Source organism: Rhinolophus sinicus, linkage group LG14 (genome assembly GCF_036562045.2).
Source record: "Rhinolophus sinicus isolate RSC01 linkage group LG14, ASM3656204v1, whole genome shotgun sequence".
Lineage (NCBI taxonomy): Eukaryota > Metazoa > Chordata > Mammalia > Chiroptera > Rhinolophidae > Rhinolophus > Rhinolophus sinicus.
In genome coordinates, this window is record NC_133763.1 from 49,856,237 (window position 1) to 49,999,568 (window position 143,332).

General features: G+C 46.3%; 3 protein-coding genes and 2 long non-coding RNA genes across 11 annotated transcripts in view; 2 read left to right on the forward strand and 3 right to left on the reverse strand.

Moving 5' to 3' along the window:
• BCL9 (BCL9 transcription coactivator) overlaps window positions 1-808 on the forward strand; it is a 14,075-nt gene extending 13,267 nt beyond the window's left edge. For all 3 annotated transcript variants that reach the window (XM_019740028.2, XM_019740030.2, XM_019740031.2), the window contains exon 7: window positions 1-808. This exon is cut by the window's left edge. The gene's annotated coding sequence lies outside the window, so the exon portion shown is untranslated.
• Window positions 809-16,112: 15,304 nt separating this feature from the next.
• ACP6 (acid phosphatase 6, lysophosphatidic) lies at window positions 16,113-33,285 on the reverse strand. 2 transcript variants are annotated; one of them, XM_019740053.2, is made up of 10 exons: window positions 32,641-33,285; window positions 25,900-26,031; window positions 25,656-25,786; window positions 25,251-25,330; window positions 22,543-22,630; window positions 21,585-21,717; window positions 20,825-20,922; window positions 18,573-18,668; window positions 16,930-17,095; window positions 16,113-16,308 (listed from the first exon to the last, which is right to left on the reverse strand). In XM_019740053.2, the coding sequence occupies exons 1-10, from the start codon at window positions 32,857-32,859 to the stop codon at window positions 16,165-16,167; spliced, it is 1,287 nt and encodes a 428-aa protein (XP_019595612.1). In that variant the 5' UTR covers window positions 32,860-33,285; the 3' UTR covers window positions 16,113-16,164. The 2 variants fall into 2 exon arrangements, with proteins under 2 accessions (XP_019595612.1, XP_019595614.1); XM_019740055.2 differs by having other exon boundaries at window positions 25,900-26,028; window positions 32,641-33,268.
• Window positions 33,286-33,420: 135 nt separating this feature from the next.
• Window positions 33,421-108,675, forward strand: LOC109451563 (uncharacterized). 2 transcript variants are annotated; one of them, XR_012491611.1, is made up of 4 exons: window positions 33,421-34,013; window positions 45,485-45,553; window positions 46,631-46,729; window positions 107,607-108,675. It is a non-coding gene; the product is annotated as an uncharacterized LOC109451563 (long non-coding RNA). The 2 variants fall into 2 exon arrangements; XR_002137992.2 differs by lacking the exon at window positions 107,607-108,675 and adding an exon at window positions 48,609-48,999.
• On the reverse strand, window positions 40,631-48,324 carry LOC141568472 (uncharacterized). Its single transcript, XR_012491612.1, has 3 exons — window positions 48,121-48,324; window positions 45,197-45,321; window positions 40,631-44,703 (listed from the first exon to the last, which is right to left on the reverse strand). It is a non-coding gene; the product is annotated as an uncharacterized LOC141568472 (long non-coding RNA).
• On the reverse strand, window positions 75,959-92,209 carry GJA5 (gap junction protein alpha 5). 3 transcript variants are annotated; one of them, XM_019740063.2, is made up of 3 exons: window positions 91,606-91,734; window positions 90,987-91,116; window positions 75,959-79,006 (listed from the first exon to the last, which is right to left on the reverse strand). In XM_019740063.2, exon 3 carries the CDS (start codon window positions 78,966-78,968, stop codon window positions 77,892-77,894), a length of 1,077 nt encoding a protein of 358 aa, XP_019595622.1. In that variant the 5' UTR covers window positions 78,969-79,006; window positions 90,987-91,116; window positions 91,606-91,734; the 3' UTR covers window positions 75,959-77,891. The 3 variants fall into 3 exon arrangements, with proteins under 3 accessions (XP_019595622.1, XP_019595621.1, XP_074174783.1); XM_019740062.2 differs by lacking the exon at window positions 90,987-91,116 and having other exon boundaries at window positions 91,606-92,209; XM_074318682.1 differs by lacking the exon at window positions 90,987-91,116 and having other exon boundaries at window positions 76,968-81,994; window positions 91,606-91,711.
• Window positions 108,676-143,332: the final 34,657 nt, after the last annotated feature.

A 143,332-nucleotide genomic window follows, 5' to 3' on the forward strand; every position in this document is an offset into this window, starting at 1 on the left:
GAGGAGAACAGGAATGCTGGGCCGTTTACTTTTAGGTGGAGAATCCATCTTCAGACCTTTGGACTCTTTTCTTTCAACTCCAGTGTATAGAAAAACCAAACTACGACCTCAGAGCAGAGTATTAATGAAAAGCACAAAAAAAAAAAAAGGAACTAAGTTCAGCGAGGGGTGGGGGGAGGGGGGAAATTTTTCTTTTTAAAAATAATGACGTTTAGGACATTTGTTTTTCAGTTCAGGTGCTCTTCAGCACTCTCTCTCCCAGTCTGCAAACCCACCGTCACGTTTTTCTCTTGTTTTCCCTCCCCTCTCCTTCCCCACCTCCTTGGTTCAGTGTGTTTCGTTCCCCTGTGCCCTCCTCCCCCACCACGGGTGACCCCTGCTTCCCTCCTTCTTTTTCCCTTTGGCAGCTGCAATACATGGTGTTCCTTTGGGGAAAATCAATCTAACGATAACGAAGCCTCGCCTTGCGTGCCGGGGGTGGTCCCGGCTGCCGGAGGGAGAGGCCTGTCTTTGGGATGCTCAAGGGTCTTTTCCCTTCGTCTTCTCTTCCCCAACATGCCCTTCCCTGCCCGCCTGGTTTTCGTCCTCCTTTTCTTAGGAATTCCCAAGTGAATTTTATTAATGTGGGAGTGGAACAGATGCTAAAAGCTACCCAGGATTTTGTTTTTTTGTTTTTAATTTTCTGGTTCCTTCCTTTCCCCGCCCTCCCATGCGTAAAACGTTCTGTGTAACCTCCATTAAATTTGGTACAAAACCACTCACCAGAGCTGTGGTGTCAGAAAAATAAAATATATTGTTTCTTACAAAATTGAGCAGCCTTTTTTTGTTCACTTGGATTCCTGTGTGTTTAGTGTTGGGCACATGAGTTGCCACGTGACCCAGGAGCATAATGTCTTTGTATTGGAGGTGATTGGCGGTGCGGGTTGGGGACAGTGTGCCAAGTGCCAGAGGAGGCTTCTCCCTTGCTGTTGAGTGACTTCACACCCCTTTATCCCATCCTGTGCCTGTCTCCGCCGTGACATTTTAGCTATGGGCAGAGGCGCAGCCCTGGCATCCATTGCTGACAGTTACCTCTCGAGGCGATTAATAGTCTTGACTAGGAATTTTTGTGAGCGCCAATTCAATGGTGTGAAGTAATTAGGAAGGCCAAAGATATATTTAGTCACTTGAATAGGCTATGAAACGTCCCTGGATCTTGTTAAGGAACAAGGTTCTTACTATTCTCACCACACATGCAAGCCCTGGGTTTCCACAGCCTGTGAGCTTGGGGTCCGTTCTGCCAGCCGAGTGTGCCCGGTGCCAGCCCTGCTCGGTCTGTATAGCCCACGCCTTCAGCTCGTCAGTGCGTGTCCTGCTCGGGACATGTCCAAGGGACTCGCTGTTTGTCTTTCTGCACGGTTGGGTTTGTTCTGGGTTGTGTATTTGAGTTGTAGGCATTTTTAGTGGAGTGAGTGGGCGTCTGTGCATGTTTGTTCTGAGGTAAGAACCTCGGTGAGGAGGGGCAGGTGCCAAGTGTCTACAGACAAACGGGGACAAATTGGTGTCCCACCACCTGAGAAGTGGTTTTGAGAGCTGTTTTTTCTTCCACCTTCAGCAGCCCTGTCTTCTCAGTTTAAGAATTCTGACACAATCAGATCTATTCAGATGGCCCTGGGTGGTGAAAATTTTATGTTGTGGAGAAATTAGGAGAAGAAAATGAGGACTTTTGTTTCAGGAATTTAGCCAGACTCAGATTCTCTGGCTTTGAAGTATATAGAACAGGGAAATGGCTACGCATGGGCGCGTGAGAGGAGAGCAGGTCGGGCCTGGCATTGGTCCACTGGTCTGGCTTCTTGGGCAGCCCTACTCCTTGCTGCAGGTAAAGGCGCTGTGGTCACTAACGGTGTGTGGTCCCATTGTCACTGTCCCAAGGACAGAGCCCAAGGCTGGCAGCTGGTGGACCCCAGCCGGCATCTGGGGATGTCGCCCCCTGCTGGAGGACCTGCCACAGTGCAAATCAGCTCCCCCATTTCCAAGTACGCAGCTGTTTCAAAAAGACCCTTTCATAAATTTTCATTCATTTACATTATCATCATATACCCACACATTTCATCATGACAATATCTGACAAACTAGGTTCATTTGGGGTTTAAATATAACCATTTCTCATTTACTAAGATTGCTATGAAATAAATTCGTATTCAAGAGATGGATGCTATTGCGTAGAGAACTAAAGGTGCAAGATTTTCCAAAAGCAGTGAAAGGATGATAAAGACATTTCATGCCAGCACGATCCTGTGAAAACCTAGCTTGAATGGAGGAAATGCAATAGTGATGTGTTTCTTCATTGCAGGATAAACAACTGCATTGTTTCTTAGGGACTAACAAGGGGTATGTGGTATTTGCCCTAAAACAATGAAATACAAAATTTCCTTTTCAAAAGACAATCATAAATGAAAGCAAACGAATTTAGGCGTCGCACAAGGGTGGGCATGAGAAAATAACAAATTTTGAAACAACAATTTTACATATTTTAAAACTATTCTCAAAAAAAAAAAAAATCGATCCAAACTTTCTCCCAGCCTCCTTCCTTTCCTGCTGTCCTCAGGGCCACCTTCGTGGGTGTGTGACCTGTGCCACTGCGCAGGGCACTAGCTTGGATTAACGTTCTGCTGTCACTTTCTGAAATTCTGAATAATCTTTGAATCGGGAACCCCACATTTCCGTTTTGCACCAGGCCCCAAAAATTCTGTAGCTGGTTCTGGCTGTTGTGAGTAGGAGAAATCATAGCAGCCCGGGTGGGTGATGCTGGCTGGCACCCTGGTCTCTATCTTGATTCTTACTTTCTCCTTCCCATTGGCCAGGAGTGACCCCGGCAGGATGGTTGCTGTGTTCCATTTAAACTGTCTACACTGTAGTCATTTCCTTTTCCTTTTCTGAGGACTTTCAAAGCGCTGAGAGCAGAGGGAAGCTGTAGGGAACGCAAGGACTCATTTATTCAGCAACCATTTAGAGAGCGCCTCCTGTGTGTCAACTGTGCTAATACTCGGAGGAGGAAATACGTGTGTAAATTGGTCATTACAATACGATCTGATCGTTACGATAGTGAAAGTGTGGAGTGAGTGCAACAGGCCAGAAGGCGCAGTGAAGCCTCAATGGAAAGGTGATATTTTGAGTTTACTGTTGAAGGAGGGAGCGTTTCCTGGGTGGAGGGTAGTGGTAGGCATTTAAGCAGAAAGTGGGAGCAGCAAGGGCCTGCCTGCTGAAGTGATGGGCTTTTTAAGGGAGCTAAGAAATGAGCCTAGAGTGAGAGGGCAGGTCACAGAGAACCCGGTGTGGCCCACCAAGGAGTTGGAACTTCAAAATTTTAAGCAAGGGAATCGGGTGATCAGATTGGCTCTTCAGAAAGCTTATTGCAGTGGCACGTGGATGACAGGACGGGTGGGGGTGGGCTGAGAAAACCATAGGAAGGTCACTTGCAAAAACTTGCTTATTCTACAAAATCCTTAGACTCATCTCTTTGGCTTTCAAAAACATCAAATTATACATATTTCCCATGCTGTTTAGATAACTTGAGCCTCACTGCTGCTTTCTTTTCTCTAACCCAGGCCAGTAATTTTTTTCAAAGTCACAAACCCTTCTATTTAAGAAAAGTCATGGACTCTTCATTTGGTGGTAAAATTTTAATGGCACATTTAAAGCAAACGGTGTATAGAGCACAAAACCCAGTTCGTGGCCAAACATTTTAGATCGGAGGGAGTTCAATAATAAACAAGGTTATAAAGAAGGGACGCGATGAGCGTTACATAAATAAAAATTCTCTCTCTCTCTCTTTAATGTGGGTCCTTACTGGGTTACTGTTTGCTGCCAATAAGTGGCCACACTTCAACTGTCAACTCTCTGGCTCAGGGCTCAGTTGTGCGTGGCAACCAATACGAAGACGGTGAGTGTATGATCATAGGAAAGGGAAGATAAAGAGAAGGCTCAGAAATGATTTTCTCACATACAAGGTTGTGTGTAAGCACGCAGTGGAAAAGTTCGCCAACTTACTTGTCTGACCTCGTATTTCAAGCATGGAAAAATTCAGTTACTTCATTCACCGAACATACAAAAATTCGGTCTTCCCTTGCAAAATGCCCCCTGAGAGCCCGAAGCAATTATGAGGGTTCCAGAGAACAGGTTAAAGAAAACCCTGCCCAGGGAAAGTGCAGGCCGTCACAGTGGTGGGGAGAAGGGGGCCAGGCCTGGATGGCACGGGGCCGCTGCGTGGTTCGTCATGCGCACAGACTACCCACAGCTGTGCTACACAATGTCTTCCATTCTCCCACATCTGCAGCTCAGGTCAAGGGCGGAAAGCACTTCTAGATCTCAATGGTGTTTGGCGTCTAATTAATGCGTGTTGAGGGTAGGTTTAAGTTTTCAAGAATTTTTCTTTTTCTTTTTTTGGGCCACAGTCTAAGTTCTTTGTGCTCGAGTCTCCTGGGAGCCTGTGTTTATTTCTCATCTTTACCAAACTTCCAGGAGCTTTCATTCCCCCCCGCCCCTTACCCACAGCTTCCAACACAGAAACCCCCACAGCTCCTTGGGGAGCTGCTTTCCCTGGAGACTCCTGCCTGTCCCCTGCTTCTGTTGCCTCTAAGCCCACGCTTTCAGCTGTGCCGTAAGAGCTTGGAGTGCTGGCCTCTGGTGGCTCGGTTCTCCGCGGCCAGTGCAGTCGGGCTGTGCCCCGCACTTTGCTACAGACTGACTCATCACGATTGTGTTCCATCAAAACGTATTTGTTTATAGGGGGTCATGGGTTACGGGGGTTTATCTTGTTCTCCAAACGGCAAAAGGTCTCCCAGGCTGTGGTGAAGTTCTCTATTCTATTCTAGCTGTCAGTAGTTCAGCAATGAAAATATTTGTATATATACACACACACAGAGATTTATTTATACAAGTGTATATGTACCTTTAATATACTAAGATAAGTAAATAATTAAATGCCAGTTCTGAAATGTCAACACACTGCTGTGAAGATTAGTTTGTTTTTTCCTTGTCAATGAAGCTAGAGAATCCCTAGAATTCTCTTCATTCCTATTGTACTTGGTGTCTGCCAGGCCTTTAAAGTATAATCATTATTATTTAAAAGTGTGAAAATACCAATAAGGAAAGACAAGCACCAGGTCCATACAAAGTATGAGCTAGGCATTGCTTGGCCCAGGAAAGAAGCTCTGTAGCAACTGTGTACAAGGACCTTTACTAGAAGGCCTTACACCACCATTTAAGCATTCAGCATCTACCTTATATCCTGCACTGAGCTGGCACAATGGATTATAAGGAAAGTTTAATAGCTGCCTGCAAGGAACCTGCATGTAATTGAAGAGACGTACTAGCAATGACTGCAGAATATGAGTACATTCTATTCTCAGCATTACCGTATTCCATATAGAAATAATTACTAAAGTAGCCAATAAAGACAGACTAGGGCCATACAGAATGAAGTTATTGGTCTTGTGAGCAGACCTCTGACCCCCGTCCTGTGTTATTAATCCCTCTCCTTCCTTTAGGTCATCTCCATCAGCTCACAACATGCCCTGGGCCTGGTCCAGGCCTTCTGCTTCCTCTCCTAACCCAGTCACAAATCACTAAATACCACCTGTGTGCTAACTCTACCATTCCCAGGTCCCACTCAGCCTCTTTGTGGGAGTTCTAGACTCACCTGGTCAACTGGCGCCTTAAGACTGCCTTTTGACTGGCTTGCAGGCACCTCAAACATAGCAAATCCTAAACTTCTGAATTTCCCCCAAATCTAATCTCCATCCTCCACCTCCCCATCACAGTAAATGGTATATGTCCACCCACCAATTCTCACCTCAGACACATGGGAGTCTTTCTTCATTCTTGGGTCCTCACATAAAACAATCAGCAGATCCTTGTACGTCTATTTCCAAAATCCGTCTTAAATCCATCGACTTTTCTCCATCACTCCAGTTCAAGCGACCATCTTTCACCTGGTTTCATTTTGTCTCTCTCCTCTATTAAATCCTTTTCCCCAGATACTCAACCTACTTTTTATTTCTTCATTGTATTCTCAGACTATAGCTTAAAAGCCCCTCGCTTCCCCTCCCCACCCTGCCTCACCCAAGCCTCTGGGTGAAAATTAGGGAAGTTGGGGAGCAGTGCTTTTTGGGGCTTGAGGAAGCGCTGAGTGTATAGTGGGGATGTTGCATCCACGTGTGGACAGCTGGACATAAGGGAAGGAGGGAAAGAGGTTTGCACTAGCTATAGACATGTGAATCCCTCCACGTGGACATGGGTATGGATCATCCCTCCACGGATGTGAGAGAAGAGAAAGCCAAGTGCAGGGCCAAGAACTAAGTCATGAAGAACTGACATAGTCAGAAGGGGCGTGGGGTGGGAGAGGAGAAGTACCCGCAAAAGAAACTGAAACTCACAGACTAGGAAGACACTTTAGAAATGATCTAGCCCACCTCTCCCATGTAATTGATGAGGAAATGGTTGTCGAGATAAAAGAAGAGTCAGTCGCCGGGGTAACTACAAAGGTATAGCATTACATAAATCTGGAGTGGGTAGGACAGTGGCTTTCAAGATGCTACTGAGAAATCAAGGACGGCGAGAACACTACGAATGGTTCCTGACATTGACTGACGGATGCTTTGGTCTTCCAGGGTGGACTTTTGGTAAAGTAGGAGACATGGAAGTCAGACGGCGAGGTTAAGTGTCAGGGGAAAGGGTTTGGGTGTGAAAGAGACAAGGAAGCACTGATTAAACACACTCAGTATGTTTGGCAGGACTGGGCAAGAGAAATAGGGTGAAAGCTAGAAGGAGAGCAGACGTAAAGTGTAAGATAATGGAAACATTCCTCTTTTAAGACAGAGAGAAAGGAACCAATTGCGTGAGAGGGAATGAGGATACAAGATAACTCCTGCCATCCTTGGCAGGAAGAACACGAGAAGCAGAAAAGGAACCAGAACACAGGTGGAGGTCAGCTTTGGAGAAAGGAAGATACTGGAATGTGCAAGGACGAAGATACCACATGTGGTGAAGGAGACAAAGCAAAGGGAAAGCCACATCCCAGAGGACAGATGTGGGAATATGGGGAGAAAACCAAGGTGACCCCAAGGTCGAAGGTAGGAGTCCAGAGTCCTGCCTCTGCCTCCCTCCGATCATTGACTGTGATCTCTCTGAGCCAGCCGCTTTACATCTGGGTGTCACAATTTTGTGACTGATATCAGATAACATGCGTATATGCCTAGTACAAGCTCAGTTATCAGAACGTGTTTTTTTTTTGAGATTCATCCCAGGGCTCACAATACAGAGAAAATCTGAAATGGCTGCTCTGGTGAGTAAATGCGAAAGCTGAAAGCTCTGGAGATGTGCTGCCTGGCTAGGAAGGTTCTAGCTAGAACTGGAAACTGTACTTCTGTTTTCAGAAGGGACACCCAGGGAGCCCTCTTGCTGCCCTCCTGGGCACTGAGGTAGCACAGAAAAGCCTTAGAGGAAGATGCATCAGAGTAGAAATTCCAAGGTGCGATGGGGTAGCAGCAACAAGAAGGGGTTTTCAAGAGCTACCCGTCCCTGGAATCTCAGAGCCCAACCAGCCCAAGGTAGCAACCCTTTCCATAGGGTTAACCTGAGGTCACCAGATTCTCAGGCACTTCCCTCTGCCGTCTTTAAAGATCAGAATCATCAAATTAGAGGACCAAACCCTATTCCTGACCACATGAAAAGCAAAACGTGGCCTGCCTCTGACTCAGACTGTTCACAGGGAATGAAGGATGCTGTGGAATTACAGAACCACAGCTTCTCAGGGTGGGGAGAGACTTTAAAAGCCATTTATCCCAACCACCTGGCTGGTGTGGAACCCTTTTATGCCAGCGTGAGTTCAAAATCTTCCAGGGACAGGAACCCCTCCGAGGTAAGCCTGATTCATGCCTGGCCGGCTCTGATTATTTCAGAGATTTTCCTTATATTGATCTGAAGTCCACATGTCCCTGTAGCTTACATACTGGTCTGAGTGTGGTCCTCGGGGCACCCAGGAATAAAATCTGTGACATGTCCTCGGTCCCTTTAGTCCCTCCCCTTTGGCGGTCCTTCCCCAGTGGACGTGCTTCTCTGTCTCTGCTACAAGCCTGGCTCTGGGCACTGAGCACAATTCTCTGGGTGGACTCTGGGCTGTGCAGCTGGAGCATAACCATCATCTTCTTCAGCCCAGGCGCCATTTTGAATGTTAAGGAACACATCATTATTTTATTATTCTCCATCGCCCCCTCTGTCACCAGCAGGAACCTTGTCTGGTTTGTTCACTGCTGTGTGAACAAATCACTCACGATAATCCCAATCCTGTTGTGGGCAGTCAACTTGGAGACCAAGAACTCTATTTGTCCCCAGTAACTTTCAACTCGTAATAGTTGGCCCAAGATCCAGAAAAAGATATCGGCATGGACAGATCTAACACGCCTAGCATTTTTTCACTCACTCACTCACTCTTTCATGCAATAAGCTATTTCTCCCAGTTTTATGTCTCTAGTAAATGTGACCAGCCTGCGCTCTGTTTCTTTAGTTGTATTTTTATGCAAACCATGGAAAAAGAGGTCCAAAAGGGCAGAGGCCTACCTTGCCACATGAAACAACTCCCTGAAGAATGACTGACCACTGAATTAGTTACTTTATTCATTCAGCAAATTGATTCAATAAGTGTGTGTTGAGGCCCTACTATGTGCCTGGTCATAATCTACATGCTGGAGAAACATACAGCAGTGAAGAAACCAGACAAGGTCCCTGCTGATTACAGAGGGGGAGATGGCGGATAATAAAATAATAATAATAACAATGAACATTTATTGAACATTCCCTTTGTGCCACGTATTGTTCTAAATACTTTGTATGTTTATTCTTCACAAAAATCTTATGCGGTAAATACTATCATTGTTCCCATTTTTGAGATTAAGTATATTGAGGCACAGAGGAGTTAAGTCACTTGCTCAAGGTCATACAGAGCCTAAAGGACGCAGCATCAGCCTAGGCAATCTGGCTCCAGAGTCTGTGTGTTTAACCATGGGGCTTCCATCACGCCTCTGTGAAAATCAACAGTAAGTTAAACATACATATAAAGATATCCGGAAATAGTCCCATATGAGGTGGAGTCACATTTAAGCTGAACTCTGAATGACAAGAAGGAGCCAATGTTTCAAGATCTGAAGGAAGGACAAGAAAGAGTATGACCAGGGATGACATTGGAGAGCTTCAGTATCCAGTCTACACGGAGCCATCTTGTGCACAAATATACCACGAATGACTTTCTTTCCTGATCCCAACACGAGATCAAAGGATGCCTGCCCCCTTTACACACTGAGCAGTTCCCTCCCAGTTGTCACCATCGGAGTGGTACAAGCAAGACACCCTCAGGACGCACAACAGGATTCGAATCCACCACGTCACCGTCTTGCTATGTTATCTTGGCCAAGTGACAGCTTCTCTGATCTTCAGTGTCAGGGGATTTCCTCCATTGCTTCCTAACGTTACCTCTCCCCAGAACTGGACCACTCAGAAACTAAGCATCGTGGGACACTTGGATCTAGGGAGTACTCACTCATTCAACCTTCCCCCTCTGGGTCTCTTCCATCCTTCTCTCCACAAGGCCCAGGTAAACTGCATCTGACTTTGGCTTCCAAGACTAGCAGCTCCAGGGAACGCTCTCTCATCTCCCAGAAGCCCTGCTGGTTTGACCCCATCAAGTTTACTTAGCCAAGTGTTATACAACCCTCCCCTTAATTACACACTCAATCAGTTGCTCCCGAGCTCAGCAATTTGTGGTCGCCGGGCATCCCCCAGCTGCTTTTCTGGAGGGAGCTCGCAGCTGGGCCTTGGCAGGCCTCCGAAGCACTGGCTGGGCTGCTGAGGCCACGGTGCCCAAAGCCGGAGTCCTTGCTGCCATTTCACACTCCATTTCCTTCCAAATTAATTCTCTGATGAATACTGTCCTTTGCAGTGATTCAGTGCGGGCCATTGCCTTACAGCCTTCCTTTATGTCTGAGACTTTTAATCTCTCTTGAATCCAGATTTGCCTCTGTGCAAAGCCTGTCTTAGAGAAAAATGCCCTGCTTTCCAACCCATGTTTCCTTTCCTGGTTTACCTCGGCTGTACCTTGGATTATAAAGCACCTACTCGTCTTCTCTAAAAATCTCTGCACCGCGAGGAGCAACCCAAACTTCTAGGCCAAAAGTGAGCCTCTGAATTCTAATTCCTTGAAGCCCTAAGAACATGAAAATGCAGATTCCAAGTTTGTATTTGAGCACCTACCATGCTCCAGACCTTCTCATACAGGGATTTTGCTTTACACTCTCCGCCACTCGCCCCCTCCCACCTTCAGAGAGCGTCATTATCCTCAGTATACAGATCAAGGGACTCTGCAATGTGAAGTGAGTCACCCAAGGTAACAGGGCCCAGGAAAGTGGTGAAGCTGGAATTCAAATCCTGGACTCTTTATTCCAAGGCAGGTGCTTCTTTCACCACCTTACAAGTGGCTTACACACCCCTAAGACAGTCACCAGGATCTGACGGGACTGGGCACCCACGGCCTGAGGGGCACTCAGAAGGAGCCACACGGAGGCTTTTCTGGCTGTAAGATGAGCGATGCCTGGTGTTTGTGTAACACTTTTCATATTATGAGGTACTTTATGTACCTAACCGAGGCAATCCCGGGATAATTTGGGGAGAGGCGTACTACAGTCGAGTCTTGTTTTACACACGAGGACATACAGGAAGTTGCCCAAAGTCACACAGATAGGACCAGCAGAGGGCAAACTTGAACTTGGAGCTCGTGATTCCCAGAGCAGTGCTCTCTCAAGTTCTCAGACATTAGCTGGGATCTTTGCTTCATTAAGGAAGACTGTGCCAAGCCACGCCCACCCCTCACCTTCAGGGGAGCGTACATTTCAAAAGCCAGGTGGAGAGAAAGGAGTCCTGGGAAGATCAGCTTTTTATTGGGGAAAGTGTTTCTCAGCTCTCTCTCTCCACCCACCCTTAGGGACCAGGTTCCTAGAGGCTGGCACGGTGGCCTGGGTGGGTTGGGACTGCATGGCTGGTCCCCTCGGCCACTAGAGGGCAGGGTCTGAACAGAATCCACAGCCCTCTCCCCAGAGAATTCCCCAGCCAGCCAAAGGGACACACACTTCCCTAGTAGCCCCACGATACACCGCAAACTGCAGCTGTAGCCCCCAAGCTGAAGAATGATCCTTCCTTGGCATATAGTAAATAAAGCAGTTGGTCTCAACCCGTCCCGGCCTCCTTTGCAGGTAGAGAGATGGGCAGTGCCCTAGAGGATTCCAGCTGAGGGGAAGGGGTGCCAGGTACCACCTGCAAAGACCTGAGTTTCTTTCAAAAATACAGGTCAGCATGCCAGGTCCCACTGCTCTGAGGACTGGGGTGGGGTGGGATGGGAACTCCCTCCTCCTCCCTCTCTCCTGGTGGGCGCCCTTCTGAGTCTTGATCCCCCCCTCCCCCGGCCTTTCTAACCATCTACAGCAAACTATTAAAGGGGATTCAGCTGTGAGTAGGATAAGCCAGGAGACCCTCAGGAAGGTCTGCCAGGTGAACTCATGATGAAGCCAACCTGCCCCAGCAAGCCCGGCTTCGTCGAGGAAGGGGAGAGACGGCACTGCCTGAGAGACCCCCTCTATTCTGCCAGGGTGAGACCCCCCCTCTAGAAATTACTTTAACCTTAACCACACTCATTTTAAAAGCATTAAGAGATAGGAGTCAAGGCCAGGGCAGGTTAGGCGTTTATGAAGTGCTTTTCACAGCCATCCTCAGGACAAATTTTCAGGTAGGCAAATACTAACGTCCCTGTTTTATAGTTGGGAAAACGTAAGCTCAGAGAAGTTAAGTGACTTGCCACAAGCACATAACTGGTGAGTGGGGGAGCCAGGGTTCCCCTGTACACACAGGCAGGCTCCTCTTAGTAAGGGGAGAGGAGGCGCTGGCTGCAGAGAAGGCAGCTCAGAAGAGCATTCCCAAACCACTTGAGGAAACCTGTCACAGCTAAGAATGCAGTGGGGAGAAACAGTGGGAGGGCATTTGAAAGCCCTTACATTTACTCAATTCTCACAACAACCCTAATTAGTAGGTATAATTATCCCCTTTTTCCATGAGAGGAAAAGCAGGCTCAGAAACACCTGTCCGAAGGTCATAAAGAAAACAAATACTAGCGTCAGAATTTGAACCCAGCCGCAAGCCTGGTGTTTTCCTTTACTCTATGCTACCCCCTGGTGGTGAGTGGGGAAGAGTGCACAGAAGCCGCTCGGCCCCGGGGAGTTCAGAAGCCCCTCAATGAATCAAGCTTTGCTGAATGAGATCCACTTTGTGCCAAGCCTTGTACTTGGCTCTAGGAACACAGTAATATACAAGACAGACAGCCCCCTACTGAGGGACAAGCAGGAACACGGAGGCGTCAGGATGAGCAGGGATAAGACGGGCAAAGAGCATGTGTGTGTGTCGGGTCAGGGGAATGGGACTTCCTTCTCTTAACACAGTTCAGTATGGCCTGAGGGGATGTGTGAGGGGGTGCGAGGGATGAGGCTGGAGAGCTGAGCAGGGGCCAGGTCTCAAAGGGTAAGTGAAGGCAAGAAAGGGTGTGACCCATTAGGAAGCCACTAAATAACCTGGGAGGATGGTTATGGGCCCAGGAGAGGTGGCAGAGGGGGTACGTTCATTCATTCAACAAACGTGTGAGCATTAGCATGAGCTAAGCACGATTCTGGGTGCTGGGGGCAATCTGTGAACAAGGGACGTCTGTCTTCATGGAGCTTACGTTCTAGTGAGGGAGATAAATTCACAGACGTGTAATATCAAGCACTGATCAAAACCGTGGGGTGGGGGTGGGGGGGGGAAGACAGGACAAAGTGTATCGATTTGCTAGGGCTGCCAAAACAAAATACTACAGATCACGTGGCTTCACAATAGAAATGTATTTCCTCACAGCTCTGGAAGCTGGAAGTTCAAGATCATGGTGTCAGCAGGGTTGGTTTCTTCTGAGGCCTCCGTCCTTGACTTACAGATGGCCGTCTTCTCCCTGTGGCTTCGCATGGTCTTTCCCTGGGTCAGTGTCCTAATCTCCTCTCCTAATAAGGATACCGGTAATATCGGACGAGGGCCCATCCATAGCACCTCTTTTTACCTTAATTACCTCTTTAAAGGCCCTATCTCCAAATGTAGTCACAGCTGAGGTACTGAGGGTTAGGACTTCAAAATATGAATAATTCAGCCCCATGAAACAAAGTAATAGAACGTAATGGAGGCTGGAGGAAGAGGGAGGGGAAAGGTCTGGAATATTTTGTGTATAATAACACGGGGGGGCCTGTCTGAGATGACACTGAGTTGAGAGCCGGGTGAAGAGAGGCGCTAACCGTGTAAATGTTTAGGAGCGCATTCCAGGGAGAGGGAACAGCTGTGCAAAGACCCAAGGTGAGGACACGATTCGGGGATACTTGGCATACAAGACAGTAAGAAGGAAGAGGCTAGGGTGGCTGGAGTATAGAGCGAACAGAGAGGCAGGAAAGGATGTTATAGCGCCTTGAGGACCAGTATGATTGGCTCTTTCGTTGATATGGGAAACCAGAGAATTTTAAATAGAAGAGTGACATGATCTAACTTTGTTTTAAAAGCAATGCCTGTGTTGAGAAGAAACTGGAGGGGAGGAGGAGGGCAGAACAGGGAATCTTTGCAATAATCCAGGGGAGAGAGGATGTTGGCGCTAAGATAGTAGCCATGAAAGTCTCGAGAAGTGGTCAATTCTCGACTAGTTTGAAGAGAGATCCAATGGGATTTCCTGATGGATCAGATGTAGGACATGAGAAAAAGACAGGAGTCAAGGGTAATTCTAAAGTTCTTGGCCCAAGCAACTGGATGAATGGTGGTGTCATTTACGTAGCTTAGGAAGCCTGTGAGAGAAGTACACTTAAAGAGGCGTAAGAATTGAGAGCTGATGGTGAATAGTGGGCAGTTTAATACATATTAAGTATCTTAAATACCCGTGTAGAGATGTGGAATAGACAGTTGGGAATGAGAATGCAGGAGAAAGGTCCAGATCGAAGATATACATTTAGGAGACATTGTAGAAATTGTATTTTAAACTATGGAACTGCTTGAGGTCACCTAGGGGGTGGGTGTAGGAGAAAAGGTCCAAGGACTAAGGCCTGGGACACGCCAACACTTTAGAGATTGGAGAAAGGTAGAATCAGCAAAAACTGAGGAGTTGAGAAGCTGGAGGGAAACCAAGGGCATTTGTCATGGAAGCCAAATGGAAAAAAAAAAATTCCAAGACTGCTGATGAGAAGCTGAGTAAGAGGCCTGAAAATTGGCTGTTGGATGGAGCCTTCAGAGGTCATTGATGATTTTGACAAGAGCTGTTTCCAGAGTGCAAGAAGCGAGTACCTAATCACAGCCAATTCAAGAGAGAATGGGAAGGGAAGGATCAGAGATGGCACATATCAACAACTCTTTTAGGAAGCCCTGTTATAAAGGGGAGAAGAAAAATAGCATAGTTGTTCATCAAAGACGTGGGAAAATTTTAAGACAGCATCTGTGCATGCTCACGGGAATAACTGACAGGAAGAGAAAATTAACAGTGCAGGAAAGATAATTGTAGGAGTCAATGCAAAGCTGGAAGGTTGGTGTTGGAGTAGAGATGGTTCGTTGTTAGTAAGAGGAGAAAGGCCTTATGGTCACCAATGCACCTGGGTTAGTAGATTTGCTGGTGGTGCCGGTGGTGGTGGGAGGAGATGGAAGTTTTCTGATTGCTTTTACTATCAGTGAAATTAGAAATATAGTAATCATCTAGGGGTCTAGGGGGAGGGGATACTAGACATCAAGGATGGAGCGATGGGAATAGACTCAAGAAATAAACAGGTGGGATTGATGGAACTTAACTGATTAGATGTAGGGAAACATGAGAGGAAGGAGACAGAATAGGTTTCTGGTTCAGCAGCTGAGTAGATGGTGGAGGTGTCGCTCATGCAGACAGGGAAGCCTGTGGCAGGAGCAGGTCTAGAAGGGAGGGGCGCGATTTTTTTAATGAAAATTTATTGGGGCGACAATGGTTAGTAAAGTTACATAGGTTTCAGGTGTACAATTCTGTAATGTATCATGTTGTGTGTTCACCCAGCGCTGGCTCTCCTTCCATCAGCATGTGTTTGATGAGAGAAGCTTGATTTTGACCTAGAACATTTTGTGTCTGTAGCCCATCCAAGTGGACAGGAGGGTCTGAAGCTCAGATGAGGGACCTGAGCTGGGGAAGTAGATCTGGGAACTGTCCACGTAAAGATGGTAGGAAATGCAGAGGTTTCCGTGATTGCTATCTTCTGAGAGGTAAAGGGATTGATTGTTTGGGATCAGAGAAAGTTTGAAATAGATTCTGGGGGAGAATGAGGAAATTGATGAGGAAATAGGGGGCTCACCAAGTACCCTTGGGGGCCCAGTTAAAGGTGGAGCCCTTACGCTGAGAGCGGCGCTCGCCCCCTCCATTACAGAGCCCTTGTCCTCGCTCCTGGAGTTTCAGCCACCAGACGCCAAGCCCTTCCTGCGTCCTTCCGCTGGGTTTCCTCCACCCAGGAATGTCCCTTGACCTTCAAGCTGACCTTTTGCCTACACACAGCACCCTTTCTTCCTTGCTCACCTGGTTAACGCCTACTCACCTTCGTCTGCCAGCTGGGGTGGCAGACAAAGGGGTCCCTTCTTTGTACCCAAATAGGCCCTGATATACTTTATCTCAGAAGGAAACACACTGCGGTCATCACTGATTTACTTATCGACCTCTCCCACTGGTGTGAAACAACTTGAAGGCAGAAACTTTTCTGTACATGTTTATGAAACGAAAAGACAAAAAAAAAACTGAAGTCCAAAATTAATACAATTCTCCAGGGTCATGATGTCCCCAGTTCGTGTCCCAGGCACATGTTTCTGGACATGGAATTCAAGCCCCAAAATAGGGAATATCCCCTTGGTCTCAACATCACACCCCTTTACTTTCACGAAGAGACCTTCATAAGCCTATGGAGGAAGGAAATACCTTTGCCTTCTGTTAAAGTCCATGAACTCTTGTTCCGGCCTTTCCCAAACAACAGCCAGAGACATCGTAGAAGGCATTTTATTGAAAAGTCAACACATCCTGCTCAGATCCAGCAGTCACTGTGCATTTCTGAGTTCTGTCACCTGCGCTTGAGAGCAGAGTGTGTGGTACTTGTCTGGGTTTAAGGTGTAAACGGACATGGTGTTCAAGAACTTGTCCAGTGGACAGAGCCGGTCAGGGCACCCTCTCGGAACTTGCTCCTGTGGAAGAGACATTACTCAGGGGAGCCCCTGAGGACCCCGTTTTCAGCTGTGCCCAGAGGTCTGCGAGGCTTTGACCTGATGGTGACCGCCAGTAAGGCCCTACAACTCGGTCGGCTTCCAGAATAAGAGTACTACGCCTGCCTGTAAAAGTCACTCAAGAACTGTCTGTTGAACTGACAAGGACGTTATGCCCTTGAGCTGGGAGGGCTGAAAGTCAAATCCTTGGGGACTGCTCTAGCCTCTGGCCTGGACAGTGACCTGCTGAAGCAGCCAAGGTCCCCAGAGTGTGACGGCACACACTGCATCCCAAAGACACCATATTCATTTTAAAAACAGGCCTCCCAGTCAGATTTACATCCTGGCAGACACTCAGGAGAAGAGGACGGTGGTCCCGTTCCTACAAGGAGTCTGGAACAGACTTGGGATAAGGCCCAAGTCCCAGTCTGCCACCATACGCCAAGTTTGGCCTTATGGTGGGGACACAGCCGTGAGTCGCCCTAGAGGACTCAGAGAGCGGACTGTACCAATGGAGGCTCCCCGAGGAGGTGACTCGGTGCCAACAGGAGGTTGGGGTCTGAGGAAGGGTGCCACCACCCCATCCCACCTGAAAGGTCTTACCTCCCCATGGTAATAGAGCTGCACAAACCACTCCTTAGATTCCTGGTGCTGGTAGAGTTCCAAGGTCACGTCAACAGCAAACGGTGGCCATTTGTGGTCAAAAATCCCCAGGGCCATTAAGAGAGGCATGAGGGTCGTATCATGAACCGCATAGAGGTACAGCTTCCTGCAGGGAGCACAGTTCACAAATCTTTACTCAGGACTCTGGAGGCCGGGACACTGCCTGCCTCCTTTCAGATGGAACACTTGCTTCAGAAACCAAGTGACCAGTTGAGCCTGGAATAAAACTCCTTTGAAGTAGATGGTGGGGAGAAGCCTTCTGCCCACTCCCCATGCCTTTGTAAGGCGGGGTCCCCACGGGAGTAGCTCTTCTGGCCGCCTCCTGCCCACCCGCTCGCCCACCCACCCACTCACTCTCCCCTGGTGAGTTTCATGCATGCGTGGGCCCTTCCTCTCTTCTCTCTCGGGGACCTGCCTGCCTACGGCCAGCGTTCTTCCTCCTCTCAGCCTTGTGGTGTGTTTAGTAGAGCTGGCCATCCTCCTTGTCGGAGAAGCTCGCATTTGGGGGAAATGAAGTTCATTTCAAAGGAATATTAATGAGCCTACTGGCCCGCAACACATTCTCCAAATGGCTTTAATTGGTAATAAAGGCACCACTTTAATCTGTAGCTTCCTGACCCCTGTATCTGTCTCTGGAAAAAGATCAAGGATGTTATTTGTTGACCCCCAAACTAGAAGACTAGCTTTGGGTCCCGCAGTACTCTATAGACACAAGGCCAAGAGTGGCAAGGGGACAAAGGCCACTGGGAAATGGACTGTCATTGCGGGGACTGTGAAAGACAGGGAAAGGGCATCCACGTGGTCATCTATTATAAATCTTGGCTCAAAGTTCCTGAATGTTCCTCTTTCAATTCACTGTCCACTACCTTTCCGTCACTCATCGTGAGTTCCTAGCTACGTTCACTCTCTCTCAAGGAGGCTGCCTGCACCAGTGCTTCTCTAATACTAGGGCGCATACAAATCCCCTGGGGATCTTGTTAAAATGCAGGTTCTGCCTCAGTGGGCTGGGCTGGGGCCTGAGAATCTAACAAGCGCCCAGGTGACGGTGAAGCTATTCATCTGCAGACCACACTTTGCGAGGCAAATGCGACGAGACACGACTTTCCAAACCCGTGGGCCCTAACCTGGGCTTCCAGCTCTGTAACAGCGGCCGTGGAGGTTCACGAGCCCCTGCCAACATTGTAAAATGCCTAGGTGACATCATCCTCTTCTATCCACTCAAGGAAGGTGTTCAAACGAGACAATCTATTAAGCAATGATCTCTATCTTGGGCTATTATAATATCGAATCAGTGTGATATCAACTAACCACTCTGTTTGACACATGTTCGATTAGTAAAAAATAGAAAAATTAATTTAGGGTTTTTTTTTTTAGCTAAGATAAACATTTCAAAACATGGTAGGATGAGTGCAGCCAGAAGAAAGGTAAAAATGTTGTGGTCTTTGTGACTCGTGGCCTCTTAAACATCACCTTTCAGTGACAGCCTGGTTCTTGCCCCCCCGCCAAAACCTGGGTTTCCTCCCTGCAGTCGGAGGCCCCCCATTGCCCTCGGCGGCACAGAGCCGGGTTGCTGTGCCAGGTACCTGGTCTTGCCAGCTGGAGTGGCAGGGTCCACAGCTCTCAGCAGGTTGCTCTCCAGGAGGTGGAGGAATGGTCCTACCACCATCTGAAGACTCTCCCTGTGGGAGGAAATAGCCTTTAAGCAGCCAGCAGTTATTGGGCACACAGGGGTGTAGGCTGGCTCTGCCCCCAAGGACCTCACGAGCCCAATCAGAGGGGACAAGAAGACAAGCACAAGGGACAGGAAGGGGAGAAATGGCACCGCCTGGGGTTGGAGGGTTCTGTGTGCAAAGACACAGGATATAGACCTGGTGTGAACACGCTGAGATGGGCGGGGCTGAGGGGGTGGGTAACCAGGAGAAGTCAGGATAAGAGCGAGGCCTTCAGGAAGAAAAGGACAGAGCTGGAAGGACAGGGTGTAATGATGCCCAGGAATTCCAGAACGCCCTTAGAAAAGCGATCTAAAGGAACAGCATCCTAAACTACACCTCCTATATGCCAGCCCCCCTTCTTTGGAGCTTAGACCATAAGGACATTTCCTATGTACAGATTTAACAGTCAGTTCAGCGGAAGTGCTCACAGGGTGGGCGCTGTGGCTTCCCCACTTTCCTTCTCAGGCAGTCACCTCCTGATCACAGGTGGCTACTGCAATTCCAAGCACGTCGTCTCGCAATAGGAAACAAAGCAGGAAGATGGGGGCCAGTGAGCGGCTGAAAGCCTTGGTTTTGGTGCCTCTCACTTTTTATGAAAGAGAAAAACAAAACCTCTCCCAGAATTTCCAGAACCCAATCACTGACAAAAGGGACTGGGGTTGCCATGATTGGTTTAGAACAATCCTCACTCACGGTAACTTGATAAATGGCCACTTTTCTAAATTAAGGAAGGTTGAAACAATGGATGAGGAGTAGGCACCCAATACGGCATGTAACATATACTTTCCAGAAAATGTGCACAGGCCAAGCCCAGTCAGATGGTATTGTGAGTTTGTCACGCTCTGTCCTTGAAGAACCATCAGTTGTATAAAACCAGGATTAATTGGAACAGAGAGGAGAATAGATCAGGTCTTATTTAAAATGCTTTACACCAGGACAAAGCAAACTACAGGTGTTGGCCAAATCCACCCACCTGCCTGTTTGGGTAAATAAAGTGTTACTGGAACACAGCTGTGCTCATTTGTTTGCATATCATCTGTGGCTGCTTTCCTGCTGCATGGGCAGAGGTGAATAGTAGCAACAGATAAAGCATGGGCTGCAAAGCCTAAAATATTTACTAACTATGAGTGTGTGTGTGTGTGTGTGTGTGTGTGTGTGTGTGTGTGTGTGTGTGTGTTAGTGGAGGGGAGGGCAGTCAGTGACAATTTAGGTCTGGTGGGGCCACTTTAGAAACAGATGAGGGAAACCATCAAGTCACAGGTAGTGGCAGCCAGCTGCGTGGCGAGGCTGGAGCCTTCAGGATGCCCTAGGCGAGCGCACAAGTAGACACGCTGACCCTGAGTGGGAGAAAAGCAGTCAGAGGCTCTTACACGACAGACAGCCAATTCTGCAAATGTAGCTGCTTTTTCCTCCCACTCACCGTCCCAAGACTGTTCCTCCATTCCCATCTCCTCCGCTACCCAGTCACCTATTCTGAGTGCAAGCTGAATGTTCTTAACTAATCAGCAAAAGGTGTTTTTTTGCAATTTGGTAAGAGAGAAACTCTCCATTCTGGTAGTCAGGAAAACAGGCCGTCCAAAAACAGAGCCTTCAGTCCCAGTAATATAGAGAAAACAGGACTGATAACCCCCATGGCCCCAGTGGTGGTTCTGCCACTTGCTAGCCCAGCCGAGGCAGGTAGCCCACACCCCTCAGGCCCAGTTTCGTCATCTATAAAGCCAGGACCTCGACCCCACCAGCGGGAACACCACCTACCTCACAGCGAGAACGTGCAAATGATTCCTACATTGTGAAGTGATGAATCAAGAGAGAGCTAATTATTCTTCCCCCTGGTCCCCGCACCCACATCCTTAGAAACTTAGAGCAAAAAGTCAGTGATTGAGAGAAACCCAGTCATGGTGGCTCCTGGTTCTTTATGACAGCGAACAGAAGCACTAGGTCACCACTCCCAGCCCTAGATGTGTAAGGACCGAGGGTCGAGCATTTAGTGAGCCAGCAGAATGGGGTGATTTCCTCCAGTGTGCACAGAGCTGGCAGGTATGCGTGGCCTGATGACCCCCTGCCCGCTCTCTGGGGGCCCTGACCAAGCGTGACTTCAGCCAGCAGCTGAGGAGACCCCTCACCTGTCGTCACTTTGCACGTACAACACCGTGTCCACAGCTCTCCGTTCGATCAGCTGTGTGAATCTCTCCAGCGTGGGGAAGCTCAGGAGGCCATGCGCCTAAAAGGACCACAGGCAGAGTCTGAGAAAGAGCCTGGCAGCACGGAGCCTTCAGGGGCCCGTCTTCTCCGGGGAGGGCCTTCCCAGCTCAGGAAGCTATGTCCCCAAGGCCCCCTGGAAGCTAATCTCAGAGATCCAAAGGCCCAGGACAGACAAATGTTTTCTTCCCTTTCTGATGTCCCTGTCTACTCCAAAATGAAAAACACTTGTATTTTTTTTAAAAACTATTTTTAAAAAAGGTGAATAAAATACAAGGCAAGGAATTCATAAATTCATACTTGGCCTTCATTTTCCCCAGAATGATTTCTAAGAAGGATGGACTGTAAATACTTCATATAAACTCTTGCTTTACACCTTCACCACCCACGAGCACAAGATGCATCTGTCTTCAGGGCACACTGACATCAAAACAAGAGAAGGAAGGAGGACCCAGGCCACACAGCCTCTGGGTGTCCGACTTTTGAATCCAGAGAAGCATTTCCCACCGTGTGGTCTTTGGTATTTATTACACTGTCTGCGATTGTTCCCCACCCCTCACAGCTGCCTCCAAACCAGGAGGCCTCCACCCACTTCTCTCCACCCAGTTCCAACTCAGAAGGCAGCCCATCCAGGTGGCCACGCCAAGCTCCCCTCCCCGGGACCCGAGGGCACAGCTGTCCCACCTGCTCGGCAGCCATATTGTCAAGGAGGACGATGAAGTCCACTTCATCGCTGCTGGCAATGCCCAGCCCCTCTTTCACCTTTTTCAAATCCTCTGAGATTCCTGGCTGCAAAGAGGCGGCCCGCCTCCGGCCTCTGCCAAAAAATAAAAAGTCATCCCATATATCGTATAGTGATTAACAGTTTACAAAGCATTTCTCATTCATCGTTTGGGATCTCATTTAATCCTCAGCAACAACTCATTGGGATTAGCTGGCATGATTCCCATTTTACAGAGGAGCAAACTAAGGCCCCAAGAGGTCAAATGACTTGTAAAATAAGTGAGTGAGTACCAGGGCTAGAATAAAAGGCTTTGGGATTTTATTGGGAATAAAATTTGGATTTTCCAAATCCCAATCTAGCATTTTTTCATTATACCAAAAATGATGCAAGCGTGCCCGATATCTGCTTAAGAGCGTTCTCTTTCTTCTGTGGAACACATGCTATCTCGTCTTAGAACAGCCCAGAAATACGTGAACACTGAAAAGTGCCATCAGCCCAACCACTCTATCCTACAGGGCCACACGTTGGTAAGAGAAGGGAAATCTGTGTTGTCTGCGTTTGCAGTTCAATGACTCGCACCATCGTCTCTTATTCAACCTGTCAGCTTCTTCGTCTGCCCCATCTGAGAACTCGCGACTGTTGAGAGGCTTTGCACAGGGCAAAGCCCCAGTCGTGGCCGTACCACACCATCACCTCTCCAGCCCAGCATGCGGCTTTCCACTGGCTTCCTGTCCCTTCACTGAGTCTGCCACCGCAAGAGCTTTTTCACTGGACAGCGATGTCGGACCTGAGGGTGACTTACGCAGTCCTGTCGGTCCCCTATTCACCAGCCTGGGAAGCCTGGTTCAGGCCGAGTCCTGCCAGCAAAAGGCTAAGCTGTCTGTCCCCTGAGGGTGAGCAAGAACCGGCGGCAGTTACCTGATTCTTTCCCGCAGGCTGCAGCAGTTCTGAAAGTTGGGGTACAAGACTTCAGAGCTTGCTTCATCAGTGTGGATGACGATGGGTCCTGGAAGGAAGGTGGGAAGCAAAGGCAGGAAGGGGTTGCAGCTTGTTCTTCCCAGTATCTCCTCACCTTTTTGCTTGTCTATACGGATAAAATTGCTCCAGGAGGCAGCCCATCCCAAGCTGAGTCCTTAAGGACAGTGAATGCCTTCGACACGCCCTGGCCTTGCCAAAGGAGCGCCCCTGTGATCTGAGCGATGTGGAAAGCAAGCGGCAGCCTTGTTCTGTCTGGCACGACCCTTCCTATTGGGCCACATAGAGACTAAAGCAGGTACAGACCTGGATCAGACTGGCACTTCCCTGACCCATTCCAAAACACCCCGCCTCCAAAGGTACAACCAGCACTTGGGCTTTCTAATAAAGAATGGGCCACCCCTGATTTGATCAGAACTAGGGTTCCCCAAGTCGAATCCTATAGCCCAATATGGTGACTTATCACATGACAGTCTAAGAAAGGTGACCCCAAGGCCACAGACATACACAGACCCCATAGCCTTGCCCCACATGAAAGCCAGGCTTCCAGACGAACTGCCAGGAATGAAACATCAGACTACAAACAATGTTACTTTTGCACCTGGCAGCAGCTCATAGCCGCTCAGAGCTTGCAAGTACCTTTGTCCCCCACCAATGCCCAAAGGTGCTCTAACACCTTCCCATGCTTTATTCTGTGCCAGAGATGGCAAGGCACTGCGGCGAGGGCGAGGGCGAGGACAAGGGCAAGAGTTCCTATCAGCACCTCTTTGGAATTTGCTGAGGTTAATCCGCGGAGCGATTAGGTGACTCTAAGCCCCAAAGAGCTATTACTCCCAAATTATTGATAGTCAAAACCCCAGGACTTTAAATGTAGCCTACAGTAACTTGACAAGAATATCAGAATTCAGACGCACTTCGTTGGTCAAAGGATTACAGGCCCTCTCCTAAGGTACATGTCCTCTGAGAAGCAGCAGAACAGAAGCGTGAGGAGTATGGATTCTGAAACTAGACTACCAGGGTTCGAATCCCAGCTCCACCATTTACCAGCTTTGTGTCCTTGGGAGGGTCACTTAGCCTCTCTGTGCCTTAGTTCTCTTATCTGTAAATTGGTGACAATGTTACCTACCTCACAGGGTTATTATGAGAATTAAACAAGTTAACATACGCAGAGCTCTTAGAATAATGTTTGGTTTAAGTGCTTTAGATGCTAGAATAATAATAACTAGGATTTAACCCTTTAACGTAACATGATTAACTCCTATCTGCTGTCTGGATATTGGACATGCAGTTTCTCATGCATAAGGCACGTCTGAATTGGTGCTCAAATACACATTGAAAAATGACTGCCTACATGGTCCAGCTTCTCCCACAGCCTGATTCTCTGCAGCTTATACATAACCCTCTGGGATTTCTCTAGGAGTTCTCTCCTGAAACAAGATTCCCAAAGTCGCACCACTTCTATTATTGCTAACATCTCGTGGGGTTCTTTGGTCTGTTCAAGCCCCTTGATACTGGGCAAGGTATGGAAGTCGCTGTGACAGAAGTCCAGTTGGAGTCCCAGGAGGTCTGGGTCCCGTGCAGGGAGCTGCTCCCCGGGCAGCCACACCAGAGGCTGGGGATGATACCACTTCCCCCTTTCTGGAAGCCTGCAGCACCATCGGGCTGAGACCTCCCTGCGGATATAAGAAATAGCTTTCGGTGTTTCACTCACACTTTCGGTGTTTCGTGAGAAGAGGACATAGGCCTTTTAGAAGCTGAGTGAGTGAAGAGTTCTCAGAAGGCCAGGCGTTGTGGATTTTCCTAAGCCCGGGGGCTCCAGAAGTAAGGAGCAGCCCCTCCTGCCTGCTGTGTGTCACGCAGACACAGCGGGAGTCAGCAGCCAACTTCAGCCAGAATCAGCAGCGCTACCCAACCCAGCTGGGGACAGGGCCAGCCTCCTCTGACCTGGATGTTTCCATCATTTTACATATATATTTTTAAAAACCGGATGGGAATGTTCTATCTTTTTGAGATACTGCTAAAGAAGCTAAACAAAATAACAAGAACCTTTGCCTTATGGCACCATTTTAGTCTTTTGATATTGACGAGATCATAATGACCGGAAACTCAGACCAGCAATTAAATGTAAATTTGAATCAACTGCATGTGACAGCTTCATTTGCTAGTCAAAGGCCACCAATACATGGGATCCATGAGGGAAAATAATACATGTGGTCCTTGGTGGGGAAAAGGTGGGGAACCACGAGCTGGGACCATTCACTGGCTGTATCTGTCAAAACCCAAGCTCGATAGACTTTCTCAAAAGGCCGAACCAATGGCTGGTGACACCTCTGGGTCATGCTGTGGATTTTCATCAAGACCAGAGCAGGAGCAGAAAGTGTGGGTCCCAGCTAAGTGTCCCTCCTGCCCTTCTTCCTTTACAGCAGTGTCCCCTAAGCAAAGAGCCCCCAGTACTGTTCACAGGACCTGGCTAGGGCTGCTTCATGCAGCTCGTGCAAGAGCCGGAGTCGGGAGGCAGGGGCCCGTCAGAGCAGGCAGAGCACAGAAGCCACACGCGGGAGAGGAGCCAAGGCAACAGAGACGGGGGCTTTGGCACGGAGAAGAGAAAGCTCCTCAGGGACAGGGGCTGACTTTAGACTCCAAACTCGAACCTTCTTTCTGATGTGGGAAAAGCCCAGCCAGCAAACACCGGGTAGACTCCAGATTCCGATATATGTTAGTGGAACGAACACTGGAAAACACCAAAAAGGTGAAGACATTCAAAAAGGGAAGGTTTAATTACATACACGCTACCTTATTCCGCAGAGCAGCTGGGAGTACAGAAGGGGAGGTATGGGGTTGGGCAGAATCCTTTCTCTCTCTGCGGGAGGGCTGTCCTAAGGGACCCAAAAGCCAATGACAGTGACCTCCAATGACTGCCTGTTCACAGGGTCCTATTCCATAGGGGCATCTGCCCCCAAACTACCTTGGGTGAGAGTGGGAACCATCTGGGGGATCAGGACAGGTTTCCTCAAGCCCTTAAAGTGTGTGCAGCATCCCTTTTCCAGGTGACTCACAAGACCTCCTGTGGGTTGAAGGTTGGCGAAAGGAAGGGGACGTCCTCTACGTAGTTCTTCTTCAGCCTCTGTCCCAGGGCGAACATCTGCCACATGCCCACCTTCGTCAGCTGTCCCGCAAACATGCCCCCCTGAGGTCGGGGAGAAGGAGAGAAACAGAAACAGCTCACAGCCTGCGAAGCCCAGCCCAGAGAAAACCATGGAAGCTTCGCCACGGGCTTCCCAGAGCGGAAGCTTTGCTCACCTTCAGCACGGTCTTCCGGTACTGAGAGTCCAAAGGGGAATAAGGTTTCGGGCCCCCGGTGAGGTCGGTGACGGTGTAATCAAACTGAGTTTGGGGTGGGACCTCCAAAAGCCGGAGATTCCACTCCACCTGCTGGGATCACAGAAAACAACCCATTGTTGGAAACTTCCAGCATTAATACCCAGCAGCACTTGGAACACCAACTAGAATCCCTGACACCAGACCTGCAACCTCCCCATGTGAAGGAAGGAAAGAAACTTTAACTCCAGCTCCAGTGAAGGGAAGAAAAGACCAGGATTTATTATTCCCGGTGTCCTGAGCCCAAGTCCTGCCATTTGACACTTGTACTCTCTGTCAAGAGGCTGCTCTGGCACTAAGCCCAGACTGAAGTAAAGGGGAGAAGTGGCCCGACTGCCAGGTATGGAAATACTCAGTGAATGAATGAATGAGTGAATGAATGAATGAAATCTCAGTGACCACATACTTGGAAGGATTTTTAAGGACTCAACATACAGGTTTCTAAGGCCATCCCTTAAGGGCTGTACTGAATGTCCTTTGTAACCACCACATATTTCCCTTCTTTTCATCCAATTTCTCCAACAAGTAGTGGCCTTTTAAGAAAACTTTGTGTCTTCACCACTTTCCTTAATTCCTTGCAATATGGTGCCTGCCCCACCTGTACTGTAATGTTTTTCAAAACGTCGCAAGTAGCCATAGGTCTCACAGCCCCGACTGCCCATAAAACTCTTACACTCACTGAGTCAGACGTCATGACTTCAATTTCCAAAACAAGAGTCTTTCCTTCCAATCCCATAGACCGGCTCCTCCTCCCAACTTACAGTGTTTCTCTCAATACTCACACAATTCTCTTACACCCCAAAACTTAAACCCCTGACTCTCCCTACTGCTCCATCCCTGCACCAAACCCTGCCGAGCACTGGCTGGAAAACAAGTCACTGCAACAGCCTTTCTTTTATCTTACCACCAGAGTATAAACCTATTACCTCGGGCACCAGCCTGTGACAGATTCCCACAATCCATCCAGACATAACCACCTTGCTAAGCCACTGTCATCCTATCAAGAACTAAGGTTCCAAGAGATAAGCATTTGGCCACCCAGGTCTTCTGCACCTTGGCCCAGCCCTGTCCCCAGCAGTGCCCCCTCTCTCCTCCCTTCCCCAGCCCCAACCGACCCTGCCCACTGCTTCCTCTGCGGCTTCTCTCTACTTGCTTCCCTGTCGCTCGCCCGGAGGGACTCCTGCTTGATATGTGCCCATCCAGCTTCTCTGCGAGGTGCAGTGATGCTCACATCTTGCCTCACCATCAGTGACTGTTCCAGCTTCCCTTTTTATCTGAATTCCTACAGCACTGACACTCAAGAGAACAATACTGAACTCAATTTCCTACTACTTCGTTTTGTTAGTAAAACTAACATTTGAAAACCTACTACGTCACATAGGATTACATTTATCTTGGCCCCTCCCAGAAATATCCCAGGAGAGTACACCTGGGAGTCCCAGGTTCTCTCCATACACAGGAAGCTTTCCGTTCTTCCAAAAGGGACGGTCTCAGCCCCACGTGCATCCAGTCCCAACACCAGAGCCTCTTCTCCCACTGGTGCTGTAGCAACTGATATCAGAATATGGGGTGTTCAGTGCAGAGAACTTTCTACTATCGTTTAATCATTGCTCTTGTTTCAAAGTTCTGATCCTGTAACTTTCTGCATAAAACCTTCCAGGCTCACAGCTGCAATGATGGCCTCTGCCTCTGTCTCTTCGTCACTTCTTCCCTGCCCTACACACTTACTCTCTAGCCACACAACTTTGTTTCCCAGGACACCATCCCACGTCCTGGCCTTTCAACCTCATGATTCTTCTCCCTGGAATTGTCTTTTCCCTTCATCTGGAAAGACTTCTGCTCATTGCACAGGACAGCTTACATGTCCCAGAAGCCGTGACCATGGCCCCAAGCTCTCACAGCAGCCTTGGTGGCTCTTTTTGGTGGCCTTTATGGAACTGTCTGAGAAGAGCTCCTTTACCAGTCTGTCCTGCTCAGCAAACTTAGCTTCCAGAGAACAAAGACCAGGAAGCTCTTGGTCATCTATTGACCTCTGCATTCTGGATGCCCAACGAAGAGCCTGGCACACGTTAGGTACAATTAATAGCTCCAGCAATTCTCCAGGTCCTGTGAAAGATACCAAGATGGAGATAACATGTCTCTGCCTTTTCTGGGTTTTCAGGTCAGTGGAGACAGCAAGCTATGAATGTAAATGACAGCAGAACTAAAATTGAAACTATGCGCTACAAGAAACCAGATGAAGACCACCCTAGTTCAAAGGCAAGACAGACTGTCTCTTCTAGCTGAGGATTCAGGAAAAGTTTCATGGAATTAATGGCATTTGAAATGAACAGGATTTAAACAAGTGAAGACCTAGACTAAGAGTCAAAAGGAGGCAACAAGAGAGGGTCGTACTGAGAACTCCCAGAATAGGTAGGAAGCGTCAGCAAAGCAGAGATGGTGAAGAATGCATATGGCAAAGAACTGATTTGCTTTGTCTCAACCTGGGAGTGGTTCTCAACTTTTTAAGTAGCAAATACCAAGGAGAGTTTCACTGTAGATTCCTATATTTAAAGGCAAAAACTGGGATTTCTCTGGTTGAAGTAAGAGTGGGAACCCAGGCCCCCAGGCACTCAGCATCCCCCTAGCCCGCAGGCTCCATAGAACAGTTTGAAAGCCAGCGGCACAGATCACGATTGCAATGGGAAGACTGGATGCAGAAAAGCCGATTTCAAGACGTCCGCAACAGAGCCAATGACAGCCTAAGGTCCCACCTAAGGCAGTCGGAATAGAAGGGTGCAATTTGAGTCAAACTTGGCTAGTGAGTAGATCAACGCTTTCTTTGGGGGCTATGTTGGTAGATAAACAAGGAAGAATAAAGAACAAAAATTATTTTGATTTTGAGGCTGGGTGGCTAAGGCGAGACCAGAATAATGGAGGCACTTACTCCTTGACTAAAACTAAGACCAAGACAGAAGAACAGCTGACAAGCCGAGTTCAGTTTTGAACATTGTAACTTGGAGATACCTCCTTGGGGTTCCCAGCGCTCCCAGCATATTTCCACAACTGGAATGTATTTTGCTTTTCTCCTTCACCACAATGTAATCTCCTTAGAGCTGAGATGGAATCAGCCATCTTTCTAAGCCCAGTGTGCAGCATGGGTCTTGACACCAGGTCCAGTTCAGCTTCGCTAAGAAACCTCCTGCTGTGAGGCACAGTCGCCAACAGAGGATCTTTTGGTATTTCCCGGAAATGACTCTTGAAAGTCTAGGTCATGTCAAGTCCAGAATATACGTTTTCAGATTTTCAAGAATGGATGACACATCGGTGCCACATGTTGTGTCTACCCCACAGACACACGCTCATTCTTTCTTCCGTATTAATGGCAAAGACTACATTTATAATTTTACTTAATTATTGGTACCCCATTTTCAAGCACTAATTTAAAGTAGGTGATAAAAAAAAGCACCCTAAAATATACTAAAACAACCAATTCAAAGCAGGCAAGCAAGAAAAAGCAAATGTGTATAGGGACCAAAAAAATGGATGCAGTGTCAAGTTACTCAAAAATACACACCACGAAGATCCATATCCGTGGACGTGAAACGAGATGAGGCACTAAGTGTCCTGGCTTTTATGTAAAAGGAGAAACTTGATCAGCGAGACAAGCTTAAAGATAAAAGCAAGCCGACTGTTCGGGAGAAGCACACCATTTCTAATGCTAACAGACAAATTTCTCCCAAGGGTCCTCATAAAGAGGATAGAGTAATATAATGAACATCTTTTCAGTAGTCACAGCAGTGAGTTCTGTGGGAATGCTTCTCATTGTTTCCTCAACACAGAAGGATAGCATCTCACCAAAGCACATTTCTGTGAAGACAATACTACACTGGGATCAATACACTACATTCCAGGGAGAAGAAAAAAATCTACATAAAACTAAACAAAAACCTTTCAGGGGTAGATTTTAGGATAAAGCAATGGTTCTAAATCTTGACTACACACTGGCATCATTGGGAAATATTTAGAAGTTACCGATGCCTGAGTCCCCTCCTGACATAATCACATCCAGACCTCCTGGGGGTGGGGCCGCAATTTTTTTAATGCTATCCAATCCAGAGCCTTCTAAAGCTTCACCAGAGAAGCTTTAACCAGGTCTGGATGCTCTGGGCCAATTAAATCAGGCTCTCTGGGAGAGAACCCAGGTATCAGTGTTTTTTTTAAAGCTCCCCGGTTGAGTCCAATGTCACTTCAAGGTTAAGAACCACTGCTCTAGAGGAATGAATACACTGCCTGGCAAATCCTTCATTCAATGCTTCTTGAAATCCCTTTGCTGAGCCCTGGATCGGTATTAAGCAACAATGAGACTGGCATTATCCTTCCCATTTCATTTACATTACCAAATAAATATAGACCCAAATGCCTTAATCAACAGTGGAGCTGGGATGGGCTGGAATTTATTTTATAAAAACTGAGGAACCTGCCTGATTGGAAGCCACCTTACCACTGTATGGAGGGCGGCTGAGGGAAATCTGAAAGCAGGGCCAAATTTATCTTTTGAATATATACTTGGATCTAATCTAATGTCCAGAAAAAATGGTCAATTAAATTACAGAGTTGTATTTCCAGAGCACAGCTAAAGAAAGACAAGTCAACAGCCATTCAAGCCATGGGATAACAACTCAATAAAACATCTAGTTTTAAACAATGCTACTTTCTGAGGATTTAAGAAATAACTGAATGAAGCGACTTGTCACATGTTAATCTAGAAACCAGTCAGCAGTCTGGAAACATCTACCAAAGGCAATTTTAGTTTTAGAATTGTTGCCAGGTCGTCCCTCCTGACAATAATTAACAGCAGAATCAGGAAGATTAGAAAATCCCAATGAACAACCTCTATCAAATTGGATCTTGAAAAGAAAACCTGAGCAAGGAACTCCAGAAACAAGTTACAGCAGGCCGATGACACTAGCTCAATAGCCTACATTGAAACAGAGTTGGTTCCACCTCCGGCTTTTATGCTTAAGACTTTATATGAGACAACCAAAGATGTTTAATGCATCTGGCTCCAGTCTGGAGAATGGGAGCAGGCAAGAGAGGTAATGTGCTTTCCCTAATTGCAAAGCGAGGCCGTGGACTTGGGTGTTCCATATTTTGTGGCTACAACACAGACAGAAGATGAATGAAGCTGGCACTCTACCTGAGCTACAAGGGCCTCTTACACGTACAGGCAGAAGACACCCATCATATACCCACTGGCTCAGGAGAAAGCCTTAAAAGAATCTAAATCTCTTTTTCGACTCTCTAGAGAGTACATATACTGTACATACTAAGTCCAGGTCTAGACATTCAGACTTCTCTGCTACCACTGATATCTTTGTCTTCAACATGAGTCTTCTATTCCTGTATGTTATTTTCCAGCTTTTCTGTAACAAGAATAAATAGACTAAGGGGAGTGCAGGAGAGAGAGAGAGAGGAGAAATTCCAGTACCAAAAAGTGGTATAGCCATATATAAAAGCTAACTAGAAATCTGGTAATGGAATTAAGTGCCACCCACGATTTATTTACGTGGAAAGGGCTGAAAGGCTTGATTTCATATGTGGCCAGCTTTAAACACTGGGTTTTCAGTTGTACAGTCTGTACAAAGCCGTAAGAGTGTGCCTAGTATCAGGTTCAGACATCCGGTAGAACCCGCTCTGACATCAACCTGGAGGAAACAACAATGCAAAAGCACTCCACAGGAAGTGTGACAGCTGGGGACCTGAGGACTTCAGGTGGCAGATTCATCTTTACTAGGAAGCAGCCAGTTCTTCAGTCACAGGCCTGCCTGCTCTGAGAGGTCGGAGAACTTCACTTGCTCTCCCCAAGAAATAAATTCAGGAAAGGTAATCATTTGAAAAACGAATTATCTGGGCTTTCATCATAATGTCCCTGACCAAACCAGGTACATTTTCAGACATCATAGCCACAAAACTAGCCAATTTTTTCATTTTTTTCCTGCCACAAATCCCTTCCACAATAGCTTTAGAAACCCAAAAGAGAAAAGGAGAGCCCCGTGAGACAGCGCTTGTTACCAAAAAGCCTCCAAAGGATCTCAAAGGGTCTTCAGCAAACCCTGAAAGACAGCTGCTGTAAAATCTGTTCCCAAGCCATGGACTATTCATTCTGTTATTCACGTTGATCCGTTAGTGTGGTTGCTGTCCCAAAGATCACTGCCACCTTTGACAACCTTCAAAACAGCCCCACAGAAATGCACTACACCTTTGTACTCAAGGTCACCCAAATATTTGTTAGAAATGCAGAATCTCAGGTCCTGCTCCACACCTGCTGAATCAGAATCTATATTTTAACAAGATCCCTAGACGATTCATATGCACCAGAAGTGGCGCACTGCTGCCAGCTGTGCCACACCACAGCCATCCCCGGCGCAACTGGAAGTTCTGGGGGTGCCCTGCGCCTGGAGGGTCAGAGCGCGGTGAGGGGCGGGGGGATCCAGGCCAGCACCTTTGCTCAAGAGCCCAGAGAGGAACTGGCAACTGCTGTTTTCTCTTCGTCTGGAGCCCCAACCCTGCTCCGGGAGGGTGGGATTCCAAAGGTGTGTGTTCAGGACGAGGCCATTGGCCCGCCACCGTTTGGCCACAGGGTCCTAGCCCCACCGGTCCCGGCCCGGTCCGACCTCTCACCTGCTCCTCCTGCGGGAGCGGCTTAAGAGGACTCCGCGCCCCGTGTCGAAACACGACCTGCACCATTTTCAACTCCAATAGGCTCCGATCGACGGGATGCTGGCCGTGCGCCCCCTGCATCTCGGCCAGGGCTACCCGCCGCTGGTGGACTAAGTACGCCAGTGAGGTCAGGACGCCCACAGGGGCCCACAGGCGCCTCCTGAAGACACTGGTGATCATGGTGGGAGCCCCTCGGCTGCCCTCGGGGAGGAGGTGCCCGAGGCGAACACACGACTCCGCGGGCGCGGGGCTCAGCGGCCGCCTCCAAGTTCCCAGGAACTGGAGGGAGCGCACATCCGGACGCCCAGCCCTCAGGGGACCCCGAGTGGGAGCAGCTACGAGTCCCTGGGAGTTTTAACCCGGATCGGTGTTGGCCGCGCCGGCTGCAGACTGGGCCGGGGGGAACTCAGTTCCTAATCTTTTGCCCTCTGGGGAACCTTAAATTTGTATTCCAAGTTTGGCCTCCAGCACTCTTGAAGGGACTGGAACTAGCCGAGAGTTTCTCTGCAGCAATGACTCCACTACCACAAACGACTGGCTTCCACTTTTCCTACTCACTTCCTCCTTCGCACCCACGGACCTGCCCCAAGCGGGCCCGCGCAGAGGAGCACGGGAAAACGAGTCCCGCGATGACGCCTGTCCCGAGGCTCTGAGTTGTGGGAACTACAGCTCCCAGAAGGCTGAGCGCGGCGGGGCTCTCCCTGGGAGGTATTGCCCCGCCCCGGCAGTGGGCCTCGCCCCTCAGCCCCAGCGGGTAGGTGCAAGTTTCCAGTACTAGGTGGGCAACATAGTGGGAGTGAGTCGGCGAGTTTGTCAGGCCGGGTAGTGTAGGAAACGTGAGGACGGGTAGAATTGGCTGATGGAGGGCAGTGTTTTGAGTGTAGAAAGTGTGATAGACTTCTTTGCAGTCCTGGAAGCAGGAGTTGCTGAAGGGAAGAGCCAAGACACATATTTACTGATTACCATTTGCGAAGGGCAGCACTACATGATTTATATTTAATCAAGGGCAGCACTACATGATTTATATTTAATCTTTGCTTACTGTCCCCCGTGCATGTTTAAAGAGGCTTAAATCGTCGCAAACATGTAGAACTTGGAGCTCACTGATGTGTTTACTTAACATCCAGAATATTTCTTGTGGAAAAATCCAGGCTTTGTCTGCAAGTGCCCAGTGACTTGGCACCTTAATTTACTAAGGAGAACCTGCTGGGCTGGTTCTCTTGACTATACAGTTATCCTAAGCCTGTGTTCCAGATCTTGGCAACAGGACACAGTGAATCCATCTGTGCCCCTCTCATGGCAAAGGTCAAGTTGAGAGGAGTGACATGTGTAAGGTGAGTTTCAATATATGACATGTAACCAGTTCTTTCATATCCTAAATTCTGTCTTTGGATCAAACTGGACCAGATGTGAAGATAACGTACTTACTATAGAGTATGGCTCTCACTTGAGTCTAAACTTGTTCTCCAAGCTAGAAGGTTCTGAATGTTCTGTGGGGGGAAGGTCATTTTGAAACACTGCACATTGTCACAGTTCTTCCCCCAGCTTAGCCCATGGACTCACTTTTCAGAGTCTTACTGTGTTCCCTGAGTGGTTAAAAACTGAAAGCGATTTTCCTGTAGCCCATGTAAGGAATAGGAGCACCAAACAACACTGCTGTCACATTTGGGTTGGGGACCGCTGTTCTCAACAATTCAGTGAAAGTGTGCTACAGCTTTAGTACAAAGACCCTGGTATTTGAGCAGTTGTAGCATGCTTGACAGTTTTAGCGCATCAGAGCCCCTTCAGGGCAATGGAATGTTGGCATCTGGGTGCCAGTACCTTCTGTATAAGGGACAGGCCACCCTCATACACCCTGCATTCTGGCAGCCTGGGCCAGACATGTGGATCAGGCATCGTGAGCCGTACCTTTCGCCTGTATGAGCAATAGCAGAGGCTTATCCTGCTGGTGTGTGTGTGTGTGTATGTGTGTATGTGTGTGTGTGTGTGTGTGTGTGTGTGTGTGTGTGGTTGCGGGAGTGGGTAGTGGGTGCCAGGGATGGCTCAGCAGATCTCTGCAGGAAGCCAGAGCACATTAAGTTGCAAAATGACAGATTCCTGGTAGTTGAAAGCACTGTTTGTCAGCATATGTGAGACAACCCTTGGGGAGTCCTACAAATATTTGGTGTGTGATGTATGGTGGTGCTGGTAGTGACAGTAAGCTGCAGTTTAAAAGAGGCTAGAAATCTTGAAATCATGCTCTGGGGAAGGCTCTGGAGTTGGAGGATGGGGGAACTGAACACTGTTATTGTAACCCTGCTTTTACCACCAAGCAGGGCTGGTTTGGGAAATCATCCCTCCTTCCTCTGAATTGTTTTCAGAGGGTTGCATTTAATATTATGCCCAAACTCGGTTTTAACCATGAGCTTAGATAAGAAACAACCATATTCACTGTTTTATCTCCAGTATAGAGCACAGTGCCTGGCTCACAGTAATACTCCATAAATACTCGTGGAGTGAAATTATAGGATTTATCATTGGAGTTGTCCATTACATCACTTATTGCTCTCTATATAAATCTCCTGAGAAATTTGTCTTGGGCTAAAGCGTTAGCATTAGAACAAGCATTAAAATGTATGGAGATTACTTTTCCTTCCTTTTTGCCTTGCTTGACAGGAAGCTTGGAGGCTAATTTTAAATTTAACTACCACAAATATTTAGAGCCTAATGGCCAGTTTAACTGTGATCTTTTCCTCCAGGATATCACCCTGGCTTGGAAGGAAGCAAAGCTGGAGAAAAGTCAGTTAGGAATGCAACAGCAGCATTCCAGGTGTGAGACCTACAAGAGGTAGAGTTAACAGTAGAGAGGGAGAGGGAGGAAGGAATCAAGGTGACTGCCAAGTTCCTGGCTTGGGCAACTTGCACCAGGATGCCATTTACCTGAAACATAGTTGAGCAGAAGTTAACAAGTTCATTTTAGATTTGGACATTATGAGATACCTGTGAGGAGGCATCTAAATAGAAATACTGCCTAGAAAATTGATTATGTTGGTATGGGAATATATACACGGGACTCCTCTGCACATTGTTTTTAAGAAAGAATGGGAGTGGGTAAGATTCCCAAGGTGTGTGGGGAGAGAACAAAAGGGGGCCAGGACTGGACTCTAAGGAACCCCGTCATTTAAGGGAAGGGCAGAGAAAGAGAGGCCTGAGGAGTGATAGAGAAAAAACAAGACTTGGGTGTTGAGGAAACCAAGCGGAGAAGGACGTACAGATTTTAAGTGGCAGAGTCTGGGTAGTCTGAATTGAAACTCACGTCTCTCTAAGCCTGCGCCTACCGTATGTACCGCAGATATTATACTGTTGAACTCCTCTCTGGGAGAGGGTAGTAATTTGTGTGATAATCAGCCTGTATGATACCCCTCTAACATGCGAGACCGAAACTTTATTTTTCCTTCATGACTTCTCATCAGTAAGTCTCCTTTCTTCCTACCATCGCCTCAGTCCTGATCGATGGCTTCCTAACTGGTTTGTGTTTTGTTTCTTGAATATCGTTTAGATCTCTTTCTGTTGCAAGTGACAGAAAACTTGAGTCAAGCTGATTTAACAGGAAAAAAGAAAGGAGTTGATTAGCTCACGTTGTTGAAAACTTCAGAACTGCCTCAGGCTTAGCAGGTAGAAACTCAGAAATACTATCAGTTTCTGGTTTCTATTGCGGCCCCCCCCCAAATGCACCTCTCATGCACCTCCTCAAATTTTACCTGGTGACCGCGAGCCTGCCCCTGAGTCACAGGGTTGCTGTAGCAGTGTTACTCTCTTTACCCATCAGTCTAACTGGAAACAAAGAGCTTTTTTCCCCTCATAGGAATAGAAATCCTGGGCCTCAGAATCATTTGATATATTTGGGATGGTGCATAATTTGGAAACAAATCACTTCCGGCCATCCCAGGTGTTGAAGGGGAGCCACCCCACCCAAACCACATGAGCTATGAGGGATGTAGTCACTTCTTCAAAGGAGATTCAGAGAACTGTTTTCACTGCTAAAAAAGTAGGGGGTGGTAAGTGGATGAGGGAAAAGCAACAGATGTCTTCCATGCCTTTCTCCCATCTTTCCTCCCCTCATTTATCAACTTCCAATGTGCATTGTCAGTGACTCATGCTGAAGTTGCTGACCTTTTGGCAGAAGGAGGTAGGCTTAATACTTTCTACAACTCTAACAGGGAAAGTCTATGTCTATACATCTTTGTCATTTTCTTATTTAAACATCTTTATTGGTTCCCTGTAGCCCATGAAGAAATGATTTACAATGTCAGTGTTCAATGGTCCACTACTCTAGTATTCCATGCTGTTTTAGAGTCCTGGAATACTTATATTTCTGTTGGTATGATACTATTGTTGTTTCAAAAACCCACGTCATTTATGTCTTGAGACATACCAGAGACATGCTTCATTAAAATTTTGAATCAAATATAGGTGAGCTTGTTTAGAACGCTGTCTTCTCTACTTCCATAATCACCAAGCAAAAGAAGAAAACCACCACTAAAGCAAGCTTCTAATGCAAGAATCATTCTTATCTATTACAAAGACTTTCCAACAAATGAGATATGAACAGAACACTTATTGGTATTAATATGGTGTCTGCTGTAGAATCTCCATGTATATGAGATGAGATGAGATAGAAAGATGAAGACAAATGAGAAATAATTTCTTTAAAGCAAAAAAAAAAAGAGAAATAATATAGCTTGTTACAAATAAAAAATTGTCCCTGCAAAGAAATAAAATATTGCGCCGCCGCCTGCCCCCCCGCCCCAAATTTCCTCAAAGTTATCAACCAAGATAGGATTGTTTGAAAATAATGCGCTAGAGAAAAAGATTTAAGGGCAGCCTATAACGATCTCATCTATTGCTTTATCATTCCCTTAACTAGCATAGATTCAGAAAGAAGTTTTCAGCCACTGGAAAGCTTTTCACAGATCAATAATGACCTCATTGATACACTAAGATCACTTAAGAAAAGATTATAATTTTACTTCATTTTTAACCCCAATTAAACTTTCTTTTATGTAGTGCTTACTTTAAGCAATATTTTATTTTCATATTAGAATGATATGTTTAATATATATTTCAGTATATTTACATTTTACTTATTTGAAATATATCAAATACTTCATTTTACTAATCTGAAGTACTTAAAATATATTATGTGAAATAAATACCAAAATATACTGAAATTTTACGCTAGTATTTAAGTGACTCTTTAGTTTGGGTCTGGAGGCCCTTCCAATGAGCCCGCTGTCTATATTTCCAGCCGCCTTCCCACTATCCCCGTGTCTGGGAGAGATCTGTTTACCTATGTTTCCTATTATAGCTTGGACCTGGCTACCTCTGTTCCTTTGCCCAATGCCCCTTCTCCTGTTCTTCCTGGAATGTTTACAGTGAACAAGCACAACTGTTAGAATGGAATCTTAAAGCAAATTCATTTTTGACTCCCACTATTTCTTCAAACCTGCAGTAAGGGGCTATTTCTCCGTACCCCTAGGAAAGACAAAGATTGTTTCTCAGACGTAATAAAAATAGTCATTTCTTAAGTGACTAAATAAAGTGGCAAAGTAAAGAGGCAAGCAGGAGTCAATGTGGCAGTCCTAGGTAAGAATGATTACCTCAACCTTAATTTAAAGCAGAAGTTTCTCGTCTCTTCCAGCTTGGGCTGGCTGGAAATCTGCAGTGTGAAGGTGAGGGAGAGAAGGGTTCATGGCTTCTTCGTTGCTTCCTTTCATGTTCCTTCTTCTCTTCTTCCATCTGCCACCCCTGCAGGATCTGGAGCTTGGTGAAGGGGAGAAGGGAGGGGACTTCCAGTAGCAAAATTCTGGGTGCTGCGGAGGTAATCAAGCTGCTGCTCTGTGAACCTTGCGGACGGTAAAAGCCTGTTGCTCTTTTGAGGGACTTTCGTGGCTTCCTCAGAGACCTTCCCTTTCCTCACGCTTCTGCACCCTAGGTCTCCAGCAGCGATTCACCTCCAGTTCTCTTTTGTGGAGGCCCCTCAGCCATGCGGGAAGTCATTTTGAACAGAGGCTGAGCAACACCACACCAGTTCCTTCTCCCCAACCCCCACGTCACCTGGTCCATAGGAAACCCCATGTGCCCAGGGAAACGGAGTGAGGCTGCTTCCCCAGCCCTCAGCCTTCTAGATTAGATTCTCAGGTGTGAGCCAGTCAGGAGCGTGTGTTCTTCAAACTGTGGGAGACACCCTTAAGTTATGTACATAGTTGCCACCAAGTCCTGTCCTTTGGTGTGAGGTAAGGGGCGGATATTCTCCCCCACCGTCACCTTTGGTGAGGAGGGTGGAATTCTTCGCACCCAACAGTTCTCTCCAAAGCATTCTTTTCAAAAAGCTTCCTAGCTCCCATTCAGCAAGCATCTCTTGATGTCGATGTGGGTGACAATTTGAGACTTACGTGCCTCTCCCCCGCCCCTTTTTACCGCCTGCTTTGACAGTGGTTTCATTTTGGTCCAACACATAGCTCTGGAATGTGCCTCAGCTGAAACTTTCATTTTAACATCTCGTTACATCCCTAAAGCTCATATTCATGCCTCTACCTTCAGAAAATCGTCCCTATAACCCCCACGATAGTCATTTTTTACTTCATTGAACTGTTAGGTGTGGATCATTTTGCCATTCCCGTGGCACTCGTTTCCTGCTTTGTACTGTAGTTATTGAAGTATACTTATTTCCATGAAAAATTTGTAAGTTCCTCCAAGGTAGAGACTACGCATCTTCATTTTTGTATCACCAAAGTCTTACACACGGTAGGTACGTGATATTTATTGTATCCCCAAAATGGTGTCCTCAATATGGCTGTGCGTTATCCAGTCTTGGAAAGCTGACAATGTCTTCAGTGCCACCTGTATCTGTAGAGTATGTGCTGAGTTTCAAGCGCTGTGCCCGGTTGGGGACACAAGTTCGGACAAGACCTAGTCATGTCTAGGAGCAGTCTTAAGCATCCGAGGAAGCTGGAATAATGCCAAAATAGTACGTAAGTCTGCAATGAAGATGCAGTCTACAGGTTGTCCCCTGGAAGAACTGGTTAACACAAACCAGGAGGCTCAGGGAAGTCTTCAGAAAGTTAGAACTACCTGGATTTTTTTTCAATTGAGCTAGACTTTACCCCTTTATCACAAAATTCACCCCTTTAAAGTATACAATTAAGTGATTTTTAGGATATTTACAAAGATGTGCAACCGTCATCATTATGTAATTCCAGAACATATGCATTACCCCAAAAAGTAACCTCATGCTCATTGGCAGTCATTCTCCGTTCCTCCCTTCCCCAGCCCCTGGCAACCATTAATTGGCACCGGACCCAGAGGTGAGTACTGGTCCTTCCCACGCGTACTGCTTCTGCCAGAAAAAAATGTGGCCTAATTAGACCGTCATACATTTGCCCGTACGTTGGATTCCTCTTGGTACGAAGCAGTCAAGATAATTCTCTCCGTGTTTTTTAATGATGAAGATACCATTTGCATTTTTTTTTCATCCTATGCTAAAGCTCTCTGAGTACCCACTTCAGGTAAGACTCGAGAATTTGCCTCTCACAGAGGGTCCTTCCGATTGTCACTAGAGGGCACTGCTGCTGTGTGCGAAGTGCCATTCCTGGGGGAACTGGAAGTCTGTGTCTGTGAGATTCACAAAAGGCTCGTGGTGCTGGGTTGGTTTGTTCTAGAGAATGGTTGAGAAGGGTTTCCTTGGCCAGCTGGGAAAGGGTGGGAGGAGCGGTGGGAGGGGTCCCTGCCCACCTTACTCTCCTCCACAAGCCCTCTCCTCCCTTCGGGGCGGCAGGCCTGCCAGAGGGTGGAGGCAGAGGCTGTTACCTGCTTCAGGAGCAATAACTGTGCACTGTGCTGCTTAGAGCCGGCAGTGTTTGCAGGAGGAGATTAACCATGGAGGGGTTGTGAGAACTCCCAGTTCAGAACATTGAGATGCAAAGATTTATGAGGGAGAAAGACTCGCGTAAGAAAAGGAAATTAGAAACCAAGCAAGCAGAATATTCAAAAGGCAGCTACACACCACGCATAATAATGAAGTCCCCGTGACTCCCTTCAGCGCAGGTCGGTCTCCTTAATAATTTATATAGCAACTCTGCTTCCCACTGCAAACAGGTGGGTGTGGGGGGCTTTGCAAATGTTTCCTTGTTGCTCCTTTCGCTGTCTCCCAGAGGAAGGTCGGGTTGTCCAGAAGGCTTTCCTCTGGGTATCCAGATGGAGAAACAGGCTCCTCGTGCCTGCCATTTGCATAAGGTAACGGAGTGAGACGATGGCAGCTCTGGGACCAGCAGGCAGACTTGCTCGTCAGTGCCATATGGATAGCACCGAGGTCCCTCAGGCACCTCGAGAGGATGGGATGGGCTGAGGGGTGTAGGCAAATGTCAGAAGATGCGTGGACTTTGAAATGGAGGCAGGCACCCGAACCACACTGGGTTCCTTTGGAAAATGATGCCACAGGAACCTCATGTCTGGTTGGGTCTTGTTCGGTTGATTTATGGCGTGGGGAATGTCTGTCGCATGCTCTCCCCACTGACACCCCCCAGTCCGGTCCCTTCCCCTCCATACCTGGGCTTGTGGCTGATTTTCCCGGCCTTCACTCTCTCCTTCAGTTGGACTGTGAACACTGCTGCCAGAACCACCACTTCCTCCATGTGCCCCTCCCCGGATAGCAAACCTTCTCTGGTGGAAGTCACGAACAAGTCATATCAGCCCTATAGATATGCTTTGAGAACGTGGTGTTTTAAACATATTTTGAATTCATTTCCAACATTGAAAAAGAAAGATTTTAGATAAAAATCTGAATTTCTAGCTTTTGGGGGGGAAATTAGAATATTTGGCAACTCTAGGCCTGTGCTTCCGCATTGCAGTTGACTGGGGCAGAGAAGCATCACAGCCTTCAGACGGGGCTCGTGCTTTCCATTCCATTCGGTCCCTGCCTCTCTCCTGTCTACCCACCTCCCCAGCTTTACCAGTGAGGGGGACCGGCCTGGTCCTCTGGACTGAGTTCATTACACCTGTTCTGTGGCAAACCCTGGCCCAGAATACAGGGTCCCCAATCGGGCTCCCCATCAGCATTACTGAAGGGGCACCAGCTTCAGGGCCTTAATGCAGTGATGCTCAGTCCACGTGTGAGTTTAAACACACACACACACACACACACACACACACACACACGATATTTCTCCTTAGCCAGGCAGTGGCACTGAGGATGGAAAGGAGGGATCCAAGTTTTCTGAGTAACTCGGTAGATGGTGGTGACTTATTGGGATAGCGAGCTGTGGAGGGGGAGCAGAGGAGACCCCTCAGATGGAGATATGCAGAAAGCAGTTGGATCGCTGACTCCCGGGTTCGGTGGCAAGGCCTGGCCTAGAGGAAGAGTCTGCAGAGCCTCCAGCTGTGCCACCAGCCCTGAGGGGATTGATGAAGCTGTGAGAGTGAAGAGATGCCCAGGGAGGGAATATAGTCTGCGGAGAGAATAAGGCCAAGGTCAGAATACTGGGGAGCACCGGGCAGAAGGACAGTCAGCAGGAAAACAAGACGAGTTGATCACAGGAGCCTGACAATTATCAGGAGAAACCAGGGTCTCAGAAGCCCAGAGGGAAGAGGGCTTCTAGAAGAGAGTGGTTAGATCACACACACGTAAGATGAGGTCTGAAAACGATCTATCTGATTGGCAAACTGGGAGGAGGTAACTGTTTTGTTTTCCAAGTGCAATACATTTGGAGGGGATGGAGGCAGAAGCATTAGTGCTATGAATTGACACGTAAATGGGGGAAGAATAGAAACGCGTATTTGCCAACTATTCTTTTGTGAAGTTAAGAAGAAGGAAAGAATTCCAAGAAGTAGGTAGAGGAGCTGCAGAACTGAAAAGGGGGTTTTCTTTTTCTTTATTCTGATCTGTTGCAGAGGACGGCGGGGGAGGAGAGGCTGCATTTAAAGGGCAGGGAGACCGAGTGTGGAGCAGAGCCCAGGAGAAAAGCACAGGGTGAGAGGAAGAGCATGTGACCAGCTCTGAGATCCGAAAAGCATCCCTTCACCCTCTGGGTCTGGAGAGGGGAGGAGAAGGAAGTTGCAGGTGAAGGGGTGGGAAGTTGGAATTCATGCCTGCTGGCTTCAGATTTCTTTGAAGTCAGACGCAAGCGAGATGACTGGAGGAGAGTGCGTGTGGGTGGAATGGGTGGTGCTGAAAGTGCTTATTTTAGGGTGCTCTTATTTTAGGGAGCCCTAGAGGGAATAGCTGCTTTCCCTATATTCTTCAGAGGTATCTGTACTTCTTTTTAAAAAATTATGTTACCCATTTTAAGTGTACAATTCAATAAGCTTTAGCACATTTACAGAGCTGTACAACCATCGTCACAATCCAGTTGTATCAGCATTTTTATCACCCCAGACACACCCCTCATGCCCACTTTCCGTCACTCCCCATTCTCACCTCCAGCCCCAGGCAACCACTAATCTGCTTTCTGTCTCCATGGATTTGCCTCTTCTGGACATTTCCTGTACATGGAACCATACCACATGTGACCTTTGGTCTCTGGCTTCTTTCACTCAGCCTGATGTTTTCCAAGTTCTTCCATGGTGTAGCAGGGATTGGTACGTCACACCAGTGAAGTACCGTTTAGGGCTGAACAATCGTCTGGTCCATGGATATATCCCGCTTTTTTATTCAGTCCCCAGTTGGTGGACCCTGGGTTGTTTCAAGTTCTTGACTGCTCTGCACGTTCAAGTTCATGTCTCTGCATGCACTTGTACTTTCATTTCTCTTGTGTAAATTCCTCAGAGTGGGATCCCTGGATTAAACCGTAAATTGTTGTTTCACTTTTTAAGAAACTGCCACACTGTTTTGCAAGGTAGCCGAACCGTTTTGCCAGCAATGCAGGGGGTTCCAGTTTCTCCACATACCGTCGACACTTGGTGATTGTCTTTTTTATTATAAACATTCTAGCAGCTGTGAACTGGTATCTTGTTGTGGTTTTAATTGACATTTTCCGAAGGACTAGTGATGTTGAGCATCTTTTCATGCACTTACTAGCCTTTCATGTATCTTCTTTGGTGAAATACCTAGTCAAATCCTTCATCCATTAAAAAAATTAGTTGTCTTCCTATCATTAAGTTGTAAGAGTTCTTCTTTACTTTTTACTAGACAATTCCTCATTATTTCAATCCCTATTATACTTAATAATTGTATATATTAAATTTCCCCTCCTCAAAAGTACTATGTGATGTCTCATTTTATTGCAGTCTGACGTTTACCGGTGGCTACTAATATTTGTTCTCCGGAAATACCAGAACAGAAATAAGAAAAAGCGAAAGCTTTGGCGCTAGACAGATTTGCATTCTGAACTTACATGTTATCATCTGTAAAATGGGAAAAGAATGCCTATATCACAGGATTATCTTAAAGATTAGCGACAATAGACATGAATAGTTTATCACAGAGATTGGCACTTGGTAGCAACTCAATAAATGGTAGTCAACAACATGACAGCAGTTAAGTGGTCAAGAGCTGAAAAGAAATCGTAGGGTGTCCTGTAGGTGACAGTACTGTTCAGTCAAACTATATTTGATGAAAAGGTCCCCGTAGTTCTTTAGTGAAAAGTGTCCTTAATTGGCACCTGCGTGCTGCCATTGTCAGAGACAGGGAGAGGCTGAGTGATGGCTGAGGAAGGTCCTCAGGCTGTGGTTGCATTTTGGGACCTCATCAAGAATATGGAGTCTGGTCTTCCGCTTCCGAGTGCCCATTTTATCAGTACCCCAGGCGTGTCCAACTTTTAGAAGGCTGACTCATGCCAACTCAACTCACACAGTTATTTTAGTCTTCAGGATAAGTGGAGTGACTCACTCTCTTGGGGCTTGATCCATTACTCAGCCATGAAGTGCTGTGAAGGTTTACAAAAACGAGTACAGGGGTGGCTGGTTAGTTCAGTTGGTTGGAGTGTGGTGCTAGTAGCACTAAGGTTGCCGGCTCGATCCAGCGCATGGGCCACTGTGAGCTGTGCCCTCCTTAAAAAAAAGAAAGACTAAACATTTTCATATTCAACGGACTATACATGGAGACACAGCCTTAAACTAAAACGATCACATTTACATTGAAGAAGCATAAAGGACAACACATCACAAGCATCAACGCATTATGACAATCATTTAGTTTACTGGCAGGTCTGGACATTTTCATAGAATATTCACATTTTGTGTGTAAGACGTTTCTGCTGCCTTAAAGAACGTAGAAACCAGAATTAGGAACAGACACAATGAAGGAGCCTTACAGGGTTAAACAGTAAGTAGTAGGTTGGCAAGTAAAGAGTGGATCTTAACACTAATGGAGCTGGAAAACTGCCAGCTGGGGATTGGCGCAGCCTCTGTACTCTTGGGTGGGGAAGCTGGAGTGTGTTTGAGAATACCCTCCTCTTGTTCTGAGAGGGTCCTCTCTGTGATCACTCGTCATCCTCGGGAAACCTGCTCCAGACATGTTCAGCATGCTATTTGGTTCGCTTACCTGGAGTGTGGTCCATTACTGCAGTGTCAGGACAGTTTCTTCTGCACTTGCCTGTGAGCTGTGCTACTCTGCAAACCAGGTGTGCGTGAAAGGCAAGGATGGGATTTTGCTCGAGCATTTGCATCCTAAGACCAGGAGAGCAGGTTATGGCGGGTGGAACACGTATGCTTGATGGTTTCTTGGCTACACACCAAGAAACAAACTGGGGAGGACGTGGGTTAGGTGGTTGGTGCACCACGTGGTTTTATTTAGTACCTTTTTTTTTTTTTTTTTTGGGGTCACAAATAGGTGCCACAAAGTAACCTGTAAGAGGATGGAAGACACTGGATGTGCCGTCTACACAGGCAAGGAAATGACGTGAGCTCTGGACTGAAGATGGGAGGAACTTGGGCCTGGTGGAAGTGGGGGCCTAGATTCTAGGCATGGAGAGGCAATTGCATTTGTCAGCTACTCTCTCTGTTGTGCGTCCCCTGTCCCAACGGCATTTATTACACATTCAGACCAGGGTTAGTCATGTTTGGGGAGTTAAGAAATGTGGTTATGCCCACACTTCAGGCACAGTGTGTGGGGTGAGCTGCTACTCCTGGAGAATGAAGTTACAAGATGACAAGAGGTAGAGCAGAGTAGAGGATAAACCCTGCACTTCATCTGAGGGTCCCTATGGCGGCCAGTTAAAGCCATGGCAGGTCGTGTTCCCGAGGTGCCTGCATGGCATTCTCCAAAGCTATTTCCCCTGTCGAAGTGTGATTGAGAGAGAGACAGACAGACAGGTGAGAGGGAGGCAGGGACGGAGGGAGGGAGGGGGAGAGAGAGAGAGAGAGAAGTGGCTAGGGGGTAAGAGGTAGGAGGAATCTGGAACAATCTTTTTTCCTCCTCATTCAACTTCAATAAATAACTCAAATATCTTAATAGCCCTATTTTTTTCAATTTTCGTGCAATTTAATTTGAGGGCTTTGGTAATGCACCATTGTTAGCACAATGAGCATTTTTTTTTAACTTAAAGAGAAGCTTTGTGTTTAAGTGAAAGTCACATACAGAAGGAATCTAATTTTTTTAAAAAAAGTCTTGAACAATTTTCAAACAGAAGTCAAACACTCTTCCTACCCCCCTTTCTCCACCAACCTCCCCCGGGGCCACCTAAGGAGACTTGGAAATAGTTCCTGGTATTCCAGGGACAATCCGCAGGCTATTAGCTTATCATAAACATGGGTCTTAGGAAAAAGAATTATCTTCCCCTCAGGTTACGGAACAAAGAGTGTAGGCGGGTCCAGGGTGGAGGACCTGAGTGGCCGGCCTGTGTGGGGAGCACAGGCAGATCCCAGGGTGTCAGAGCATGTAGACCAGCTGGCCAGCAGTCCTGTTTGAATGTGGGCTTCGTAGAGGGGACCAGGGCTGGTTGGCGCTAATGATTGGTCCCCATTTTAATCATTGCAGCCAATAAGAAGAATGCCTTTTAATGATCCAAACTGAAATATTTGACCTGGAAGAAAGGTACAGACAAGTGTACCTACTCAATCCAGGGACGTGTTTGGGGTAAGTGGAGAGATGATTTTGCATATAACACGGTGTGACGACATAGAGTATGGTATACCTTCTCTCTTTGCTTGTTCTGACCACTTTGCATACCTGCCTGTCGACTTCGAAAATCAGGTAAGTTCCATCCAATCCAGATATCTCTCTATAACAGGACTTTACAAAGTCCTTTTACCTTGGGACTTTATATGATGGAAGAAATAAGAATTACTAAACTCACATTCTGGAATTAGAACTTAATACATTTTGCCAGCTGGCTAACTCCCACATAAATGCGTACACGAACTATAAAGGATATAAAGTTGACTCGGTAAGGAACTGGTAAAAGTCCTCAAGTCTGGCTGCAAGAATGCCTGGTTCTTGTCGAATTCATAATTTTCTTCTCGTTCTGTAGATTCTCTTCTATGTACTGTGTCATTTCCCCTTAAATAACAGGCCGCATTGAGATGTGTCTTTCTTCGACTGGGGCCTTTATTCCCAGTCTTTATTAGATGCTAGTTTATTTTATGCAGTTTGTATCAGCCAAGAAAATTGTTGACTTCCTCCAATGAGCAAAGAGAAATAATCAGACAGGGACAGCCACAGCCTCCCACCCCTGCCTCCATCCTCCTGCCATGATCTGTGCCACATACTCTGCCTTTCAGACATTCACGTACATGGACCCTCTCTCTTCCACTCTTGCCTTCCGTCTCACCCCTGCCATCTCCTCAAGCACTTCTCCCTATGCTTGTCTCCCTGTCATCTGTTGTCACTGGATCATTCTCACCAGTATGCCCACATGCTGTTACTTCCTCCATCGAAGAAATAAATCTTTTCTTGGCCCCTCTTTCTTCTGCAGTTCTATCCCATTTCTCTTTTCCCCTTTACAGCAAAACCCCTTGGAAGTGTTGCTGTCTGCCATTCCTCTCTCCCATTATCGCGTCAATCCACTCCTAGCAGCTGTTTATCTCCATTAGTCAGAGGTCAACAGTGACTTCTACAGAGCTAAATCCAATAGTCATTTCTCATTTTTCGTGACTGGCCACTGCTTCTCCCTCCATTACTTCTCCAACCTTATCTCTAACTCTGTCCCTGCTGCCCCCGCTCCAGCGCCACAGTCCTCACTGTTTCTCGAATCCTCCAGGCACACTCCCTCCTCCAGCCCTTGTCCTGGCTGTTTCCTCTGCCTACGATGCTCTCCCCCAGATGTTAAAAGAGTACGCAGACATGGTACCCTTTTAAAGTCTCCACTTGAGTGTCACCTTTTCCTGACACCTCCTCTTACCATCCTGTTTAAAGTTATTGCCCCCCCCCCCCACCGTCACTCTTGGTTCTCTTTTGTATTAGTTAACTACGGCTGTGTAACAAATTACCCCAAAACTCCGTAGCTTAAAACATGAGACATATATTACCTCTCACAGTTTTTGTGAGTCAGGAATTAGGGAGTGTGGGTGGTTCTGTCGTGGGGCCTCCTAAGAGGTTGTTGTCACCCGTCACTCCAGACTGCAGCAGTCAACCGCCGGCTTCCCTGGGGCCAGAGGATTCATTTCTAAGATGCCTTATTCAAATGGCTGTTGGCAGGAGGCCTCAGCTTCTCCCTGCACAGACCTCTTCCTGGGCTGCTTCTTGGGCAGCTGGCTCCACCCAGAACAAGCCACCAGAGAGATAACCAACAGAAGCTGCAATGTCTTGAATAACCTAGTCATGGGAGCCACACACCATCACTTCTGCACTAGCCTCTTAGTCTCACAGGCCAGTCCTATTCAATGTGGGAGGAAACACAAGGTGTGTTTCCAGAGGCTGGGACCACTGGGGGCCATCTTGGAGACCACACCTTCACTCTATTTTTTTTCTATAGTGCTCATACCTCCTAACATGCCATGTCATTTACCTATTTCAGATGTTAATTTTTGGTCTCCCTACGCTCGCTATAAGATCCTTGAGGGTGGTGATTTCCATCTGTTTTGAAGAGGATTATATCTCTAGTGACCAGCAGAGTGTCTAGCGTATCGTAAGCACCTAACTATTTGTCAAGTGAATAATTGGATATAAAGCTCTGTAAAATCCTGTCTGCCTACCCTGATTCTTATTCTGAAGCAGCTTCTCTCTCTGAAATTTTAAGGAGCCGCAGCTCCAGCCGCTCTTTACACTTCTCTGAGCGCTCAGTGACCCATCTTTGTTTCCTGACCCAATCTATTTCGTGCCTTTGCTGGAGTGAAAAGCTTCCTGATTGAGACCTGAGCTAAAAACAAATTCTCCGTCATTGAACCCCTCTCTGAGCACCACCACCACCACCATCAACACACACACACACACACACACACACACACACACACGTTTTTCTGTGACCATTTCATGCCCAGTGTAGGTAAAAGTACACACAATGTCTTCAGAGTCCGTCAGGGCTAAGAGCTGAGGAGGGAATGATAATAAGGAGAAGAAAGACAGAGGAAGGAACTCTGGTGGCTGTAAGAGAACCAATGGCCCATGATTGCTCTGTTCTATGGTCTAAGAGAGGCGCTATTAGCATCTGGATGACAGTCCTCCTGCCACCAGAGTCCAGGAATTACTGACAGGAGCGGCAGCACGTATCCCCGCTCTCCTTGCTATGGCAGTGCCAACAGCTGAGCTGGTAGAGGACATGCTGGTACCTGAGGAAGTGGGAACCTCCGCTCAGGGGAGTTTAGGTAAGAGAGCAGGTGGCAGCTGTGAAGGGCAGGGCTGAGCTGGTGAGGAGAGCGCCCCGGCCTCGCCGTCCGCTTTCGGGCCCATCCGGACTTTTCCTCACAGGCTCTTGCTTCAGCCATTTCCCCACACCTATACCTTGCTTCTTCCTTTACCACAGGCTTTCCCCACAGTCTGCAAATACGATGAGCTCTCCCCTATCCTGAAAACCCATCCTCTCTACTGAGACCACTTTTTGTCAGGTCTTAGCCATCCCCCAAATCAATGAACACACACTAAAATGCACGTTCCTCTCCATTTGGTCCTGTTTCCAACCACCATTTGTCTTTCCTTAGCAGATTTATTAAATGAGCTACTCCTGTGCCTTCCCTTCCTCATCAGTTTATTCATTTATGAATTTATTCAAGAAGCAATTTGTCCAGGACCTAGTATGTATAAAATACCGGAAATAGAGAAACGGAGGATGGAACACTCTGCCTAGTAGGGACACAGGCAGGCAAACAAATGATAATATTACGCAATGAGCGCAAAAAAGAGGACGCATACGAGGTCCAGAGGTAATGCAGGAGAAAGGGTCATTAGCTCTAGAGGAGAGAGGCAGGAATCCGAGATGGTTTTCTGGAGACCTGGAATGTGAACTAGATTTTGAAAGACAACAGGTGGACATAGGGCTGGGGACGTGGGGGAAACGGAGAGTCTCTTGGAAGTTGGATAAGAGAGACTGACCCGCTTAATCAAGTACACGGAGATGATATAAAAGGAGGAAAACACACAGGAGTTGGCAGCATGGAGGTCACTCCCGGTACCACGGAATGAAGAGTGTTGCAGCAGGATGGGAAGCAAAGAGCGAGAGGGTAGCGATGGTTTGGGCAGAAGCTTAGCTGAGATGGGGAATATTGTAGGATGGCAGCTAGAGGAGAGAAGTGCAGGATGGGAGAACTGCTGAGACAGGAGGCAGTCACCTCATAGTCACCGGCCTTTTAGGGTTTGTGTGAGGATTAAAAGAGTTATTACTACGTGCCGAGTGGCAATGCCCGCTCATACTCCTTTAGTAGGTAGAGGAGCCAGAATGCAAATTCTCACCCTTGGATGTCAATCCCAAGCTGTTTGATTGCCTCAGGAAGGTCTGGGGAAAGGGTTCCCACACTCAGAGTTCTTGGGAAATGGGGACAGATTAGAGAGATTGGGCAGGGCCATCGGAGGCCACTCAAAGGTCTCATTACTCATCGAGGAGAAACAGGCTCTGAGCTTCCTGAGTTCTGACAGGGTCACACCTCCCCTCACCAGTTCTCCCCACATGACTTCTTAGCCTGACTTCTTCAGAAAGGAAGGTGCCTCCCAGGGTGGGGCTGAGGACAGACCTTATCCCCGACAGCCCCCAGGACATCCCTGTGCCCCTCCCAGCTGTGCATTGCAGGTGGGGCGCTTCGCCATCTGGGGAGGATTGCTGAGCCCTGCAGTTTTGCTGGCTGCCCTGTCAGCAGGGAGGGGGCCATTCTTCAGGAGGAGAGTTTCGGGAAGCTCCCTGACAGCAGCCCATGAGGCTGTGAGCCACCCTGATTGAAGGAAGCAGCAGACCGCCTTCAGTCCCTGGCCTGGGGACAGTTTCAGATGAGGGCAAAAGTAGCATATGTATGCTAAAGGTTTTAAAAAGCCATTCATAAGAGAAGAAAAAAAATCACCCATAATTATACCACCCAGAGATAGTCACTGTTAACATTTGGGGTAAGTCCTTCCAGACTTCTCACGGCTTTTTCCACATAGTATGCAAACTTCATTTCATGTTAATATACTTCCAAGTATATCATGTTAAGTGATTGTATGTATAGTAGTTCCGTGAATCAACTACAGGGGTAATTTGCACAAGAAGACATGGTTTGTGTAAGCCTACACTCCATTTCACCCATCTCCCCCGAGGCAGCCCCTCCAGAAACCATATTTCCACACTCTGAGTGTATCTGAAACAAGGCTTTTCCTTCCAGACCCTTCCCTCTTCCAAAGTTCCATTCTTCTGTCACCCACACACAAGTCCCTAGAGTCACTTTTTCTTCTTTCCCTAACATCTGCTAGTCACCACATCCGGTCAGTTCTTCTCTGCAATCCTTTTTCACCCATCTCCCCCTTCATTGCTGCTTTCAGTACCTGAGGCCAGAATATTATTAACTTAGGCCTGATTACAAGATTCTCCAGCTTACTGCAATTGCTCCTTAATGTATGTCCCTTCCTTTGGTCTTTCTCTCTTTCTTTCCCTCTAATTCATTCTTCAGAATGCTCTTAGACTTCAAATCCTGCTCAAAAATCTTCAATGACTTCAAATGCCCTAAAACATATCTTGCATTTGTAAAGCACACCATTTCTTTTCTGAAAATAAAATATGCCTGGTAACCTATAGGAACATATACTTCTCATGAAGCGTGATCTACCTATATCTATAATTTAGAAACATTCGTCAACCTCAGTGCATAGCCCAACACTTGGCAAATGGTAGCTACTCCCATATGAAGGGTGAATAAATGAGTCAATGAAGTGCTTTCTATTTTCCATTGACTTTCATCATAAAACTGGAGTTATGTCTTCTCTGGGTTAAAAGTAATGAGTTCACTAATGAGCAGGCTTGAAAATATTGGCAAGGAAGATATTAACATGGTGGGCAGGCATGAGGTATTGTACTGAGTATGTGATGGTGGGAAGTTTCCATCACTTTTTTCGGGCTTTTGCAGTGACGCTTTACAGCATATCCAAAATCTAGGGCCTCTGGTCTTCTCCACACGCCTTAGCGCGTTTCTCAGACAAGTCCTAAGCAACTTGGGGGAAAAGGTGAAATATTATTTTTTGGATATAATGCGTTTGAGTGATGCAGGGAGAGGGAAGGGAGCCTCCAGTTCGGTGAGGGTGACACGACACACCGGTAACCAGCAAAGCAGAGTCCTGGCAGGCGTAGCTCTGGAGCTTGGAATGGGAGCACCTTGGACATACCACTATTCCCGTGCGCCTGATTCCTTATCCATAAAATAGAGATAATACCTACCGCGTTGGTTGTACAGAGGGTGAAGTGTAGTGAGGATGTATTTGCGCAGATAGCACAGGGTAAAACAAGGCAATAAATAACTATTACTATTGCATGAGTCAGGATTCTCCAGAGAAACAGAATCAATAAGAGATATGAGGTTTATTATGAGGAATTAGGTCACGTGACCATGGCGGCTGGCAAGTCAGAAATCTGCAGCGTCGATGTCCCACTTCAAGTCCCACCGCCAGCAGACTGCTGTAGAACCAGGGAGAGCCAATGTCCCAATATAAAGGCCATCAGGCAGGAAAATTGCCCCTATTTTGTGGAGGGTCAGCCTTTTGTTCTATCCAGAATTTCAACTATTTGGACGAGGCCCACTTACATTCTAGAGGGCAATGTGCTTTACTCAGTCTACTGATTTCAGTGATAACCTCATCCAAAACACCCTCCCAGAAACACCTAGAATCACGTGTGATCAAATACCTGGGCACCGCATGGCCCAGTCAAGTTGAAACATCACAGCTATTATGGGTGATAATAAATGGTAGGTACAAAGTGCTGTGAGAGTCCATCAGGGGTATTGATCAGTCTAGGGCAGGCCTTAAAGAAAAAGGATGATGAAGGCTTTCTAAAAGTTATGGAGCCTAACAGCCTGTGTGTCACCCAGGTGAAGATGTCCAGACGACATTCCATATAAAGGTCTGGGGCTCAGGTGAAAGAACTGCCAGTAGATCAGGATGTGAGTGTCAAGTTAGAAGCTGAGCCATGAGAATGAATGAGATCAGTCAGGAAAAAAAAAAAAAGGTGTAAGTGAAAAACAAGGGAATGGAGCCATGAAGAATAACAGCATTTTACGGGCGGCCAGCAGAGAGAACTAGCTAGAAGAAAAATGTACTATACTGGAATGCTCCCCCAAGTTCACCACTTGAAACAAATAAATGTCTTCCTCTTTTCTGTCAACTCAAAGATCTTAACATTCATTTACAGAAAATTGGTGCTACTTCTTTGTTTCCCCGAAAATAAGACCTAACTGGAAAATAAGCCCTAGCATGATTTTTCAGGATGACATCCCCTGAACATAAGCCCTAATGCATCTTTTGGAGCAAAAATTAGTATAAGACCCAGTCTTATTTTCGGGGAAACACTGTTGTATGAAACGGTAAGCACACACGAGGTGAGACATCTGGCTGCTATCACAGCTCCCCACCTCTGGCCCAGATTGCTAGAAACCACCATTAGGTGACTAGGCAGGGGACAATCTAGTAGGTGGCCACCTCCATGGAATGACTTGGGAAGGTTCTTCTACCTCAACACCACCCCTGCTAATACCTGCAGCAATTCTTCCACTGCAGACTTTTTGGAGGGAAGGACCATTTCCTATTCGTCAGTAGAGGCTTAAGAGAACTGGCACTGTTTCTAACTGGTTTGATCGAGGACCAGTCACTTTCCTCTCTGGGACTCCGATTCCTCCTTCGTGGAATGAAGAGATTGAACTTGGTGGTCTCTAAAGTTGTGTCTTGCCCTAACTTTCCATGAATCAGACTGTAAAGAACTGTTGAATTGTCTCCATGAATGAATTTGTCTTTTTGCATTTGTGTCAGAAAATCCCACCAAGAGAAGGAACATGTTATAAGCTATTCATATAAGCATAAGTTAATATTTCTGACTGTTAAGTGTAGGATTTTGTCAAATGGGAGGTCCTGTGGGGTTTGGGGGTTGGGGGTGGGAGGAAGGGAAAGAGAAATAAATAGTCTGAGTAGGGGACACCAATCTTGAGAATAAGCCTGTTGGGTGAGTAGGGATTCGGGTGGAGATGATGCGAGGAAATCTATGCCAGCCAGAGCGGGTTCCTGGAATCTCAGAAATCTGGATTTTGGTTCAGGGGTTCTGGTTCAGTGTAACAAACATTTATTGAGAATCCACCATGTGCCAGGCACTCAGCTAAGGAGAGCGGATACAGCAATGAGTAAAAGCAAGTCCCTGAGCGTCAGGGATTCACGGTCAGAGACTGAGAGGGAAAAGAAGCGCTTCAGCGGAGGGTATTAATCATACAGCACGTGGTACAGAGTGTAGATTCTGGGCCAGATTGCTTAGATCTGAATCCCAGCTCTGCCACTCACTAGTTGTGAGACCTTGGGCAGATCTCTTAACCTCTCTGTTTCCATTTCTCCATCAACAAAATGGGGATAACAATAAAACCTACGTATAGGGTTGTTGTGAGGATAGAGTGAGTTGTCTGGAACACACATTAGAGATAAGTGTTTGTTATGACTCAGTCATGGAGGGCAGGCATCAGGTATTACGGGAGAGGAGCAGAGGAGAGCAGGGAAATTTCCAGAGACACGTGTGTGCCCTACACAATTGGTGGCCATTTTGCATCTTTGCCTTTATTTGTCTTTTCTGGGTCTCTACCTAAACCAACAACACTTCCTCACCTTACCCAAGGGGCAATGATATGCCATCATAAGCTAGCAAAATGCCTCACGCTCTCAATGCCCCTTTGATAACGAAGGCCTTGCCTCTAGGAAACAGAAGTCATCTTTGTCTTTTTTTTTTTTTTTTTTTTTGGTCCCGTGTACTTTCCTTCAGCCACCTCTGTCAGTCTTCGCTATTGGCCATCCCCCTGAGCCCCTGTCCTGAGATCCTTTGCCTGGGACACTTGCACTTCTCATCACAGCCTGAGCCGTGGGTGTCGCTGGTCTCCAGCTTTTCCTGCTGTTGGAGATCTGCTAGGGTCTCCTCCCCTCTGGGTGCAGCGTGCGCCGGACTGTCTGTGCCCTCCAGCGCTGTTAGGAAAACCAGGAAGCAAAGACAGGTTCAGGGACAGGAACTGAGGGTGTTCCCGTGTGGGAGCCCTCGCAGCACGGGCCCAGCACGGGCCCAGGTTCACCCTGACTCTGCCACTAGCTCCCCGCCATGTGACCCAGACAAGTCTCTCCACCTCAGTTTCCTTGCCTGGGTTGTAAAGTGAGTGTGTTGGATGCAGTCAGTAGTTTGCAAGCTTTTCACCACAGACCTCTTTTATTGCTTGTCTCTGCATGGACTTCATGTTTTGAAAGATACAATCTGCCCCTGCCCCCCCCAACCCTCCATTTTAAAGAATTAATTTATTTTTCCATTCATAATTAATCCGAGAGTTTAGTCAGGAAGGGAGAGTTTATATCCCACAGAACTGACAAAAGCTTAGCTAAAAGCAAATATAAACCAGACTTTTTTCCAGAGCTTTTGTCCTAGTCTTCCTTGCAAGGGCACAATTTCCACTGGACTTTTTGACATCGAAAATAGTTCTAGCTCTCCCATTGTCCCCAAGTGTATTCCTGAGCATCTAAGGATTCTGGCTGGAACTGCGTGGCTAGACCCTCCTACTCCAAAAATGCTCTAAAGGGATCACACGTTGTTAGTGAATTGAAATGCCTAGAGGCTGGAGGTCCAACCATAAGACACATGTGAGGCTGGCTGCAGTTCTGTATATGGTACAATCAACCTTCATCCATTTTGATACCATCAGTCAAAACTTTACTTTCACATGGCTTTCACATGGTGTTACTTTCACATGGCTTGAATTGAAGTCTATCTTTGCTAAGTTTATGGAGTAAATTTGCTAACCCCAATAGCCTATGCCAAGTCTCTTGGTAGCTAGTGGGGGTAATAATAGGGCAGGTGCAGAGTTTTCAGACACTTATTCTCCCCAATCCCATTTATACACCCTGCAAAACTGATATCCTAATCATGAGTCATTTTTACTATCTTCAATATCTTAAGTTTGCTGGAATTTTCTAGTATTAATGAAACGATGTATTAATCGATCAAATATTTTTTGAGCCAAGAACTGTGCTAGGCATTGGTGGGAAGGCTACAGAAGTATGTAAGATGTCGCTTAGTTGCATTTCTACAAAAACATGTTTTAGCAGGTAAACCTTTTCAAATAGTGTTGTTCCCATTTTCATTTCTGGGAAACACAGACAAGAGATGAGCAGAAGAGAGAGAATAAAAGAGAAGATTAGGGGAACTGGGGGCTGCTCATTGCTGTCAAGGAAATAGACCCAACAAAGGAGTTAGGACATCGGGCTTCTGCTTCCTGAGGCTGGGGGTATCCCCAAGCACATTTGTTGGGCATCATTAGTAGAGGTATAAAAAGAGATGCTGAGTGCAGACCAGAAATGCTTCAATAAGTCTATTCAACAAATACGTATTTATTGTCTGTCTACTGCACACCAATCCCTGTGTGGGAATATAATGCCAAATAAGTCCCGGCCCTTGTCTTCAGGAATTCTGAAGCCATAGAAGTCCCACAGGGAGATACACATCCCTGGGAGAAAGTGCCACGGGAGTACCAGCAGCACAGAGAACAGAATGACTAGTTCTGCCTGTCCTGGCTAAGGGAGGCCAGCTCACACAGGAAGTGACGTGGAGGCTGCGTCTTGAAGTTTCAGCCTGATGATTAAGGGCATTATTAAGAGCCACCTGGACAAAGCTGCGAACATTCAAAGAGGTGGCTGTACTTGAAGGGAGGGTGAAGGTGAGAAATGGAAAGTCAGATTAGGATTAAGCCAGACTAGTAATTCCCAGGTTGAGAAGAATCTTGTATTGTGGTAAGGCATGGCTTTACTTAAATATTTGCATATATTTCCCCCAGGACTCAGTGGGGTGTGGCTCTCAGTTGACCATCCAAGCCAATGAATAGACAGACAGAATCCCCAAAACCCCATTTTAGATATTGACAGGTAATAGGTAAGACGTTCTATTTTCTATTTTTGAAAATAATCCTGGAATTCTTATTAATCACCAAATTTTCATGTAATACAGGGCATAAAGGCATTGTTAAAAATTGAACATGTTTCAAATCTGTCACAAGAATAGTCATTTTATAGAAACAATTTATGCCATCAAAATCATATTTATTAATGTGTTAATTAGTAACTATTTGTTGTTCTCTTAAGACTTGTATCATTGGGCTTGTTAAGTATATGTGAAGAGCAAGACTGTATTTACAATGAAATATATGAATGAATGAATGAATGAATGAATGAATGAATGAATGAATGAATAAAACATTGTTAATGTTTTATGGAAAACTATTAAATTCTGATAAAAATATCTATGTTAAGTTAACTAGGAAGTTAAATAAAGGGAACTAGATTGTGAGATTATGGTATGTGTTGTGTGTGTGTGTGTGTTGTGTGTGTGTGAGAGAGAAAGGGAGAAAATCGGGCAGAGATACATTGAGAAGAGAGGCTTGGAAAATGTTTCTTGAGGTTATTTTGTGAAAGCAAATGTCAATTAAAAAACTAAAGGAAGAAATATACAAAGATATCATGAGTTGTATAAATGAAGAAGAAATTTTAGCAGTGTAAGAAAGACAATGCAAGTAAATAAAACATGTACAAGTGTGTATATATAGCACATACAGTATAAAAAATATGCATCGCAGAATTCGTATACTATGCAATAAATATTTATTAAGCAATTGCTATATACAGGCACATGCAGTTATTTCTTCCTGTCTTGGCATTTTTACTGTATCTCTATGCATTTGACAGAAGAAAAGTTGTAGAATTTCCCACAATGATTTGAACTTTCTCCACTGTATTGTAATTGGGTATTTTTTATGTTTTTAAATACATCCAATCAGAACTGGGGTGTATGGGTGAGTTTTCCCAAACACCCAATAAGCTGTCTATTTTGTGAGTGAGTGCTGCCATCTTTTTATCTCAATCCAGTGCACTCTCTTAGAATTTAATTCTGAAACGTACTACTTTATTTATTCATTTATTCATTGTTTTCTATTGGACCTCCTATGTAGTGAATTGTGTTGGTCATATTCTTCAGCTCATGGTCCCTCCATCACTACTGGTTTATTCAAGAACCTTTTAAACCTTTTTTCCCCTTTCATCCCCCTTCTGTTTCTTGCCCCTGCCCTACAGGTCCCGGCTTCTGTGTTTTTACTGTGTGCACTTTCGATTCACTTCCTGTACGTTTATTACACAGAGCTGGTCTAGGTGGGAGGGCTGGTCAGAATGGCAGCGCACACTGAGCTAAAGTTACTTTGACCTTGTTTTACTGACAAATCAGGAAATGAGTAAAGCAGCAGTGTAGAAGGTACCTGCCTGAAGAAGGAAATGTGGGTCCCTAGTGCCTGCCTTGTTCTTGTGGAGACACATCTGTGAGGTTGGGTGGTCTTCTCCCTCCCCTGAAGAGTGAAGAACTCTCTAGATCACAAGAGGTGAGAACTGTGGGTTCACTGCCTTTTGTCCCCTTTGGGACTGGAGGATCACTACCTCTGGTTAGAGATAACGTTGCTATAGACCCTCTCAGGCCAATCTGTAGATCCCACCACCGTCTAAAGGGAGATGGGATGGGGGTGGTCGGGCGACACAGAGGAACATACAGTTTCACCTTGAAATGAAAGGTTTCTGTTCTGTAATTGGCAATACTCTTCTTTCCAGATATTTCCCCAGATTTTTGTCATGCTATCCCCTGTTGAAGGAGAGGAAATGAGTTTTTGTGGATTAATATTTAATGAGCCTCAAAGCTTGGCAGAAGCCACGTGGTCACCCGTGATCTGTGTAACTTGACCCTGTGGACCCATAGGCTTCCTGTGTGTCTGCCACACATGTTTCCTTAGATCCCTCCCAGAGAAGTTCTAAGGAACCGTCACAAGTTTATCATTTTATATGCTTTGTGTCCTTCTACTGCATGGAACAAGCAGCATAAATATCTACCGGATAAGAGACAGAAACAAGGAGAACTGGGGAGGGGGACAGGCTGGGAAGGGCATCGTTTTAAAGCTCTGCCTCCGTTGATTTTCTCTCGAGTCACTTTTCAGTCTGAGTTTTCAGTTCTGTCAGCACCACAGGGGTCACTAGGGACAGCCACTTTGACTCTTGGAAACTGAGCTGAGGGTGTGGTTGCTGTGGCAGCTGGCGTTAGAGTGTGACTGGACGAGGCCCAGTCTCAGCTGTGCCTGTGGTGACAAGGAGACGGCGTGGCCCCCACCCACTTCCCTGTCCTGACTGTTCCCTACTCACTGATCAGGCCAACAAAAGACCCCACATGGTGGCCTCCTGGAGGAGGGAAGGGAGATGCGAGAGGCCAGAGGAGGAAAGGGTGAAGGAGGGAGTGAGGAAGGTTTGTCACCTGTGCTGCAATGTCCACTGCTAGCTCGGGTACCAAACAAACCCACAAAAGCAGACACAGCCCAGGCCTAGAGACTGGATAGGCACCCATGAGTATAAACATGGGGGTGACTTGGGCAGATGGCGCTCCTCGGAATGTTTCCACAATTTCACTGTCAGAGAGGTTACCATTACCTGCCATTTTGTGAACAGACTTGTGAGCAATGGGATCAACTGGGTCACAAGGAAAACCAGCCAATCAGAACTCAGCAAGGCCTTCCTTACAAGCTGTCTGCACGCAGACGTGTGGGCTCTCACCAGCTAACAGAACCTTCCAACGAACTCGTGGTCGCAGATGGGACACTTCTAAAAGTGGCACAGAGTAATTGAAAAGAAAAGAAAAAAGCCCAGTGACCCATCAATGGCAAGCAATACAAAATATTGTTGAATTTATTGCAAGAATATTTGCAAGTGGGAGAGGATGGAACATGGCAGACAACCTAACCCAGTGTATTCGAAAGGGCAAAGTCAGCAGCTGGAGGAAAGCAGCTTTTTCCCAGGGGTCTTCTGCTGAGGGCTCCCTGCTTCCTTGAGCTTCCTGCTGGGGCTTCCCCCAGGGGCTTCCAGACTCTTCTGACAGGCACGTAGGGGTGTTTATAGGGGTGTTCCTTGCAAGCAGGGGTCTCCATTGAAGTTTGGAAACCTCCTCCAGGAAATCGAGCCCCTCTTGCTTGGACCAGAAGAGTGAGCATGTTTTCTGCTGCCTGTCCACAGAGAAACGTCAGCTTTGGGGGTAAAAGGAAGGAAAAACAGGGGGCAGGTGTTAACAGGCCACACAGCTTCTTAGGCTGGTAGGCCAGCCAGTAGGGTTTGGGGGCTGCTTCTGGGGTATCCTGTCCCCACACATCCTGGCTCCTGTATCACTTTCTTGTACCACTAAGTTTGAAGAGAGGCGTTAGAGGCAGTTGGGGTAAAGGACATAAAAGTAGCTCCCATTTATGTGGCATTTTGTAGTTTGTAAAGATTGCTTAATCATGTCCTCCTCGTGTGAACCTCCTGACAACCCTGGGGTGGGGGAGGGATCGTCGTCCCCATTCAACAGACGAGGAAACTGAACTCGGGTGAAGTGACTTGCTCCACGGAACGTCTGGGATCATAGCTTGGTTGTGCCACTCATTTTGTATAATGACAGGAAAGTCATTTAACTCCTTTATAAAACGTCAGGGGTTGGATTAGCTGCCTTTAAATAATCTTTCAGCTCTAATATTCTCCAACTCATCTAATTAAGTGTCTAGGTTCTTCGTGCCTTGGAAATCACGCTCAGTGGAACTCCATTCCGTACAAACGGCCATTCCAGCCAGGGACTCCCATCTCTGAAGGAAGCATTTGCATCCCCCCCTTTCCTCCTCACTGCTGGGGACCTTTAGACACCCACTTACAGGCACTAGAAGCTCCAGACACTGTCCCTCTGTGCCATTTACATTGGCTGAGAGCACAGGAAGTCCCCAGTCCCGCCACTGTGGTGCCCTGGGCAGAGGAGGGGAGCACCCAGTCTGTGCCAGGGCTGCACGGGGCAGAGACAGAAGGACTTATCTGTTGGAATCTGATTTTAAAGGCTGATTGAGTTCTGTAGTGTTACGGTACCAGAGGTAGTTACATCATGAGTTAAATCGGCACCTGTGGGATAGCCTCGGAGTGTCTCTTTCCTGTTCATAGATCTCTCTGAAGCAAGCAGGTGAAGTTTCCACCAGTGTGATTTGAGGAACACAGCCTACCTGTGGGCTGCAAACTTGTGCTTGACCATCATTCTTAACCTTTCAGGGTTTTGTCTCCAGTAGTCTCTGGTCCAGAGCCCAGCCTATAAGACATGCTCAATCAATGCTCTGGGATGGCTGCTGCCTCTTTTAAACAACCATTCTCCTCATTGTTAAGTGCTTGTGTGCCCCCGAAGTTTGCACAGACTAAGCAGCATTTCGGCCTCAGATGACAGACCCAGAGTGAAAGCAAAGGGACGAAAGGCTCCTGGTGTTTTGCTACTGACGCCACGCCTGTCCCCAGATCACCAGCCTGGCTCCACTGTTAGACACAACACTGGGTGGTGAGGGATGTGGGGATTCTTGGCCTACTCGGGGGCCCTTCTTATCCAATGCTGACCTCACCTACCATAGAACAAGGGCTAGGAAGTGGGTGGGTCTTGAAAGTTCAGTGTGTTCTGGGCTCAGGATGGCTGTGCTTAGCTTTTAAGTTATGTCGAAAATTACTCCTTCCCCCACCCCTCAATTTTATAAATTCTGCTAGCCAATACAAGAAATTCGAGTATTTAGTTTGTTAACTCTGTTTTCACTTTCTGAGAGCATACAAATAACAAGAGAAACAGACATTTATAAATAACTCTGATACTAGGCAGACAGATAAGTGTTTGACTAGATACACTAGATACACAAATGCAGTGTTTTGAGAGGAGAGAGGCTATTTCAGACTAGAGGATCTTAAAAGGGGTTTCCAGGGACATGAAATGAGAACCAGGCCTTAGAGAGTTACACGTCTTCAACCAAGGCTCTGAGAGCAGGGCAGGGAGGCTGAAGGGGGAAGAAAATAGGTGCAGGGTGAGTGAATCAGCCAGAAAGGTGGGGAGAGCGTGGGAAAGCACAGAAGGACAGGTGTGGGTGAGGAGAGCGCAGGGAAGGGAGGCTGTCGTGTGACTGTGGAGGAGTCTGGACGCCAGACTTTGGAGCTGAACTTTATTCAAGGAGGATCCATTGAAGGAGCTGAAGGAGGGCGCGCCATATTGTTCCAGGTTTGTGTTGCAGGAAGCTCTCGACAGCGCAGGGTGGAGGACGGACTCATACCGGGGGATGGAAGGTGGGCACCCGTAGGAAGCCTGAGCAGAAGCCTAGGCACAGTGTTTGGGCATCTAAACTTAGACAGGCGGACGTGATGGAAGGGGAGGGAAGGACTCAGAAGACAGCGTGAAGTGCTTAATGAAGATTTTTATAGTCCAGACATGAGCCTCTTGAGAGCTGATTTTATGTGCACACAGATGCTATTCTTCTGGGGGCTCTTTTGTGAGATACTCCTCTGCTCAGAAAGTTGCAGTGGTCCCTATTGCCTGTGGGAACAAATCCAGGCTTCCCGTACCGACCTTCAACACTGCCCATGAACTGGGTCCTTCATGATTTCCTCTCCACTGCTTCTGCAAATGCCAACACTATAAACACTGTAGTTCTGTTTGGGCCAAGACAGTCTGCTGATGGTCTCTGGCCCTGCCGGGGTCCCCAGCTCCGAGGCTGCCAGACACCCCCAGTCTGCACGCCCCCACATCCATACAGGTTTGGCCCAACTCCCTTTACAGGAGATTGAATTTGAAGACTTTCACAGGACAAAAGGGCATTAAACACATTGACCTAGACCGGACCAACTTCTTTTTGATGTAAAAATGGAGTGCAGGGTTGGAAAGATTTGCTCTTTCTATTTGCTTCCCGGTCGGGCGCCTACAGGGACACGGGGAGGGACTTTAGTGTGACAGAGTAGGAAGCTTGTCCCCAGGCCTTGGAATTTCCACTCAGTCTGTTTCTGGGGACAGCAGTTGTTCAGTCCAACTTATTTTGAGAAACTCTATAATCCTTGAGTCAGAAGATGGTGCCTTTGTGAATCTATATTGGGCAAGAGGTAATGAAGCAATGGGTGGGAGAGGGGGGAAGCCATGATGGGGGTGTGGTAGGCGGTGGTATGAGGGATGGGAGATGGGACAGAACACCTGGAAAATCTTCTTTTGGGGGGTCTGGGACAGGAAAGCAAATTTTATTGCTGCCATTGGGTACCCAGTCTCCCCTTGCATAAGCCTTAGGAGGGGCTCATTTTCAGAAGTCATACTCCACGTCCCCCAAGCACCTGCTCCCAACAGACAATGTCTGTTTCAGGGTGTATTTTTAGCCAATATTAGCTGCCACCCACCCCTGTTCCAGCCGCTGCAAAGTTCTTTTCTTCCTGGAGCTATGGATGAAAGTGGGACCAGGCATCAGGCCTCAGCGTTTAGGAGGGAAACACCTAGAGCTGCCATATTCCCTTCTCTCCTACATCTCTACAAGGAAAGGATGCCTTTTCCTTGCTTGGCCAAAAGGAAGTTTGGTTACTTGTATGGAGGGGTGATGGCAGGTTGCACAGGTCCCTCTCTGTACTGATTGCCAGTGGTGGAGCTGCCCCGAGTCGACTGTACCCAGTCGGCAAGCCCTGCTTTTCCTCATTTCCCCCCATTGTGTGACCTCTGCATTTTCTAGTCCTACGTACACACCATGTTCATCTATTCAATGAGAATTGGGCACAGCCCAACCAAATTCCAAAGTGCCAATCTATAAGGGTTGCTATAACATTACCGGGCTGCAAAACATCACTGAATATAATGGAATGAAAGAAAATATATTTACCAGAACATATTTTACTGCTCAAGGTGAGCACTAGATTTATTTTCACTAAATAAATGTTTAGTGGTGCCTCTTCCATTCTTTCAATCAGTAGATATTATTTAGCACCTTTCATTATGTGCCAGCCTCTTGTCTAGGCACTGGGATACAGTAATGATGGTGACAAAGTGTTCACCATGGTGGACTTTACATCCTAAAAGGGAGGCAGACATAAACAAGATTCTTAGATCCAGTTCCTCACAAACAGACACTAGAGATGATTTGGGTCTAGGGATCTGTTGATGGAGTGGAAATTAAAGGCCATAGGGATAGGAAAGAGAGATGGGACCTTGCAGGATTGTAAAAGTCAGCTCATCTGGGCCTCAATGGGAGGGAAGATGCAAAATCTATTTGTGCAACAAAGGTTCATTAAGATTTCATAGTTATGTAGAGGGACTCCGTCTATGAAAACGATCAACTTCAAGTTATTACCTCCACACTCAAGCCTGTTGCTTCAGATGGCCTCAGGGTACCTAGCCTTCAAAGAGCTGAAAGAGGCATGAGGTCGAGGAAGCAAACAAAAAAGTCAATATTGAGACTGCTGTCTAGGAAAGACTTGGGTATGGCTACTGGCACATGGAATTGACTGGAAACAAATAGATTAGAAGCCTATTGTTGTTGAGAGAATTGTGTTATCAGCGAAGTCATGATCCTGACCTAAAAACAAGACCAAAACTAAAAGCACAAAACCATCTTGTAACATAAAACGGCTTTCGAGCTCCCTATTTTGCACTAGCTGGAAGCAGGCTGCGAATACTGTGTAGTCCCACGGATGGCAATGCTTACTTCAGATGAGGCCACAGAGAAAATGGACATGGATGACACTTCCAAAGATGGAGTCAGGTGCCAGGGAGAGTAATGGAACAGGAAATTCCTCCAGAGATCAGGATTAAGGTCTAACCAACGGATTTCACCCTCACACTAGAGCAGACAGTGTTTACTATGTCTATCCAGCAAGATTTTATCATTGCTGTAAATAAGTGACTGCTCTCAAACTCCCATCCCTCTTTTTTCTGAAAGGGAATTTTATTGCAGCTGTCCAGTTCCTGCTTCCACATTCATTGTTAGTGGTGGTTAGAGGAAGGAAGATATTTCTCTTTAGTTCATGGGTCTCTGGATCACAAGGAGATACATCTAGACTTTCTAGAGAGACCTGTACATCACCGAGACATCCTGGACTTTAAGCTGTATCTAATGACTGGATGAGATTGTGTGTGTGTGTTCATTACATAAGTGTGGGAAGAAAGGTATACACTGATATTTGATGGCCAGTCTACCTGCCTGGCAGGCTGCTAATATTAAACCTAGATGGCTAGCTGTCCACCCAATATTCATATAGTATGGAATTGACATTGGAGTAGACTACATTTCCCAGCATCCCTTGCATCCATGTAACTACTATCACTGATGGAATATAAGTAGAAGTAAGGTGTGTCACTTCCAGGCAGTGACTTTTAAAAAGCTGATGAATGATATCCACATTTTCTTCTCCTATCTGCCATCTGAATGTCGAGAGCTCTGAGTTTCTAAAAAATAGTGGAACCACAACATGGCCCCTAAACACTACATAAAGGAATGTTGCGACCGACCAATAGGAAACAGGTACATTGGACAATTACATGATCAAGAAATAAATATCTATTGTGTTAAACTACCAAGATTTTTGTTATAGAAACTAGCATTACCATAATGTGAGAAACAACTTCATCTAAGATTCCACGACAGTGAATCAGCCATTCATTAAGCCCCTAAGTGATGTTCCTGACAGACGCATGTTAGGCAGAGACAGCAAATGCATATTCAGATAAATATCTATTCCAGTGAGAACCAAATTGCTGCCCCCTCCATGAGGATCTCATGGAGTCAGCCTTCCAGGCAGGTGGTACACCAGTACCTCTAGGCCATAGTACCATGTTCAGGATTCAAGGTTAGTCACTGCCTGTGGGAATTTGGATATTCAGCAGTGATAGTGACTAGTTCAGCCTCAGTGAAGGAAAGTGCGTGTTGTGGCCTCCCTATAATCTTAACCCTTCCACCATGGTGATGTCCATAAACTCAGTGATCAAATACTGGGGCAATTGGGAAAGAGGCTGACTGACTGACATTTATAGGGCAAGATATCTTGTACACTGGGTGACAGCCTCCTGCACTGTAGACATCTTTGGGAGAACATTCTCATGGAACAAATATATTTTCACAGCCTGGACATATTATGATTGATCCATTCATATACCTCTTTCCCAAAACTCCTTGTCACAAATCCTTCAATTTTATTCCTTCCAAGTCCCTGACTAATTTTCCAAACCATTTGTCATTGTCCATGAATTGGCTTAGATCCAGATCTCAGGTTATTTCTCCTTCCAGATAAAGTGCAGTACAACAAGTACCACTCAAAGGTCTGCACAGTGGAGGGATTCCTCTCCCCTATAGTCCTTTGGAGCCACCCCTTAAGTAAAGCTGTAACACTGCAGCAGCATATCCATCTGTAAGCCTGGTTCTTTTAGGGACTGAAAGTGTGAGATGCTGCAATTGAAATGGGCTCCCTGGTTTTGTACATCATCATGGGATCCTGACGTGGAAGAGACAGAGTAGCAGCACTTAACCATCAGAGGAAGGATGGACATGGTTACCATAAGGGACATCAAGGGTAGAGTGGTAATCAGCAAGTTTGATCCACAGGAATCGTTGGAAGTGTTAAGCTGATGCGGGGTCCCCAGGAACAACATAGAGGGGGCCGTTCAATAAATTCCTTCTTGACCTGTATAACCAAAGACACTCAACTCTGGATCTGGCAAATATAAGCCTGACTTGAATCAATGCAGTAGAGACTCTAGACCAGGAACAATTCCAAGACTCAAAACTCTTTGAGTGAAAGGAAAGCTGGAAGCCTCTGAGAAAGAACCTTGAGATATTGACACAAGTATGTCTTTCTAGCCTTTCCCAGGGGGGCCTTCCTACGGCCATTTCCCAGGTAACTGTACAATGGGAGAAGGAAATACCCAGACCTTTTTCAGAGATTATTGAACACTGACTCAGAGCTTAAGTGCTGAGGACTCGGGACACCTCTCTAACACACCAGTCAGGGTGGAGGCTTTTGGAGACGGGTGTCAAGTCGTAGAGACCCTTTACCTCAGACTTCCGGCCTGACCAAGATAGTAAGGAGGAAATACATGGGATTTGGGTTAAGTACCTATCACAGTAGTCTCAGTATGTCTATAAATACATCCTATAGTTTCTTCTCAATATCCTGAGCGTATATTGGGAATAAAGATACTCAAAAACTAACAATCATCATATTTCTCCTGGCCTGTGGAGTGCGGGGTATCATGCTAGGAAGAAAGTAGAATCCTTGGAGACATGTTACTAAATGCTGGACTAAAGAAGTGCCCCATTTATGGTGGAATCATAGAGATTAGAGCCACCAACAAAGACTTGAAGAAGCAAGGAGGATGACCCCTATTATATCCCCGTTTACTTTATTTGTTTGGCTTATGTAGAAGACAGACAGGTCTTGGAACATGGTAGTAGGCTATCATAAACCAAGCAGGTGAAGACTGCATTTGAAACTTCTGTTCCAAAGATGGTCTTTTTAACAGAGTAAGTCAACACATACCCTGGCATCTACTATGCAACTGTTCATCTGGAAAGTGATTTTACTTCTCTAACGATAAGAAAAGAACACCATAATTGAAAAGACCATTTTCTCCATCTTGCTGCAGAATTACATCAGTTCTCCAGAGCCATGCCATTTTTTTTTTTTTACTCCAAAAAGCGTGCATTTCTCAATATTGTGATAAAGAGGGCATCTTTGAGCCCTCTTGAGGGACACATTTAGGGGGTGAATGAGTGGGAGTCCACATAATAAATACTCTCCCAACATTTCTATCTCTCTAAATCTTTGGATTCTTCCTTCTATATTATACCAAAGAATTTCTGATATTGCTAATGAGAAAAACTGCTGTTGTTTTTTTGTGGTTAATATATCTTTTCCACAACTTTTAGGATTTTTCATTATTTTTTTATGTTTTGTAGTTTATCTATAATGTGGAGTTTGGAGATTCATCATATTTGACACTTGAGTTTTTTTTATAAAGCTGAATACTCTGTCTTTAGTTCTAGAAATATCGCCACCATTCTATCTTCAATTATTGCATCTTTCTCATTTCCTTTATGCTCTCCATAAACTCTTATTGGACTATCTTGGAGCACCTCCATGTCTTTTAATTCCCTTTCAGATTTTCTATTTTTTAATTCATTGTGCTGAAACACTAAGAAATTCCATCTATTTCTCAATTCACTAATTCTCTCTTCAGCTCCGTTCAATCTATAATTTGGACTATTATTTTTATTTTAATGCTGTATTTTTTCATTTTTAAGATATATACTTGTGTTCTTGTTTGTTTGCTTGTTTTTGTATTGACATATTCTTGCTTCCTAAATCCGTTTTTTTCTTCTGTGGATGCTACTCCACCCTTTACTCCTTTGAGGATTTCAAGCATGCATAGGTTAAAGTCTTTTTCAGATTACTCTGTTATTTCTATTTCTCAGGGGTGATTCTTCCAATTTGTTACGTGTGATGGCTATAGCATGGTGCTGGCTTTCCTCAAATTCTTTGTTAAGAATTGTGAGTTTGTCTTCTGTGCCATTTTTAACAGCTTCATCTACCATACCATTCACTCATTTCAAACATATAATTCAATGGCTTTTAGAACCATCACATGGTTGTACATCCATGACCACAATCAATTTTTCATTACCCATTTCATGATGTTTTCTCCCATATTCACTCCTGGACCATGGTGTCCTCCTTGTGGGGCAGTTTTGCAATTTCAGTGCACAGCACCAAAGTAGGTCTTTGATTTGAAGCTTAGCTCAGGATTCAGTCTCCGAGAAAATCCTGTAATACTGAACCCTGAACTCATCATATGCCTCAGTATTATGCCAGTAATTTTTCTTTCCTAGTCACTGGTAGGCACCTTGTTTTTGCATGCAATTCCAGAAGGGAGCATAGAGTTATTCCAGCTTCCTATTTTAGGTATCAGCTTACACAGGGATTCTGGTTCGGGCTCCTTGCCAATAATGGGGCTCCCAACAAAAGCACTGGCCTCTGTCCTGGGCTGGGCATTGAAACTGTGGTCTTGATGGTTTATATATTTTCTCCACCCATGGATCACAAGGCTCCTGCCCTTGCCTGTGACTCTGGGTTCTCTCTCCATTTTTTCTTCTTTTGTTAGAATGACAATTTTATGTCTGGTCCACCAAGACTTCTTTTTCCAATGTTTTATGTGTGGACAGATTTTTAAATAGTCTGTTCATCACATATGATGTGGAATGAAAGTGTGAGGTTCAACCTGTGCTCATGTAGCCTATTGCCCTAAAATTGGTAAATGCCTGTTCAAACAACCTTCCAGCAGTCGCCTCAGATGCTCAGCATGCACACCCTGTCCTCAAAGTCTCAGGGTGCTCCCACTAGGGTGCCCCCATGTTTGGAGCCATCATCCCTGCAGAATAGGCTCCTTGGAAGCAGAATGTGTTTGCAGTTTTGATGCAACCCCCACCCCGTGCCCCAGTAGAACTGAAGGACCAATCTTGCCTCTCCAATACACTTGCAGGCCAGAACTATTCCTGTGCTTTAACCAACTCCTTAGGGTGAGAAAGTGTGAGCAGGGCAGATGGGCGGGATCTCATCGCATGCTGCTATCTCTCTGCATCTACAAATACCTCCCTCTCTGATCCGCGAAGGAAGGGGCAGAGAGAACCTCATTAAAGTTGCACCATAGTGCGACAGAGCACCAGACGAGAGAGGAGAAATGCAATGGTAACCCGTTCTCTCACTAACTAGCTCTCAGGCTAGTGAAAATCACTGTGTTGTCTCCGCTTCTAAAATGAGAATGGACTCAATAATAACAGCACTTCATTATGGTCCGTTGGTTTCCTTCTCATTCATACAGCACATATTTCAGTGACAGCCTGGCCTGTGGAGAGACCTGGGTTTTGGTCCCAGCTCTGCCAGTAACTCGAACTCACTGGGTGATTTTGGGGCAACTCACACAAGATGGAAACTCCAGGAGTAAAGATTTCAACTAAAAGAAAGCGAAGACGTTTCTAACACAGCTATCTGAAGAAGAGCTGGGCTGTCTTGGGAAAGGCAATAATAATAGCTAACATTAATTAAGTCATCATTTGATAACTAGGTATTGTTTGCTTAATGTACTCTCCACAGCGTTCTTATGAGTTAGATACTATTCTACCATACCACAGATGAGAAATAATTGCTCAAAGAGGTTAGGTTAGTAGAAAGCTGGGCTCTGACCCCAGGTCTGTAAAACCAGGCCGACCAAACCTTAGCTCTCTGCTGCTTTGCCAGCGGAAGTGCTCCGGAGAAGCTAGATGACCCCTGGCAGGCAGTGACGAGAAGGTCACAGCAGCAATTGTCAGGTTGGGCTGGATGACTGCTCAGCGTTGAGCTTCTGGAACCCTTGATTCTCCAAGGCTCAGTTTCCTGGAAAATAAGAGTTAACTTTATTTGCTAGGAGCCCCTCCCAGTTCTAAAATTCTCTGACTCATGTGCTAGGGACAGAGGGCGACAGAAAAGTCAAATGGACTCTGACGTCCCAGGCTTAGTTGGGAAGACAGTTGTACACGTATGAACCCAGCTGCCTGTGACCCGTGCTCTGCTGGGTGGGAGGAGAGCCAGCGGGGTGGACGGAAAGTGTTGGAAGGAATAAGCAGGGGCTTGGAATGGCGGGGTCTAAGTGGGTATCAGGAAAAGAAGCAGAAAGGGTGCGTGTTTTAAAAGCCAGAGGTGTTTCTCTTTGAAAGCTTAGCTGCTACCTGAGCAGCTCCATCCACGCCCTGACAGCTCCCAGCGCCAGTTGTCAGAGGACACCTTTCGCTCTCTCTAACCAGCTGAAGTGCCCTTGCCGTCCCGCCTCAACACTTCCACACTCAGCGTCTCTGCCTGAACCTGACACAGGAGGCCGGGGGAAAGGCTGCCATTGCTCTGGCTGCCTCCCACTCCCCAAAAGCCCTTTGGGTTCAAGGCGGCTGTAAATGTTAAGATGGGGGCCCAACGTGTGTGTGTGTGGGTGTGTGTGTGTGTGCTCATTTTTTATTTTCCCCAAATCTTGAAACTATTTCATGGGTGGGTAGGAGGAGAAAGAAGTTACCGACAGTGAAGTCTTTGATTAACTGGGGAGGGGAGAATAATTTCTTTCTGCACTTTAACTTCCTTTCCCACTAAAAATTAGGACAAAACTGGGGAGCTGTCATGGTTTGTCAGTGCTTGGGGCATGGAAGAGTGGGGGATGTCCTGGAAAGGGGGACATAGGGGCATGACAGCAGCAACCAGCCTGGCAGAACCTCCAGACCCACTGCTTGGAGGAGGGGTGCTCTTTGGATAAACCACTCCATCATCACACAGTATCTGGTGGAAGTTTCCATCAGTGCTATTTCCCCATGCACAGTCAGGATAAGGAGAGAAAGGAAATGTCCTTTTGGAAACTAGTTTGAACCTAACCAGTCACCCAGTCGCAATGATTAAGGCTGTGTCTGTGTCCTTCCACTTCCTCCCTAGTTCAAAAGGAAGTCTCATGGATGATCATGGCCTCCCAGCCTCCAGGCTCTTCCCTCTGCAGCCCGCTGACCACCACTGACTTGAGTCAACCTCAAGTTCAGCGCTAGTCACCCCGCTCCCCAGATGCCCAGAGACCTTGAGAGCTCCTTACTGCCTACAGAGAGAAAGGCACACTTTCTAGAATCCTCTGAATATGCTCTTCTCAACTCTTGGCCTCACCTTCCCCTCAAAGTTCCCCTCCAGCTTACTCCCAGCTTCTGGAACATACCATGGGATTCTGGTGCTGGTGTTGGTTTGTTTGTTGGAATCCACGCTATTTCCACTCACTAGAAAGTCTTCTCCTCTCTACATGATAAAATAGTATTCATCTCTCACAGCCAATTTCAGGTACCACCTACTCTATGAAGTTTTTCCCGAGCTTTGCCCATCCCTGGGTCCTCTCGTTGCTCTGAGAGCCTTCGGTGCTGATTTTCTCTCTCTCACCACACTGAGCTTCCCCCTCGTGATGTGGCATCATTCTCCTCTCCTCTCCTAGATCTCCTAGTAAATTTGAGCATCTGAGGACAGGCTTCTTTCTTACTGGTATCCTCCCAAACGGGACCTGCCCATGGCCCTGCGGACGTACAGCAGGGACTCCACGCTCCCCACACTGAGGGTACACAAGGGCTCGTGGCGCAGCTGGCAGACCATCTGTTGTCCCACAGCCACAGCCCAGACCCGGGGTGGGTGCCTCCCGCTAATCTTATTCCATTTAAGGGTGGCAGCCCGAGGCCAAACAGAAAAATTTTCCCAGGCATCAGTACTGTAGAAATGAAGAGAGGCAGCTCCTGGCAGCCACCCCAGGGGAACACCAAATTTAGCCCAAAGGTTGAATATAAATGTATTTTTAAATTTTTAATTAGCATATAAAAAAAACCCACATGATAACATTAAAACAGTTTAGAAGATAAGGAGCATTAAAGCACTTCCACAATCCACCAAATTGGCACAACTGTTTCATCTTTGTTCCTTCCAGGTCTCTGTTCTTATCAGTACCTGTTTTACACATTGTAATCATGGTGGACATTCAGTTTTGTCTCTTGCCTTTTTACTTAAGAATATATGAGAAGCACGTACAACAACTTTCCAGCCTGCCCTGAATATCTGCGTCGGCCGAGGGGATTTAGCCTTGACTGGGGCTGCAGAGCCTTGGGCGACAAGCTCTCCTGACCAGGTTCATGAAAGGCTCTTGGTTTCTCTCTGAGGAAGTTCTTGTTTGCAAGTAAACGTGACCTGCCCCAGCAGGGTCTTGAATCCAGGTAACGGAAAGTCAGCCAGGTTGAAGGGACAGAGGAGACTTAAGTCTTGTGTCCTTGGACTTACGCCACGACTTCCCAGGGCTGTGCTGGCCTTAACATGGAGGTGAAGGAGGCAGGTGCCAGCTTGGGGGGATTTCAAAGCAGTATTAGGTTCCACACCAAACGTCAACTCCCCACCCACCACCATGTTTGACGAGGTGCCTGGAAGTCTCGTGATTGGTCATTCCTTTGGCTTAAGGCTTTGACGGCATCTGTTAAAATCATATCTATTCCCACCAATGACTTTTCCCACCATTTCATCAGTACCTCACTGTACTTCGGATAATGGGCCCCCAACTTATACTCTGTCCCAGACTCTGTCCTGGGGCCCTGCCTAGTAACCCAGCCCCAGGCTGAAGCTCTCTGAGTCTGGAGGTCTAGCTCCCAATCCATACCAGGGGCTGTGGCCCTGCCTCCAGCTGAGAGATGTCCCGGGTGGTACCTGCCTGGTGTCTTGTACAACTTCTGTGGCCTGGCTTCCCGACAGGTGTGTGCCCCCTGCGTCCTCCCTCCTCACCCCCCACGTACTTGATGTCTGGCTGTGTTGACTCCCTCCTCTCGACCATGCCCTGCTGGCCCTTCCCAGCCCCTTGGATGCCGTCTTCTGCCTCCCAGCCTGGACTCCAGGGAACAAGCCCAGCTGAGAAGGCTCAGGCCTGTTGCAAGAATCTATACTGGTGAAAATAATAGCCGCAACATCAAACAGGGCTTTTTAGAATCTTAGTATCGAATATATACTGGGGTCTAATTAAGATCTTTGCTCCTTTTCTTTCTGTGAGCAAAACGATTTCTCTATCCTTTGAGGCTTTTGCTGAAAAAAGTGTGTGTGTTTCCTGACAGTTAGCACCAGTGTGGTGTTAGGTGCCATCTAGGTGTTGCTTGAATGCCATGTCTTTCAAAAATGTTGGGCCAGACCGAGGTCAGGAACAGCTGTATTCTGGGGTTTCCTGGAAGGAATTTGGGTTCCCCCACCTGGATTCTTCTCCTACTCATCAGTGCTCGGTTTCTTCTCAGCTGTCAGTTCTCAGCATCACATCACTTCCTCAGAAACGACTTTCCACCCACCCCAAAGTTTCCTTCCCTACTTTTGCGAGCCCCTTACCTGTTTCCTTGACGCTGATCACAATTTGTACTTATTTTGTGTGTTTACTTGTGTTAGGACATCTTCCCCACCACACTGTAAGCTCCGGAAGGCAGGAACCTATCTGTTTTATAAAATTGTATTCCTACCGTCTAATATAGTGCCTAGCCCGATGGCAGTGTTCAATAAATATTTGTTGAATGAACGTTTTTTCGCTTTTCCAATTGAAATGATAATTAAAAACAGTATAGACCATACCCATCTCTGTTGACCCTCAGGTGACCGGCAAGGGTAAAAACCACTGATCCTATTCTATTTACATGTCTATCATTTGTAAACCCTGCTTATTGTCAAGGGCCAATTCATGGAACAACTAGGGGGCTTCCAGGATCTCCTGAGGGTTGGGAAGTGGGCAGCTTATCTTTGGCAGCCCCCTCCAGCCCTGCTGTTTTCTTCACCTCTACATCCGTGAAAGCAATCCTTCAAGACACCTGCAAGGTACCTAGCACGTTTGTTCCTTTGTTTTTTTCCTCTCTGCTATCAAGATTTGCTATGAGGAAAAAATCTGATACTCATTCATGCTGTGATTCTTCCTAGAATTATTATTAGCATTTAACCACTTCAACCTTGTAGCCATAAGGATGAAACACTAGTGGTAGAAAGTCTGGTCTTATCTGGCACTGGAGGAAGGAACTGAAGGAAAGGGGCCCACAGGAGCCCACAACTTCGAGTCACTTAGACCAACTTAGAGTGGTCACTAGGTTATTATCCAGCTTACCCTCTTTGGTGGTTGACCTTTCAAAGGGGAAAAGAAGAGAAGAGGAGATTGATGAGGTTGAAATCTTACTACAAATCAGGTCCCTTGGCTTTTGCAGTCTGGGTGTACTATATTGTTAGTGTTTCTAAAACCATGAGATACATTTCTTCTAGGAGAAAAAAAAAAAGGATTCCAGGTGCTTTTTTCCAGGTGAACTATTCACGCATCTCTGGGCTGAGCACCTTATTCTTGGACAAATGCCATGTGCAGCCTGAGTCTGAACACCGGTGTCACAAAACGTGTTCTGTGATCTCTCTGCAAGCCCCCTTTCAAAAAGCTTGCCTGCCTGATAAACAAGACAGAGTGATAGTTCCGATAACACTTCTATTTGTTTTTTCCAGCCTTTGTGTCTTTTTCTAGGAAATGGCATCCAGTTGTTGGTGAATGGTGGTGTGGTCCCTGGACTCTTTGTAGCAAGAATCATTTCTTCCCAAAGATGTGACCCTGATCAGAAAGGCCAGTGAAATCTGCCCCACTATCAGGACACCTTAAACCTCAGTTTCCATGTCTGTTAAATGGGTATACCAAGGCCTATTCCACAGAATCATCCTTGAGGTCTTCACTTCTCTAGAGCCTTAGCCACTCTTTAGGGCCCAGATAAGGTCTCTCCTCTTCTATGTAGTTTTTTTCATATGTATCATTTCTTGGAGCCTTATGGTTCTTAGAATTGATAATAAGTGAATTCCCATTTAATTCTATTCTAATTGTTTCCTCTGTGTGAGTTATTTGATCACTTTAGGTAGATTGTGAGCTCCACAAAGGGAAGTTCCGGAATTATCTCTCAACATACCAGGTTTCCAAATACTATATATTCAACATAATAACAAAACAATAAAGATAATAATAGCAACAATAACAATTCCCATTTAATGACAGACTAGTATTTTCCAGGCACTCTGCTGAATTCTTTATAAACAGTCTCTCCTTTAACAACCCTTGAGGTAGATATTACCAGGTTCAATTTACAGATGGGGACACTAAGACTCAGAGATTAAGTAGTTTGCTGGAGTCCAGCTGTAAATCCGCAGCTGGGATTTTAACCCTTGCCTGTCTGACTCCAAAGCTTTTTGTCTTACTGACTGGCTAATGGGTGGGGGCCAAGCTTCCCTCCCCCACCACGTCCGCCATCTTTCTCTGGTACTCACAGCATGAAAGGGACACAAGGAGAGTTAGCAGTAAGGCCAGACTTTATTAAGACAAACTACCCATAATTTTCCTTTTTCCTTCCTGAAAGCCCCATCATCAAAAACTGATCTCATAGAATTTCTAACTCAAGAACACTCATTTCATAAAACAAACACATCTCAGAGATGGAGAGTCTTTTTCGTTTCATTTTGGAGAGACTCTTCCTGCCAGGGCCACACTATAAATAAAACGGTGTCCGCTCCAGGGACCTGGGATGAGCAGTCATTCTTCCTCGATGGCACCCCAATCAGCTCCCTCCACCTCTCTACCCTCACCCTTCTCTCCACCCATCAATAACATCCAACTGTCAGACGAGGAGCCAGGAGACGGGCAGGTGGGGCAAAGGTCCAACCTCCTTCTGATCCTTCACCCAACTCTGTCCCAACCCCGAATGCCGACCCGTTTAGACAGATGACACTGAAAGCAGTGAGGCTCAGCCCCTCTGCAAGGCATCTGGAGGGGAGGATAGAATGACACACGTTTCTCTAAGGTCTCCTTTCCTTATTTCAGGTCCCCCCTCCCCTTCATCCACCCTGTCAGCGGGTACACACACACACACACACACACACACACACACACACATAAAAAAGTAACCATCTCTCTCTATGTCTCAGTGTCCAATTCTGAGCACCCTTTACTTTCATCCAAAATGGCAACGCATGATGACTGGACTGAATAGAGAAACCAGGCCAGTGCCTGAGGAAGGCAGGGTGTTTCTGCAGTCTCCACCTGGCAGTCTCCTTGGAGCACCAGGGAGACACAAGAATCTCTGCTCTTAAACGAGAACCCTGCCAAAAGAGCTGGAGATTCCCCTATGCTTCCACGCCCCCCGCTAAATCCTCTAGGGAGAGAGAGAGATCTGGGGGCCTCCATAGCTGTCATCACACCTCTTCTTGGCACTCTAAGGTGACAGTCAGCAGGGGAAATAAATAGGAGGGAAAAGTCAATTTCCAGTATTTTCTCTCCTCTTTAATTTTCATCTTCACAGCAGAATTATTTTTTTTCCCCAAGGGGAATATGAGAAACACAATGTCCTCTTTGTTTTCATAAAGACCTGGGGAAATTCCACTGGTCTCTGTGGCTGGTGATCTGGTCAGGATCTGAGAGAGGACGACGGCTTCTTGGGCATTCCGGTTGATAAGGTCTTTAGGGGAGCACTGGGTGAACGGCCAAGGGAGGAAGGGAAGGGATGGTTTCTATCACCGGGATGAACTGTAAAAGAGCTGCAGGATGACAGGTGGTGGCAGGAATTCCAGTGGAGTCTGTGCACAGTGACTCCCTCGGAGAGCTCGCGCCCCCTGGGCTGGGTGTACACCCTGGCAGAAGGAAAGGCTGCAACATGGACAAAGTGGGACCTTTGCCAGACGTATATACCAAGGCACTTGTAAAGTTGAGGCTGCTGGTCAAGTTCCAAGGACCTCTTTTTAAGTAAGGCTGAGTAGAGGGAGGGCCGTCAAGGGCAGTCCAAGGAGACCTCACCACCACTCCAAGGCTTGGCCCAAGAGCACATCTAATGCAGGTTCCTTGATTCGTGCTCTTTCTTGGCTGGGGACTTTGGGTTCTTCCTGGCTGGAGAAAGGGTAATCAGCTCAAGGAACCCATCTGGTGTGTGGCTGGGATGTAAAGAATTGTCCTATCCCTCCCTGGCCAGATCTGCCATGATTGCCTGCCTTTGCCCTGCTCAGTGAGGAATCTGAAAGGCTTCGCTGAGTATACTGGGTAGGGCACGAGCAAAGGACAGCAGCCAGACTGGGTCACCATGTCTCTGACTGAACTCTCAGAGCCCAAGTCATACCTTCTGGAAAAAATGAGCAGTGCCATTGAGACCTGGGGCCCAAAAGGAGCAGAGCAGTGATGAGAATGTGAGAGACGGAGTCAGGAGCGATACATCTTCCCTCTCTGACCCACACTGGAGGGTCACACTGATAGATCATCGGATCTGGCCTTGCTGCTGGCCTTGCTGAGACGACGCTTGTCGCTCTGGTAGCCATGGGGGAGGCGGTGACCTGGGGAGACTCCGTTGGGTACCTCAGGCTTCTGGGCGTAACGGATGTGAATGAAACCGTCCCCAGGAATCTGCTCCTGGCCTCGCACCTGCTCAGTGGCCAGGTTGTCCGTGTTCTGCTGCGAGGCCATCTTGTTACTGAAGGGATTGAAGAATTTCCCCCCGGGGCCGTTTTCCAGGCACTGACTGAAGTCCGGCGGTGGAGTGCAGCTCTGGACAATGCCCGCAGAGGGACCAGGAAGCTGGCACTCAGACAGGCCCTGCCGTGACTTGGCGAATCGCTGTCTGCACTTCTTCCAGCCCAGGTGGTAGAGTTCAGCCAGACTGAGGATGAGGGACAGACCGGCCACAGCCAGCATGAAGACGATGAAGACGTTCTTTTCCGTGGGCCGGGATACGTAGCAGTTGACCGGGTGGGGGCAGGGAGTCCTGCGGCAGACGTGCAGGGTGTCCAGGAAGATCCCGTAGAGAAGGTACTGGCCCACGATGAAGGCCACCTCCATGGTGGTGCGGATCAAGATGCTGCAGACGTAGGTGTTGAGCAGAGTGCCCTGGAGGACGATCTTGCCGTTCACCTCCTCCCAGCAGGACAGCTGTGTCTTCTCAGCCGCGGGGTACTCGTAAGAGCCAGCGCCCCGGACCTCTTTGGCCTTCTCGGCCTCGCGGAGCCTCCGCTTCTCCTGCATGCGCACCGTGTGCATGGCGTGGCCCATGTACAGGAGCGACGGTGTGGACACGAAGATGATCTGCAGCACCCAGTAGCGAATGTGGGAGATGGGGAAGGCCTGGTCGTAGCAGACGTTCTCGCAGCCCGGCTGCATCGTGTCGCACTGGAAGTCGGCCTGCTCGTCCCCCCAGGAAGACTCGGCAGCAGTGCCCAGGACCAGCATGCGGAAGATGAAAAGCACGGTGAGCCAGACCTTGCCGATGACTGTGGAGTGCTTGTGGACTTCCTCTAGGAACTCTCCCAGGAAGCTCCAGTCACCCATCGTGGCTCAGCGGGGGACAGACGCCAAGGCTGCTGCAACTAGGGGAGAGACAGAGAAGGAGGCTAAATGCAAAAATCAGGAAGAGCCCGTCCTGCTGTGGGATTCCACTGGTTCCTACCAATGTGCAACGCAGGACTCAAATTCCCCTTAAAAGCCTCTTATTTCCCCCCTGCCCCCCCCCAGGAAAAAAATAAAAGAAAAAGAAAGAAAAGATTCAAAGTGGTCACGTTAGCAAGATTACAGCAGGGTACACATCAATGGATCCAGAAATGAACAGAGACGCGTGTTACAATGTGGATTCTGTGTTCTTCCCCCCACCCCAGAGATTCTACTTCAGGAAGGTGTGGGTACCCCCCAGCCCCGAATCTGCAGTCCAAGAACCACACACCTGGAGAAACACTGGACTGGAGTCTACAAATGCGACGTGTGGGCATTTACCTCACTGAGTCTGTTTCTTTGTCTGCAAAATGAGGATGGGAATAGCTACACCAGAGGATTTTGAGAATTAAATGAGAGAGGTATGTGATATGCTGAAAATCATACCAGACATGTTCCATGTGTTTCTGTGGCTGTTAGATGGAAGAATACATTTTTATGGCTCCAGAGGGCAGAATTAGATGGAGGAGGAAAGCGTGAGTGGCCAATGTGGCCCCTCAGGGAGCCTCCTTAAACAGTGAGAACCATCCAGCATGGGCCAGCTTATTGGGAGGTGGCGAACAAAAAGTCTCAGTCACACCCGCGAAAGGTACCACAGATGCATGCCCAGCTTTACCCACTGGTAAGCTACAGGCAGTGCCAGTCTGCTACCCCTCAGTGCAGTGCAGCCATCAGCTGTGCAGCCATCAGCTGTGCAGCTCGGCCTGTCCTCCTGCGTGCATACAGAAGGCATCCACACAGGCCTGTTCAGCCTCACATCCAGAATAAATGCCCCAAACCTCTAGGTCCCATACAGAACCTGCCCTCAGCAGGCCCTTGCCTTCTCCTTCAGCCTCACTTCCTGCCTGTCCCCCATAGTTTCCTTTATCCAGCAGGCTAAATCCTGGGAGATTCCCAAATGCCCTCCCCCCAACCACCTCCTACATGCTCCCTCACCCCTAGCTGAATCCCATTTACCCTTCAAAATCAACCCCATCGTTGCTTCTTCCAGCCCCTCTCTGCTCCCTCAAGCTCCTGTTGCAGCTCCAGTGGTGGCCCTGGGAACACTCAGTCTTCTCCTACCACTGCCATCTTGTGTACTCATCCTCTGTCCCCTGTGTTCTTCCTGTAGGGACTCCTGCAGAACAGGGATTGTCTACCTTTGTATCATCCCCTGGCCCAGAGCCCAGCGCAGAATGGGTGCTTATTACATCTTAGTCGAGGGAACGAGGCGGGTGGCAGCACTGGTGTTTCCTACCCAGTGGCAAACAATTCCGTAGTCCTTGCCTGGGTCCCATTTGCAGGGTGAGAGGCCACATGTCACTCTCTCAGTCCCCACTGCAGTTGGTTCTTGTCGGTGAGGTACCGGGAGAGTCCAACATGGAGGGGGTGCTCTAGGAAAGGTTTTTCCATCCTCTCACCTGAAATCCTCCCTAACCCCACTCTCCGTGGACAGGGTTGTGTGAGCCAAGATGTCTCAACTGCCCAGAGAATCTCAGAAATGCCCTGAAGCCTCTGAAACTCTTGAATCTCCAACCTCCAGAATTCCTCTGTGATGAGCAAAGATGTCCTTATGGTTTAAGCCTCGACTCTTAATCAACAGAATGAAAAACAAAAAGTAGGAGGGAACCGAACATAAATGCTCCCTTCTAAGAATCATAAAACCTCAGATTGTGATGGGATCTCAGAGACTGCCAAGTTCAAACCTTGACCTTGACGTCTTTGTTGCCAATGTACCCCCAGTTCCTATCCAAACATTCTTCATGCGTGTGAGGAAAGACAGAGTGGGGGGAGGGGGGAGCCACATTTCACGGTCCAGGCTTCTTTGGCTTTCGAGTGGATACCTTGACAGAGACCAGCCTCCTGGCCTGTGTTCTCCCAGCCCCCCACGCCCCAGAATATGCAGTCACTGGCAGTGGCAGAGTCCACGAGCAAGCGGAAAAGGCCTTATCTCTGTTCCCTTTCATATCAAAGACCCAGCTAGGTCTTGAGGCCTTTCCTCTGGTTTGTGATCAGACATCTGCCCTTTTCCAAAAGTGGTGAAGGGTCCCCTCCCTTAGCCTCCAAATGTGGAAAAATGTGGAGCGTTTGCTCAAGAGGAAAATGGTTGATTAGATAAGAGTTTGAATGGTCTGTCATCTCTTCTGGGCACATGCACAGCGTTCAGCACCCTCACAATCAGCCACACACGTGCGGGGACAGGGTGTGGTCAGTGTCTGAGCGAAGGAGAGAGGAGACGAAAGAAGGAAAAGACAAGGGGGAGTTGGAAATGGAGAAAAAGAGACCATGTAATGGTGAACAGAAGACGGCTTAGGGGTTAGCTCAGTGGAGTTCAAATGCCTGTTAATGTGTGCTGAGCTTGGAGAAGTTACTGGATCTGTGCCTCAATGTTCTCATCTGCAAAATGGGGATACTATTATTTAGCTCAAAGAGTGTTTTGAGGAGATACGTAGAAAGCACTTGGTACAGTGCTCAGCATAAGAACTGAATAAAAGGCAGCCATTACTAGCAAGGTAAGGGGTTGGGAAGGACAAGAATTGGAGGAGAGAGTAAGGAAGTAGAAAGCAGAGAGAGGTGCATTACAAAAGAGAAGAGAGAAACAGATGGAAAAGCAGGAAAGGGAGAAAGAGAGGAAAACAGAAGTGGAAATAAAAAGGAAATGAAAAGAAAAAAGAAACAAGTGTCATATTCTTGCAGGATTTGGGGCAAGTTTTCCAACTCTCCTCAATCCCTGAAGACATTTCCCTTGATCTTCTGACTCTGTCACTTATTCCTTGCAAGTCGCACAAGGAAGTCTAAAAACAGTTCCAGACAAAGAATGGGATGCTTTGGTTTGGTCTGCCAAGAGGCTTCGCAGCTGAGTCTCTCACGTGTGGTCCCAGAAATCCCACCTGGAAAAAGTAAAGCACAAATCCAGAAAGGAACATCATGGAACATCAGAAAGACAGTACTGGAAAGGACGCCTCGTCTGGAGGGAACAAGAGAACCGAGCTGAGGGTGGGTGGGGGTGGGACAGACCCGTGGGGCTTTGCAGGCACAAAGGGTAAAGGACCTCTCACTTGTGACTTCCTGGATGACTCACGCAAGGTCACAGAGACTTAAAATTGCTACCACGTAGGAGCTGCTCCGTTTGGGATATGAAGTCAGTTTCCCAGCTACACTGGCCCCCAACCTTAGCCAAAGAAACTTGTAGAATAGATCCTCACGGAGTTTACTGGGTGTATAGTATTTAAATGCTTTGTAGATTATTTATGATCCACTTCTTGGCAGGAAGCGTGTTAGGAGGAGCAAAGGAAGCTGCCCGTGCCATGAATAGATTCTATCAAATACAATGGTAATATATCTTACTGCTTTAGCTTCGGGTTTCACTGGTATCCTACCTCTTACCAAGTCCAAGCTCGAACTTGCACTTGAGACCTTCCACAACACTGCCTCACTCCACCTTTTCTCTCTCGTTCCCCTCACATACTCAACACTGCATACTTCATACTTAAAGCTACTCACACATACTGTACACGGCCCACAACGTCTCACCTTTTTATCTTGGTGCCTCATGTTCTCTGCCTACAGTGTTCTTCTTCCCTTTCTTTCATTCGCTTAATAAGGTTTATCGAGTGGTTACCAGGTGCTAGGCATCACGCAAAGCACTGAAGATACAGCAGTTAAAAAGACAATCAAAGGGCCGGCCCGGTGGCTCAGGCGGTTAGAGCTCTGCTCCTAACTCTGAAGGCTGCCGGTTCGATTCCCACGTGGCCCAGTGGGCTCTCAACCACAAGGTTGCCAGTTCAATTCCTCGAGTCCCGCAAGGGATGGTGGGCTCCGCCCCCTGCAACTAAGATTGAACACGGCACCTTGAGCTGAGCTGCCTCCCAAATGGCTCAGTTGGTATTGGAGCATGGACTCTCAACCACAAGGTTGACGGTTCGACTCCTCAACTCCCGCAAGGGATGGTGGGCTGTGCCTCCTGCAACTAGAAAATGGCAACTGGACCTGGAGCTGAGCTGCGCCCTCCACAACTAAGACTGAAAGGACAACAACTTGACTTGGAAAAAAAGTCCTGGAAGTACACACTGTTCCCCAGTGAAGTCCTGTTCCCCTTCCCCAATAAAATAAAACTTAAAAAAAAAAAAGACAATCAAGGAGTTCCTGCCTTTACTGAGCTCAACCACCTTTATTCCCCTTCACTAAGGGGTCACTAAGGGGAGAGATTAAATGCATAATTGCAATAAAGCTCGATGTGTTAACATTAAGGAAATACAGGGCATTATGGGAACACATGGCAGGAGGCTGACTCTGGCGTAGGGGGCTGGGGAGGGCCTCATTAGATCAGGGCCTTCCAAAGAGCCCTGGACAATTGAATTCTGCAGCCCCTTTGCAACTGGTACAAGTTCTGAAGTCCCCAAGGCAAAAAGCGAAGGTCCCTAGAACTTGAACAAGGGCATCCCAACTCTGAAGGTTCTTCACTCCAAAACCTTCAACAACCTCTTTTGATGTGTCATATCCTGGGACAAAGCAAACATTTGGGAGGACGCGCTGGGGAACAGGATATGCCGCTTGGATAAGAGGGAAAGGGCCAAAGGAAGGCATTTGTGTGGCATGACATGAATCATTTTATAGCGTTACTTCATGTTATGGCTGGAAATAGAATTCCAGTATCTACATTCCCCACCCCATGCTCCTTCTTACGTGGGCATTGTTACCTCCCTATGTAGCTAGTGTTTCTGAAGAAAACTGATTTAGAGCAGCCCAAACATAAACTCATAGACAAGACCTCTTCCTCTGACCCCACAAATCTAAGTAGACCGTGGAGAAGTCTTCTCAAGACCTCCGCCCTCTTCGACGTCTTCTGAAATCTGAAGACCCTAAATTACCCTGCAGCACATAGGGTACATACTTGGTTATACGCTGCCTTACACGTGTTCTCCAAAAGGTTCTTGTTTATCAGCCAACCCGCAAGTAATTTTTTGAGTCCCTGCTATGTGCCCACCACTGTTCTGGGTACTGGAAAATAATACCGAAGAGGTACCAGGCCTGCCGCATGTTTGGCCCTCAGTGATTGCTGTTGAATTACTGAAATCGGCATGAATCGTGCCCTCAAGGATTTAACGGCTTTTGCCCTCAAATGGGCAGTAGACTTCTTAAAGTCCGAAGCCCCTGTCTTCTACTTTGTATTCTTATTCCATTAGGGTTCTCCCATTAGGTACATAATAAATGCTTTCTTAATGATTGAAAAAACTGTTTGGTGTAGTGGTAAATTTGCAGAGTGATCCTAGGGAGGCTTGTATCTTCCTTCTTCAGTCCAGTGATAAAAAATAAAACTTTACACAGTTCAGAATGTCCTCTCCTATGTTCTCTTGTAGATTCCAAGAAGGTGGGACCATATTTCTTTGTTCGAGTCTGAATACCTTCAAGACACATAGGCAGTCAATTTTTATTGTTGAAAGGATGAAGCCTCATGACCGCTTTGCGGGCTGATGGTTATTGCCTGTTTTGCAGAGTGAGAGACAGATAGAAAAGATAGGAGACTTGTTCAAAGAACCAAAGACGAATAGGGACAGATCCAGGGTTTCACCCAAGTTTCTGATCAAGTCTGGTGCACACCAGAAAGCTTCCCCCCATCTCCCTCCAAGGGTGGAACCCATTAATTCTTACGTCATCCCCTTTGGACCGTCAAAAGCTCCTGCTCACCCTGGGGCAGTGAGTGATTGGAGACATGACTGCCACGTAGAGATAAGACCTGGGGGTCAGCTTTTATGCAATCAAGCAAATGTTTATGATGTTTCCTTGAGGTGACCAGCTCTGAGTAGGGGTGCTGAGGGGATTATGGAAAAGAATAAAATTCAATTAAGTTTCACAAAGTGAATTATTTGCTCTACTGGCTGTATATTATTTCTCCAACTCAACCCTGAGCTCCTTGAAGACAAGCGTTCACTATTGTATCCTCGCTCTGAAATCTCCTTGATGCTTCTTCCCCCTTAGTGTTTAATATTGTGCCTTCCACCTGGTAGTTGATTCATTTACTTTGAGAGAATGACAACAGTGATGAATGACAGCATTTGGGTCACTCAGGACACCTCATGACAGCAGATGGGAGTCCCTGAGAAGGTACCCCAGGGGCACCTGCATGGTGACCATGGTGGCCAGGATACCAGGGAGACAAAAACCACTGAGCCTTCCTTCTGCCCATGAGCGAGCCCTCCACCTGGCTGAGCAGGACTGGACGTGTCCAGAGCAGAGACTCCACGGGCAAGGACTAGTCCTCTGCCCCCTCCCCCCCAGAGCACTGGGGAGCTCACCCCAGTTTGTCAAAATTAGATGAGATGACCACTCTGCAGAGTCTGAGTCTAATTCTGGACAATGACACATGTTCTGGACAGGATCGAACCAAGCTCTGGTTCTCAACAAAGGTCGTTATTCACAGTCATAATAACAACCCCTGGCCCCACGCTGTCTGTCCTTCTGCTCACCATACCGTGGAATGTGGCGGGGGGAGGGCTGCCTTGCTTCCCAATTAAGAGAATTCTGTTATAATAAGACCCAAAGGTCGTCCCTGAAAAGATGCCTTAGCCACAGTGTCATGTCCATGCAGCTCAGTTCAGAAAGTGTCTATGGAGCTCCTGAGCCATGGCAGACATCACAGGTGGCTTTATCGAGTCAAACGCCAAGTATGGCCGTCATCTCAGAACTCTTCCGTACCTTATGCGCTAGTGTACATCTTTCAGATGTCCCCTTGCCCCGGGAGTTTCTCCCTAAAATGGATCCATAGGGAGAATTACATGAGGAAGTGGTCGTGAGCTCAGCTACCTCAGTAACCTTCATTATCCTTGGAGATGCCCTGCTCCGTTTTCTAGTTCACCCGGCGTCACACAAAGAGAGAATTTGAATCTGGGTGATCGTAGTAATAATAAAATAAGCTAGCACTTACTGAGTGTCTTCCACGTGCCAGGCACTCTGCACGTTTCTTCCTATATATTTTCTCATTTGATTCTCACAATGGCCTGAGGAAGTAGGGGACTGTCCCCCTCCCCTTTTTCCAGAGCTCAGAGAGGGTGACTTCAGCTCACAGTGCTAGTGAGTGGTGGAGTTGGCTTCAAACCCCGCTCTTGTCTTGTCTGGCAACGGTGCTAGACTCTCCCTAAATCGCCCGAAGTCCCTTTCTAGAAAATTCTTACCAGTCAAAGTCCCGCCACTCTTACCTAAGATGTCTGCCACGTGGGTGTTTGTGAGGTAACTGTTAGAACAGGGAGTTGGTTTGTAAATGGTTGGGGTCATGCCTCCATTTTGAGTTTGCTTTCTTTCCCTGACTTAGGGTTGGGGAACCCACTGCAGCCTGAACCTTGATCACTGTAGAGGGGAGATGGACGTAGAGATGAGTGAGAGAGGAGGAGAAAGAGACAGATGGCTGAGACAAAGTATCACTTTAGTTTTCCTCCCACTCCAGCCAATGGCAGATCATTAACTCCTCTTTCAATGTAATTATTTTATTCTGACAAGGACAGAGTGATCCATTCAGAGACACCCTGTGGGCAGGCAGACAGTTGTTCCAAAGCCAAGGAAGTGGAAAGGAGCAGGCAAAGTGGAGAAAGAGAATGATGCCAGGGTGAATCATTTTTCTTCTTAAACTGTTGACAGGAGAAATATTTAGAAGGAATGGATGGGACGGGGTGGCAAATGGAGATTTTCAATTACAAGGAACTATTGGGAGGTCTTTAGTAATTATCCCGAGAGGGTTGATTCGCACCTATGCAGTTATTAACGAAAATTATATTTATGAAATGTTTACATTTCCTTATTAGTGCCACCATCTTGTCATAGATTCATAGCACAGTAAAGCTGAAAGGAATCCAGGAATGAATCAAACACAACCCCTTATTTTTATACAAGACGAAGACGAGGATCCAGGGACGTTAGGTAACAGCAATAACAGAGACCACTAAGCTGAGTGTTTCCCATGTGTCCAACTCTACTTTCTAACCCTTACATTAAACTGTGCTAAGAAACCAGTCTCGTCCCATTTTACAGATGGAAAACGGAGGCTCAGAGGCTAAGTCACTCGTACAAAGTCACAGAACTAGCAAACGCCCCCTAAAGGACTTGAAACCAGTATACCTGACTCGAAAGCCTACATTCTGTGTCTCTAAAAGGGAAAGAAAATCAGGGCAGCCCTAGGACTGACAGCTGGTGACAGACACATGGCTAAAACTCCAGTCTCTTCACTCCCCGCACAGGGCTTTTTCTACGTTCCCCCGAAGAGGCCCAGGGTTTTTCCGTTTCGCCTCTGGCGTGTTGGCTGGCCATCTCTTGCATATGCTATTCCTAGAATTAATGATTGCATTGGGGCCCTCAGCCCACAGTGGTCAGGATTCCCAGACTTTAGCATCTGCCACCATTTGGCCAGAATTCACATATAGAAAGTTATTTCCTTTTTTAGCCAGTAAGTGCTCTTGGCTGCGGCAGTGTCTACTGCCGGGCTCTGGTGTTCCATTGATGTCAGATCATAACAAGAGCAAAGGAAACAGAAACAGTGAGGTGGTGGGGCTCATGGTTCCTAAGAAATAGCGGGATTCGAACCCTGCCTCCCTCATGCGCCAGTTGTGTGACCTTAGGCAAGTCACTTAATCTCTCAGTTTCCTCCTCATTTGAAAAACAAGGGGATGTTTATTCATGGAGATTAAACAATATGTGGATTTGTGGAGTCACCCTCGAACAGTATCTGACACATCGCACATACTCAATAGTGTTAGTTTGTTTTTCTTTTCTGACATTTCCCATAAAAACTCCTCTCAAATATGATCCAACTTGCTGCAGAATTTGAAAGTACAGCAGGATGGTGAGGGTGACACGGCGAGGACCATCGCGTGGCACCAGGTAGGGGAGGGGGACTGTCAGAGGTGGCAAAAACACAAGCAATGGGAAGGATTTTAATTTAACTATAAGTTGATTATTTCACTAGGCAAGAAATGACCAGGGTGAAGAGGTAGGGAGTGCAGGGCTCTGCTCAGATAAGGCTTCTCTCGTTCCTGTGATTGGTCCAGGCTGCCTCCGAACTTTGCTTTAATTCACGCTTTTGAGCCTGGAGGTGACTCCCATCCGCCCAAGTTATAAAATATGTGATTCCTTCCTTCTGAGAAGCGGCAACACTTTCGAATCTAGTCACCAATCTGAAGGCATGCCCACAATGGCAGGTTTGAAACTGGCTCAGTTCTACTTGGAAGAGAAACGGGAGGTTGTCTGCTCCCTGCTCTGAGGGGAAGGGGCGTCCCGACCCATAACCACATCTGCCCTCTCTGAATCGTGAAGCTCTAAATCATGAAGATGCTAGGTTCAATGAAGATTCTAGAATCTTCTGTGACCAAGAGCCTCATAAGAGAGGCTCTTTCCGGTTCCAGCTCTTTCTTTGTGACTCTAGACAAGACCGAACTCGGTTCACTTGTGTGTAAAACCAAGTGCTTGAGCTGGACAGTTGCTTAGGTCCTTCTAGCTCTAAGTTAAAACATCTGGGGACAATTGTGACGGTATAGCAAGTTAGTGACAAAGCCAAGAGGCGAATAGAGATTTTCTGACTCTCAGTTTAGAGGTCGGCAAAAGTAGTCCCAGAAAAAAAAATCTGCAGTCATCGAAACCCAGCAGTACTTTCTCAGAATTACATGTCAGAGCGAGCATTCACAGGGGAAAGGCCTTTGCATCAAATGAGATGCAATTCAAAGAGACTTGGGCCAAGGGCAGGGTGACCTGGATTCACCCTATTTTTCTGTTGTTCATTGAGCACTTAGTATGTGATTGCCATTTGAAATACATTATTTTATTTCATCCTCATAAAACCTTACAAGGAAGGTATTTACTTTGGCAGACAAAGAAAATGAGGATCAGAGATGGTAAATAAGTCACTGGGGGTCACACAGTTGAAATTCTAACTCATGTGACTCTGCATACCCAGGCTTGCCCTCTGCCCTACCCTTGAACACAAGTTCTGAGGTCCCTCTGAGCTAACTTCATACCTGTGGTTCTGAGACCTCCCAACTCCATTTCCTTATGAAGGTGAATGGATTGTTGAAGCTAAAGTTTTCTTGCTCATAATTTGCTAATATGTCAGAAACAACTGATTCTCAAAGTGGCATCAAGCAATCATTTGCCAGGCACCCGCAGCTTCGGACTGCAGAAAGGAAGTCAGCATCTTTCCTGAAGCTTTCCGGCAAGAATGGGCATCTCTCCCCTTTGATCAGCTCAATCCTTGAGCCTAAGATGAGGCCAGTTCCCACAGAGAGCTGCTGGGATCCCCTTGGGACAAAGGACAGAGCCAGGGCCTGGGGTCTCACTGGCCCCGAGGACTGCAGGTCTTGTAATTCCTGTCCTGAAACAGACAGGCTCCCTGTCCTGTTTTAATTGCCTGGGCCCAGAAGTGGGATCAGCCAGGATCCGAGAGGCCAGGCTGCACTCTGGCAGCCCCACTGGCTGCTAGAGCCCAGAACTTTCCACTGCTTGTGCCCCACACAAGCCAGCAGCGATGATGAGGAACGGGGTAGGCCAGTGGGTGTCACTGGCAGAAAATAGGGCTGTAGAGATGCTGAGTGGAAGAAGCCGGAAGGCTTGGGGAGAGACAGAGTCTCAGAACCACAGCTAAGGATGGAAGCCGGACGAGCCTGAGGTGGGACTGAGCAGAGCAACGGAACTGGCCCTGATGCCCTGTGTCATCTCCAACAAGTCACTTCCCTTTTCTAGGCTTTGCTGTCATTCTTTGTCAAAGGAGAGGTTGGCTGGCAATCTGAGAGACCTCTTCAGTTCTAATGGCTTAGGACTTGAGGCCAGGACCAAGAGGGGGGACAGAAGCGAGGCAGCTGGAACACAAGAATGAGGACCAGTGTCCGGAGCCCAGCAGGACCATCTCTGGGGCTCCGAGGTAGTGGCCAGGCGGGGCAGCATGACGGCTACTCCATGGCTCTGGGTGAGGGGATGCCCAGGGTGTGCCCGGTTGGAAACCAGGGGACACACCTCCTGGTGGTCTCTGCTATGCGTGCTGTGGTCACTGGGACGGCTCCTTGGCAGCTGCTGAGAGAGGAAAAAGCTTGGAGGGACAGCCAGGGGAGCAGGCTCCGAGCAGCTCTGGGGAACCTGGCAGGAAGGTGGAAAGTTCAGAGCTGTCCCTAGAGAACAGTGAATCAGGGTCTGGGCTGGGTCGGGACTCGGGGGCATTGGGTGGAAGAGATGCATGCCGCTTGGCCTGCTGATGTAGAAGTCCAGCTGGGACGCCTCTAAATACCAGCTCGTGTCCCCAGGGGTGAGCCCCCCTCACCCCCACCAGGCAGGCAGAAGTGCCGCAACTCCGAACACTAGCCTGGCCTCTACTCTGTTCAGTCCCGCTGGGTCTCTCCCAGGTCCCCTGATGCCACACCCAGTGCCCCTCACACGGCCCTTCCTTCTCTCGAGCCAGTCGGACCCAGTGCGCCAGCCAGAGCCTCATTCAGGAAACAGCCCCGTGAGATGCTGAGGGGTAAGAAGCAGGAGTCCCTCCATTATGAGATACTGGCAGCGACAGTAAAGGAAAAACTGAACAAAGGCACAGTAAGGACGTAGAAGCCTGTGTCAAGCTTCCCTTTTTCAGTGATTCTGAGTTGCGTTGAGCCTAAGGAATCATAACCTCGTACAATGTTACTGCAGAATAAAACCAAAGGGATCCTTCCACTTCAAATCCCTCATGAGGAAACTGAGGCCCAGATGGGGGAAGGGTCCGGCCCAAGGTCACCCAGCCACTGAGTGCCCCAGAACTCAGGTCTCCTGGCCCCTGCGTCTGGGTTCTTGCACCACAGGCTTAGAAGGGCGGGCAAGGAGCTGACAGAAACCACTGTGCCCTGCGGCCTTTGCCCTGCACCCAGGAGGAAAGGAGACCTGCAGTGGGCGCCTGTCCCGGCTCCAGCTCCGGCTCCGGGTCTCACCAGCCTCTTTCCTCCGACAGGACAGCGAGTGGCAGGCCAGATCACTCACAATGCACAGCGGGGACATGATCCTCTGCAGGAAACTAAGCAGGGAATATTTTTAAACCATCCAACATGCCTTAGGGGGAAAAAAAAATCAAAACACTCCCCTAGATGTTGCGGAAAGCATTTCAAAAAAGATTCCAAGCCTAGAGGAAGCATCGTAAAACAGTGATGGTTTTTTTAAAGGGCCAATTCCATCTTAACAACAGTGCTTGGAAATGGACTGGGGGCCCCGTGTGAGATGCCCCTGGAGCACTGCAGCTCTGCAGGGGTGGACTGACTCCTGGGACCCTCCACTCACCTTTCTACAGCTCCTTGTAAACCAAGTAAGTAATTTATCTCAGCTTCATAAATCAGCCTCCTTAATCTACCCAAACCCCCATCCCAGGGTGCACTGAGGGGGCTAGGGAATGAACCCACAGGTACAGAGAAAGCGTTGCTCTTACCCAGCCTGGATTTCCAGGCTCTCTCCTCTGGCCCCTTCCCATGCACGAGTAGTTTTATCTCTTAAAGTTCAAGTCCACCCTTACCTTCTCTTGCTCCTCGCTGGAATTTCCGTTGCCTTCTTCGTCCTCTGGCCACCTCTTCTCTGCCTGCCCACTGTCCCTTGCTCTTGAGCCTGTCAGTTGTTCCTCTTCCACCCTCTTTTTAATCGGTATCTGTCTCTCTCCCTCCTCCCACCTCTTCCTACTCTCTCTCTCCACCCCCTTCTCCCTCTGGGTCCCTCCCTCCCCTCTCTCTTTTGTCCTCTTAGACTCTTTGCTCATTTAAAACCTTTTCTTCCCGCTACCTCCTTGTAGCCTCTCCTCACCACCACATTCTCCCCAGAAGGAGACAGCGCCCTTCTCCTCCCCCACTGCCCTCCTGCTGTCACTGTGGCCACAGTCCTTGCATTCACCCTGGCTGCTGGTGCACCATGGCCTCCGGCTTTCCCTGCCCACCTCTCTGCTGAGCCTCCTGAAGCTGCTCAGGCCAGGGCGCGAAAACTGGCACCACCCAGGAGATTTCTCTTCCCCATCCTTTGCCTACTGTCAATCATGGAGCAGGGCTTCCTGGGACTTCTGCTATGTCCGCGTCAGTGAGCTGAGCACAGCTGGTGTGGAAAACATGGTCTCCCAAATTACATCCACCGGCACCCAGAATAGACACCAGGGGTCACCTGACAACCCCAAAGCACAAGGAGGGGCAGCCTCACCACTTGGGGTCACATTTTCTCCTCCTCCACTGACGAGAAGAAAGAACCAGGCACTAGGGTCGGGGCGACATGTATATAATTTTTATTTTTCCTAAATCATCCCAACTTCCAATTCTACAAGGTAGACATTTCCACAGTTCACGTTTGAGGAAACTGAGGTTCAGAGAAATCAAGTAACGTGATCGTGGTGACCCAGTTAGTAAAGGTTAGAGTCAGGATTAGAAGTTTTAGCCAATGCCCAAATTCACCACGTTGCTATTGCCACAAAAGCATGCAGGTCTCCCAGCTGGAATTGAGCCGATGGAAGTATAGTTGTCTCTTGTGATATCACTGTCACTGTGAGCAGATTCAAAAACTGAGGCATCTCTCCCCTCAAACTCCCCTCATCCTCAACTGCTTTCCTCACCTCAACCGAAGCACTTAGCTGGACCCACAGGAGTGTGACAAATATCAACAACAGGGGTTGCTATGAATGGATGGAAACCAGACAAGCCAATGACCAAGAGCCCACCAATTGTGTGAGCTAGAAGAAACCCCCCCAGAGATCATCTGGAAGAAGCCAGGGAAACTGAGGCCCGGCGACTCAAGGCCACTTGTCAATGTCACACACAGTAAAGTCAGTGGCAGAGGCAGGACCAGGACCTAGATCCATTCCTTTGTTCCACCTTCACATGTTGCGCCATAGACAACTAACGAGTGTGTGTAAAGCTCTTTAGAACAATGTCTGAGGCATGGTAAGTGCTATGGATGTGACTGCAAAACACAATACAATACAGTACAGTACCTATTTCCTCCTGCCTGTACCTACCCTGGCTGGACCAGACCCCTGGGACAGAATTGCTGAGATGTAGGCACACCTGTGATCCTGGAAGAGAGCCTGGGGCGCAGAAGGTAAATGATCCCACCCTGCTTAGCAGGCAGAGGAGCAAAGTGGTGAAGAAACTGGGTGGGTGGCTGGAGTCGATCCAGGGAGTCAGAATGAGGGCTGAGAGGAGGATCGAGGTTTTGAACTCGGATCCTCCCAACTCCAGGAATTCAAGCAGCCCTCCTGCCAGGCACTCCACTCTGGATGGCATCTAGGACAGAGTGTATTCTGATGGCCCAAAGCTAAGCTGCTTTGGCAAGGTCTTCAGAGGTCCACTTTAGTCCTCACCTGGGTCCCTCCCTAGCTCAGTAAGTTTCTGATGAAATTAAGGAAAATGTCATTTGGGCTATGGATCCAGAGTGATTGTCTAAAGAGGCTGAATCTGGCTGTCACGACATATCTAAGAGCAGATACCCAATACCCCAGAAAAGGAGGTGTAGGACAAGGGCCAGGCTGGGAACTAAGGGTCTGCCAAGCTCTCTTCTGCATCCTCACGTTCTGCTTAAGAAAGGGTCTTAGAAAGAGGTGTTGAAGTCTGTATTCTATACATTAAAAAATATGGAGATGCAAAGAGGGTTTGGAGAGGGAGCCAAAATCTGATCAAAGAATTGGTAAATAATACCTGCAAGGAAAGATTGCAGAAGTGGGCTGTTACTCGGCGTGGAATACAATGTGTCAGGCTTTGAAGGAGGCGTACTTCATATTCTTCTACTTGGAGATGAAAAGACAGGAAGATGACCTTCTAAAGGTCATCTGAACTATCCATCAGGGTCCCCTGGACAAGGATTCGTTAGCCTCCTATGGGCTCAGCCTATCCTCCGTGGGAGACAGGGCCATCCCTTAGCCATAGGAAGCTGACATTTTGGTTGCAGAAAAGAGCTAGTTAGACAAAATAATCAGTGTAAATGACAGTATTCTGTATGTACTTGTCCTCAATGCATAATGATATAACAGTGTTAAATTACGTGAGAAAAAAAATCATTTGGAAAACAAATTCATCAAGAGTGATCTCTTTGTTGAACTAAAATGAAGGGGCCAGGGAGAGGCCCGTTTCATTGAAGGACTTCTATGGACCAGGCTTTTTGACCTCACAACACTGCGCAATAGATACTGTGATATTTCCATTATGCAGAGAAGAAAATTCCAACTCAGAGACATTTAGCAACTTACTCAAGATTATTCAGTTAATAAGTGGAGGAAAGGTCTGCCTGTTGCCAAAGGTCAGGCGCTTTCTCCCCCTGGCTGTAGAGGAAATTCTCATGACACCCAATGGCCTGGTTAGAGAGGAGGGGACAAGGCTCTGCAGGTGGGAGCAAACAGACGGCAAGAAGAATGGAGTCCAACCCCAGCAGGAGACATTGAGTTTGGCCATAACTATGAAGGTGGTGCTGTACAGTATGAGATTTCCAGGAAGAAACACAGCCCCCTCTTCTACAGTCTTTTAAAGGTGGCATTTTGAAAATTGCTTCTCCTTAGAGACAAGAGGGCAAATGAGGAGACTTTCCAATGTCTCCTCTCCCCAATGAATCTCTAACTCTACGAGTATCCTTCCCAAGACATGGTGGTCCAGATGTTTAAAGGGCCTTCCCCCTCAGAGCCTACAATAGTAACATACCAATACGTTCTGTCAGCATCTAATTGTGAGAGCAGTGAGTCCCCTGGGCCTCCTTGGAGGGCATAAGTGGGTAGTAATTGGAGCCATGATTCGTAGGCTGAGGTCACACTTTCCTGCTGGTGGAGATGCAGGCACCGCAGGCATAAGCTGTCCCCTTTAAGACTTAACTTTCCAGATAGCAGCTAACATGGGCCAGAGCATGCTATTCCAAGAAGCAGAAAGAAAAATAAACAAACAAACATAGACTTCCTTGTCTCTGGTACTTTGGTCTATGAGTCTTTGCTCAACACATCTCAAGTTTTAATCCTAAAGAAAAGGTCAGAGTCACGTCCATACCTCTGCTTGGGAGGAAGGCTGATGTGATCTTTTGGGATCCCAAACTGTAGAACTCTTTCACGGTGGGCTCGGGCCAGCGGGCTTCATGGACGTGAGACTAAGAGGAAGAGAAGGAATCCAGGATCAGCCAAGCCCGAGTCTGTCTCTGTAAAATCAGGGCAGGAAGGCAACAGGAGGCAGACTCGTTGGAGCTCTGCAAGTCCCAAGTCCAGGGATTTCACCCTAAGACAAAAATCAGGACCTTTCCCTGGAGATCTTGGGGTGGTATTTGCCCTATAGATCTGAAGGGAAGTCGTAGAAAGCAAGAAGACTGAGTGTCTTAGGAGAATTTGGTTCAGTTATAACCAATGTGTAAGGTTTGCAGTGCACACCTGCCACATAGCTCCGCCTCCTCGAACAAATCCTTGATCCAACCCCACCCACAAGGACTAAAAAGGGTTTGTTTCTCCTTTCTTTTGAAAGGTGTTTTCAGTCAAGTCCCAGGTATGGTTCTATTGGGAAAAATCATAAAATACAAGGTCAAGAAACGTTCTGCCAAGTATGCTAACAACTCAGGTGCCCTTAGACAAATCGCTCCAAAACAAAGGCGTTTTCTTGCCTGTAAAACAGAGATCCAATACCACAAGCCTGACTTGACAATGTAGCCAGTGATGGTCAGAACCTAATTCAAGAAAAAAGGTTTTATATCTCCTCCCAAACTGCTGTCTAGAGCCAACATTAATTCCTGGGGTCAAGTTATTACAGAGGATTTAGAGGCATTTAGGAGATTAAAACTATTCCCTTTTTTTTCAAGACTGGTCTCACATTCAGTCAGCTAACGGCCTCCAGTAACTCAAGGCAGAATGGATAGGACTAGGGGCTGATACCAGGGTTTAAGAGTGGTTGGATTCAGATCTGGGCTCCACTACTCAGCAGCTGTGCGACTCTCCGTTGCCACGTGGGGACCCATTGGGACGCCCAGAGTTGGTATGCAGATTATTTTAAGTTGAAGACTTTTGAGATTCATCAGATGTAGAAAGAAGCCTTCCCAGAGCTTCCCTTTTCTGACTAAAATTTGCAACTACTGGGATATGAGGCTGCCATACTCTTCTCTCTGAGGGAGTTTCATGGCTGCGCAGATGGCAGGTGACAGAAAGACCACTGCACCTGCTTAAACAAATATTATCACACACGTTCTTATCTCCCATTTGTTCTTCTAAAAACCTATTTGTCGTTCCTGAAGAAACTTATGTGTTCCTCTCATAGAAGCTTTTTCTCCCCTCCTGTCTTCCCTACTAAGTTAAATGTATAAGCCTCTAACTTTAACCATTTAGTGAGCGAGCTACTTTTGTTAGCTCCCTTACGCATATGAATAAACCTTTTTTCCTCCTATTAATCAATCTGTCTTTGTCAGTTTAATTTGCATGCCCCCATATAAGGAACCTAAAGGCAGAGGAAAAGTTTTTTCTCCCTTTCAACTGCATCTGGCTCACTTGTAAAATGATGATAATATAGTAACTATCAAATGTATAGATTGCTTATAAAGATTAAATGAGATATATGTATATCACATTTGGCATGAAGTGAGTGCTATTTAAATATATATATAATGTACATATTAAAACGTACATGTCTAGATAGGTAAAGCATGCAATGAATCATACGTCTGTGCTGAAGATCAAAATTATAGACGGGAGAGCACTTTGGAAAGAGTTAAGCGTTTTATCATGGAAACATGGTGTTACCATCATTGTAACTATTATGCCCACCTTCAAGGCCACCAGAAATGGCCAGGCGCTGCACACATCCGAAGGTGCCATTCGCATATAACCTTCCCTTTGTACCTGAGAGCATGACCTTGAATCTGCATTTCCCTCACAGTATCTTCCTTCCAAAGTCTGAGGAACAGCGCCTGCTCTGTAGAGTCATTCATTCACTGATCATTAATTCCGTGAAAGTGTATTGAGGACAGAGTGTGCAGAGGTGAATGAGACACAAATTCTGTCCTGATGGCTCGGGAGAATGCCCTGTGCACCAATTAGTAGAATACGATGTAATGAGCGCTCAAGTGGGCACACGTACAATGTGGTACAAGAAATTCGAGGGTTTCCAACTGTGCTTCTAAATGGTGGTGGTGGGGCAGGGGACAGTGGTGACCAACAGGAGCAAAAAGTGAGAAAGTCTACTTCCCTTCAAAAATAAGAGTCCCCACAAGCACCGGAAGTTGTCAAGAGGTCTCTGTCATGGGGTTCAGACTGCCAGAGAAAGCCAGTGGGGACCTTTTTTTACAGCCAGAAGGCACGGACCACTCTGCTGAGCACTTCCATGGTGCTTCTGTGGTGGTAGGACGATTCAGAAACAGCTCCCCCAACACCAGACCCAACCCAACCCCAGCTTTGGAGTACGTGGAGGGGAGGACGAGAAGGGACAGGGATCTGTCACTTAAACCCCACACCCAGTGAATTTCAAATGTGGAGTCTCATCGAACATGAAGACTTGCTTCTCAGAAGATAGACCAAAGTCTGCCGGCTCTGGATAGATGAACTCTCTTTGCATCTGTATGGCCTCTTTAAAAGTGGCCATAAAACAGGTTGTAGCTGGAGACAGAATCTCATCCCTGTTCCTTATTTGTGTGATCTCAGGCAAACCACTGAGCTCACCATTCATGTCTGTAAAGTGGCCATAATAACACCATCTTCACAAGTTTGTTCTTCGGACACTACCCACCTTTGTTATTATTGCTCACTCTGAGATGGAGGTGAGATCTCAGGAGAGAAGCAGAGCACAGAGGTCCCTTCCATTCCCAAAAGGGTCTGTGTCTCCACATCGCCTGCCCCCAACCCCTAAGGAACCTTTGTAACTTGTCACAGAAAGGAGATCTTGCTGGAACATTGTGCTACTGAGCTGGTGAGCTCAGCCCTTCCCCAGCTCCAGTGCCTTAATTTGTAAAGAAGGAATTCTGAGGCTAATCTGAAAGGAAGTCAAATTGTTTTCGGAAAACAATAGCAAAGTAACTACAAGTCATTAATTTCCTCCCTCGGGCCTGAAATCAAGTTCGTCTGGGTAGCTGAAAGGACGGGTAGCACTGTTTACTTAAAGACCTCTGGACAGGACCCATAAATTAATTCCTGTGCATGACTTTCTGGAATGAGAGGAGGTGAGTCATGGAAGTCGGAGAATGCCTGAGAGTGGAGAGGAGGTTTCTGTGTCTTCAGGGCACAGCTGAAGCCCTGATGCTGGCCTGCCTTTTCTGGTCCACTGGGTGAGGATTTATTTGGATACATACAAGTGCCCAGTGGACATCTGTCCTCTAAGATGGTTCTTAATAAGTTTCTTCCCAGAGCAGAGCAGAAAACCTCAAAATTATGTTCCCTGCTCTCCCTTTCAAGGCCTCTAGAAACGTGTATCTCAGGCAGGGAGCTCTAGAAATTCCTCTGGATAGGAATTTCCTCGGTGACAGGAGCAGACGAAAGATAAGATGTACAATCATGACTTCTTAGAAGGTTTTGTCAGTGCCACACAGGTATCAAGGACTCATAGATAACTAGACACTGGAGCTTGAAGAGAACTTAAAGGGCAGCTGGACCAGAGGAGGGTACCAAGGCCAAGGTCAGGAGCAGACGCCAAATCTCTCAAAAAATGGAGGAAACCTGGGGACTTCCCTTAGAGCTGGTCAGGGCAATTAATTAATAATGAATCCTCTGACTGCTGCTTGGGCACGTAGCTGAAAGTCCTTGGAGATAAACGTATTCAAAACTAGAGAAAAGACATGATTTCTTGACCTCTTGGAACAACTTGTCTCCAAGAGCGAGAGCTGACGTTAGAGCCCTGAAGGTTTGTGAGAGGAGATGCAAAACTTTTGCACTTGAACTGTTTTTAAACATCTCTGGCCCAATCATGAACTTGATGATTTGGAGTTTGGCCAGAGGATCTTAAAATGACACGCATGGACCCCTAGAAGATTTACGGTGGGCTTCACGGGACCTAGAAACGCCTTCATTCATACACAAAGTCCATAGTTTTGATCCGATTTACAAAGCACTCTTGACCCAGATGAGATCAGAGATCACTGCTCTAGGTCTAGAAGGTCAAGAAAGAGGATTTTCCACCAACCTCCTAAGTAATTGAAACAAATCTAAGAGGTCAACGTGTTCTACCCTTTCCCTGACGTAGAAGCCTCTTATTAAACAGGTTGAAATCCGCCCATAGACATGAGGTGAACTTCTCAGTTCAGTCTTCACCTGTCAGGTATGGAAAGGCCCTCTGAGGTCAGTTTATCCGCTTCTTGCTTTTGTCACTTCTCTAAAGTCACACAGCTAGTCAAGACTGACAGCCAGAGTTCATTACACCTAGTCCAGCGCTCTTTCCACTGCCTCATAAGGTTGCCAAGTGTTTATTAAGCACCTTACAGATGGTCATGAAACTGTCCCAAATGCTAGGGGAGCTTCAGGATTACAGGTCCTAGCCCTGACCTCAGTGAATTTGTAAATGTATTGGGTAAATGAATGCGTAGCCTTAAAATAAGGAATTCTTTTCTTAAATCCTCTCCTAACAATTGGGGAAAAGTAAGTGATTGTATTAGTCAGAGTTCTCCAGAGAAACAGAACCAATAGGAGATAGATGATAGATAGATAGATGACAGATAGATAGACAGATAGATAGATAGACAGACAGATGATAGATACATAGCTACTGTGTTTCCCCCAAAATAAAACCTAGCTGGACCATCAGCTCTAATGCATCTTTTGGAGCAAACATTAATATAAGACCAGGTACTATATTGTATTATATTATATTATATTATATTATATTATATTATATTATATTATATTATATTATATTATATTATTATGTTATATTACATTACATTACATTATATTATATTATGACCCGGTCTTATATTAAAATAAGGGGTCTTATATTAATTTTTGCTTCAAAAGACGCATTAGAGTGGATGGTCCAGTTGGGTCTTATTTTCAGGGAAACACGGTAGGTAGATAGATAGATAGATGATAGATAGATAGATAGATAGATAGATAGATAGATAGATAGATAGATATTATGGGAATTGGTTTACGTGATTATGGAGGCTGAGATACACCATATGCCATCTACAAGCTGGAGAACCAGAAAAGCCAGTGGTAAAAGTCAGCCTGGATCTGGAGGCCTGAGAACCAGAGGAGCTTATGGTATAACTCCCATTCTAAAGCCAAAGGCCTGAGAACTCCGGGCGGGGGCGGGGGAGGGGGGCTAGTATAAATCCCAGAATCCAAAGGCATAAGAACCAGGAGCTCCAATGTTCAAGGGCGGGGGAAGATAGAGGTCCCAGTTGAAGAAGAGTGTGAGAGGGAGAAAATTCAACCTTCTTCTGGCTTTTTGTTCTATTTGGGCTAGAATGGGTGATGCTACCCCAAATTGGTGAGGGCAGATCTCTTTACTTAGTCTACCAAATCAATGCTAATCTCTTCCTGAGACACCCTCACGGATGCAGCCAGAAATAATGTTTTACCAGCTTTCTGGGCATCCTTACCCCAGTCAAGTTGATACATAAAATTAACTATCACAGTGCGAATAGGGAAGACATAAATCACTAACATAGCTGCTCAATCCCTGGGCAACTCTAACAGCTCAATTTATGAGAAGTAATACTCATTCAAAATTTAGTTATTGGTGCCAATCTCTAAGATCCTTCCAGTCTTAGAAACCGTTTGTGTGCTGGATTAACAAATGAAGCATAAGCAAAAGGATTTGCCCACAAGTTTGCAATCTATTACAATATAAGAGGGATATTTATTTATTTATTTATTTATTTTTATTGGGGAACAGTGTGTTTCTCCAGGGCCCATCAGCTCCAAGTCAAGTCTTTGTCCCTCAATCTAGTTGTGGAGGGCGCAGCTCAGCTCCAAGTCCAGTCACCATCCTCAATCTTTAGTTGCAGGGGGCGCAGCCCACCATTCCATGTGGGAATTGAACCTGCAATTCCTTGTTGTTGAAAGCTCGTGCTCCAACCAATTGAGCCAACCGGCCGCCCCTCCAGAAGCTCAGCGGCAGCTCATTGTCTTCAATCTAGTTGTGGAGGGGACACAGCTCACTGGCCCATGTGGGAATCAAACTGGCAACCCTGTTGTTAAGAGCCCATGCTCTAACCAACTGAGCTATCCAGCCGCCTCCTAAGAGGGATTTTTTAAATATTTAGTAAATACAGGGCAAGAAGTCTTCCAAACTGAAAATGGTTGTATCCTAAAAGCTCCAATGTGACTTGGTGGTGTGGAATTTGGAGCATATTTTCCCATAGAAAGAATGTTGTGAAGGGTAGTTAGCGTTCCAGGCTAGCCCCTAAAAGTTTATTTAAGGCTTGATGTTGCTTAACTGCAGTGCCGAGAACACTGAAGGCTAACAGCTGAGTTAAGATGGCCTCTGAATGGGAATAAAGAGGCCACGTTCTGACTGGGGACTCTAGGAATACACTACACACTCCAGAGTTTCAGATTCTAGAGTCTCTACCGCAAACCTACACTGGGGATGGCCTCTTCCTGCCCCCATCTCTTCCCAGGAAAGGGAACTAACATTAATTGATCACCTAACATTTTTAATGCAAGGACTAACCCCTTCAGCATTATCCCTTTCATAAACCAAACTCTGAGCCCAACTGCAAACAAAAAGCTTTATTTCTTTCAAACCCTAATAGTGTTTTCGTAATTATAAAAAGTAACAAAATAGTGTGGCATTGTAAAAATGTAGTAATACAGAAAAGTATAAACCGGAGTTAAAATCACCTATAACCACTGTTAAACTGTTGATAACTACATTTTACCCATCACATTTTTATTCTTATATTTTTTTACAGAATTGGGATTATGTTATGAACACTATATTGTAATCTGCTTTTTCTTTCACTTAACGATATGTCAGGGACATTTTCTATGTCAATAGATATATATCTTCTTCACCTTTTTAATGATTATGTGGGGGTGCAGTGAGAGGGAATGGCACCCAAAGGCAATATAATGTTTGTGCCTTTCTCTCTACAAGGATGGCACCACCGTATTAGCCTTCCCCAAAACAAGCATCTCTGTGGTACCCCCTAGCCTGATTCCAATAGACATGTCCCCTCCACACATTGCTAAGTCCTTGGGTTATGTAGTGTTTTTAATCTTTGGATTTACCAAAGTTCATTTAATGCCCTATGATTGGGTATTTCAATTTTCAGTTAATAAAAATGTCACCATGTTGAAGGTAAGTAGCACTCCCCTTTCAATGTCTAAGACAAAGTAATTTGGCGTTGCTGACACATTCTTCTCTCTGCCCCCAAATAAGTTACTCTGTGTAATTCTGAGCCCTCATTTCAAAGCCTTACAAACAGCTCGTGGGAAAAAGTAGAATTTCTAAACAGAACAGTTCAAAACAAAACAAAAAACACAAGCCTCCCCTTTCAACCAACCCCTTCCCCACCACACACAGAGCACACAAAAGGAAGTGTGCTGGGTGAGTGGTGAAACACCAGGGGAGATAAGAGTGACCTTGACAGATGCTGAGAAAGCCCTTCAAAAATCTTGGGAGATGATATCTATGGGTAAACCGGGGCAGAAGTTTACATCCTGAACAGCTAAACCAAACTTTGTAAAAGCTCTTGCCACTCCCTTCAAGCCTGCTGCCCCCAAAACAACAGTCACCTGCTTCAGCCCTGCCCAGGTTTCCCTGCGCTCCCACAGTCTCTGGGGCTGAGGGACCAACGCTGCCTTTGGTGGCGAGGATGTGTGTGAAAGACAAAGACGGCTAGGACAGTGAGAGGCCAGGGAGAAATATGCTCATCGGGGACTCAGAAGACCTGAGCTCAAGTACTAAGTGACCAGAGTCCAGTGACCTTGAGAAATCACTAATGCTCTTTGGCCCTCTGTTTCCATCTGGGTAAAAGGAAGGGATTAGGCAAAATTCCACTGACTCTTCCTTGCAGTTCTGAAATTTGGTGTCTCTGTGATTCTAAGTAATTGATTCTCTCTATACGCAGCCGAAGCTTGGAAGAAGTTGGAGTTTGTGTTGGCTGCCCAACTACAAACTACTCTTTATAGCCGCTGCCTTCCCTCATCACCCAGCGCTCTGGGGAACACAAAACATCTTCTTCGGCACTTTTTATTCCAGATGGTAGCACTGTATTGACATCTTACGGGTCGTCCAGATAAGAGCAGACATAAGCAAACGCTTGGAGGTGTGTTTCCATCAGTATGCTTTCTGCTGTCAGTCACAGAATACTGGGTGAGGTCAACCACACTGAGCACGATACTGTGGGAACTATAGGGTGTGTTAAAGCTACGGGTGGCCCACTTATAACCGACCCATGTCTTGATTCATTTGTTTCATCACCCATCCATCCATTTGAAAAGCCCACAGAGTTTGGCACTGTGCTGGGAACTAGATATCCACATGACTCAGACATGAAAAGAGACCCAAACCGAGGAGTGTCAGAAAGTGTCAGGTGCTCCCAGACCCCTCTCAGAGGTGTGACCACCTGCAAGTCCCACAGGCATGGAGAGCTAGCTGGAAGAAAAATGCTATCTTGGTTTAGATTGCCAAGTCGACAAAGACACGGTGATATCTAAGAGGTCTATCTGGAGTGAGGGGGCTGGGCCATGATGCTGGAAGGGGCTGGCAAGGACTATCCAAGGGATCGAGTTGGAGCACTGATCTCAGAGGAACAGAGCACGGGAATCTGGAACCATGTATGTTGGCGTCTATTCACCCTACACACGAGGGTGCAGAGAGAGAGTCCCATTCCCTTTCAGGTCTGGCTTGTTGACTGTGGCCTGCAAAGGACCTAATCATAATGGTTGAAATGCAAGTTGACCTGAATAGGAGGAGATCATGACAGGTGACTTCAAACAATTATAACAATAATAATAATAATAAACATCACTTATAGTGCCAGACAGTGTCCTATGTCCTTTTTACACATTAGCTCATTTAATTTTCATAATCATTCTGTGAGGTAGGTATTAGCACCCCCATTTTACACAGGTGGAAAGCAAGAATGGAGATCTTGTCCAAGGTCACACAAATGGTTAGTGGTTAGAGCTGGGCTCTGAATCCAGGCAGTCTGGTTTCAATGTCTGTGCACTCAACCACCAAAACAATGACGTAACAATGTGAGAAGGGCGACCGTAGAGCTAAGACCAAGATGCTGTGGGGACTGAGAGAGGAGCACGTCATGAACGTGCCAGGGAAATTCTGCAGAGGAGATGACATGAGTGGTATGGCTTGAAGAATGAGTAGAAGTTCTCCAGACAAAGAAATAGGGGAAGTATATCCCAGGCAGCTTGCCACAGCATGAGCAAAGCCATGGGGCGAGAAAGAGAAGAGGCATTTTTGAAGACCAGAAAATAATTCTACACAGCTGGACCAAAAGGTATGTGGGAGCTTGGCTTGCAAAGAAGCCAGAGTTTGGGGTCAAATTGCAAACCACATTAATTTGTTCTGCAGGCAGCAGGGAGCCAAGGAAAAGATTGGGTCAAGACTCTCCTCCAGTGTTCAGGGATCCACAGAATGATTTCTCAATTGCCTGATCTTGGATCACACCCAATAGAAAATGACTTCTGCTTCGGCTACCTGTTCCTTGCTTTTAGCACCCCCAGCAATTTAGGTAGAGGTCAGGGTCAAGTGACTTCAGTCCCATTCCCAGTCCAGGGCTGGAAAGTGAAGGATGCATAGTTGTTCGAAGACAGAGCTGGCAGGACGCCCCCAGCAGCACTCTACCGTAGAATCCTGGGAAATTCTTTCACTATGGAAACCCTGAATCTGAGAAAATCCAAATGGAGGCCAGCAAAGGACTTATTTTCCTTAGAATCTCTGGAAATATCTCTAAGAGTAAACCCCTCAATTGGAAGGCTCCCTTGAACTTTGTAAGTGGGAGGCTGAATAGACAATGGAACTTGACTCCCCCAAAGACATGACTTCCGTCCAATTCACCATTTTATTCTCGTTCTCTCCAGGACACACCTGCAGCCTTTCCAAACAATGAGTCTTTCAAGTCACAAGCTGTGTCTCTACATCCAAAAGTTCCCCTACTTATAGGTAGAAAGTCTGTTAAGTTCAAGGGCTCTCAGGCCACCTGCTTCTTTTTTTAATTTATTTTCTGAATTATGGTTAACATACAGTATTATATTAGTATCAGGTGTACAACGTAGTGGTTAGACATTTATGCACCTTACAAAGTAATCACTCAGAGAAGTCTAGTGCCCATCTGACATCATACGTGTTATTCCAATATTATTGACTATATTCCCTATGCTCTACTTTACATCCCCATGACTATTTTTATAACTGCTAATTTGTACTTCTTAATCCCTTCACCTTTTTCATCCATCCCCCAGCCCCCCTCCCATCTGGCCCCCTTGCTTCTTGATGGCTGTGTGACCCCTGAGAAAGAGGCTATTGGAGGTCCTGCAGATTCAGGGACAAGGTGACACAACCACAGGAATAATCCACCAGCAAACCCTTCAGAACAAGACATGTCCCAAAGAACTCTAAACTCAACTCAAACTCAAGCTCTGTCCCTTGGTGGCTGTGGGCTTTGGGCAAGTCCCTTACACCCTCCAAGCCTTGATGTCCTCATTGTAAAAAGGCTGTTCCACATCTGACAATCCATGACAATGTTATAATGAACTACTATGCTCCAAACGCAGAGTGTCATAGAACCAGGCCTATTATCAATCAGACTCCTGCTCTCCAAGGTGTTGGGGCAAGCTCTTCCTGGGAGTGACAATTATTCAGGCTTGTCAGTGGCCTGTTAACAACCAGAAACAGCTTAGCGCAGTGCCATGCCCGTGATTCCAGCACAGAATAGGCTAAGGATGGCACGCGTGTCTGACCAGCTTGTACACAAGCCTGGGTGGAGCAGGCGGGGAGGTAGGGAGGTTTTTCCCACTGCTGTTGAGCCCAGGTGCCTCATGTGCCATCCTCCTCCCGAGCCCAGTTTCCACCCTCAGGCTCAGGTAGTAGTGTAACGCTCAAGGGCTCTGCAGTCCAGAAGCTGTTGGCACAGACCCTCCCCAGGGTCGGGGGAAATGGGTAAAATTTCTTTTCCAATAAGCATTCTTTTTTTGGTATTATTTTTGAGGTATAATTGACATGCAAAAAAGCTGTACATATTTAATATATACACCTTCTTAAAATTATTTTTATAAGAGTTTATTTGAGCCAAACTGATGACGTATGCCAGGGAGCAACATCTCAAAGCTAAGCCTTTGAACTTGGTCTCGTTAATAATAGAGGTGACATTGAGCTCCTTTGGCCTGGCTCCTGTGTCTGTCTCTCCCGTTGTTTCCTAAACTTGAACGGAGAATGGGGCTGTCATTTATTGGGCCCCTGAAATGCTTGTATTGATCCTTTAAGTGACAACAATTTGTCAGGTAAATATGATCTTTATTTAACAGATGAAGACACTGAAGAACAGAGTTTAAAGAATTTACTCAAGGTCAAGCAGCTGACAAATGGGTTTAGATGCCAGACGTTTGGACTCCAAGTTAAAGCTCCTTTCTCCCACTGCGTAATGTAGCAGGGACTAAGGCATCGAGTGTTGAAATAAATCAAAATGGTGACATGGCATTTGCCAAGAAGCACAGAGCTTGGTTGAATTTTTTCCAAAATTGTTGACTTGGCAATTACTAAGCTTCAGATGAAACCTTTGACATTCGCCATTCCCTAATAAACACTTTTTATAAAGTGCCAATCCGTTTTCCTGCCTTGTAGAAGTGCCATCGGTTGGAACTTCTTTTGACACCATCTTCTGCTATCGTTGCAGGAACAGATTAGGGGGAGGAAATCCTTTATTTACCAGAGTGAGTGGAATAGAAATATAACTTCATAGAGACAGACAGACATATGAATAATCGTGTACTTTTTAGAAATTAACTTGCTTTCCAGGAGGCCAACACTCAAAGATTAGCCCTTTAAACTGTCTCTGGTCTGCACACTCTGCAGACTTGGAAACAAAAGAGATTTGGGGGATGAAACTGACGTAGGGCGGTGCCCATGCTATTCAGGAGGACTCAGTTTCTTTTCAGACAAAGGCTCAGTGGATCATTGGGCACATTTAGAAGCCTCAGATATTTGCCAAAAGAAGTGTTTTGGAGAGAAGAGAATCTCCCACTCTCCTTGCCACAAGGAATTCCAAGATTGCTGGGCAAGATGAAGCAAAGGATTTATAGGAGGAGAGAAATTTCCTAATTTTTACATTGAATTTCCATGCATTTCCGCCTCCCCTTGTTGCTATCCACCAGTCCCAGCTAATGTTAAACCTTGAATCACCCAAGTGCCTGCAGCCCCTTGACAGAAAAGATTCAGACAAGGTATTGGGTAAGCAAGGTGATGCTTTTAAGCTAGACTTGTGTTCATAGAATATTCTAGAGTGTGTTTCACAAATACAGGCGAACCATCTGGCCAGCTTGGTTAGCTCTCTTTGCTGTGAGTGCGGTAAGCCTTGCCCTCTCCTCTCTCACTCATATTTTGCCCATGTAATTAATTCTTCTTTGTCTTTCCTTCCTGTTAGACTATGAGCTCCATGAAGGCAGGGACAGTGCCTGTCTTATTCACAGCTTTGAGCATAGTGGCCATGAATTACAGAGGTCAAGAGCATGGGTTCAAGGGAAAGACAGACCTGGGTTTGAATTCTACCGACCTACTTATTCATCATGTGACTTAGAGAAAGTGACTCCCTGTCACTCAGTTCTCTCGTCTGTAAATGTAATGGGGGTGATAAGAGCTATTGAGAAGATCACATTAATTCACACGTGTAAAGCATTTAGTGTGGCCCCTGACACTTTATGAGTGCTTAGTAAATATTCACTACTATTCTTGTATTAAGCACGAAAAGAGTTTTTTAAGTAGAATTTGTTAAATGAGACACAGCACAGGGCTGGCCTCCTTAAGGGGAATTCTTCTCCAGCCCCCTGGGATCCTGCCTGAGTGGCTCTTGGAAGCAAACGAGGAGATGATAAGCATCCTGGAGGAGCCAGCTCTTCGGATGTTCGCCTCACCCCCCTGTGCAGCCCCAGCAGTGGCAACGGAGACTCCATTCAGTGAGCTGCTTTGCTCCCAAGAAGAACCTGATCCAGGGCAAAGGAGACAAGCCCCACCGTGGAGGAAGTGTGCCCAGGTCCCTCACCTGCCCCGGATGTCGTCTGGGAGGCTATCAGCTCACAGCCTGCCCCAGCTTCCTCCACTATTGTTTAGCACTCACCACTTTCCTGATAGCCAGGCTGTGGGAACCACTGCCCAGACAGCCTGGGCCAGTGCAGGGGCAGGACTGTAGGGGAAGGGGCTCTGTCTCACAGGAGGACTGAGGCGTGTGTGTGTGTGTGTGTGTGTGTGTGTGTGTTTGGGGGGGCAGCTGACATGGGGTCCCGTCTAAGGGTTCCCCAGTATTAACATATTGAAACACCCAATACAAATGTGATGATGAGTAGTTTTGTGAAACTAAAGAAAATTAATAGTCTTCACAAGCAAATGTGTTACCCGAGTGTTTCAAGTTCTTGTTCGTCCTTGAAAAGCTAAACTGTCCCAGCTCCAACTATTTTCTAGGCTTTCCGAGTTGTAGTCAGTCCTATGAGACATCCAAGAAGTCCTTCAACTCAATCATGGAACAAAAATATCTTAAACATTGCATTTAAAACCATGTGTTAGAGATTTATTGGCTTAGGACATTTTTGGGATTCTTTACTTGTAATGTTTAGTTATTGTACCAGACATTTTGCGAATTGTTCCCTTGAATAATTTTATCTTTATATCAGTCTCTGAATTAGTGAATTTCAGGTACTCTCCTATTCATCACGAAAAAGGTTTTTTCTTTTGGTTGTATAAATAATACTCAGTGTTTAAAAAGAAAATCACAATACATAAACCATAGGATAAAAATTAAAAATCATCTGAAACGCCACCACCCTGAAATAAACATTGTGACTATATCTAAATAAACAGTATATCAGTATCGATATCTATAGAGAGACACATATGGTACTTTTGATAAAAACTGTGGAGTTTGAAATTATGAACACATTTTTTTTCCTTAAGTGCCGTGTTCTAGATAATCATGACACAAGAATCCAGGAACAGGCTTGGAATGTGATATGTAGCTCAGATTTATCTACCTATATATAATCAGATACATGTATCATAAAATATCCGTAAGTAGATAGAGATATATATGGCTAGCTATGTACAACTGCATAAATAGAGATCAGCTTACGTGACGTGTGTGTTGTTATTTGACATTCTGGTATGAATTCCTACATTATCAGCCCATCAGCATGTACGTATAATGAAGAACATGACACATCTGTTCTCTTAAAAGTTTAATGCACAATTTGTGATTAGTTATTTTGAAGGTCAACCTGGCATATGTCACAGGGTACATGGTAACATGGCGTCTGTTAGAAGCTAACAACAGGAGATCTTACGATCAGGTTCTAAATCTAGGAGAGTATTTGAAATTCAAAATCCTGCAACTAATCATAGATCAAAGTAAATCAGACCACAGTCAAAAATATCAACTCTGAAAGGAAACTCTGAGACCACCTGCTCCAGATCAGTCCCTTCAGAGATGATAAAACTGAGGCCCAGTGAAGTGGACATGTCCAGTGTGGCCGAACTTACACTAAAATTTGTTTTCCTGAATCACCGTCCCACCACTTTCCATCAGATTTTGTTTCCTATTACGTGTAGCATATGGCAGAGCTGTTTCCCCATTCTCCACATCACACTTGCTCAGAAAGGGCTGGCATCTTCCTCCGTCAGACATTTTCAGAGATTGACTCAGAGGTGGAAAGAGGGGAAACGGGGTCCCTGAGAATTCAGTTCCCGTTATGTCTGGGAAGATAAGGACAGAGGGAATATTAGCTATTATAACAACGCATGTAGTACATACAGCACTTACTAAGTTTCAAACACTGTCCCGACTTCACAGCGGCCCCCCAGTGAGGCCGTTCCTATTATCATCCCCTTTAAGAGGAGGAAAGTGAGGCACCCAGAAGTTCAGGAACATCCCAGGATTTATACCTTGAGCGGCAGAGGCCTGATAAGGAACCCAGCAGCCTTGCCTCTTGACCACCACACCACAGAACCTCTCACAGACAGAGGAGCTCAGACAAAGCGATGTTGCTGAAATCACAGAAGCAGAACTAATCGAACCCTTGTCATTGTCACCATATGCTCACAGAGAGTTATCGTATAGAAGCCAGGCAATTGCAAAGGCTATTCCTGGACCCTCTCCCTGTATACCCGGCCTCGGTCTGAGACCCTGGCCAAAGCATCAGTGACTGTGTATGGGCCCTTTGTTATTTCTTCGTTTTTTCTAATGTTTTATTATAGAAGATCTCATACATACGCAAAAATAGTCAGGATAATACAATACATTCCCATGTGTTGTTGTTTTTTAAAAATATATCATTTATTCACCCTTTTACAATATGTTTCTATATGTTGTATAATGTACTTAATATATTAACACCATCATATATTTTATAATTTATACATAAACATACATGTACTGGAGGGCATGCTCGCACTTATGACACTAAAAAATACTTTCTACTAAATATTAAAAACACACACACACTCAAGTCGCTATCAGTGATTTACGGACATAACTGACATGTCAGACAAAAATAGGCTCAGAATGTTTAGGTTCTGGTTCTGGCTCCCCTGCTTATTCGCTGGGTGACCCTTGCATACGTCACCTCATTTCTCTGAGCCTCATTTTTCTCATCCACAAACTGGGCTAGGAATTCTACCTACCTCTCAGGGCTGTGTTGCTCAAACAAGATCAGGGATGGGAAAGGCTTTACAAACCGTAATGAATCACATGCAGGTGAGGAGGAAATCACACTCACACAAGGTGGTGTGTCTGTGACACCGTGGGTTCTATTGTTTAAGTTATTTGTAATGTTTACCAACTCCCCTCTGACACTGAGCCTTATTAGTCTAGTGACACCCTCCTCCACTCGGCCCCCAAGGACACAGCAAAAGCAGGACTGGTCTCCTACAGTGGAATCAAGATGGCACCAGGCCCGGTTTCCATGGCTGGTGGAAAAAAACAGTAGCATACTGTCCTCCCTGGGTGACCACACCGCCACTTAGATGACACCCAGCCCTGCCCACTGCTGCCCGCCCCCAGCCGCCTCAGGAGGGCAACACTCCTTTGATCTCCATCCCTGGAGCACAAACGTCCCCGCCAGACCCACCAATTACACGAGGTTGCTGCCCTCTAGTCTAAGGGGCTCCCTGCCTCTCACGGAGGAGACAGTGAGACAAATGCGGTCCCTCTGAATAATCATGACTCTGAGGAACAAATAAACACGACGGGACAGCTGCCACAGCACATGGAGGCAGAGAGTAATTGAACTTGTATACATTTTGTAAGCCACTTGGAGAATATTTTTAAATTGGGATATTTCTGTCCCAGAGCTACCCTGGGGACTTTGTTCATGGACGTGCCTGCTGCCTGAGAATGGCAACTTTGCACAGACTTATGCGTTGGGGTTACGAAGGCCACATATTCAGTACGTTTCTCCAGAGATCAAGGCCTACGGAAACTGAAAGGCTGCAACACACAGCGGCTGCCCAGTTACAGGGGCTCTGGGCTCTGGGGGGCCTGTTCTTGTCATACTGGGGTATGGGATTTCTCTCCATCCCAAAGGGGGACGAACATACAGCCTCTGGTGTGAAGACTGTAGCCTGGGCTATTTGACCCATGACCCCGTGATCGCAAGGCTTATTCTTATCTGCACGTGTAACTCATCTGATGCATATTTACCTCTCAGTTCCTGAGAAATCGTCAGGCTCAATGCTGACGTGACCGATGGAAAACACAACTTCTTAGGACTTAGAGGATTTAGAAGTTGCTTGTGGCAGATGCCACGGTTTTCAAATGTGTGTTTCAAAGGAGCCTTTTCATTATTATCACCAGACGATGCTTAGCAGTCACAGGAGAAACAATGCGGGACAGCACAGGGCCTGAGCAAGTACAGGGTCAGGGAGGGTTTACCAAGGTCAATAAGACACAGTCCAGCCTCCACGGGCTCCATGGTCTCGTGGGACAAATACACAGAGGAACCTGTCGTTTCCATAAGAGAAAAGCAATACTTAAAAGGAACCAGTATAAAGTGTTTGTGAGCGCCAGAATGGAGCAACCAAGTGTCACAGGGAGTGGGAGCTGGGTATGTGGAAGGCTTCACAGAGGAGGTCATACCCTCGGCAGCTGTGGTGGGGCAGGAGGGAGGGACATGGCGGGCACACACACACACACACACACACACACACACACACACCCGCCCACAGCACCAGGAGCCCCTTGTGCAAACGCAAGCGAGTGACCAGGCTTCTAGTAGCGGGTAGGACTCCATCGAGAGCTGATGAGAGATGATGAGGCAAGAGAAGGTGCAGAGACCAAGGGAAGAAGGACTCCATCTGCAGTGATGGGGTCAAGGGGCAGTGTGCGGCGCTTGACTGCTCCCCGTCTCTAGCAGCTGCTCCCCCAAAACTAAGTAAAGCTTCTACGCCTGCCCTGCAATTGCAGCTTCCGCCTATGGTTCATTCCCTCCCTTGTCCCTCCAATCAGATGGTTACTTTAAGCCTCTCCAAAACAGAAATTCTGGAATTTCCACTGCTTCTATGACTCATTAGGGAGCTCTCTCCAGTATGTGACCGGCGCCACCATAGAAATTTCAGCAGGGGAGAGACTTGACGTAACCAATAAAATCTATCCCCAACAAACCACTGGTGGAATCTTTTGGAAATTTGGACCTTGGGCATGTTCCTTAATGTTTCTGAGTGTCACTTTCCTCATCTATAAAATGGGGGATTATAATGCCTACTTGATAAATAGCTATTGTGAAGTCGTATTTTTATGGGAGGAAATCTCATCAATAGATTCACCCAAAGGTACCACTTGGGGCTACCACTTGGCTCCCGGGTGACTTAATGCCAATTAGAAAAAGGTACCCCTCTTTCAAAATGCTTTATTCCAAGTGTCAGAAAAGTACTGTAATATACTTTTGTTTTTGTTAGAACAGACACTTGACTGCCACCTGCCAGAAAATTATCATCATAGACCACTCTAGGATGTCTCAGATGTAAGCGGACCCCTTCAGATGTGTCATCCTGTGCAGCTCTACCTGCAGCTCTACAGCCATACACAGCAATCCTACTTCAGAGAAGGGCTCATCCATCTGCTTTGTTAGAAACGAGGCTGCTGGAGGCAGGCAGAGATCCAGTGTGGCACCGGTGGGCGGAGAGAGGAAGGGTCCCTGCCAGCTGGCCCCCTGAAAACATAAGGAGCATAGAGACCGCCCTTCGCTCTCACCATCAGCAGACACTGAGAGTAGGACTAGGGCCCACTAACAAGCCTTCCCTCCGGGCTTTTACCCCTTGTCTACCCATCTCCACCCCCACCCAGGCTACCAAATACCTTTTTATTTTTTGCTTAAATGTCACCTTCTGGGGGAGGCATACTTGACCACCTTGTGTAAAATTGGAAACTCCAGCACCCACTCCCCAATTCCCCTGCTTTATATGCCTTTGGACACACCATACATTTAATTTATGTATATGCGTATTACCCACCTCTCAACTAGAAGAATGTCAGCTCTATGAGGCTGGGGGTTTGATCTGTTTCAATTCACTTCCTAAGAAGAGCTCCTGGCACACACACAAGGTACTCACATATTAGCTGAATGAATTCATTGTATTCCTTTTGGTCACTACTCTCCCTGCTTCTGAGGTCCACTCTCTTAGCTCTGTTCATTCTGGAAGTTCTTGTTCTTCTGACTCACACAGTGTGATGTGCCCACATCGCATCAGAGCTTCATTCCCAGGAATGAGGCGCTGGGCCCCGTTCAGATGTCTCTGGAAGGAGGTAGTACCTTAAATTAAAGTCCATTATCAGTACCTGTGGGTGAATCCATTGATGAGATTCCGTCCCATAATAATATGACTTCACAATAGCGATTCATCAAGGAGGCATTATAATTCCCCATTTCATAGATGAGGCAGGTGACGCTCAGAAACATTAGGGAGCACGCCTGAGTTTCCACAGGTAGAAAGTATGACAGCCAGGATTCAAATCCAGCGCTGTCTGAGCCCAAAGTCTGGAGTCAGCTTGCCGTGCTGCCATTCTCAACAGTGCCACCAACTGAAAGGTCGCGAATTACTTGGTTCACACAAGGAATCCATAGCCAGCGTTACTCAAGTGGGCCATTTCTCTCTCCCCATTACACACAATTCCAGTGATAAATCATTTTCATCAAGGCAGATGGCTTCCTGTTTGGGGAATTGAAAGCAGGGAAACCAAAACAGAATCTGTCACTGTTTAACTTGAACTTGAGGAAAAGATTAGATGGAATAAATTTCAGCCATTCAGATGCTCCTTTGAATAGGTTTGTTTTTTTCTCTTCGGTGAAGTGACAAAGCAAAGACTTGTACTGTGAACGGTACTGATTCCTTAATGCTTAGCCATCTGTTTAGTGTTTAAAAAAATTAGGGAAAGGTGAGTAGTCTAGAGTAAGGGGCCTTGGAGAAATGGTCCTGAGTGGGCTGTACCAGGGATGGTGCCAGGCCCCTGAGCCAAATCCATTCCTTGAACACTGATGAAGTACGTACCACGTTCCAGGTTGAACCGACCACACACATACGAGAATATGTTTTATTAAGAACCGAGTCTTACCCAGACTGAACTCCAGAATCAGGACCAAAATAGTTGTCACATCCACAGGGTGCAGATCCAACGTCTGGAGATGAAAACATTAAAGGGATGAGAACCGTATGTGATTTACTGTACGATAAACGGCAAACATAATTATAGGCGGGAGCACATGCCTCACATTGGGACCCTGGTGGTCACTCGCAGCCCCTCCTTAATAAGAAGGAATAGACGACACCTCAGCCAGCAGGACACAAACGGACCGTGTCAGGTTTGGCAGATCCAGACTCCTTGTTTCCTTCCTTTACCAAGATCCTGCGATCCGTCCATGTCCCATGCTATCCTGGTCTCAGCACTACCTGGGGGACAGGCCACTTCCTTATGTGGTGCCCTCATCACTGCATTCAGGAAAGTCTCAGTGTCTTCACCGCAGTTTGGTCGGCGGGCACCCTGAGTACAGAGAATGTGTCCTCGCTATTACTAAGGTTCTGATCCCTTCCGATGCGTGTGGTAAGCCTTTCACCAGCATCCCTTATTAGCTGATTTCTCCCTCAGCTGCTGGTCTTCTGCCTCATGTTCTGAGTTGTCCCACCTGTAACACGGCAGTGAGGCGAGGGCTCGTGAACCTCTCCCAAAAAGAATACGTCACAGGTTGGTCGGAGCTGCAAATGGGCGCCATAACTGGCATATAAACTCTATGTGATGGCCATTCCCCTTTGATGGAGGCCACATGGGGTTTTATTTCTGTTGCCATTTCGTGCCCAATATTGTGTGACCCTAACAGGCCGTGTAAAGAGTTATGCAGAGACGAAGATGAGTAAGACTGACCCTTGCCCCGTTTACTTGGGGAGACACAGTAATCTGATGATGACAATCCAAAGGGAGGGGGGCCAGGGGACAGGACTCATTGCCTGAGGGAGCTGAAGGAACCTCCAGAGCTGCAGATAAGAAACAAGAAACTGAAATGGAAGACTAACTGCCCTTAATAGCTCAGTTCTGCGGAAGACCCAACCATCAGGTGCTGTTCTAGGCCTTTCTCTCCTCAGCTCCCTGTGTTATCAGCACTCAGAAACACCAACTCTTCCAGGGACCCATGTCTTTACATCTCTGACGTCTGCCTTCAGGGATACTTAACTGATTAGATGGTGAGGTCAGGAATACAGACATGTAAATAAATGAGTTTCTCAGAGGGGGATGTCTCCCTGAGCTGGCCAGCCAGCTGGGCAACCAGCTCAGGACAACTTGGATCCCAGCACACATACTTGGAATGTTGACCCCAAAAAATGACTCTGAACTAGTAAGAGGTTCTCAGACCAGATTTAGGAGCAGCAGCGATCATGCATAGCCAGTCTCCACCCAAATCTGCTGTCATAAAATGACGCAGGTCTGAACTCCGGCATTCTTCTTAAGACAAAGGAATTAATGGGAGTAGCTCTTCATTTCCTCTGCATTTCTGTACCTCACTGGGCAATTGGAATTTGTCGGGAACAGTAGCTCTGCTCCTGAGTTATGTTCTTTCTTTGCAGAAGTAAATTGAGCTATAAAATTAGTCTTTGTTTTAGCATGTTGGAGATGGGTACTCTTTGCTACCTCTTTCCTGGCGTGTAATGAGACCAGATGGTGTAAGGGCATCTCATAGGTCATTGTGAGGACTTTGGCTTTTACAGGGAAACAGGGAGCCATTGTAGGATTCTGAGCAGAGGAGTGATATGGTTGGATTTATACTCTCGAAAAAGATCTACTTGGCTACTATGTTGATAATACACTGTAGAAGGTGAGCATAGAAGAAAAAGAGACTGTTGCCATCATCCAGGCAAGATATAACAAAGGTGGTAGCAGTGGGATGAGAAGTAGTGGTCGGATTCTGGACATGTTTTGAAGGTAGAAGCAACAGAATTTGCTGAAGCATTGAATGCGAGGTGTTTAAAAAAAATGGGGGAGGGGAAAGATGACTCCGCAGAAAGATACACTTGCCATGAATTGAGATGGGTAGACTGAGGGTAAAGCCCTTTGGAAGACAATGACAGACAAAGAGCATTGGAGGTGGAGTGGACAGGGGTTTGGGGAGGGAGGAGGAAGAAGAGAGGAAAGGAGTCTATTGGGCTGGTGGGGAAAAGAGAACTCCAGTCTTACTCACGGGGGATTTAGGATCCTCACAGGGACGTCTTTGTCTCGACTCTTCCACTGGCTCACATGTGAAAGAAAGAAAGTGGCCCCTGGCCTAACAGTTGGGGAGTCAGCTAGACCTAAGGTTATATAATCCTGGGCAAGTTGCTTGACTTCACTGAGCCCTAGCTCCCTCATCTCCAAAACTGGATGAGACCACCCACTACTCTGGGAAGTGTGGGTGGGAGGATTCAATGAAACAATATCGGAGGAACGTGCTTAGCGCAAAGTCTGATTTAGCTGCAATGACAAAGAACCCCCAAATCTCTGTGGTTTACAAGCACAGACATTTTTCTTCAGGGCTGTGGATTGGCTGTGGCTCTGCGGGACTCTACTGGTTTCCTACCCCGGTGACCAAGTGACCTGCCTAAGGTTCCATCTCTAAACACCATCACATTGGGGACTGGGGCTTAAACATGAATGTTCAGGAGACACAAACAATTAGTCCACAACACCTTCCCTGATCGACATACATAGAATGACAAAACCTTGCCGTACAAACTCCTGTTGAGCTTAACCCTGATTTACTTTTCTCCATAGTACTTATCACAATCTGACATACATATTTACATAATTTTCATTGCCATTTATTATCTGTCTGCCTCTTTTAGAACATAAACTCAATGAGAGCAGGATTTGTTCACCGCTGTATCCTCAGCACCTAGAATAATGAGCAATACATAAAAGGTAGTCATTAAATATCGAATTAATTAATTGAGTTAATTTGTGCCATGGATTTTATAAAAATTAATCTCATTTGGATCCCCACAGGACCTATACATATATATGTACATATACACACAGCATTGTTAAGCCCCATTTAAAGAATTAAAATAACTCACTCAAGGTCACAGCTCAGGGCTGCCCACATCCCCACACACAAGGAGAGACAGGCCCCCCCCATTGCAGCTGAGACATAATATTGCCTCTTGTTTCCCAGCATTGAGGTGGCAGCGTGGAGAGGGTCCCCATACCCTGCAGGCCAGCACAGCCTCATGCTCTGGCCACTCTGCTCCCCAGGGATGGTGCTGGGCAGAGAACAGCAGAGCATCCACCAGGGAAATGCAGAGGGTGTGGGGGGAGAGGGCGCGAGGAGGCCAGTGTCCATTCTGTGTGACAGTGACCGGCAGGAAGAGGTGGCCAGAGCACCTCGTTGACTTTTAGTTCTTCCTCATCACCTCTCCCCTCTGCGCAGGTAGCATCTCTGATGAAATGCCACGGCCAGTGTAATGTCGGGGCCCTCAGTCCTCCAGCCCCACGCAGCCTTTCCTCCGCTCAGCCCCAGAACGCTGTCCGTGGGCAAAGACCTTGAAGAGGCTGCGTTTGTCCTTGACCCTCACTGAGGATGCAGAGGGAACCTGGGGAATGCCCCCGCCAGTGCCTGCCTTCTTCAAGACTGACACCTGCATGCTTGACCATCCATTGTCACAAGAATCTGTGTTCGGCCCTCTCTGCTCCACACCCTCTCTCTCCCCAGAGCCTTTTCCTCATCAGGAGCTGACAGAGAACTATAGAAACAGGTCATCACTCTCCAGTTCTTTGCTCCAGAAGCATTTACTGAACACCACAACACTGTCCTGTGTGTCCATGGAGTTCACAGTGTGACAGGCACACAGTGTCCACTCCCCACCAGAGAACCCCATGCCCGTCCTCCGATGGCAGTCTGCAGGAAGCTGACCACCTGGCCCAGACGCAGAGACCGGTGCGGTGACACAGATCTAAATGACAGATCAGTTCGTCTCACGCTGCTTCTTGACCCTCCCTGAATTTGCAGGAAGAGTGACCCCTGAGGGCCAGCACTCTCCACAGTGGCCACCCTCTGAGGGCCTCAGAATGGTTGGGTCCCTCTCTTCCCTGGCCAACTGTTCTTTGACCTTTTAAAACAGGGGTTTTTGCACTGCAAATCACAACTCATTTGTGAGTCACGAAATCATTTTAGGGGGCTGCCATCACTATTTTTAATAAAATAAATCAAACCAGAAGAGAAAATATCAATGTGCATTGCACAAAGTAAGAGCAAATATTGTTTTGTAAAACTTTTGGTTACATAGCGCGCGCGTGTGTGTGTTGAGTATTCCGCATTGAGTATTAAGTGCACTTTTTACTGTCTTATGAAAGCCTTCCCACAAAGACAGAGCAGTACCTACTACAGGCTGTGGCAGAGGGCCTTCCGGATCCAGGGCTGGTCCTATCCACTCACGAATTAGGGGCTGTGGACTCTATGGGGTGGGGGGCTGCCCATCACCTCAGCTCGGGGGTATGAGTGCATCTGCAGAGAAATCTGATCTGAGAGGGAGCCTGAGCAGGGGGTTCCACTGTCCCAGAAGAGGAAGATCCTTGCTGCTGAACATAAGGACAAGCCTGAGAGGCTAAAGGCAGCAGGAACAAGCAGAGGGTCTGGTGCACGGACCGCCCCAGAGACGACCATGTATGTCACACTGTCAGAATCCAGCGTTAATACAAAGCACCTGACGAGGTACTGTGGGGCATCCAAGGGACAAGAATAGCCTTCCTGAGCCTGCAGCGTGGCAGGTAATGAGTAGATTAAGAGCAGACCACGCAAACGAGATGTCCTTCAGTGGCTGAATGGACAAAGGAACTGTGCGTCATCCAGGTAATGGAATATTATTCAGCATTAAAAAGATATGAGCTACCAAGCCATGGAAAGACATGGAGGAAACTTAAATGCGTAATTACTAAGTGAAAGAAGCCAATGTGAAATGGCTATGACTGCATGGTCCCAACTGTATGACCTTCTCGAGAAGGCAACGCTATGGAGACAATAGAAAGATCAGTGGTTGGTAGGGGGAGACAAAGATGAATTGGTGGGGCATGGAGGGTTTTTAGGGCAGTGAAAATGCTCCATTTGATATTATCCTGATGGACACATGCCATCCATTTGTCCAAACCCAAAGCATGTACAACACCGAGAGTGAACTCTAAGGTAAACTACGGACTTTGGGTGACAATGATGTGTCACTAGAGGTTGATCGATTGTAACAAGGGTACCCCTCTGGAGGGACATATGATATTGGGGGAGGCTGTATATGTGGCGGGGGAACAGGGGTATATGGGAACTCTGTACCTTTCACTCAATTTAGCTGTGAACCCAAAACTGCTCCAAAAAATAAAGTTTATTAGAGAGAGAGAGAGAGAGAGAGAGAGAGAGAGAGAGAGAGAGAGATTTCATTCATGGGTATGAGAATTATAGCAACAAGCAGCCAGAAACAGAGAGTGTACAGGCTGGAGGGGGCCAGACCTTCACAGGGGGGCTTGACTAGTACGTCAGGAAGGGTATTGACTGAGGTTCAGGGGGAAATGTGGTCAAGACTGGGTGCCCCGAGTCAGCGTGATGTATTCTGGAGACTATACCAACATTACCCTTCTGGAGTAGCAGGATTCCGTGTAGAGGCTGGCTTCACAGGGTTAGGGAGGGCTATGGAGGGCCAAGGAAATGGATTTCATATAACACATAAATACAACAAAAATCTAACATGACCCAAATGGCAGCTGCAGGCACCCTGCCACTTGAGATCCAGATAAGATTGGCCTGACTCTCTCGTCCACATCCTGTGGAAAGTTCAATGCCCTTCCCAAGATGTCTGCACTTTCTCAGGGCAGTTACATTTTTGTGGTCTCCTCTGGTTCTGGAATCAGTTCCGTTTATCAACTCGCACCTTCCAGGGCATGTGGTCCCTCTTCTAACCCAAAAGGGAAACTCGGTCCCTTTTCTTGATTCACTTACACTCCCCACAAACCTGACAAGGCCTTTGCTGACATTTTGAGGAAAGCAGATTTGAGGAGTTACTGTACCACAATGCAAACAAATGAAAATTGAGCATTAAAAAGTCTGTGTACTTAAAAAGACCCTCTGCAATTCTCCAGTAATTTCCGTCAAAATTGCTGAGAGGACTCCTCTCTGGACCTTTCCTTCCATTCCCTCACCCCTCCCACCCGCCAGGTCGCTGTTCATTTCATGTGCAGAGCAGTCTAGGATCTTTATGGTTTTCTTATTTCCTGCCACACTCAGGATCTCTAGTCTTCTACCCCCAACTCTATCAAGGGATTTTCTTAAATAAAGACAATTTCCTTCCCCACAGGAATTCTGATGCCAGCTATTAAGATCATTATTTTCATTCTGCTTCGTAAGAAATGTTACCTAAGAACGATGACAGGCTCGGAGGCGGGAGAACTGAATGCACAGTGTGAGTGGGAGAAAGGAGACCCGAAAAAGAGCACGTGAGAATGGTTTTGAGCTTGAAAACATTGTCAAGGGAAGGAAAAGAAACAATGGTTAAGGAACTCCAACCAAGCCGCGTTGTAGTTACTGCTGTTTTCTGAGTTGGTTCTGCGAGATTTAGTGCTGAGACTGGCAGGAAGAAAGAGTTCGGAGACAGGAGCCATGCTGAAAGCCACATGGATGTGGGACCGCCAGCCAAACAATAACATGAGACACCAGAATTCTAACCTGAATTCTGCTCCTAACGTGCAGTATAACCCTGTTTAAATCACTTGCTGCTTGGGGCCTCAGTTTCCTCATCTATACAGTAAGGAACTCAGGCTAGAGATCCTTTCCCACAAATTCCATAATCAGACCTCAAATTACATTTGCAGTTTGTTTGTTCTGAATGTTTTTAGAGACTTTCTGTTAAGAGCAGAAGGAGTCATAGGTGAGAATTCAATAATTGTGAAGGGAGGGCAATAGGGATATTAAAACGTCTGAAAATGTGTGTAGAACTGAAGAGGTTAGAGCAGTTGACTGGCACATTAGCTAAAATTTACAGTTATTCTAACAGAACTACATTTTAATAGAAGATCAACCCTCGTAGAAACATGCACTCAATGTTCTGAGACTCGGTTCTTCACATCTGGAAAAAGCCTGGTAGGTTGGCCCACACTGTCACAAACAGGTCTCTTTGTTATTCTGGTGTCACTTACCTTTAGCTGTAGTGTCTCGAAGGGCAAAACCCACCCACTGAATTGTTAGTCTTGATAATCTTAACTTCGAAAGGAGGAGTTTTTCTCAAAGTGTGCTCAGTCCCAAAGATGCTCAAAACACAAAGAGAAACCCTGAAATCAAACGTGCTCAGGAGACACGAGCTACCATTTAGCTCTTTCTCAGCTAAACACAATGTGAGCAAGTTCTCACCGTTAGTGTACATGAGCATTTCCCACAGTGCTTGTTAAAAACACAGACATCCAGGTCACGTATACACTGTTGGTTGCCCATCTGTCTTAGTTCGAGAAGCTATAACATAAACTGGGTGGCTTATCAACAACAGAAATTTACTTCTCACAGCTCTGGAGGCTGGAAGTCAGAGATCACGGTGCCAGCGGGGTTGGGTTCTGACAACCCTCTTCCACGTTGCAGAGAGCTGGCCTGTCCTTGTGTCCTCACGAGGCAGAAAGAGAGCTTGCTAACTCTCCGGCCCCTTCTTAGAATCCCATTCATGACTGCTCTAGCCTTGTGACCTAAACACCTCCCAAAGTCTTTACTTCCAAATACCATCACGTTGGGATTAGAGTTTCAACATATGAATCTGGGGGGGACGTATTCAGTCCATTGCACCACCCAACTAGTATTCATTCCGTTCTCTCCTTCCTAACAGATCCTCATTTTGTTTTGATAATCCTCCTGGTCACAGCCAATGGCTTCATTCATTATGCCAATCATAGGAAACCCATTGCTAGTGCCAGTAACAATTACAGTCAAGGAGATGATGGCTGGGAGCAGGTTTGACGACGTAAGCTGTGAGGCCCAGTGCAAAATAAAAATGTACAGCCGCTTGTTCAAAAAGCAAGGAAAACCTGCCATTAAAGGTACTGAAATATATGAGTAAAGCTTTTTCCTTTCTTCTGTAGTCTCTCTCTAATCTTGTCTTTTTTTTTTCAGTTTGGTTTCACTGTTTACTGTCATTCTAAGTTTAAAAAAAATTTAAGTTTTAAATTATTAGCATGAATTGTATTGTTTATATTGTGTGATACCAGTGTTAGATGCAAATATAAGAGCATTTAACTTATATGCGCAATCACACAATTCATGTTGTGTAGCTCATACTTTGTTCTACCAGAATAATGGAAAGGCTATACAAAACTCAACTGCTTTCTTTTACTTCTTGATGTGTATACATTCTACCAACGCTCACTTGAAGCCAGCGGCTTCCGTAACATGCTTACCTTGTACTAGCTTGGAGTCTTACTGAACTCCCACCCTTTCTGTGCTCAGGGGACATTGAAAATACTATGCAAATAGAGCGTCAAGGAAGGGCAGAGACACATATCTCCTCTGCTCACCTGTATGCACCATTGTCCCATCAGACTTCATTTCCAAAACGCAAGTTCAAAGATAACATTACTAAGAATTTCAAGATGGGGACAATCTTAAAGAAACAGGAAACCAAGTGTCGGGCCCTTCTGAGCACAGGGCCCTATGTGATGGCACAGGTGTCATGCCCATGAAGCCAGCCCTGGCAGGGAGGCTCCTGGAAAAGGGCGTTCATCACTTTTTAAAGAGTTGTTTCTTCTGCTGGACATCCTTGAGGCTGCATTTGGAATAGATGGCAGCCATCTTCCAAGCAGGAGTGGAACTAACCTGAGGAAAAGGCTGACACAGGTGAAGAAGAAAGATTGAAAGGAGGTCTTTGAAGAAGTTATTGAGCCTCCGAATTAACCATTTCCTGTAGCCACTTTGAGTCGTTTTCTCTTATTTGCAGCTGAAAGCATCCTAACTTGCTTTGCTTCCAAGTCTTGTCTGTCAAAACCTTGCTTCTATCTAATGATGGTGGAGTGCTCCTAACCACTTCTGGTTTGCTGCTGTCCGATTCAAATCAATGTTTGCTCAAATAAACTCTTAAACAATGTGAATATGTCTCAGTTTATCTTTTAACAGACGCCTGGGGCAAGGTATGTGGGAAGAGGCTTGGGGCTTCCAGGCTCTCTTCAGGTGCCCACCGCCCCACACCTCCACATGTTCACCAACCTGGAAGCTGTCAGGACCCTGTCCTTTAGGCACAATTGATTACATCACTAGCCAGTGGCTGAAAGCTCCAATCCTCTAATCACCAGGTTGGTTTCCTAGGCCCCATCCTTAGGGTTTTCCAAAAGTCACTTTATTAACATAAATTCTGGGGTGGTTGAAAGGGGCTTGTAATGGATAATAAAAAGCACCTTTATAGCTCTTAGCACTCAGGAAATCCCAAGGGTTTTAAGGAGCTTTGTGTCAGAAACAGGAAGACCAAATGTACATTTCTTATTATAAACCACAATATTATACCATAAGAAAGGAAGAAGTCTGGCTGGCATTACACTGATTTGTTACAGAGACAGGGCACCATAAAACTTCTCAGTAAATGCGTTTGTCTCCCAGCAAATTGGTAACAACCAGCAGAGGCTCAAATTTTCTATATAAAATATTAGAGATGGCACGCTTTCTAGAAAAAGGCAAAGGGGATAGATGGAAGATTGTTTTAAAGCTTAAGATGGCCTCAGTAATGCACTATATTGTTCCACTATGTCGTGGAGAAGAACCACCTCCATCTCCCAGAGGGATTGTCATCTCCCTGGAAGTAAGGGCTGTGTTTTACTCCTTTGTATCACCGCACTATTGTGCATTTACATTCCCACCAGCTGAATTGACTTGAGTTGAGCTAAGCCACCTCAAGTGAGTCATTTTGATTTAGAAAGCAGTAAATAAAACCAGGGCCATCCCTATGTAGAGGCAAGGTGAACAGACACCTCTGTAAACATGGTATGGAAAATAGGAAAAAGAATGTCATCCTACTCAGAGTATGCCTTATTTTAGGCTATTATCCTTGTGCAAAGAAAATAAGTAAGACGATTCTATTGTCCCTCCTTTATCATAACTGTTGGTATCCTCTTCTCCAAAAGTCTCTCTTGAAATTCTCCCTCCCATAAATCCTGCAATCCCACTACTGGAGGAGACTTGTTCCTTTGCATTCAGTATTGCCCTTTCTGGGCCAAAGTTTTAAAGTGTAAATACCTCTGGGACAAGTAACACATTACGTTCCTATTACTCTCGTATAAATACATTTAACCCAGGATTTCCTCTTGATAGAAAGGACTGGGCTCGTCTATTCTGGGAATTATGAAAGAAGAGGAATGGAAAGGTGCTCAGAGAAGAAGGGAACGTATGGGGCAGGGAAGAATGGTGTTCAGGTACAAGTTGACTTCTCTCCCCAATCTTACTGAGGCCTGGCCCTGAATAAAACCAATAGTAACAATTGCAATAGCTTTTATTGCACCTTTTGTGAGACTCATTTCTTCGTGGTAAAACTCCTTTATTTCAGGCTATTATCCCCTTGTAATTAAAACAATATCTTGTATCCTCCACTTGGGATTCCTTTGGAACAGTGTGGATAATACACAATGCCACTCTGAAAGCTTTTATTTAGTTTCTGTTGAGTCAAAGCAGAAGCTTTCAGGAAAGATTTATCATGCTAAGTCCAGAGAGTTATCTCAAATAACTCACATGCAAGATATGGAAGCCCTGGGGGAGATTCCAAGCTCCCTCTCTGGTGTGAAGAAGGTGCAAATATAAGATCATCTCCAAAGCTGTCATCGAGCCAAATGATTTATCACCCGTAGATTTACTCGAGGAAGAGTGGGGACTCTGACACGAGCAGAGCTGAAAAGGAAATCTTCTCCCTTCTAAGCAAATCTTTCCTTACTTCTTTCCTTCTGCTAGGAAAATGTCCTTTCTTCATAGGTACAGCTTGTAAAAAGAAAATTTGAACTTAAGGAATCCATTGTTTGAAGGGCACTAAAGGCAGGCCTCGGTGTCCTTATCTACAAAATGGGTTAATTCTGCCACCTCAGAGGGTAGTTCTGAAGATTAGATGAGGTTGTGTAGGAAGCACTTGGCACAGGGAGATGCTCCATGGATATTAGTTTCCTTCCCAGCTTCTCTCAACCGACTGTAACCCCAAAACTTATCTTGGGGAGCTACCATGTCAAAACTCCAAGCTTACATTCCTGACCTCTCCTGGTCTGGCCTAAAGTCCATTTCTGACAAAAAATTGCCTCTTCTAAGTGAAAACAATTTTTCTTTGATTCCTAACTGTGCCATAACCATATTTTCCAAAGACAAAGATTGGAATGCCTGGCCTCCCGATATGGATGAGAGGGTTTTCTCTTCCTTCAGATATGGTAACTTACTTCGGTGAAAAGTCGTAAGGCAAAATAATTAATCAGGTGTATACTCAAAGAACTATCTTTTTGAAGAATTAAATTACATGAAAAGAAAGCAAATTCAGAAAGATGAAAGAAAGAGGGAGGAAAGGAAGGAAGGAAGGAAGGAAGGAAGGAAGGAAGGAAGGAAGGAAGGAAGGAAGGAAGGAAGGAAGGCGCTTGACTGACAGTGGGGCTATATGAGACAGCATAGTCCTCACAGACACACCTTCTGCATTTACCAAACACTAAGAATTGTTAGAGTTGGTTGCCAACAATGAATGCTATGTCCCCGTCACAGGCTGTGGATTGACCTCTCTTTGCCAAGCAGCCTGAGACATTTCGGTCCTTGGCTGTGTGTGCTGCCATTTCCTCAGACCCACAGATCTTGTGACATCCACTCTGAGTGTTACTGAGCTGAGATGCCTGGAAAGTGGTCAGTGTTCAAGCAATGGGAACGAGGGGAAAAATTCTCCAAAAATAGAAACATAAACAGATGTAGGGTTGAGAAATAAGCCAAATTGCTGTATTATTATTTTTCTTTGGGTGGTTTAATGCTATGGCTTATTTTTGTCTCACTTTTTACATTCCTTATCCAAGGCAAAAAGACTGGTTATTCCCATTCTCCTCTCCCCCACACTTCCTACCATCTCAAAGATAAACTGCTGGAGGGCAAAGACTGTGTCTTCAATAAACAATTCAACTAGAAGATAGTCAGTCAATGAAAGACATAATTACCTAACTAAGAAATTTGACATTGACGTCTAAGCTGGGTGACCCAGTAGTCGTTTCCCTTTGATTAACCATCCCTCATAGAGTTAACCCCCAAATCCACAGAGAAATCTCTACATCTGCTTTCTCTTCTCTTCCTCAGGTGGAATGGCACCAGTTTGACTAGACTAAGAAACATAGTGGTATCCATCTCAGCTGGTTCAATTTTCAAATTCTCCCCAGTTGCTGGACAAATCTTTTCTACAGCGAGGGTCAGCCCTTGAAAAAATTATGAGGTTAGAAAATATGTCTCAAACTCTTTTTTCCCCTATATCTTTTTCTCACTGTCACCGCCAGCCCTCCTCTCCCACTTTCACCACGGCCCAAAATCTTACCTCTCCTTATTAGAATAAACTCTTGGGGAGATAAAAATTACGTTGGATAAATATACATCAGTTAGTAGCGGTTGGTCTGAAGGGGTAGGTCAGCTCCTGCCTCTGCCTAATATAATTCTGCCTCTTAATTAATCATTCTCCCTCCATTCTTAGCCCTGCCCCATTTCTCAGACCCATCCTAAGGCTGTTAGTGTGGTGGTTCCAAGCACAGGCTCTTGGAGTCTAGCTGTGTGACCTTGAACAAGTCACATAGCCTTTCAGTAAAATGGTACCTACCTTTTGGGGTTGTTGTCAGGAGTAAGCGAGATAATATCTACAAAGAGTTTAGTACTGGGTCTGAACCATGGTAAGTGCCAATAAATGGTGACTTTTGCTATTACTCTTCATTTAAGCTATCTTACCTTCTTGCCCTCCCCCCTCCCCCACCCCACCCTGGTTCTTGGCTCCCATCTCATTTTGGTACTTAGTTTTGACCACTCTCTCCCTGAACTTGCAGCTATTTGTGATTAATATCCTGTCTGTCTCTAGCACCCGATAGAATTCCCCACGTCTAGCAAAGAGTATATGCTCAATAAATGCCGAATGAAGAAATGGGACTAATACTCAAGTAAGATATAGTGGGGCTGTCTCCTGGGCCCCTGAATTGTTCCCCAAGTTGCCGCTCCTCTTCAACCGGGCTTCTGGTTGAGCTCTTTTCTAGTTCTCCAGGAAGGACTAACCATTTTCTCCACCGGGGACACTGGACTCTCGCCCCTGAATCCCATGTCAGGCTGGAGCTAAGAGCCAGGAATAACCCCAGATGACAGTTCTCTGCCCCAGGTCCTACATTGTCTACCTGCTCAGGGATGGCTTAAAGTTCATCCTTTTTCATCTCCATCAGCACCTCTCCCATCAACATGGACAATGGTCGTCTTAGTCTTATAGGAAATGAGAACAAAAGCGTATTTTAAAAACCTTGCTTTGTTTATTGGTGTAAGTTGTACAATCTAAGTAAAATCCAGAGACCTTACTCTGCAAAAGCAGCTTCAAGACAAGAACCCTAACACCGCCTCCAACTTGATGTCCGTTCCTAAGTGCCACCAATCTGGAAATTCTGGCGTCATCGTTATCCCTGCCCCTTTGTCACTGACAGGCCAGTTGAGGTAAACTTGGGCTAAGGCCAAGCGCCATCTTGCCCTAAGGCTGGTCTAGACATGGTGCAGTTGCTCCAAGAGGGCCTGGTTTGCTGGGAGCAAACAGACTGGGGTGTATGCAGGAGGTGTCTTTTTCCCTCCATTCATGGGAAAACCACCCTGGCCTTGGGTCTTGCTGCCGTGTGACCTGCCATTCCCCCTGGTCACTCGCATCTTCCCAGGCCTTACCCAGCCGATGAAGGAATGCATGAAAAGCACAGTGAAAAGCTGCAGGTCTGAGTGTGGATGGATTCCCATTCACAGAGCAACTTCCAGGGCTGGACTTTATCCCACCAGAAATGGCCTTCTCCAAGCCTCCAAAGCCCCTCCCAGACAGGTGGAGACAGCCTGCATCAGCCAGAGATCAGAGACCGCCTCTCCTGCTATGCAGCTCTTTCTACCTGAAGCTCCCTTCCCAGCCATCCTGAGTCACCTGCCTCAGACCTTAGGACCCTGCACGTGTTGTAGGCATTGTACCCATTGTAATAATAAAACAAAAATGACCTCAGCATGGGGGTCAATGGTGAGAAGTCACTGAATGCAAAATCTTTCCTATCATTTCATATTAACATTCTACGGTGGCAAGGATGAAGATATCCCTCAGAAAAAGGGCAGAATCTGCTCTGGGAAGATGGCTCATTATCTCTGCTAATTACTTCTGTGCTTTTGTTTAAGCCATTTCCCAGCCTGGAAGGCCTTGCCCCCCACTGACTCCCATCAATTAAAGTCTTACTCATCCTTTAAGACTCAACTCCTATGCCACTTTCTCCAAGAAGCCCTCCCTAATCCTCCAGTTAGCATGAATTGCTTCCCTCTCAATGTTCCTGTGACATTTATTATATAGTACTCCCATGTCATCATATTAAAGTGTTATATAATATTTATTATACAGTGTTCCTATGTCCCTATGTTAAAATATTTTCAAGATCTTTAGAAGGTGATCAGTACACTTCCTAGCCTATAATCTGACTTCAATAAAGAGAAGCCATTATTAAGACTATGAATCATATTTTATATCTGGCTCATAGGTCAAGTTTTAAATGTACATAGTTTGAGGGGGGAAAAAATTTCTTTGGCGTTATTAATCACAAAACCCAGCTGTTCTGGGAATAAATCTGAAAGAAAATACAGATATGAGGCATATACATGTGTTCTATCATCCACCGGGACACACACTTCATTTTGTCCAAAAGACTTCAAATGTCAGAATTAAACAGGCCCCACTAATCAACCTCTCTCCCACCCCCACCACCACCACCACCAAGAGATCCATAAAAATCCCCTCTCTGTTATTCCAGCTATGCTTAACCTCACCTCCATCTGAGGCCATTGTTTCAACTTCTAAGAAACGCTAATAACCACCATCATACAAAGAGCTCTCATGTACTGAGTTCCTGTGTGTAGCAGACTATATGCTAGGTGCTGTATATCTCAGTTAATCCTCGTGAAAATAAAAAAGTAAAAGTAAATTTGCCCAAACACGCAGCCAATAGGTGGCATACTTGAGATTCAAACCAAGGCCCAACTCCAAAGCTTGTCCTCTTACCTTTGTGCATTCTTGCTTTCTTAGTTGTTGGGAAGATTTCCTAAGTGTGGGGACAGAGTCCCAGAGAGCAGTTTCCAGGCTCTCGGCTTCACACGGAAAGGTGCTGGCTCGGTTATTAGATGGCCATCAGCTGTAATCAGATGGCCATCCAGCTGTGGCTGGGTAACCATCCGCTGTAACCCGTTAGCCATTAACCACTAATATAACTGCCATGGCTACACTAGGGGGTTGGTTTGTTGGCAGAGAAATGGATGGCAGTTTGCGAGTCGTGTGGCTCCTGCCTCCTGTGTCTCCAGTCCAGCCGCCAGCGAGGATATAGTGGTATGACTCCCCTATCTATGTCTCCGTTGTTGGTCCTTTTTGGCCTCACCATATCCTGCGTTCTTGTAAGGGGAGTGGAAGCTGGGTCCCTCCATTACACTAAGTTTTATAATTTCGGTGGAAGCTGCAACTTCCACCCATGGTTGTGAGTGTCACCCTTTGAGGCCACCACAACATACCTAATTCATCTTCTACTTTACCAGTCTGCAAATAATTAAAAACAGGTGGCCTTGTCACCAGGCCCCCCCCGGCCCCCCACCCCTTGTCTCTGGGCTAGAAAACCTGCTCATGGCTAGGCCCCCACCTCTGGACATGTTTCACTTTGTCCCTGTTTCTCTTCAAGGACAGTCCAAAACGCGCCAGTCTCCAGGTGTGTGTGGCCCTTCATCAGCCAGCAGGCAGAGCCCTCCTCACTCAGGCACATGACGCCCCCGCTCCGGGGTAAGTCTCCCTCAATTGTGCTTCTGTTACGCCAACTCCCCTCCAGCCTCTACATGTACCTCATACAGTTGTCTTTTTAGGACTAAGCGTAAGACTTCCCGTGGATCCCTATTAAATCCCAACTTGTTATATCTGGGACATCAGCTTTCGTCTGCTGAGAGCTTTCTGAATCCTGATCTTGTCATCCTACATCCCCCTCAGCACATTGGATGAGTTTGTGCTGTAAACCCATCCAAGTCATTAATATAAAGGTTGACTGAGACCCTGCAGCAAATGACTAGAGACCTCCCTTAAAGTTGACACAGATTCCTTAATCATCAGTCTTTGTGTGTGATTATTCAACCAATTACAAATCCACTGAACTGTCCTGGGCTCACACGTCTACATCCCGCTGAAACCCACTAGGCTGGTAACCCCGTCAACAAAGGAAATGAGCTCCGTCTGGCATAACTGGTTCTGAGAGAGCGCCTGTTGTTTTACAAAGATTAGTCTGGCAGGGTGGGTCCTAAAAACACACTGCTTCTCCTGATGGTGTCTGCACATAAGCTGGGAGTTACAATAACATGATAAATCACCTGTAATCACTCCCAAAGCTCTCACAGGCCAGCGCTCCCAATTACCTAGCCTAACCCAAAACAAAAAATATTTAAATGCAAAAGACCAGCCTAAAGGTGAATTGCAGAACTGATCTTTGCTTCTCTGACAGTGGCTCTGATCCCTTCCCTATCTCCTGACAACCCTCTTTTCCCACCCCCATATGAATCCTGTGACCTCGTGAGACCCTCTGACCTCCCAAGCCTCCCCACCTTGGTACCCTATCTCCTTCCTGCCCTCCCTGAGATACCCCAAGCTCCAAACAACTCTTCCTGAACTCCGCCCTCCTCCATCCTATTTTGTTTCTGTACTGATCTCAGGTAGATAAGAAGGAAAAAGCAATTGTATTGAAAGAATTGGCATCAAAGTATGAATGATTCATTGCTCGCCAAGAATGTTGGTATTTTTCAAACAGGAGCAAAGTTAACCCCAACTAATCTCTAGTTAGTGGATTAGAAGTCATGGGATAAAATTTGGGTAAAGAATTGCAAAGCAGAATTGGAAATCTTTTGCTGGGGTCTGGGGTGCGGGGTGGGGAGGTTCTGGAATGCAAATCGCAGAAATGTACTCTGATTATCTTAATCAGAAACAGGATTTAGAAAGGGTATCAGGTATTGTCCTCAGAACCGTGAGGAGGCTGGAAAGTCAGACAGACCCAAAAAAGGCTGGACAGCTGAGAACTCATTTAGATCACGCAACAAAAACAGGCTGTCTGGGAAGCAGTGGCAGGCTCCACCATTGCGAGACTCCTGCTTCTTCTGCACCCTCAACACCGAATCATCCCTAGGCACCCAAATCTCTGCCTCTGCTGCCTTAAATATTGTCAACTGCCCCAAAGATTCAAATACCAGGGCCCAAGCATCCATTGGCCAAGACTGGGCCACATTGCCACCCCCAGTACCGGGAGTGGGAGGGCTATCTTCCCCCCTTCGGCTTTCTTCATGGGAGAGTTGTCCTTCTCACCCTCCTCCCTCATTTTAGGACTCAGAAGTAGAGCATCCAAGAGCATGAGGAACATCCAGCATGATTCCTAGAGCTCAAGTTTTACCATGTATTTTTTTTTTTAATTTTTATTAAATTTATTGGTTAGTAAACTTGTACGGGTTTCAAGTGTACATTTGTATAATACATCATCTATATGTTGCATTGTGTATTCACCACCCAGACTCAGTTCTCCGTCCATCACCATATATTTGACCCCCTTTTCCCTCTTCTACCATCTCCCCTCCCCCTACCCTCTGGTAACCCCTAAACTGCTGTCTGTACTTTTTCTGCGAGTCTGCCCTGGCCTGCCGCCTTCTATAGCCATGTGTGGGATTTGAAAGGAAATAATCATCTTCAAGAGTCAGAGGGGTAGTAGATGGGGGGAGGGAGGTGATCACTGTCCGAGGGATATAAATGATAAATGTCTAACTACTACATTGTTTTGTACACCTGAAACTAATACAAAATTTTAAAAATAACAGAGTCATTGAAACACATAATTTAGTCCTGTAGTCACGTAATGCTCTCACCTCACACTGATCCCAAACACAGCAGCCAGAACCTGGACAAACCATTTTTATTTTACTTTTTATTAGAATATAACACACACACAGAAAAGGGCAAAATCACGAGTCATAGCGCTATGAACTTTCCCAAAGTGAACATAGCTGTTCAGGAAATATTACCAGCACCCTAGGCAGCCCCCTCTCCCCACCCATTTCGTGTCAGTCACAACTTCCCCAAGGTAACCACCATCCTAACATCTGGCCTAATAGATTTGTTGTCCCTGCTTTTGAACTTTGAAACATAGAATCACATAGTAGTTTATCTTTTCTGGCTGGCTGGCTTTTTCTCAAAATTTGTTTGTGAAATTCATTCATACTGTTGGGGATGGTTGTATTAATAGTTGGCCAATCACTTTTGAAAGATCGTATAGCACTCGCTGCCTGTCCCCAGGGTCCCTGGAAGTGACTGACATAACATACTGAGGTCAACTCAGAAAACAAAATCTCTAGACCTTTGTTACATTCACAGGCAATTTGGACCCAACCATGATTAGTTCTAACGCACTCAAGAAATACTGCCTTTCTGTTATCATGTACTAAAATAAGGTTAATCTGAGTAGTACTAGTAGTGATAAGAATATAAAAAAATAACTTAGATTTACAGATGTGTTCATGTGTTTCATGATAACTTAAAACGCCCTAAAACGTGTCCTCTTAGTTCCTGAAAATGCTTGCGCCAGAAACAGAATTCAAGTTCACGAGCAGTTAAAGGACTTGGTGTATTTGAGAGTATTTGGCGTGCACAGGGTGTTCAGCTTGTTTCCATGACAGGCAAGGGCTGACGGTGCACCTGGACGTGCCCAGGGAAGCCGGCTTTATGCCCAGTGCAGGGGTCTCTAAACACGTAGGTGATGTAGGGAAACTGGGCTGGAGGAATCACGGTAGTGAGAGAAGGGTTATTGGTACAGCTGGAGAAAACAGAGCAGGCTTACAAAGAGACTGCTGATGGAGTCAAGCGGATGCATTAACAGGGGCTGACCACGGGCCGGACCAGGAATGCCCATGCTCAGACCTCAAACATGTATGCTCTCCCAAAAATGTGCTCCAGAAAAGCAATCTCCTTGAAGAAACAGGTTGGAGATTAAATTGCACCTCCCTGGGGGCGCCAGCAGTCATACGATAGTGCACTTGAGGGGTAGAGGGATCTAGAGGTGAGAAGCCAGGGGGAGGGGAGGGGTGGCTCGCAGGGCTTGGTGGGGAGAAGAATTCCTGACTCTCAGCTGTTTGTTCTGTAAATGGAAGAAGAAAGTACTTTGCATTCCGTAGGGCTCTGTGAATAAAGCCATCACTTGGAAAGCCTCTCTGTTCTTGATAGGACAAAGAGAGTTTGCTGTGTGTAAAAGCTCTGGGTTAGTGAGGAAGGCAATAGGGGGACAAGTGTGAAGCCTGGCGCTGTTGGTGAAGGAAGAAGCCCGAGGGGGTTATAACTCGGCCCAGTGGGCTAGCCTTCCCCCAGCCAGATGTGTCTGATTCTCTCTGCTTCTCATTCCCACCCCAGCCCCAGACTCAGTGTCCTTTGTACCCCTCGATGGTGGTAGGGAGAGCGAAGCAAAGAGGAAAGAAGCAGAGAAAAGAAAGAAGGAAAAGTTGAAAGACTGCCGGGATTAGGAAGAGAAAGGAGTGTGGCAGAAAAGCAAGGAGGTGTGTCATCAAGTCTTAAAAGATAGGAAAGAACCTCAGAATAAAAGTACGTTTTTCCTATGACAGGATATTCAGAACCTACAGCGACAAAACACAGAAAAAGTACAAGATGGATTTTTATTTTATGATACTAAATTGTGTGTAATTTTTGGCCCGTTTGGAGATTCATATTCAACAGAGCGATACAAAAATGGAGTTTGATAGTCCAACGTGTTTATTTAAGTAGCTCATTTCAAATCATGGTCTTTATAGAAAATTGTTTCTAATATACGTATGCAGGGAAAAGAAAGGAAATAATCTCTGATAGACCTATGTCTCCCAGTTTAGGGTGAAACAAGCACTTCTCACCTCACACTTGCCGTTCTTCCTGAAGCTCCCAGAGAGACCGGGAGGAAAGCAGGCCAGAGGGCAGGGCCGATGTTCAGCTAGTGGGGCCTGAGGGGGTTCTGACCCTCCCCCCACAGCAGTTAGGCATTTGTCTGAAAGGGACCAGCATGGTCGGAGACTATGGTGGGACCTCTGCTCCCAAATTTCAGTCCCCTAAAAGCCATTCCAACAAGTTAGTTTTTCCCTTGAGGCCCAAAGACCACCTCTCTCTCCAGAAGGCCCCCATGAAAATGCAATTATTTCTGGGCTGTGAAGCCTCTCAGCTAACACTTTCCTTATCAGCCGCAGCACCTTTGTTATCAGCAAACACCTTGGCTTCAATTATTTGACAGCTTTCCAAGTGTGTGTGGGAAAGGAACCCTGCTTTGTCCCTGGTGGGGGAAGGTGAAGAAGGGAGATAGGTTTAGGGAATGCAAAGTGGGAGGGGAGAACCTTAGAGGAGACCAGAGATAAGTCTCCACAAACTTGGCCCCTTGCTCTACTAGCCCTGCATGTATGGGAGAGGGAACAGAGGAGGGACGGCCAGGAGGGGCCTCTGTGTGTGTGTGTGTGTGTGTGTGTGTGTGTGTGTGTGTGTGTGTGTGTTGTGTAATCTATGTAAGTGCTCCTGAGAAGCAGACAACAAGTTCTGACAAGAGAATTGCACGGAAATTTGCGTGGCTTAAATGCAACTGGTAGGCTCTCAAAGGATGACTGATCTGTTGTTTTTAATGGACTCGTTTTAAAAAACAAACTAACAGCCAGCTGCTCTCCCAATACCCAACCTGTTCTTGCTTCCCTTCTAAAAGGCCATTTGAAAATGTACCCTTCTCCACCCAGATCACCTTAAGTACCCAGCAAGTAGTTACACTATGACAAACGTGTTGACTGGTATTAAATGCGATAGGTTATAACCAGCCCCTGGTAGCTGGGGACAGTGAGCTATGACAGGTGCCGGGGGTGGGCTGTGCTGTTGTCAGGGGCTGACCATTGAGACCAGGTCCTGCTCCCCAAACCACACCTCTTAGGGATAAGCTCCACAGAGATGGCACCTCTCCCACCTTCTCTCACAGCAAGAGAATCAGTGATACCTGCGGGATACAGCCCGCGTAGCTCTCAGCTTCATTCACTCCATTTTTTCCCTCCTCAATTCTCCTAGGTAGGTTCCATTAATATGTTTTACTGTGGCTCCAGGAACCACACAAGGGAAACAATAAATCACTTATTAAAAATATTTTAAAGTAATATTTAATGCTTCAGCTAATTGGTAAAATAAGGTAAAGATAATGGTCTATATACAAAATTATAAACACAATGTTATCCCAACACTATAAAAATATAACCCTGCAGTCATGCTTCAGTATAGGAGGAAGAGTTTCAGAATCCCTGCAGAGACCAAAATCTACCCATGCTCAAGTTCCTTATATAAAATGGCATATTATCTGCGTATAACCCATATACATCCTCCCATGTACTTTAAATCATCTCTAGTTTACCTATAAGAACTACCACAGTGCAAATGCTATGTAAATAGTCATTATACTATATCGTTTAGGAAATAATGACAAGAAAATGTCTGCATGTTCAGTTCAGATGCAATTATAATAGGCCTAACTGCATAGCACATGAGCAGCAACATAACTTAAAAAAAAAAAAATATTTTCAAGCTACAGTTGGTTGAATCCACAGATATGGAACCTGCAGATACGGAGGCCCGACTGTACAGATATATGTATATAGAAAAAGAGGACAGAAAGAAACACACCAAAATATTAATGTGGTTAATATCAATATGAACACTGGTGAGCTCAGGCACTGAGGTTGACAGTGACTTCTATTGCCTTTCCTCAAATCCATGCCCTCCTTTCCAGATTCCTTGCTATCACCTAGTCAAGTCACCACCATCTCTCACCTGGATGTCTGCTGCAGCCTCCTAACGGGTCTCCCTGCAGCTGGTCTTGCCAATTCACCCACCACATAGAATCAAGAGCAACCTTCTTCAAATGCAAATCTGGGGATCACAGAGACCAGATGACAAACTGGCACCAGATGCTGGCTCCTTCCATGAAACCCAACCCCGGAGAGTCCCAAGAAGCAACAGTGAGTTTAATGAATCCCAATACTTATTGAAAAAAACTGTTCATTTGTATGCTTGTTTGTTGGTTGATAGGAAGCCCAAAATTGGTAAGATTTGGGTGTAGAGGGTAAGTAGCAAGTGAAGCCTAGAGCCAACAAGAGCTAGAAACTTTGAGTGGTATGTTCGTTTTTTATTGGCGTGCAACAAATCACCACAAACTTCGCTTAAAACAACACAGCTATTAGCACTCACTTCCTGTGAGCCAGGAGTTCAAGCATGGCGTGGCTGGGTCCTCAACTCACGGTCTCACAAGGCTGGGCTGCATTTTGTTCTGGAGCTCGGGGTTCTCTTCTAAGCTCATACGGTTGTTGGCAGAGCTTAGTTCCTGTGGCTGAGGTCCCAGCTTTCTTTCTGGCTGTCAGTGGAGCTGCTCTCAGCTTCTAGAGGCCCTCCTCCCCCCACAGTTCCCTGCCATGTGGCCCTCTCACAAGCTGGCCACTTCTGTCTTCAAGGCCAGCAGGAGAATCTCACTCTCTCCAGTCTGCTGAGATGGAGTCTTATCAAATATACAGTAATCATGGGAGTGACTACGTCATCATATTTACAGGGGATAGGAATCTGGGGAACTATCCTAGGATTCTGCCTACCACAGTAATCTCTCTGGCTCCCAATCATTCATAACCCTCCCACATGCAACATACACTCACCTTCATCTGATATGGGCTAACCTGTGTCCCACCCCCAACTCATATGTTGAAGTCCTAACCTTCCGTACTTCAGAATGTGACTGGATTTGGACATAGGGTCTACAAAGAGGTAATTATGTTCAAATGAAGTCATTAGCATGGGGCCTAATCAAATATGACTGATGCCTGTATAAAAAGAGGAAATTTGAGCACAGACATGTACAGAGGGACAACCAGGTGAAGACACAGAGAGAAAACAGCCATCTACAAGCCAAGGACTGAGGCCCTCAGGAGAAACCGAGCCTGCTGAACCCGTGACTTTGGACTTCCAGCCTCCAGAATTGTGAGAAAATAAATTTCTGTTGTTTAAGCCACCCAGGCTGTTATACTTTGTTACGGCGGCCCTAGCTGACTAACACACCATCCTGTGATTCTCATCCTATTACATCATCAGCAAATCTCGTCATTGAAATCTAACTCTCATCCTGTCAGCAAAGTCCAAAATGTAATCATCTACATCAGGTTCTGGTGAGGATGCTGGTTGGACTCTATTAAGTCCAGCTCCTGGGGAACAATTCCTTCGCATGTAAAGGCCTGTGAAACTGAAGACACAAATTATCCACCCCCGACATACTCAACCTACAATGGTGGGACAGTCATAGGATGATAACATTAGACACTCTGGTTCAAACATGGGGGAAATGGGATGTAAAAAAGAGTCCCTGCTTCATCACCGTTCTGAAAAGTGTTAGACTTCCTTGATTAAGGTTCAAGGCATGGGAACCAATCTTCTATAGCTCCCCACCCTCTGGACTCTGCATTCTGCCTTCTGAGTCATTCTTCCTTTTTCACAAAAGGTAGCCCACGTTTGCAGCTGAGTCGTTTAATCAGTCTCCTGCCAGTAGCTTTGGGTCCTCTTCCTAGAGCTAGAGGAGAGTGAGGAAGGCATCTTTGCAGGTGAGGGGATAGCCATGGAGACGAGAGATTGATTTCCTACAGGGGTATTGATTAAGGAATTAAATATGTTCTAGATAGTGGCAGTCAGATTTCTCCCATTATCTAGAAAATGGAATCACAAATATGGAAAAGCAGAAAATTAGAATAAACTCTATGACATTGGGTTGGAATTGGAGGTATCAGTATGCAATACATAGATAGCTTGATATAGAAACAAATATATATAAAATTCCTTAGCTCTATCCCATGAGAGATTTGGGAGAAACAACACCCCAAATGCAATAAGCACACCAATTGCCCAGCTTCTGGTTTCTAAATACACTCACCACTTAAAGGAACTAGAGATCCTTGGAGAAATGTCCCAGTTCAAGGCTGGGCAGGGAAAGTATAAGATGATTCTATAACATCTTTTTTTTTTTGCCAGAGGCAAGGAAGTACTCAAAGAATAATAGGGATACATGAAAAGCACCCAAACACTAGCTTGAAGAGGTTTCCAATGGCTAAATTGGGGACAATTTGAGTAACAAAATAAGTAATGATAGTAAAAGATTATAATTCACTGAATAAAGTAGGGAATAAACCATGAATCCTTACAGATATAAAACAACAAATTAATAAATTGGAAATTTGTTGAGGAATAGGATAATTATAGTTTTCATTTTTTTCACACAAAGTATTAATTACAAACAGAAAATAAGTAACTTGAGACTAGAGAAGACTAACAGAGTTCATCCCAATAAAGTAACCAAAATTAATGTCAGTAATAGGAAAAATTGAAACTTTTCACAACCTGGTATGAAGCACTGAGAAGAACACAATATCATCTCTGCATTATTTCTTCCAAAAATATATAATCTGAGGGAACAGCAGACAAGCCTAAATGAAGAGACGCTACAAAATAACTGGCCTGTAGTCTTGAAAAGTGACAAGGACGTGAAGTCAAAGAAAGATGAAAGAACCATTCCAAATTGAAGTTAACCAAAGAGACATCACACAGACAACACGTGACTTTGAACTGGATCTTTTTGCTACAAAGACTATTATTACAACACTTGACAAATTTTGAATGGGTCTGGTGGCAGTAATGTATTGAGGTTAATTTTCTGATTTTGTTGCTTGTATTGTTGGAATATAGAAGAATGTCTTTATTTGTAAGAAATACACACCCAAGTTTTAGGGTGATAGGGAATCAGGTTGGCAACCTATTCTCAAAAGGTTTAGGGGATGTAGTTAACCGCTACAGTGCTTGTAGATTTTTTTTTGTTTTGGAACTTTGTGATTCTTTCCAAAAATAAGTAATTCAAAAGCATACTATTAAAAACCATAGGCTATGGCCTGACTCGCCCTGGGCAGGCTGTCCCCCATCTCTGCCTTGCAGTCTACCTCCCACATGTGGGAATGGAGCGCAATAGTTTGTCCCTGATCTCAGGCTAAGGAAAGGAGCTGCTATCGTTAGAACAGCAGTGGGTGCCTGAGTGGGTGGGGCTCAAGGTTTTCTGTCTGTCCACATTCGGCTTTAACTTCCCTGACAAATCATTCTCGCCATTCTCAAACATGTGTGCTCTCTCTGTGACAGAGTCACCAAATCAAAGACCCGGGTCTGGCTCTAACATCTCTCATATTCTTTAGACGACAGATCTCTGTCTGCCCCCTGAATCTTCCTAAAGCAACCAGGCCTGACCTGGGTCTCCTCAGAAAGAGATTTACAGGCTATTATATCGTGGGCAATGTTGCTGATTTGTGCACGAGATTTTCTGCCTTCTCCTCAGCAAGTGACTCAACTGGTTACAGCTAATTCTGCCGGGAGGGAACCAGCTGTTTTTCCACAGCCCTGAAGCCATTTCCATGAATTAACTTGGGAGCGTGGTAGACCCTTGCAAAGCAGCCTGAGGCTCTGAGGCCTGATAGCTTTAGTAGGATTTAGCAGCCTAGGCAATGGACGGAATATAGAGAAACATAAAGTCTATTGACAGCTGCTCCTGAGAACAACTGTGCAGTCTTGGGTGAGATAAAGAATCTCTCTGTTTTTGTGGGTGATATGATGATAACACCATTAACCCACACCGATTGTCAAGGTGCGTGTGAGGATAAATAGAGTGCACTTAGCAAGTGTCTTGAGTTCTTTGTTAAGAGAACAGTGGAAGGCCATATTGCTGTAGTTATTCAGTGCTTAGTGGAAGGGAGCAATTTTAAACCCTAGTCCCACTAAATAAATTAACGGTTATTATTATTATGGACAATTACTTACTAGATCATTGTTTGTGTCTGATCATTTGTTTAGATTTTGGACACATTCACTGAGCACATACCCCATCCTGACCACCACATAGATGCAAAGGATACAGCTGTGAGTAGGCCAGCATGGCCCTGCTCTCAGGGAGCATAGAGTCTAGTGGGGAGACGCAACTAACCAGTCCTCAGAAGTGACAATAAGGGAAAAAAATGGTCTTACCTTTCCACGCAAATGGCTACTATTATTAGGCAAGTACAAAGATGGCAGGTCTGAGAGTCAGAAGGTTTGCAACCCACCTCTCCTGCTGACTGCTACATGAGCCTCGGGAAGTTACTGCAGTTCTGACAATGTTGATTTCATCAGCACTGTCTGAAAATCAGTACACCCTCCTTCATGAGGGTCTTGGGAAGCCCAAATGAGAGAATCAATGTGAAAGCAATCAAAAACTCAGAAATGGGTTTTATTACAGTTGCAGAGTCTTCGTACAACTTGAAAGTGGTTGTTTTGGTTTGCCCTGGCCACTCTGGACAGAAGGAACCAAGTGTGTTCCAAATCTGTGTCACTGTGTTGACAGAGGTGTCCATCTGGGTGCCACCAGCACTGTAGGAGGTAGCTGTACCCAGACGTCACCAATCCACTACTGCCTGTCTCTGCTCGCTGGCTTCAGCTCTGGCCTGTGTGACATTTTTAACAATAAACTGGATGAAAATACAAATGAAACTAAGAATGCGACATCCAAAGATTGATAGAGTCAGGATCCAAAATGATCGCCCTGGGATAAGAAGGTGAAATATAACCAAGATAAGTGCAAAGTCCCGTGTTCAGGATCCCAGAATTAACTGCACAGCAGCACACACGAAAAGGCAGGAATATTGCTTGCCTCTTCTTTCGGTATTGCACATAGTAGGAAGTCTTTTGCTATTTGCAGGGCACTTACGTCTCATTTAGTGCCTTTGGAAGTTAGCGTCCGTGGATCCGTTATGTTCGATCACAGTTTACTCCTTTTGGTTGCAAATTCAGTATTTCCCGATTTCTGTTTAATTAAGTCTGAGTGCAGGTATATTACCGAGCAAAGCTGTAGTCTAATCCTTGTCACACCTAAGAATGTCAATAGTGTGTACTTAGCCCAGAATTAAACAATGAAACATGAGTGGGGCCAGGGAAAGACATAAGATTTCCTTCTTAAAATCAGAATCCTACCTTTTCTTTAACGTCCGTCTCCTCTAAGAAACTTTTTCCAGTCTTCCCAGTTGCAGTTAATCGTTTTTTCACTCTATTTTCATACACCGACAAATGTGTGTGCGCGCGCACACACACCCGTGTGTGTCTGTATAGGACGGTTCACAATCTTGAATTAAATTCAGTTATCTTGCACCAACCAACTCACCCACCACAAACTAAACTCTAGATTACAGCCTCCTGAAAGATAAGACCTATGCCCTATACCTTTTTTAAATCTTTAATGCTCTAACACAGAGATTAGTGTGTATTAGGTACTCAATAAGTAATGGCAGCGTTGAGTGGCTATCAAGGAGAGCAAGCTTTGCAGTCACACTTGAATTTGAACCACTGTTTACTAAGCTCACTCTAGTTACTTTCCCCTCTGGATTTGTTTTTAATCTCTAAAATGGGCATATGATAACTATTTTGTAGGGGACCTTCTTCATATTAAATGCTAGCAAAATTCATAGGTTCCATAAACATTGGTTTCCTTCCTCTTCAATTTCTAGCTTATTGGCTTTCCTGAGGTCATGAGGAGTTTCTTTAAATGGACAAAATCAGAATAAGTCTCCCTGACTCTCGTCTTCCAAGTTCCTTGCCAATGATCGGCTATCGGTGCTTCTGGTTCCCAGCAGCCCACAGTCCTTCAGATTCTCTGAGTCTCTGACTAAATCCTGGAGTCACAGCACTGCAGCTGTTTTTCTAAAAGCCAGCCAGGCAGGGTGATTTGAGAACCTTGGTGTTCCTCTGCCTGCCACTGCCCTTCACAGTGTCCCGTCTGCACAAAACCTGGGCTCTCAAGCCTCACAACTGCTTGCAATTCAGCAAATGTTTGACTGCTTACCGTGTTTCAGGAACGGTGCTAAAACCAAAAGAGATTAAGAAATTGACTAAGGTATAATTTTACCCTAAGGTACTCAGTCTACTAGTTTCCACACAGCAGAATTGATGCCAGCCAAAAAAGGAGATGTGCCCCTGAGTGCTTTCCGGGACTCCAAAGTAGAAGATATACTCTAGATCTGGTCAGAAAAGGCTCTGCAGGAACAGTGGCACCTCGTCAACAGACTTCTGGTACTATCAGAGAAAAATGATTCAAATAACTACCATTTACTGACTGCCTCCTACGTGCCATGTGGTTGTAAGTTAATCCTCATGAAAATCCATTCAGATAGGCTATTGTCATCTTCAGAGAAGCTAAGAAATGTGCACAAGACAGCATTTGGGCTGAGACCTGTCTGATTCAAACAACATGCTAGCTCCTACACGACACTGGATGAAACGGAGAGCAAAAACCAGCTTCAGATGTGGAAGACAGCTTTC

What these genes read in the sequence shown, in the direction of transcription:
- ACP6 (XM_019740053.2), bottom strand. Translation starts at nt 32,859, where the DNA reads ATGATCACCAGTGTCTTCAGGAGGCGCCTGTGGGCCCCTGTGGGCGTC. An exon ending in CGCTCCCGCAGGAGGAGCAG is followed by an intron (nt 26,032 to 32,640) that starts GTGAGAGGTCGG and finishes CTGTGATCCCAG; the next exon opens with CAGGTGGAGTGGAATCTCCG. An exon ending in ACTCCAGCTGGCAAGACCAG is followed by an intron (nt 17,096 to 18,572) that starts GTACCTGGCACA and finishes TGCTCCCTGCAG; the next exon opens with GAAGCTGTACCTCTATGCGG.
- GJA5 (XM_019740062.2), bottom strand. Translation starts at nt 78,968, where the DNA reads ATGGGTGACTGGAGCTTCCTGGGAGAGTTCCTAGAGGAAGTCCACAAG.